The 120,655-nt window shown below is 34.7% G+C and overlaps 12 protein-coding genes and 1 pseudogene across 15 annotated transcripts; 3 read left to right on the top strand and 10 right to left on the bottom strand.

Annotated features, from left to right (window-relative positions):
* Window positions 1–2,677: 2,677 nt before the first annotated feature.
* LOC132644283 (uncharacterized) lies at window positions 2,678–3,778 on the bottom strand. The gene has a single exon (XM_060360874.1). The coding sequence runs from the start codon at window positions 3,776–3,778 to the stop codon at window positions 2,678–2,680; it is 1,101 nt and encodes a 366-aa protein (XP_060216857.1).
* Window positions 3,779–3,848: 70 nt separating this feature from the next.
* On the bottom strand, window positions 3,849–5,085 carry LOC132644284 (uncharacterized). Its single transcript, XM_060360875.1, has 2 exons — window positions 4,910–5,085; window positions 3,849–4,623 (listed from the first exon to the last, which is right to left on the bottom strand). Exons 1-2 carry the CDS (start codon window positions 5,083–5,085, stop codon window positions 3,849–3,851), a joined length of 951 nt encoding a protein of 316 aa, XP_060216858.1.
* An 867-nt stretch (window positions 5,086–5,952) lies between these two features.
* Window positions 5,953–9,703, bottom strand: LOC132645097 (putative Peroxidase 48; annotated as a pseudogene).
* On the bottom strand, window positions 9,392–13,239 carry LOC132645095 (pentatricopeptide repeat-containing protein At3g24000, mitochondrial). Its single transcript, XM_060361869.1, has 2 exons — window positions 9,697–13,239; window positions 9,392–9,607 (listed from the first exon to the last, which is right to left on the bottom strand). Exon 1 carries the CDS (start codon window positions 13,031–13,033, stop codon window positions 9,923–9,925), a length of 3,111 nt encoding a protein of 1,036 aa, XP_060217852.1. The 5' UTR covers window positions 13,034–13,239; the 3' UTR covers window positions 9,392–9,607; window positions 9,697–9,922.
* A 9,511-nt stretch (window positions 13,240–22,750) lies between these two features.
* LOC132599894 (uncharacterized) lies at window positions 22,751–24,828 on the bottom strand. Its single transcript, XM_060313061.1, has 3 exons — window positions 24,615–24,828; window positions 23,375–23,544; window positions 22,751–23,284 (listed from the first exon to the last, which is right to left on the bottom strand). Exons 2-3 carry the CDS (start codon window positions 23,534–23,536, stop codon window positions 22,967–22,969), a joined length of 480 nt encoding a protein of 159 aa, XP_060169044.1. The 5' UTR covers window positions 23,537–23,544; window positions 24,615–24,828; the 3' UTR covers window positions 22,751–22,966.
* Window positions 24,829–32,008: 7,180 nt separating this feature from the next.
* Window positions 32,009–33,145, bottom strand: LOC132645099 (uncharacterized). The gene is made up of 2 exons (XM_060361873.1): window positions 32,768–33,145; window positions 32,009–32,563 (listed from the first exon to the last, which is right to left on the bottom strand). Exons 1-2 carry the CDS (start codon window positions 33,143–33,145, stop codon window positions 32,543–32,545), a joined length of 399 nt encoding a protein of 132 aa, XP_060217856.1. The 3' UTR covers window positions 32,009–32,542.
* A 49-nt stretch (window positions 33,146–33,194) lies between these two features.
* On the top strand, window positions 33,195–45,530 carry LOC132645098 (myosin-12-like). Of its 3 annotated transcripts, none has more exons than XM_060361870.1 (40): window positions 33,195–33,334; window positions 33,424–33,552; window positions 34,072–34,215; window positions 34,307–34,452; window positions 34,537–34,693; window positions 34,777–34,835; window positions 34,937–35,096; window positions 35,182–35,331; window positions 35,416–35,552; window positions 35,639–35,785; window positions 36,552–36,653; window positions 36,736–36,793; window positions 36,889–36,990; window positions 37,072–37,109; window positions 37,271–37,397; window positions 37,476–37,646; window positions 37,737–37,868; window positions 37,995–38,101; window positions 38,367–38,427; window positions 38,571–38,748; window positions 39,043–39,248; window positions 39,512–39,631; window positions 39,744–39,842; window positions 40,157–40,372; window positions 40,938–41,077; window positions 41,191–41,304; window positions 41,633–41,741; window positions 41,828–41,914; window positions 42,009–42,065; window positions 42,170–42,340; window positions 42,451–42,606; window positions 42,678–42,887; window positions 42,970–43,119; window positions 43,210–43,280; window positions 43,372–43,471; window positions 43,549–43,605; window positions 43,697–43,753; window positions 44,004–44,084; window positions 44,971–45,053; window positions 45,123–45,530. In XM_060361870.1, exons 1-40 carry the CDS (start codon window positions 33,332–33,334, stop codon window positions 45,244–45,246), a joined length of 4,716 nt encoding a protein of 1,571 aa, XP_060217853.1. In that variant the 5' UTR covers window positions 33,195–33,331; the 3' UTR covers window positions 45,247–45,530. The 3 variants fall into 3 exon arrangements, with proteins under 3 accessions (XP_060217853.1, XP_060217854.1, XP_060217855.1); XM_060361871.1 differs by having other exon boundaries at window positions 42,681–42,887; XM_060361872.1 differs by lacking the exon at window positions 33,195–33,334 and having other exon boundaries at window positions 34,092–34,215.
* Window positions 45,531–48,191: 2,661 nt separating this feature from the next.
* Window positions 48,192–51,594, bottom strand: LOC132599895 (annexin D4-like). Its single transcript, XM_060313062.1, has 7 exons — window positions 51,490–51,594; window positions 51,296–51,367; window positions 50,807–50,979; window positions 50,030–50,251; window positions 49,214–49,438; window positions 48,703–48,774; window positions 48,192–48,580 (listed from the first exon to the last, which is right to left on the bottom strand). Exons 1-7 carry the CDS (start codon window positions 51,533–51,535, stop codon window positions 48,371–48,373), a joined length of 1,020 nt encoding a protein of 339 aa, XP_060169045.1. The 5' UTR covers window positions 51,536–51,594; the 3' UTR covers window positions 48,192–48,370.
* Window positions 51,595–56,772: 5,178 nt separating this feature from the next.
* Window positions 56,773–61,336, top strand: LOC132599896 (annexin D3-like). Its single transcript, XM_060313063.1, has 6 exons — window positions 56,773–56,982; window positions 57,594–57,739; window positions 58,585–58,812; window positions 59,567–59,779; window positions 59,871–59,960; window positions 60,887–61,336. Exons 1-6 carry the CDS (start codon window positions 56,895–56,897, stop codon window positions 61,097–61,099), a joined length of 978 nt encoding a protein of 325 aa, XP_060169046.1. The 5' UTR covers window positions 56,773–56,894; the 3' UTR covers window positions 61,100–61,336.
* Window positions 61,337–73,816: 12,480 nt separating this feature from the next.
* On the bottom strand, window positions 73,817–76,493 carry LOC132644285 (uncharacterized). The gene is made up of 6 exons (XM_060360876.1): window positions 76,459–76,493; window positions 75,807–76,371; window positions 75,214–75,594; window positions 74,807–74,947; window positions 73,978–74,126; window positions 73,817–73,901 (listed from the first exon to the last, which is right to left on the bottom strand). The coding sequence occupies exons 1-6, from the start codon at window positions 76,491–76,493 to the stop codon at window positions 73,817–73,819; spliced, it is 1,356 nt and encodes a 451-aa protein (XP_060216859.1).
* A 1,586-nt stretch (window positions 76,494–78,079) lies between these two features.
* On the top strand, window positions 78,080–91,103 carry LOC132645100 (UTP--glucose-1-phosphate uridylyltransferase-like). Its single transcript, XM_060361874.1, has 18 exons — window positions 78,080–78,933; window positions 80,602–80,693; window positions 80,873–80,963; window positions 82,218–82,278; window positions 82,401–82,478; window positions 82,557–82,601; window positions 82,702–82,778; window positions 83,599–83,671; window positions 85,444–85,501; window positions 85,615–85,661; window positions 85,737–85,799; window positions 89,495–89,526; window positions 89,609–89,675; window positions 89,830–89,913; window positions 90,003–90,101; window positions 90,183–90,287; window positions 90,518–90,589; window positions 90,716–91,103. The coding sequence occupies exons 1-18, from the start codon at window positions 78,299–78,301 to the stop codon at window positions 90,755–90,757; spliced, it is 1,821 nt and encodes a 606-aa protein (XP_060217857.1). The 5' UTR covers window positions 78,080–78,298; the 3' UTR covers window positions 90,758–91,103.
* A 4,129-nt stretch (window positions 91,104–95,232) lies between these two features.
* Window positions 95,233–96,865, bottom strand: LOC132645101 (probable 3-hydroxyisobutyrate dehydrogenase-like 2, mitochondrial). Its single transcript, XM_060361875.1, has one exon. The coding sequence runs from the start codon at window positions 96,545–96,547 to the stop codon at window positions 95,639–95,641; it is 909 nt and encodes a 302-aa protein (XP_060217858.1). The 5' UTR covers window positions 96,548–96,865; the 3' UTR covers window positions 95,233–95,638.
* Window positions 96,866–98,578: 1,713 nt separating this feature from the next.
* Window positions 98,579–103,288, bottom strand: LOC132645102 (chromo domain protein LHP1). Of its 2 annotated transcripts, XM_060361876.1 has the most exons (6): window positions 102,932–103,287; window positions 102,784–102,809; window positions 102,080–102,166; window positions 101,236–101,961; window positions 99,422–99,482; window positions 98,579–98,934 (listed from the first exon to the last, which is right to left on the bottom strand). In XM_060361876.1, the coding sequence occupies exons 1-6, from the start codon at window positions 103,223–103,225 to the stop codon at window positions 98,887–98,889; spliced, it is 1,242 nt and encodes a 413-aa protein (XP_060217859.1). In that variant the 5' UTR covers window positions 103,226–103,287; the 3' UTR covers window positions 98,579–98,886. The 2 variants fall into 2 exon arrangements, with proteins under 2 accessions (XP_060217859.1, XP_060217860.1); XM_060361877.1 differs by lacking the exons at window positions 98,579–98,934; window positions 99,422–99,482 and adding an exon at window positions 99,564–99,645 and having other exon boundaries at window positions 102,932–103,288.
* Between the last annotated feature and the right edge of the window lie 17,367 nt (window positions 103,289–120,655).

Consider the following 120,655-nt stretch of genomic DNA (forward strand, 5'->3'; position numbering starts at 1 on the left):
TATGAGTGTATATGGATGTATATGGATATATGAGTTATAATATTGTATATGGGTGTATAATGTTGTATATGAATGTAAATGGGTGTATAATATTGCATACGGGTGTATATGGATATACGGGTTATAATATTGTATATGGGTGTATAATATTTGTATATAGGTGTATATGAATGCATTTGGGTATATGGATTATAATTTTTGTAGAATATTGTATATGAGTGCATAATATTGTATATGAGTATATGGATTATAATGTTGTATAATATTGTATATGAGTGTATATGGGTATATGAATTATAATACTCTATTAAAAAAATAAAAAATAAAAGAGGAAGTGGCGAACTCCAAAAAAAAAATTTAAAAAAAAACGAAAAAGAAGGAGGCAGTGGAGAGAAAGGGGAGAAGAGGGGAGTTTTGGGTTAGAGCTTTGCAATGTAAATTTTGGACTATTTTTTTGCAATGTAAGTGACTCAATCGTATATTTATGAAATTTCCCCTAATGGAATATCAAAAATACAATAACGAACTACATATAGGAACATGGTATTTCCTAGTATATAGACTTAAGGTTATCATGAACATATCTAAAACCCTAATTTTCGTACAATCTCATAGTTGCATGGAAGAATGTGGCGTGGGGAAGAACAAGGATGTCCCCACACGTGGATAGAAGCTCTACATACCTAGTAATTCTCCAAACTCGTAACAAAAATCTGAACTTTGTAGGAGAATTCCAAAATATTAAACCTTGAGCCTTGAGATGGGTTTTCTTGAGAAAACCCTAGGTTAAGAATGATGAACTCTTATTTAGAAATCATGGATACATGTTAGAATTCACTTGGAATGGTTGGAATAGGCTTACCTTATTGTTTGGATTGTTAGGAGAAGAAAACATTCGTGCTAGGGCTCGGAGAATGTGAAAAAGTGAAAAAAGAACTGAACATGACGTATTTATACTTAACTGAGTCGGGAAATTATACGGTCAACTTATACGGTCCGTATAAAGTTATACGGTCCGTATAAAGTTATACGGTCTGTATAACTTGGCCGTATTTGACAAATGATTAAAATTCCAGAAACTGGAATTTCCCAAATGAGTTTCACGGACTGAATATACGGTTCGTATAATATTATACGGTCCGTATAACATTAAACGGTTCGTATCGAAGTATTTCACAAACTTGGCAGAAACTAGAATATTTCCACCTGTGTAACACGGACTGAAAAGACGGGCCCTTTAATAATATATGGTCCGTATAACTGGTCGTCTAACAGGAACTTTGTTGAACTAAGACGAATTTATTTCCCACACTTCTCATCTGGTCTTCTAAGTCTCAAATCATGAACGTAACCTAGTTAAAAGGTACGAGGTGTTACACAAATATACCCCTGTACTATTGAAAAAGGGTTTAATATACCCCTCGTTATACTTTGAGTCTAAATATACTCCTGCTGTTATACTATTAGATCAAATATACCCTTCCTCCGTTAAAGTTGTCCAAGTCAGACACCCAATACTACGTGGCACTGACATTTGATGATGTGAATGCCACGTGGCATGCCACCTCATCACCCCTAACCCATTTTACCCCTCCGCTCTATTTGTTCTTCCATCACTTTTTCACAAATCTTGATAATAATTTTTTTCTAACTGATGCTCGAGAAATAGCCGCACCCTGTATGCGATTCAAGTTCTCCCTAAGCTGTCACTATGAAGAGTTCTCGTTGATTAAAATTCAGTTCGGAGAAACTATGTTGAACTATCCTTGCGATACAGTAGGGATATTAAGACATAATTTTACACCACATGAATTAATGTCTCCAACAGCTAGTTAAAATTCAGATGGGAGCAACTGCGCCTAACTTCCCCTTGGAATCTTGATGATATCCTATGTTTACAGTTCATGTTTATAGTTCTCTTGTTTTTGCATGATGTTCTAACAACTATCTTCAAGATCTGAACCTTTTTTTTTTCTTTTTGTTGCGGCATGATTGTAAGACCAACTAGAACTCAAGGAAACAATAAATTTCCCTGTACTTTGGAATTGGAAATTACTTCCAGGAGCAGGAAGAACGAGTTTCATAGATGCTATAATTATGCCAATTAACCAATCAAGAAAGGTTAAAAGAATCAAGAGAGGTGATACAATCCCAACACAAATCTTGTTAATTCTTGTTATTGATGGTTATGACTCACCTCTACATCTAAAACCTTATGTTCTCAGGCTAACAGAAGGCAATTGCCAATTCCACCACCCTAGCGATTATTGCCGTCTGGATCATGCCATTGAAAAGCAGTATTTTGTGCATACCACATTATTTGTTATTACAACAAAAGATGCAAGCATCGTCCAAAAATGACCAACATATGCCATCCATGTTTTCCCTAAACTGGCACTAGGAAACTAACAAACTATGCCAAATAACTAAAATGAATCACTACTGCAACACAAAAGAAGTAACTGTAACCAGATTAGAATCCAAAGAAACAATTAGTCCACTGTATGCCATCAGAGGCGGAGCCAGGATTTCAAGTCTGCAGGTTCGAATCATAAGACAGGACAACGACCTCAAGCTAATGTATAACAACCGTTAAACTAACGAACAAGTATCGGTATTTAATATATTCAAAAAGGCGACAAACTACTTATACACTACATAAATATAAGCATTATCATTACAATTGCACTCGACGAGTTGTCATCTTTTGAAAACGATCAATGATCGCATCATTAGGTACACTTTCAAATACTTCATCCTCTATATAACAAACTAAACAATCATTCAAAAAGTCATCACTAATTCTACTTCGCAAGTCATTTTTAATAAACTTCATTGAGGAAAAAGCTCTTTCCACTGTTGCAGTAGCCACAGGTAATATCAAGCTTAACTTCACAAGCAAATAAACAAGTCCCCATGTCTTGTGCATATTTGATTTAACTAACGCCATCGAAAGATCTCCAAGTCCTTTCAAATTTGAAAAAGCTTTGTCCACTTCTCTCACATAGTAAATATAATTGTCAAGATCAAAACTAAGATCATCAAGCTTGGAAGCACCGAACTCATTTGGATAATAAGTAGCAAGCTTCATGATCCTGTTTTTATCATAATTTGCAAAAGAATTCTCGGGACTCAAACTAGCCATGCCAAGAAGTAGATCAGTATTCACTTCACTAAAACAATTGTTAAGCTCTGAAAGTTTCAAATCAATAACAGCATAAAAAACTTCCACACGCAAATGATGAGAATATATAACACTTGAGCTTTTACGCTTCGACTTTCCAAGACCATACTTCTCATTCATTTCAGGGATCATAATACCATTCTTTTCACAAAATAAGGAGACGTCTTCTACCAAAGAATTCCATTCAGATTCCCTCATTGATTGCAATTTTCTTTTTGTGAAATCAACAAGCTTCATAGCACTAACAATATCTTGATCTTTTCGTTGCAAAGCCATATTCAAATCATATGTAATCGCCAAAATTTTCAACATCAAATGCAACATGTAGATAAACTCATAAGATCTAATGTCTTCCACTAGACTTTTTGCCATTGCTTTCTCATGATAATTTGCACCCTCATTTGCAAGAACTCCAAGTACATGCACAATTGATGAGAATAAGGAAATGAAGTTACGTACCGTCTTAAAATGAGATCTCCAACGGGTATCACCAGGCCTTTGAAGTCCAAGTTCTTGATTTAATCCACTTCCCGTATGAACTTCACCGAGCACTAGTAATTCCTCTAATTTTTCAGCTTGATCATCTAGAAGCATCTCCCTACGCTTAAAAGAACCTCCAACGATATTTAAAACATTGGCAAGAATGTCAAAAAAATTATTCACATCATGATGTTTTTTTTGCAACGGCTACAAGAGTCAATTGCAATTGATGAGCAAAGCAATGTACGCAATATGCTGAAGAATTATCTTTCAGAATCAGAGTTTTAAGACCATTAATTTCTCCTTGCATGTTACTAGCTCCATCATAACCTTGTCCCCGTATTTGAGATCGACTCAAAGAATGGTCTAAAAGCAAAGAATAGATCGCTTCTTTCAATGACTTTGCAGATGTATCTTTCACATGAACAAGACCAAGAAAACGCTCAATAATTTTACCCTCCTTGTTTACATATCTCAAGACAAGAGCCATTTGTTCCTTATGAGAAACATCCTTAGACTCATCAACCAATATCCCAAAGTAATCTCCGTTCAAGTCTTCAATAATTGCATTCACTGTTTCTTTTGCACAAGAATTCACAATGTCTTTTTGGATATCGGGAAAAGTCGTGGTGTTATTTTTTGGAGCTTTTTCTAGTACCACATTTTTCACATCTTCCTTCTTATCGGCATACCACTTTAAGAGATCTAGAAAATGACTCCTTCTTGTAGAAGTTACACACTCATTGTGACCCCGGAAAGGCATTCCTTCTTTTAAAAGATACCTTATCACATCAACCGAAGCATTCAAGCGAACCCGATAATCACCTTTAAATTTCTCAAAAGGCTTGTCAAATGAAGTTAGAATAGATTGTTCTTGACTCATCAAATCTAGCATCATCATGAAACATCGAGTATGAACACTATTCACTTCTCCCACATGCTTTTCAGCTTTTCTATACCTTTATTCCAATTTCGAAAACCTTTCGTTGTGAAAGCATCACTTACTTTTCTTCCATATCCTCCAAGCTCATTTTTAAACAAGTAACAACATAAGCAAAATGCTGCATCTTTTTTAACACTATATTCTAACCATTGAGAATATGGATCGTTAAACCAATCGGGATTAAAACGACGCAATTCTCCTCCAATATCTCTACTTGGAAATTCAAATTCTTCAGGTTGGAAAGGTTTCTTTAGTATGTAATATCTCTTCACTCGGTCACGTATTTAGGAGAAAATTTCGACATTTGTTTTCTTTCAGCAGGATCTGATTTAAGATCCAAATCAGCCAACACTTTGTCATTATCCGATGCATTGAAAAGATTGACAGGCGACGAAGAACTTGGCAAATGAGAACTTGGCAAAGGAGAGCTAGGAATAGTATTTGAAGGAGCTTGAGGCTTGAAGAAATTCGCGATCATCTTGACTTTTGCTTAAAGATCCTAAAAGTCAAGAAAACACAAATTACACTTCAAATTTTAGAGAGCATACAAAAGCAATATAAATCTGCTGTAGTTCACCATAGCTTTTAAAGGCTATTAACATTTAACAATCAAATAATCTTAGTGTAGACTCATCTAAAAACAGCATTTGCACTTCTTTAATTAATCATAGTTCACAATCTTAAAGTAATTTATTTTGCAAAAAAATATCTTAAGCTTGGTCTCATATTTAAAGAGAAACATATTGCACTCTATGTTGGTACAATTTATATGCAGATAAATATCATACATGTAGATAAATATCATACTGATACATGTCAAATTCAGGAATTCGGAGCTACAACAAGGGAACAACAATTGCTGGATAAGACAACAATTTCAAAGAGAAACAAGAGGAAATTGAAGATAACAATGGATACCGTACTGGATATTTGCACAATCTGGATGACACAAACGCAAAATGGGTTCTTCAACTGCAACATTCGAGCTAAATGGGTACCGATCTGGAGTAGCTTGAAGAAAGAAACTCAAATAGCTGAGCTTAGATGGGAGAATTTCTATAGATTTAGATTTCCATTTTTTAGTGGTTCGTTGAACTGCACTTTCCCTTTTGTTTTTTTGCTTTATGTTTTGTTTTTTTGTCTTGTGGACCCTTTGTTTTAATATTAATAAAATCAGCCCCTTTTGGGGCCTTATTTAAAAAAAAAAGAAGGAAAAAAAGAAAGTAGTGTTTTATATCAAAGAAAACAAAAAAGAAAGCAATGGGTGCTAGCGGGATTCGAACCTGCATCACGAGTGGGATAGTATTTCGTTAGGCACTACCCAGCCACTGAACCGTTTGCTTGCTTATATATGGGGGTTCGCAAGTAAATGTTATCTATATTTACTAATTTTTCTAATACAAATACAGGGTCTACGAAAAAGCTGGGGGGTTCGGCCGAACCCCCCTATATAACTATAGCTCCGCCCCTGTATGCCATCCATGTTTTCCCTAAACTGGAACAAAGGAATACTCAATACCTAGTTTATACTATGTACATGAATGTGTGGCTCTCGCTAGTTAGAATTCAGATGGGAACAACTGCGCCTAACTTCTCCTTGTGATCTAGTAAGAACACCAAAATCTGACAATTTAGTCATGGCATGAGCAAAATCTGTCCTAAATATAGTCCCATCATCCAAAGCATAATCAATTACCACCGCGCTGTCTTCTCATTAGCCATCAACTGTATCCCTCTTCCTCTTATCAAAGTCTTGTAGTAGTGATTATCAAATGAAGCTCCAAATGTGGACAGTCTCTGGGAGTATGACATAGCTGACTCACTCTGACTCATAGATATACGTTCATTGAACATATTGTTTATGGTGCTGTTACTGTCTGGACAGTTCCGCTTCAACTCTTCAAGCAAGTCGGAAGGAATTGTTGGATCAGGCAAACCTGTCCCCATGAAGTTACTGAGCCTTGACCGAATGAATTCACAACCAATCCTCCCAATGTTATGTCCTCCTTCAGGTAATGAAGAACAAAAAAGAATACAAATTTAAAAAATGTATATTCCTAAAAAAGATACAGTATATGAAGATTAAAGTAATGGATTTAGAAAGATTACCAAGGAGAGCCACAGTTTCCCTCTCATCAAATCCTCTCATGGAAAAGAGCCTGAGAGTTTCAGTGATATTCCCGCTTGGTTGTGGAATTTCAGCCATGGCCTTATCAAAGAATGAGTCTGTACTGTCCCTTCTGCCTGTTAACACAGGATAATATGGTCCACCAGCCTAACATGTAGGAAAGCAGCATGTAATAAACTTGCAGAGCACTAAGGGTATATTAATTTATAAAATGTCAATTCTGTTATTTATTTTTTTTATCAAAAAGTATAAAACGTCAGTTCTGTTATATAAGCTAGACGAAAATTCCCACGATGCATAATTTTAAAATATTATCCGAACTTTGATTGTTAACAGATAATACCACGGAAAGATGCTATTTTTTGTTAAAAACACCTGAATGTGCACTACAAGATCATTTAACTAATATAATTTAAAGAAAGATGACATGCTTGGATATTTGTATTCTTTCAATTACTCCTTGAATAGAGAAGACATAACAGACTCATGTAAAATAGAATATAACTATAAGAATAATAAGGAAGAAACTTAAGGTGGTGTACGATAAGCAACAAAGAATAAGGGCAAGTTCATACCAGAACAATGCTGTCTCTTGTTGCAAGAACAAGGATATCAGAGCAAGAGACTACCCCAGGACATGCCTCCTCTACCTCATCCTTTATCATGTCAATGAAATTAAATCCTTTTAGGGTCCTATTCGGGATGGCCTCACGTTCAACAGTCCCATTATTAGTACTGTCAGCTAGCATAACAGATGCATCACAACCCTGAAAATGAACAGAACAAAAATTCCAAAAATATAAGGACTCAGAAAGAAACAAGGAAATTACATCAATTCACTGTCAATATTGACCAACTTTACCGCCCAAAAGGACAAAAGTATTGTCTATACATTTGGAAAGTAATATGCTAAAATCATTAAAACAAATTTCTGAAGGTAGGGATGATAACAGTAACAGCCTCAATTCTAGTGCTACAACCTTTGACATAAAAAAACTAACACAAAGCACGAATAAAAAGAAAAAAGTACAAGGAACTAAAGTATACAATTCTATGAAAAAATAGAAGTCCATAAAGCAATTGATTTCCGGTAAACTGAATAAACCAAAAGAAGAAAGAAACAAGGTAAACCACAATTGTTGCCTACTTGATATCCAGTAAATAAATCAGTAATTATCAAAGTGGTATCCCCAACATCGTATATGCCACAAGACTTCCCAAAAAAACAGTACAGAAACACCATAAGACGCCTTTCTCCTTTAATACCATTTCAAGCCTTTTTCAATTCCCTTTCTCTGTTTTGACTAGAAGTCCTAAATCCTTTTCTTCATAGGACTCAAAATTTCTGTCCTACCCCAACCCCCAAAAGAAGAAAACGAAAACCTAAAGGCTCGGTGATCTTAGCATGCTTAAATTTCAAAATGAAAGAGTGCGCACACAAACAGACAAATTGGTGAGAAAATGAGACGAATAATACTAGAACCCAATGTGTCCTGGTAAAATGCAGAGCCGAGACTCGAACTCATAATGCACACATCAAGAATCAGGAAAATGTAATGAAAAAGAAAAGAAAAATGGAATACGAGTAGAACAACACCATAGGCTCACCAAGAAAACGGGAAAGAACCATTCAAAGAGAAAGGGAACATTTTGGAGAAAGTACAACCTTTGACATAAAAAACTAACAAAAAGCACCAATAAAAGAAAAAGTACAAGGAACTCAAGCACACAATTATATGAGTAATTAGAAGGCCTATAGCAATACATCAAGAATCACAATGCTAATTACATAAGAAATGTCAACAAAGCCATAAAAGAAATGCAAAGAATGAATTCACATTCTACACATGCAAGTGAAGTGTATCGGAGGAATTATGGTAAGGAGAGACATGAGTACACATTTCTATTTTTAAGTAATTTAGGACTTGCTTCCCCTTCAATTCCTAAATCATTTTCTTGACCTCTGTTTTCCTCCCTTTCCCCAACCGGCCAACCCCAAGAAGAAGAAAAAAGAAAAAGAAAACCCCCACAATAAACACCCGTTTAATTGAAATTAAAAGAATCAAATATACAGCAAGAAAAGCAAAAATGAGACTTCTTCTTCGTCCACATTTTTTTGTGATAATGGAAAATGACTTAGCGGTGGTGCTGAGGACTCAAACCTGACTTTCCTTCGATTTCAATCACTGTATATATAGTGGACTACTCTAGCAGTTTGTTGTATATTACCAGTAAATGCTACTACTTGTTTTGTTTGATTATTTTATGTAGCATACTGTCCTTTCTATTTTATAAACAAAAAAAGAATTACACATTTCTATTTTTAAATAATTTAACTTAAGATTTTCATTTTACTTTTAATAAGTTGATTTTTCAAATATAATTATTGATTTGTTTTAGATCATAAGTTTCAAAACTATTTTTTTCCTTTCTTAAACTTTGTGTCCATTCAAATAAAGTCAAATGAGAAGAGATGGAGGAAGTGTTAAATAGACATATCTGCAATATGCCATTATCCCTTTAATTTGAATTGACTTGCTCTTCTCACAAGTTTTTAAATGAAATCTAAACCAAAAAGTAAAAGTGTCGTTTGTAACGTCATGTGGAGGGCAAAAAAACTAATTTTGAGAGTTTAATACTTAAATCGCTCTCAGAATTAGTACTCATCCAAATCCTTTTTATGTGACAATAGCAATGGCTATGTCTCAATCTCAAGCAAATCCCTGCAGATGCATTATAGAGAGTAAATTACGTGGGGAATACAAGACCCGGTTTCTAGCTCTCCCTTGCAAACATAACTAGATTTTGATCAGAGTCCCTGTATTTCCACCAAGGGTCATTGTCTCACCTTCCTGCTTGATTGCATAGGAAGCTGAGAACACAAAAATAATAGTTAATGAGAACTGAATTTAAACAAATTCTTCTATTTAAAGCGCCAAGGAGGGCTCTGTGATAACCTACATGGCAAAAAGTTGCTTAGAAAAACTCATTAGCATCAAATGAGGTATCAGCACGCCATCTTTGCCACGATTCACGCGCAATGATCTGATCGCGTTTCATTTCAATATTGAAGATCTGACCATGTCTTCAGAACTGAGACTCTTCCTCTCCCAAGAGCTAAGTAGAGTGCCCATTCCAAAACCCCACTCAAATCTTTAAAATTTATCGGAGATTACCAACACCATGATCACCAGTAATCACCACAAGAACATTGGCCACCACTGAAATGGTGAAACCGGTAAGGATCCCTCAATATGATTTCCCTACTAATAATGCTGCTTACGGACTTGAAAACCGAATGACAATCACCACAGACTCTAAGGTTCTTAAATATTCGAAGAGTTGAACCTTCAGGAGTACTAATCAAAGCATATGCTAGTGCAAGTCTTTCACTATGCATCCATAAATTGTGCTCCTTCTGTTCTTCATCAGTGTCATGCAATGCAAAGCTTGTATCAGCAATATAACCGGCCTCCTGAATCTTTTTTCTTAGTTCTATCAACTTCCTGTATATTTGCTCTGACTCCGGGTGAGACAAGTCTCCGATCCCAAAGGTGCTAATTTGGTTCTTTAATTTGACCCAACTGCAAGCAAGCTGCTTTTTCACTTTATGTGATTCCATTTCAGCTCTCACATTCTGAACGTCCTGCCACCTCCCAGAAGTTGCACAGATATTTGAATAAAGAACATAAGCCGAATCATCCGATGGGTTAGATCTCAGAAGATTTTCAACTGCTAGCTTTCCTAGTTCTGTATTTCCGTGCATCCTACATGCTGCCAACAAGCTTCTCCAAACAAAGTCATTTGGTGGCACTGGCATTTCTTTAATAAAAGCTATGGCTTCAGGGAACCTTCCAGATCTTCCAAGAAGGTCTACTATACAAACACAGTGCTCTATGCCAGCCTGGACTCCAAATTCGGAAGTCATAGAAGCAAAATATCTGAGACCTTCATCTACTAGACCACCGTGACTACAGGCTGATAGAAGAGAGACAAAGGTGACGTGGTCTGGCTTTGAACCTTGCTTTACCATATCGTGAAAAGTATCCCTAGCTTTCTGGAAAAATCCATGTCTGGCAAAAACAGATATTAATACATTCCAAGACAATCTCGGACGCAGATTTGGTTCGGAGAGTATTTTCAGCACACCATTCATTTCACCACATTTCCCATACATATCCATTGTAGCATTTCCAACAAAAGAATTTGAGTCAAACCCAAGTTTAGTAGCTAAACAGTGAATCTGTTGTCCCTCTTCCAAGGATGCCAAGTTTGCTGCAGCTGAAAGTGCAGCAGAGAGGCTGAATTGGTCAAACTCCAGCTTTTCCCTTTGCATCTGCAGAAGAAGTTTCAATGCTTCCTCCCAGAGACCACGACAAGAATTCGCGGCAAGCATAGCATTCCAGGTCACTGATGTCTTATGTATTAGTGCATTAAAGATAAGATTACTTGAAACGACATCACCACAGTCGGCATACATTGTTATGAGAGAGTTCCTGATGTATTCGTTTGTCTCAAAACCAGTCAGAATTATGTAACCGTGCAACGGCATGCCATACTTCAGCAGATCAGTTTCAGTTGAGCAAGAACCAAGAACATTGATCAAAGTAATGTAATTTGGAGAATCCTCTTCCTCTCCCATCGACTTAAAAGTTCTCACTGCCTCAAGTGTGTTCTTATTATCTGCATAGCCACCAATCAATGCATTCCAAGTGACTAATTCCCTGTCAGGCATTTTTTGAAATACCTTTTTAGCCTCCCTCATCATACTACACTTTCCATACATGGTGACTAATGCATTGCCAACTATTAAATTGTCATGGAGCCCGTGAGCAATTACAAGAGCATGAACAGTTTTGCCTTCATCAAGCAATTGACCATCCGAACACGCAGCCAAAGCACTAGCAAAAGTCACATAATTAACTGTTCTTCGCAATTGAAGCAGTTCAGCCAACACTTCCAAAACCTTGAAGTACTCACCTGCTAAAACATAACCAGCCATCATGGAGTTCCACGAAATCACATCCTTTGCTGGCATTGCCAAGAACAAAATTTCGGCATCTTTGTCCCTTGAAGCCTCCAAATACATGGAGAGAAGAGTATTACAGACACAAATATTAGAATCCCATCCCAATTTCAAAGACAAACCATGGACACCTCTTCCTAAGTTTAGACAGTCAATAGTTCCACAAACAGACAACAATGCAGAAAGTGTCGTTGAATTGACATCGTCGTGGTCATGACGCATTCCAGAAAAGGAGCTGAACGCTTTCTCGTATAATTGGTTATATGCTAGTGCAGAAATAATTGAATTCCACGATATAGTGTCACGCTCGATCATCCCCTCAAAGATATAAGAGGCATCCTCAATGCAACCAAAACTACCAAACATCGAAATAAGAGAATTTGATACAGAAACATTATCCAGGTATCCAGAATTTACAACCTGCCCTAGTACTTGATGACCCAAAAAATCATCATCAAGAGCCACACAAGAACTAATAACAGCAGTAAGTGTGTTTTGATTACCAAACACCTCCTCATGCCTCATTCTTTGGTATAAATTTATTACCACCTCCGGGTAACCATTATCCGAATATGCAACCATCAAAGAAGTCCAAGTAACAACATTCCTTTCAGGCATTTCCTCAAACAATGATTTAGCACTACAAGGTAGTCCATATACACCATAAAAATGGAGAAAAGAAGTGCCCACAAAAACATCATTCAACAAGCCATATTTCAAAACCAATCCATGAATTTGAAATCCTTCTAAAACCATATTTTCCAATTTACTAAATGCAGTCAACAAACTAGCTATAAAGTACCCATTTGGTTGAATTCCACAACCCCACATTTCAACAAAAAGATCCACAGCATTCCAGTAATGACCCATCTTAACAAACCCAGACACCATATTATTCCAAGACGCAGAATTTCTCTCAGGCATTCTATCGAACACATGGCGGGCAGCATCAATTCTTGCAAATTTGGAGTACATGTTGATCAAAGTGTTGTAATGGAAAATGCTTAAATGGGGTTGTTCCTTTAAGCAAACTGCATGAACTGCCCTTCCAATAATGTATTGGGTGATATTGGAGAATCCCTTTTGATGAAAACCAGATATTTCTGGTTCTTGGTGGTCTTGTAGGCATTGAAATGGGCGGTTTATTGGCTGTTGTTGACTGCATTGAACTGAGATTGTGGTGAGGAATTTGAAGTAAGTGTTGAAAGCAGAGAGTTTGTTGTTAAGACAATTGTGTCTGGTTCTTGTATGATAGAGCCTCAAAGCACTCATAAAATCAGTTGGAGAAATAAAGCTGTAGATTGTAGTATTATTTCAAACTTTGGGGTTAAATTTCAGTTGCCAAAGTAGTTAAAGTGTGAAATCAGATTTTTATTTTTTTCTGTTTTTGTTTTTGTTTTCATAAAGACAGATAAAACGAAGAGTAATTGAAAGAAAAGCAATGCAAATTAAGAACTTTTTACGAGGAACAAAAAAAAAAAAGGGATTCCCAAAATAGTATTAGTCCTATTAGTCCATATTACCACTCTTTCATGTTTATATACCCTTTAAATTTAAAAGATAATACATTTAATAACTTTGTTATTCATATAAATACCTATCTGAATTGTCACTTATCTCTCTACTTAAATGTCTAACTTAATTAATACTCCATTAATTGAAGAGTAAAAGTGTAGATCTAAACAAAAAAGTAACAAATGATTTATTTATTTTTTCTAAGATGACCTCAAAATTCAATTTGCTAAACGATTGATACTTGTACGAAGAAAGTATTGTTCCATAGACATTTTAGAGAAACGGAAGAAACATGTTTTTACTTTTAGCTTCGTCGTTATTTTAAGAAAATACTAGTAGGAGCAGTATTTTTTGAGCCGACGAATGATTTATAACTTATAATTCAGAATCGACTGTTGTTATTGCATTTTACCTTATTTATCTGTAGTAGTTATTATCTCTTTTTTTAAAGTTGCTTTAGCATGACTTTTTTGTTCTCGTTATTTTTATTTTAATACTGTTTTGATCTACTTGTTCGTATTTAACTTTTTTTGTCAAGCTTTCTTTTGAGCCGAGGGTCTTTCTAAAATAGTCTCTCTACCTTTCAAGATAAAGGTAAGGTCTGCGTACACTTTACTCTCTCTAGACCCCTACATTGTGAAATTTCACTGGATATGTCATTGTTATTGATTCAGAACTCGTTAAAAATTACATGAGTCAAGATGAGTTAAATTAACTAGACCTAAATAATACGTCATAGTCTAATCCGTCCAACTCAAAATCATATTTTCACTAACTTTCAGTTTTTATTAATTCATTTAATTTGCAGATGAAATTAAAACAGCATTTCTTTTCTTTATAGAGAACAAATAGAAGAATTCGGCCAGTGTTGACAAATTTTCTATCGGTAAACTGTGTTCAAATTGACCCCACTATAATTTATTTTCAAATCCGTTTAATCCAAAGTAAGACAAACCAACTAACAAACAAAATTTCCCTCCCAAATCAGTAACTAACTCTTAATTCAAACTTTAATTAACTAACTTGTATACAATTAAACGTCCATTTTACACATGAGGCACTAGAAATGAGTAAAATGGCCCAGAGAAATGAGTAAACCCATTAATTTTACTTTTCAGATTGATTGCTCAGGGATGAACCATATGAAATTGATAATTATGAGTAAAATAGTCCTCTTTTTAAAACTTAAAAAATATATTTCCTTGACTTACAAATGTACCATAAAAGTGATGATCATCTTATTTTAAATAGGTTAATAGTGATTGAGAGTAAATCTTAATTTTATTACTTGTGATATCTGACTAAGCGCATTTAACCTTTAGTTACATGAAATGTGCACGTTTGATGCATTTGCCTATGAATATTCATAAATTTTCAGAATTATTAACCGTTCTACTATTTGATTATTCATGTGTTGCGTTTAACTTGCACTGTTATTTTATATTTAAGGGTAATATACTTATCAAAATAGTCGAAATATAACATATTGCCTACATAAAGGGACCAAAAGCACACATTTTAATTAATTGAAGATTAAATATGTTGAGTCATAGATCACAAGGGTTAAAATCTTAATTTACCAATAGCTGGGGGACTAAAAGTGTTTTCCTCCCTAAATTAATAGGCGTGGAGTTGATAATTGCCATTACCATGTCGTGTATTCAGGTGGATCTGATGTTTTGGTGGCTTTGATTATTGGAGTTTTGGTTTTGACCTCCAGTTTCTTGCTTTTTCAACAAATCCTAACAACCAGAAGAGCAAAGAATGAATAAGGCAATTTGTTGAATATGGGCAACAATAATATTTTTGCGTAAAACATAATAGGACCGACAAAATCAAGGAAAATCATTCATTCAACAACATAAAAGTGCTACTTCTTAAAAAATTACTAGTATGAGTATCTGCGCGATGTGCGGATCATTTCAAAGAAGAAAAAACTGAGAGAGTTATAACGGCTTTAAGTTCTTATCATTTTGAATAATGTTAACAGATTAAGAAATTATACTAACACAACATCGTAATAACATAGAAGAAGTTGTACCGCAGAAAATTTAAATTCATCTTAAAAATCATAGTGATGCTGACAATTCAATTTTCTAATTTATCTAATGCCACCATCATCGTAAAAATTTTAGTAAAATTTCTGAATCCACACATTTGAAATAAATTGTGTTTTCAATATTCGAGATTCCAAATAGTTTAGTTTCAACCATTTATACCTATACAAATAATAGAAATTTTTTTTGCACCAAAAATATAGATAGTACAAAAAACAACTTCGATGATTTAATAATGCATCTGACTGATGAAGTTATCAGGATCTAATTTTTCCACAGATCAACTCCACCGATATAGCTATATATTCTAAACCAAACCCTCAACATCCTAACTAATTTTATATAATAGAAATTAAATTAAAAAATTTAAAACTTAAAAATTGAATATTTTACTATCTCAGAAGCAATGCGTGGTGTGTACCTTTAATATTTGTCCATCCCATCAACACAAATTTAAGACACACTTGTTAACGGAGATTGACATTTTTATGAATATGTATAATTATCATTCTATATTAAATCTACTTAGCACCAATTGTATAATTATTTTTACGTCATCATTTTTACTTCACATATTATTTTTAATGAGAACTTGTTCACGCAATACAAAATTTCGCATGTTCTTCCTGATTTTTATGTACTCTTCATTGTTTTCTTTGTGTGGTTCTTTTATCATTAATTTATGTTATAGACTATTAGTCCAAATTTCAAAAATACACAAAATTTATTAGAATTACAATATAATACATAATGAATAATCACATCTTGATCTTTTATATTCTTTGTCGATTTGTCAATAAAACTTCCTAACTTTCAAAGTAATTCAAATGTTTGATATCCATAAAGTATAATGTTTTCTCTATTTTTGCTTTATGACATCCTTCTAATATAAATTTTGTAGTGACTCATAATGTAAGATCGGATACAAAATGATATTATTGAAATTAACTTTAGAATTGAAGCCAAAAATTTGCAAACAGATATGTACCATAGGGAAAAAATATTTCATCATATCAATCTTGCAATCTACATGCTTTAACTAGAGAAGATTTTTTTTTGTTTGCAAATAACATGTTACATATCCACTAATAACCACAAAATAAATATAAAATGATTCAATAAGATAAAAGTTTGACTAAGCCCCCGTTTGGCCATAAGAATTATTCACTTTATTCCGGATTTTTTTTTTAATTTTTTTCGGAATCAGCGTTTGGTCATGAGAATTCCGAATTCAAATTGAAGTTGTATTCCAGAATACCAAAAACTCAAAAAACTTGTTTTTCAAAAAATTTCACTTTTTACAACTACATTTCACCAAAAACTACAATTTCAAAAACTATGGCCAAACACAACTCCAACTCCAAAATTCCAAAAAAGTGAAATTTTTTTTGGTATCTATGGACAAACGGGGCCTTAAATTTTATGAAGTGTTTTTTTTTTTACTTTTTATTAATCTTGAGACATAAAAGACTTTGATAAAACATGAAGAGGTCTTCACCTTGTTGGTGAGGGTTCGAATCCCCATATTGTAATCCCCTCCCCCATTTCCCCTTCCCCTACCCCTTATGTAATAAAACAATTTAAAAAAAAAAAAAAAAAAAACTGACATGTTTAACTTATAAGAATACTATTTTTTTTTTTTTGTATATTTTCACATATAGCTATATATTGAAGTAAATAATAGATAATTGTTGCAATTTCCTAGTCTGAGAATTTTAAAAATAATCAAATTAAACCATCTATATTTACAATTTATATGTCCTCTATTTTGAAAAGGGATAAAAAGTAAACAAACAATAAATATAATTGATTAAGAGACTTTATTATGTGTCTCTATATATAATTTCATTCGACACAAATATAAGGCTTAATGTGAAGAATTCGATAAGCATGAATAGAGCTAATAATCAATATAACAAAAATAGGAGAAGAAATAATTCTTGAAAAAAGCCATGGCGGCTAGTGATAACTTTGAGAAGAAAAATTAAGGTTGATTTATGTATATAAGAGGTTAAAACGTTGAATCTTTAAATTTTAAAGGGAAAATACATTAACCCCCCCCCCCCCCCCCCCTCCCCCAACGTATAGCCAGATTAATTATGACGCATCCAACCTTTGCGGGCGACCTATTACCCCCCAGTCTTAATTTTTCAGTATTTTAGTGACCTTTTAGTGTGATTTTTAGTGACCCCCAATTTTTTAACTTACGTGTTGTACACGCGCCTTTTAAATTTCCAAATCAACATTATTTTTTAACTCCCTTTTCATTTCACCCCCTTAAACATAAACAAAATTCATTTCCACTCCCCTCTCTCTCTCTCATAGATTTTCACAGCATTTGCACTGTTTACCTTGATAATTTTCAACTGATCTTCCACCACATACATTAATTCGCGTAATACTTAGTGATTTCTAGGGTCGTTTTTGCATTCTCAAGTTTGGTGAAGTTTGTGTTGCTGAACAAGGCTATCATTCGTGATTTTGCAGGTTTAGATTTTTTTCATTTTGTGTATTTTGTAGTGTATTTCTCTACTGATATAGTTTGCTTGTTAGGGTTTTAACACATTTAATTATTTGCTTGCATTCTAGGGTTTTGAATTGGGTGTTTGTTAATGTAGGGTTTTTTTAGTAGAATGAGGTAAATAACGAGCAACTTTTGCTGCTGATTTTGTTAAAAATCATATGTTTCCCTTTGATGTTGCTTGTTGGTGAGAAGTTTTGTTGCTTTGTAATTTAAGGGTTTTGTTAAGTATTGTTGCTTTGTAACTTTCAGGTATGGCTGATTTTATTTATGTTACGTTGAGATGGTTTTATGGTGGGGTATTTGATTTAAGTAGTGGTGTGCCAAGATATGAGGGTGGTAATTGTACAGAATTCTTAGATGTTGATATTGATAGGTTGTCATATTTTGAGCTTAGGGACTACATAAAGGAATTAGGATATAGTCCAAGCTGTGGTTTTAAGGTGAAACCCCCTAATAGTGACATTCTTGTAGATGTCCTTACTGACAAGGATATTTTTGACCTTTCCCTAAGTTTGAAAGATAGGGACATTGTGGAGATTTATGTCTCCACATGGTAGATGAACCAAATGTGCCCCCATTGCCTTTGGAATATATTGTTCCCAACAACCAAACAAAAAGTGATGCTTTTAATAAAGTTGGTGAGGGTATCCAATGTGAACCAAATGTTTCTCAAAGCAACCCTAATGAGAACTCAGCCACTGAAAATACACCACTTGAAACTGCATCAACTACTACTTCACCCTCTCAATTTCCCACTAATTCTTCAACCCTACAAACAGAAGCTGCTGAAAATTTACCCAAACAAACTGAACCTGAAGATGGTGAAAATGCAAAGCAAGTAAGTAGTGACCATGTTGACTCTCAATCAACAGATTCTGATGTTGAATCAGATGTTGAATGTGATGTAGAATCAGACCATGTGGCAGTATTTGATGGTCCATATGGTGATGATGGATCTGATGTACATGAGGAAGTTAGAACATTTAAGGCTGAAAAGAGGGCTTATAAGAGAAGGACTAGAAGAAAGAAAAAGGGGCAACCTAACATTGATGATGTACCTTTAGGTGAAGTTGAACAAGACATAGGATTTGATGAAACAGAACCTGATGAAAGAGGTTTGGAAAGAAGGGTAGGTGGTGATGAACCCTTTTACTTTAGTTCTGATGCATATAGTTGTACATCTGATGAGGATGATGCTGAGAAGGGGGTAACCTTGAAACCTAGAAGGAAAAGTAAATACATAAGGTTTGACCCTACATGTAAGAAGGTAGTATGGCAGCTTGGTATGATTTTTCAGAGTGTTAATGAGTTTAGAGATGTTGTGACTAGATATTCACTTCAGAAGCATATTCAGTTAGATAAGTTTGTCAATGAGCCTTCAAGGGTGAGGGTCACATGTAGGGATGGTTGTCCTTGGTTAATTTATGCTAAACTGGACAATTCAACCAAGAATTTTCAAATCAAAACATACTATCCTAAACATAGATGTGTTCAGACCACAAGGAACTATATGTGCAATTCTAAGTACCTAGGCACCCACTACAAAGATAGAATTACTGAACAACCAAACATCAGAATTTGCAAACTCCAAGAGGCAATTAGGAAGGAACTTGGTGTACATGTTGGCAGGTCCACTGTTAGGAGAGCTAGATCTAAGGTTTTACTAGAGATCATGGGTGATCAAGAAAAAGAGTTTGGAAGAATACTTGATTACAGAAATGAAGTGTTGAAAACAAATCCAGGAAGTACTTGTGTGGTGAAAGTGTCTACTATAGAATTTGCTGAAGATGGTAGGCCTTGCTTCTTAGGTTTCTACATCTGTTTTGAGGCCTTGAAAAGGTCATTTTTGAGTGGTTGTAGAAGATGCTTTGGGTTAGATGGCTGTTTCTTAAAGGGTTGTAGCAAGGGTCAACTGCTAGTTGTTGTGGCTAAGGATGGCAACAACCAGATATTGCCAATTGCTTGGGCTATTGTGGAGTATGAGAACAAAACCACATGGACTTGATTTTTGAAAATATTGATTGAAGACTTGAACTTAGGCGATGGGACTGGTTACATATTCATTTCAGATATGCAGAAGGTACTAAACTGTTGATTTTATATTGTTTATGTTGTTACACTTTGCTGATTTTATATGCAGAAGGTACTAAACTGTTCCTTTTCAGGGGCTTCTTGCTACTATAAAAGAGCTCCTACCAGAAGTGGAGCAAAGGCAATGTGCTAGACACATCCTTGCAAACTGGTCAAAAGATTGGGGAGGCCTTGAAAAGAGGTTGATTTTTTGGAAATGTGCTGATTTGAGGAGAAATTTGGACAAATTAGAGCTGCTTGGTGGTGAGAAGATTGTTGAGGATTTACTCTACTACAAGGAACACACTTTTTGTAAGGTATACTTTAATACTGAAACTAAGTGTGACATCACTGACAATAATATGGCTGAGAGCTTTAATACTTGGATCTTGCCTGCAAGACACAAGACCATCATAACCATGCCAAAAGAGATTAGGATGAAGGTAATGAATAGGATAAGCGTGATGAGGTCTTTTGCAAACACTTGGGTCACAAGAATATCTCCAATGGCATTAAGGATATTAGAAGAAAACATGGGGAAGTCAATGAAATGTAATATTATGTTTAATGGTGAGCATGGGTTTGAGATTCTTGATGGTCCATATCAGCACACTGTTGATATTGTCAATGAGAAATGTAGTTGTAAGTCATGGCAGCTCAAAGGAATACCATGTCCACATGCCATTTGTGACATGTTGTACAAGAAGTATGAACCTATTGAATATGTCCATGAATACTATAGCAAGAAGAACTGGTTCAAAACCTATTGTCACTACATTCAACCAATGACAAATATGGCAATGTGGCCTAGGTCTGTTAATCCTGCTATTGCACCACCAATCATCAGAAAAATGCCAGGCAGGCCCTCAAAATCAAGAAGGAAAGAGGCCAGTGAAGCAAAGAAATGTGAAAAAATGCCAAGAACAGACATGCTGATGACTTGCAGCCAATGTGGAGGTAAAAACCACAATAAAAGAGGCTATCAGAGGGTATGTACTTCCTACAATTTTCTTGACTTTGCACTGCACTATTGAATTTTTATGACTTTGAATTTTACTTGTAGAGGGGAACATGGGCTGCTTTTGCTGCTTCTCAAGCCAGTACTGCTTCTCAAACATTTGATGCTTCTCAAATATTTGCTGCTTCTCAAGCCAGTACTGCCTCTCAAACTAATGATGCCTCTCAAACCTTTGCTGCTTTTCAGACCAATGCTGCTTCTCAAACAACTGCTGCTTCAAACAATGTCCCAAGGCCAAGGGAGAGACCAAGAAAAGCACCTGTGGTACCTGAAACTCCTCCAAGACCAAGGGGTAGGCTAAGAAAAGAACCTGTAGTTGCTACTCCAAAGCCTAGAGGAAGGCCAAGAAAAGAACCTGCAGTTGCTACTCTAAAGCCTAGAGGAAGGCCAAGAAAGGTAACAGAGGCTGTTGCTAGTCCTTCCCCTGCTGTTCTCAAAAGAGTTGAATCTGAGGGTCTCCCTTCTTACCCAAATAAAAGATCTAAAACAGTTGGTATGAGAGTCTTTGTTGCTGAAAGTGGTTATACATCCCTGAATGTAAGTTTAATATTTTCTTTACAATGGCATTGGTATGTGAAGTTGTGAAGTGACTAATTTTCAAATTTGTTTATTGCAGCATGGCATGCCTACTAGTAGAGTGCTAAATTTTGGTGGTAAACATCAAGCAAGTCAGCCTATAAGATCTACTGAAGTCACAGGAGACCTTGATCACAAGGCACAGCAAGGGATGAGGTACAAAGGCAAACCATGCTACTCAAGAAGCATGCTTGATGAGATTAGAAGGGACAAACTCAACAAGGCCACTAGCAGCAAAGGAAAGAGGCCATGGAAGTGATGACCATTATTTAGATTACTAGAATTAAGTTGTTTTTGGATATTAAACACTTTGTATGAATTCGGCAGTTTGGAAGACTTGAATTAGCAGTTACAATGACTTAATGTTTTCTGCTTAATTAAGTGTTAGAATGACTTATTAATCATACTTGTTTGTGTCCATTATTTGTGCTCTGTTAGCTGTGGTACTGTGATTTGGGCAGTGTGTACATTGAGCACTAAAGTTAAATGTGCAGTCTGTGTACTGTGTCGTGTGCATTGGACGATTCAATTCAATCTAATTGAATTCATGTACATTGACTAGTAGTTGGGAAGGCTAATGAGAATTGTAACCATTCAATATCATCAGCCTATAAATAGCCTATTAAGCTGTCAATTTCAACTCATCCCTACACCATTCCTTCTCATTCAAACAACGAATTTCATAGCAAAATGCCTCTAGGTGAAGATGAACTGATTTACTTCGAGAAGAAACTAACCAAATCATACGTTGACAACGATGACTTTGTAAGTGTTATTTTGCAAACTAATTTCAATTGATGTGTTTACTTATTCATAATGCCTCATGTATTTTGTACAGATCCTACCTTCTAACATACAAGATTTTTTTTCAAACACAACTACACAAGCTGTTGTTTTCTACGAGCAGCGTGAATACAATATGATGTATAAGGTTGGCGCGCATACCCCCCTCTGCCAAGGGTGGAAGGATTTCATTGATGCAAACCTTCTAAGGGAGGGACACGTCTTATGCTTTAATGGTTCTGAACATAATGAGAAAGTAACCTTCTTTGTTAATATCAAGAGGGAATTTATCGAAATAGATTAGGTTTCTCCCTATTAAGTAAAGTTTATGAATTATCATCAATGAAATCTATATCTATGAACTTTATCTTTATCTATGGGTATTCTTCTCAAGTTGAATGAAGACAATTGTTTAACTGAACATCCATGACAAGAAACTTCTTCAACTTACATATATAAAGTGAATAACAATCACTTAAACATCCTTCAACATACAAACATGTAATCCTACTATGGCAATCGACATTGGTAATGCTTGTTCAAAAACACCCAATAAACCAAATAACAACACCAAAGAAACACAAAAACAAAAACTTGTTAATAGTAATGCATCTACCCCTCTTCTCTTGTTCAAGCTTCATCAATTTCATCTCTTCTTCAAGCTATGACACTTTCATCTCTTCTTCAACCTTTAACACTTTCATCTCTTCATTTGTAGTGATATTCTCATTACTGATGGCGATTTCACTATTGTCATTACCAATATCTCCATCAATGCAAGAAGACTCTCCTTCTTCCATTTCATTTGTCAAACCAACTTCTTCCGCCATTTTCTTCTTCAATTCCACTGTTTGCTCTTCCATTTTCTTCTTCAATTTCACTGCTTGCTCTTCCATTTTCTTAATCAATTTGTGAATAACAAACTTAGACCTTTCATCAATAGGATCATCCCTCCATTCAAAGAACTTACATTTCTTAGCCTATAAAATAAATTCAACTCATGTTAGGCACACTGTAATGTGTGGCAGAAATAAGGCACGCAACATAAAAAAATATATTTATAATCGTACCCCATAGAATGGGAATGTCCAAAATCTTCTTCCGGGATTATTAGGAGACCAAGAAATCTGCATTTTTAATAATACTCCGTGCTGGCATCGCACTTGATGCTTCATCTTTGGATCGTCATTTTGAGTACAAAGATTGTTCAACTCCGATTTGAACTCTTTCATTAAGAACCCTAGAAAAAAAAATATTAAGTGAAAGATATAACATATAAATAAAAGATGAGAATATAATGAGTTTGGAGAAAATATTACTTACCACTAGAATGCATGGCACAGATTTCAATTTTTTTTTTCTTCAAGCTTTGGCAAAAATGGAGTCAAGATTAGAAAATGAAAAAGAAGGAAGAGAAAATAAAGGGGGAGGGAGGTGGGGCGGGTTTTTTCCCGTTATTTTTTATCCACGTGACAAAAAATAACAGGTCAAATGCCCCCCTCACGCGTTGCTTGGTCGTGTAGTCACGCACACTGCCAGATCAGCGCTAAAAGGTCACTAAAATACTGAAAAATCAAGACTGGGGGGGGGGGGGGTAATAGGTCGCCCGCAAAGGTTGGGTGTGTCATAATTAATCTGGCTATACGTTGGGGGGGGGGGGGGGGAGGTTTAATGTATTTTCCCAATTTTAAAACTCAAAAAGACTGCCAATTAATAAGATGTTAGAAATAGAATAAGAATTTCTTAAAATAATATGTATATCAAGTATGTATTTGAAAGGCTAAAATTTTAAGATCCTAATTATCCTTTTCGTACATCAAGTATAATGCTATCTAGATACAAACACGTCATCTTGCTACAGTCAACTTTTAATCAAATTTTGATATTCTCTTGCAAGTTCTTTTTTTAATCCTGATACAAACACGTCATTTTGCTACGGTAACAAAATAATGGTGTTAAAATGCTCAAGCGAAAAAGAATAAGTTTAGTAGGCAAGATCAATTTGTTGTGTGATGAGCTATACATGAAGCTAATGTTGTTACTATCTTCATGCCTGTACTAAAGAATGGGTACAAGACTAATACTCCATATATAAATTGCAAAGTTCAAGAAAGTCTTATTCCTTGTATATTTCTATAAACTGTTAGAAATAATATAATATAAAGAATGAAAGAATATATACTATGTATAGCAACTGAAATCTTACTATTGGTGAAAAGTGGATCGACATAAACAGAAATAAACAGTACAAAAATCTTAAACACATAATAATAATAATGTAAATTTCTTATCTATGCCAATACACTTTACCTGATGGTTTTCGCCGGATCCATTTTGCTTGCAATCTTGTATTTTATTTTAGTTTCCTCATGTCCGTTGGATTGATACCTTTTGGTAGAAATAAAAAGGAAAAAGTTAAATTTAATGATTAATCAATCAATTAGCTAGTAAAATAAATACTAACAAATAAGAGAAGACAACTGAGTAATATGAAGAAATTTAAAGACCAAGTCGATGATATATAGACAACATGACAAAGAAAAGTTCAGTAGAATTATAAAAATCTTGTACTTTGGGAATGCTGATATTGTACAAACCTCTATAAGTATCAGCAAACATGAATAACTGTTTGGCATGCTTAAGCAGAGTGCAGGTGATAGTCGTGTATTATGTGCATGTGTGTGTAGTGTAGGACGTGTGTGTGAGTGTGTAACGTGATGAGGGAAAAAGGGGGAAGGGACGTGCAGGTGGGGCGAATTTTCTGAGCTTTTGGTGGCGTGCAGGTTTGGTTAGCTAAGGATAATTTTGTTTATTTATTTTTTTGTCTTTTTGTTTATTTCTCTTTTTGTCACCATGTTTTAGATAAGAATAAATATAATGATAAAATATTAGATAATTATTTTTGGACTAAATCGCTAGACCAAAATAAAATGGAGCTAAGAAAATACCTAAATCACTAACTTATTTATTAAAATTAAATTTTTTAAAAGTTGTAACTGTTCCTAATTTAAAATCATAGTTAGGTTTATCAACTACAGAACTTTATTTATTTATTTGTTTTACGAATCCAAAAAGATAATAACTTCTTTTTTAAAAATAAGCATATATCGTGTGGTTTATATCTTGATTATCCCTAATAATAAAGCTCTAAATTGTAATCATTTTCAAATTAAAAAACTTCAATTGGTTAGTGTTGATAAAAATTTGTGTTTTAGTTGCTATAAAGAAGGAGCCAAAAAACGTGGGTTTTAAAGCAGTAAAACCTTGTGGAGAAGTTATAATCAGTTTCAAATTCAAAAATCTCAGTTAGATATGGATTTAGTAATTCAATTCAATATAAAAAGAAGTAAATGGAGCTTAAATTTAGGGCACGATTGAGAGTTTAGTTAATTCTTAAATTCATTTTTTTAAAACTTACATTCAAATATACAAAATTGAGGAAAATATCTAACGTGAGTACGTGACTTGAAAAGAAAGGAAAAAACATCCTATATTTTTTTTTCTAAGTAACCAAATAAGAAAGTAACTACACAACAGCAGCATGTATTTGACCCAAACGATAGTCACTTTGAAAGTATTACCTAAAACGGGAAAAAATCTTTTTAAAAGGCATCTCGGCGAAAGAGGACTGAGAACCATAAGGCGAGTGCCAAAACGAGGCTGGTACCACAGAAGGAAAGCAACGTTACAAGACTTAATGAGCTCTTGCTTTATTCTTGGAAATTAGGATCCTCAATATTCCTAATTTACAAGGATCAATTCTCTTGGGTTGACATCTTTGCTGAAAAAGAGTCTAATGGCTAGTTGAAAAAAAAAGAAAAAAAAAAAAGATTAGCAACATAGAACGTGCTGAGCCCATATTGGATGATTGCGGTTATGCTTGGCTCTAATATTTTGGAGCACGTCCCTTTTAATATAATTTTATATTTTTTAAATTGTAAATCAGTAGATTTGAATTCAATTCAAAAGATTAACTAATTATTAACTTAATACCTAATTTTTGTCCTAAAATTAATACATGGCATTTTCTTGTGCTACCACTTGTCACAATTCTATTGCAAACTATCCTCGTTTTAATAATATATAGATATAGATGATAACAGAGTTGAAGAAGAAGGAAATATATTGTTCATATATTATTTGGGAGAATATAAGCAAGTGCCTTGAACATCAAATAAAGTTTTTGTCAGCCACTTCTTAAGAAAGAGAAATTTGTAGAGTCAGAGTGAAAAGAGACTATTCTGAATAGTCATCTTACTGTATGAGCAGATATGTTTATTTAACTTCTTTGAAAAATCTTTAGAATACATGTTCATTTAAACTTAATTTTAGTTTTTAAAGTAAAAACTGAAACTTCCACGGCACACAATTATCACACTACTAGTGAATTGGTTCGCACTTCGCACTATTCTAAAACTTTTATTGAAGATATAGAATATATTTTTAAATATATGAATATTTAAAATATTTAAATCTTTTTTAGTCTTCAAATTGAAATGGATTAGATTATTGTCACTTAGTTTTATTCCTTTTCTTTAATTTTTTTTTTAACAATTACCGTTTTTATTCTTTATATAATAATGTAATCTATATAGATGGAACATTGTTTACTTTATTATTCTACTTTATGGGTTTTAATCTCCTTATGTTGATATGCTTATAAATTTTAAATACAGTTTTCCTTTGTTCATTTAATATATTAAGTATTTATCTAACTTCTCGTCCCTACCTTTCAAGAGATACATTTTTTTTTGTTCTAAAAAAAATCTTTAAAAAGAAAAATGCGCCAAAAACAATGTCTACTACAAAAAGAATAAGAAAGGGGAAAAAAAGTATACGAGTGAAATTTCTTTGATCAATTTTTGTCTTATTCTTTTCCTTCCTTTTACCCTTTTCCCTTCTATTTTCTTTCTCTTATTCTTTCTTTCTTGCTTCGTCGCCCAATCACTGTTTAATTTTTCTCTTTCTTCTTTTTACCAAAACATCACATTATTATAACCAACAACTTCACTCTAAAGCTACTCTTTTTCATTTTCAAAATTCTTGAAACCCATACAAAAATTTCATAAAAACTAAGAAATTACTCATTTCGTTTAAAACATTTTCCTATGAATTCAACACAAGACATCATCAAAAAATGAGAGAGAAGTCAAATAGAACGGAATTTCAAGCTTCAATTTCATTGAGAATGCTTTTGACAATTGAGAATTTAATTATTTACTAATTTCGTTTCATTTAAGAGATATAAAATTATATATAAAGCTAATTGTAAAATAACATTTTTACTTACTGATATACTCCCTCCATTCCATAATAAGTGACTCTTTTAGCTCATGCATACCCTTTAAGAAATTACTTACTTCTAGAAAATTATGAGTATTTTACTAACTTACCCCTAATTAATGCTTAGAAAAAAGAAAAGTTATTTAAAGATTCTTGATTATAAATAAGGGTAAGTTTGGAAGAATAGGATTAATTTTTTCTTGAAATCCTAAAGCGACACTTATTTTGAAACAAAATAAAAAGCCTAAAAGGTCACTTATTATGAAATGGAGGGAGTAGTTTTCAACCTTAGCAGTTAATAGCTACACAACAAAAGCATGCTTAAACTATCTATAAAAATACAGGATAGAAGAATAAGAAGTACACATTATTTAAAAAACAACAAAAAATAATTGGTATAAAATACTTTATTGCCTGGGAAATCCGCTTTCGATTCAAGAAAGTTCATACCCATTAGAGATCAAAAAAGAAAGAAGAAGAAAATAACACAAATAGAAAATCATAATAATCCGCCAAAAACATTAGTATCACAAAATCACCAAAAACAAAAAGAGGGAATGTTGCATCCACATATAAACTCATTACTCACCTATTTGCAATTTGCGAAAAAATCACAGTCATGTATAAAATATAACATTATAATGTTCCAAAATAATTAAAAAAAGTATAACAACATAATATTTTAAGAATTTAAAATAATAAAATAGAAACAAAACCAAAAGAACTCACTGGTGTGAGAGAATGGCAAAATCGGCTGGATTACGGAGGTAAAAATTAAATTTGTGCTGCATATTATATGGTTGATAAGAAATAAGTAATAATTATATGTAATCAAAGCTAAAAAAAAAACTACAACTTTAAAGTAAAACTTACACAAATCTTAGAGCTGATTATGAGCTGTAAAAATTCCAACTTTAAATGTACCCATTTATGGGTTATTTAGTTGCTTTTTGATCGTGGGCTGATTCAACAAAAGGTTTATTTGGGCTGATTTAGACGTGGGCTTAAATGTCAATAAATGGCGGGCAATTCGCAGAATTGCCCTTCTTTTGGGGTGGTCTTTAAATTTTGCCCCTCATATTTGAAATCTTTAAATTTTGCCCTTCGCTAAATCCCATAGGTTTCAGGTTCGAACCCCCACACAGTCAAAATTTTTAAAAAAATTCGCAAGGCAGAGTTTAAATTTCGCTATGCCCCCATCGGCATACACTTGTGAAGGAATTAGCAAAGTTATGCCGGACCCGACATACTTATGCCTTATGAGCAGACTTGGCATAAGTATGTCGGTTCCGGCATAACTTTGATAATTCCTTCACAAGTTTATGCCGGATCCGGCATAAAAGTTTGTCCATTAAAAGTATGCCCCCATCGGCATAAACTTGTTAAGGAATTACCAAACTTATGCCGATGGGGGCATACTTATGCCTTATGGGCAAACTTTGCCTTGAAGCATATATATGTATTTTTTTTTTTAACTTTTCAAGATAAACCTTTAGTAATGCCTTAACTAAAAGTGTGCCCATAAAACATAACTAAAAGTATGCCCCATAAGGCTAAGTTTTCCTTAAGGCATAACTAAAAATTTGCCTTATAAGACAAAGTTTGAATTTTGTATGCCCCCTCCGGCAGACTTTTAGTTATGTTTAACTAAAAGTCTGCCGGAGGGGGCAGACTTTGCCTTGAGGGGCAGACTTTTAGTTATGCCGGATCCGGCATAACTTTAACTTTTTCTTAAAGATTGTATGCTGGATCCGGCATACATTCCCCCAGTCCTGCCTTGCGAAATTATTTTTTTATTTTATGCCTGAGCGGGGATTCGAACCCAGAACTTCATGTATTCGCTTATCTTTCCAAGCAAAGGGCAAAATTTAAAGACCACAAATATGAAGGGCAAAATTTAAAGACCACAAATTTGAGGGGCAATTTAAAGACCACCCCAAACGAAGGGCAATCCGCGCAAAAAAATGATAAATGGCTGTTATTAATCCATACATTAGTAGCAGAAATTAACCATGCAATAAAAAATGAAAAAAAATTCCAATAAAAGGAAAAAAAGATAAATGCAAATGCTAGCCATAGAGAGATGTCACATCAACTTGTTTATGTCTAGCTTTATATTATATATAGATAGATTCATGCAATTTATTCTCAAACAATAGTACCTAAATGTTGAAAATAATTGCACTGTATTTCATTTTAAGAAGAAAAATAAAAGAAATTGGCTCCTAGATTTTTATTGTGCATTTATGCTACACTAGATTTTTAGTTCAACTAAAAATGAATCGGAACTCCTCCTAACTGGCTAACTCAAATTCTGACCAGTCACACAAACCACAAACAGTTACATGACATGTTCAAAAACAACCAAACACGTAAAACATCAAAATGAAAGGTCCACCTAATATCAGTTAAGCATTTGAAATCACTTTCTTAACATTCAACCTAATATCAGTTAAGCATTTGAAATCAAATTCTTAACATTCTTAAAATTAAAATAAAAAATCACTCAAGCATCTAGGTATAGACTATAGTCACAAGTTTTAAGATTACAAAATTGGGAAGTCAAGATAAATTTGACTTGTGCTAAGTTTTCTGTGTTAAAATTTTTTTTTTGAGGAATCCATACAATTGGATTGTGGAGTTTATTTCATTTTCAAATTTGTGGTCATATTTCGTATCTGAAAAGTAATTTTTATTTCTCTTTTTTATTTCATGTTTTAGTTTTATCATTCTTTTAAGACACAAACAGTCTCCTCATAAATTCTTAACGTGTATGTTGAATAAAATATTTGTGGATTAAAAATTAGTTGAAGCGCATCAACTTCTTGTTAAAAAGTAAATTGTTAAATTATTTAGACTTCTACAAGTATTACAAAATTTTAATTTATTTTTGGACAAGAAGCGCATCAACTTATTCAAAATTAAAGAATACTTTTGTCAAATTGAAATGTTAAATTTCGCTATCGCCAGATTACAGTGATGTCACCTTTTTCAAATTTTATATTTTTTTAAGTTCCTGGATGGGGATAGTCAATGACTCATAGATACGACACTTTCAACCTATTCTTTCTTTGGAGAAAGGACGAAAATCCTTATAAGTTGGAATTTGATGTTTCTCTTTTTTTTTAAAAAAAAAAAAAATTACTAATTTCTAATTAGCCCCCCGGGGGGGGGGGGGGGGGGGAGGATCCCATTACTATCACAAAAGGATAGGGAAAAAGAAAAGAGAGGAAGAAATGCTTATACTTTTAGACTAGCTTTTTGAAAAGTTTTAAATACCTTCATAAACTTAATATCAATTCTTTGTTCCTAAAGACATATTTAAATCCCATCTGTGATATTACGTAGATTTTGTCCTCAAAAATCATATTTAACCAAAAAAACCGTGCCGACACTAGACACTAGACACTCACACACACATTTTGTGTCCCACTGTTATTTAGATATTATCATTGATGTCTTAAAATTATTAATGTCGGGGCTAATTTTATTCCAAACCACCTATTATCACGTAGGCTATCTAGCACAACACACAAAAAACTTTAAACTTTTCAAATTATTTAATATACTTTCTGTTTTAATAGGCGTGTAAAAAAAAAAAAAACTAGTGAAAAAATATATGGATACAAACTAAAGGTTGTGTTGTGGCAATAATCATAACACAGAAGCGAAAACTGAAAAGGCTACGAATTAAGAACCGTCCACAAGGCGGCAAAGATTCCATTTTCCCACCATTTTAAAATCCAGATCACACCATCGTAACTACTTTAATAGTCATTATTAGTCGATTTAATACAAAACAACTAGTTAAAGGAATAGGAAAAGTACTAATCCCGATTCATTAACAAAATATTCCACTAACAAAATAAAGAAAGAGAGAGAATGAAGAAAGCTTAGTTGGAAAAAAGCTAAGAAGGGGCCCAACATGCCAACCTTTTCTTCCATGTGAAAGACTCACAAATCTCCATCCCCACCGCCCTAAATGAATGGAAATAGATTTCCATTTCATAATCTTTAGCCCTCTCTTATGACTAGTCAGTCCAAAAGACTGGTGAGCAATTTGAATAAGGCAAAATATATGGGACCCCCAACCCACCCCCCTTCATATCATACCCCATATTGGTACACCACAAAAAAAAAATTTAGAGCCTGTTTGGATGGGCTTAAAAAAAACAGCTTATTCCAGCTTATAAGCTGCTTTAGATAAGTTAAGCCAAACAAACCCAATTAATTTTTTGGGCTTATTTTAAGCACAAAATGACTTTAAGCTGATCAGTCAAATACTCAAAAAAGCTGAAAACAGCTTATAGGCAACTTATAAGCCAATCCAAACGGGCTCTTAGTAAACTTAATCATAAGAGTATTTATCTAAGCTATCATTTATAGTCATTGATTGGAGCAGCAAGAACAAATTTGAAATGAAAAAAAAATTGACTTACTTTTAGAACGTTAAATATTTTGAAACAACTTAATTTACCAAAATGAATAATAATTGTAACTGGAGGGAGTATTTAGTTTTCGGGGTGATCCAGTGGCAGCTACCTTTTTAGCTTCTGCACATATCTTTTCTACAACTACAATCCCCATGCTTTACCTTTTTGATCCCTCATTTGACCCCTTTCAGTATGACTGTCTGGTATTTCAAGAATTGCCATTTCAACTCCTTTCCCTATTGTAAAAGCCTAATAAGAGAAAAAGATCTGGATGCCAGTGTTGGAAAGCTGAAACTTTTGGAAAATCTTGAAGTCAATAGTAGATCAAAATGCGGAGAAGATTTGCGGAAATGCAAATACAATGTCATGTAACATTGTCAAGAATTTATGTTAACTCTGAGAAAATCCACAATTTGAACATAACACAAGTTATTAAAATATTATCAAGAATTTCGGAGAATCTTGAAAGCCTTTGACATGGTAATACCTGCCTGCTGCCTGTTGCTGAATTTGACAGAGATCCTAGGTGGTAAAAAAGTTAACCTGGAAAAAGAAAAAGAGGGAAACAGGTGAAAGTAGGCCAGTTAAGATGGGGTAGCAAAGGCATTGAGTGGGGCATTTCTGTAGTGAATTTAGATCTAATCATCTTTAACCCCCATTGATTTAAGAGAAAGTAAAGCCAACAATTATGCAAAAAGAAACCACCTTCAGTCATATATTAACTATAGTTCTATACATTAATCAGACCTGGTCCAACACACAGTGCTTTTGGTAATGCACAGCATCATGAGAAACACCCTGGCCCTTCACTGCATAGCACAAGTCAGAGATAGAGAATAAAATCTTTAAATAAAAACAAAGAGCTATTTTATTAAGGTACCAATTGGAAAATGATTTTCCCTTTATATTTAAGCAATGTATTTGTACAAGTAGCCAACCCAAAAGGAGCAGAAGTTTCTGTATCTCAAAGCTGTATAGTTGCCAAGTCAGCATCCTATGTGGACTTGGTAGAATAAAAGGTGACAGGAGGTGGGGCAGGGGGTGGTGAGGGGCGACTGCTCGACCTTTTGCTTTTGAGTTACCACCATCTTCATTACCTCTGCTTTCTAGCCTGCTTTGAAACATTCTTTTTTAACATTCTTTATTACTTTTTCTGTTTCTACATTCATCCATTCATCATTTCCTTAAGAGCACCACATTCTCCCTGGAATTCATCTCTCTTCCTTTCCTTTTCTCCCTCTATATCAATTCATCGATCTCTTATAACAATTCTCCTTTGAGTTCCATGATCAGATAGTCTCAAGCACTGCCATGGTGAGCTTGTTTATGATCAATAGTTTATTTTGTTCTGTTTCAGTTGAGGACTTATCAAATGTTAACCTTTGTTATCTTTTGTGATTCAGGGAACTCCTGTAAACATTATAGTTGGATCCCAAGTGTGGATTGAGGATCCTGATGATGCCTGGGTTGATGGAGAAGTCGCAGAAATTAAAGGCTCAAATGCCACAGTAGTCACAACTAATGGGAAGACGGTAAGCGGCCCTATTGTAATCACTAAGTTCAGAGGCTTTCAGAAATCTGATATTGATAGCATCTTTCAAAGTACATACCAGAATTGCAAAAAATGCTGTCTGAACAATATTAGTATCAAAAGCAGACATAGTATAACATCAAAGTTATACTGCATATATATGATAATTAGGAGCATATTAGCTTTTATAAGCTTATTGCAACATTTACAGTCTGGACAGAAGTTCCCAAGAAATGGGATTGGTCATAGAACAAATAGGAAGGTACTAATAGTTTTTGTATAACCAATCAGATATAAAACAACAATATACTTGTAGGACAGCTTATGCAGCTTTTCCTTTTGCCTTAAGAAGAACGATTATTGATTTCCATGATAGGTATACTCTACCATGGAGATTCACGAATGTGCTCTCTTGATATTTTTAGGATGAAATAAACATAATTTCTACAAACTCAGGTTTTTAACATGCGAACAGCCAAAATCTATTTATATTAAGACATAGCACTACTTTCTGCTTCAGACAGTTGCTTCTATTTCTAGCATATACCCAAAGGATACCGAAGCACCACCAGCTGGGGTTGATGACATGACCAAGTTAGCTTACCTCCATGAGCCTGGCGTTCTGAATAACCTTGCTTGTCGGTATGCTCTAAATGAGATATATGTAAGTCATACTTCTCAGTCAATGGTGTACTTCACAAAGATTACCTACAGAAAACAAGTCTTACTGAAATAGAAATATCCCAATTTTGCAGACTTACACGGGGAATATCCTAATTGCGGTGAATCCATTTCGGAGACTTCCACATTTGTATGATACCCATATGATGCAGCAATACAAGGGAGCACCATTTGGAGAGCTAAGTCCACATCTTTTTGCAGTGGCAGATGCCTGTTATAGGTAATCAGAAGTTCAACTGAAATTATTTGGATGCCACGGCCACACAAGAAATGAATAGCTTGCCTAATCTAACAATTTTGTCAGGGCATTGATAAATGAGCACGGCAGCCAGTCCATCTTGGTCAGTGGAGAGAGTGGAGCTGGTAAAACTGAGACAACGAAAATGTTAATGAGATATCTCGCATTCATGGGTGGTAGGTCTGGTACTGAAGGAAGAACAGTCGAGCAACAAGTTCTGGAGGTGGGAAATATTTACTCTTTACTATTATAAACGAATGATATAATACTAGAGTTCCATACAAATTCATATTTCTGCTTTTCCAGTCCAACCCAGTTTTAGAAGCATTTGGGAATGCAAAGACTGTGAAGAACAACAATTCCAGGTAAACCAAAAATTACATCAAAGATTTATCACTATTATATTCGTTTTGCTTTTCATATTTTCCCTCTACAAGAAATTGACATGACTGAGTCGTCGTACCAGTCGCTTTGGTAAATTCGTTGAAATTCAATTTGATAAGCATGGGAAGATTTCTGGGGCTGCAGTGAGGACATATCTTCTTGAAAGGTCACGTGTTTGCCAATGCTCAGACCCAGAGAGAAACTACCATTGTTTTTACATGCTTTGTGCTGCACCGCCAGAGGTGAGTTCCATGGGACAGCCCATTTGCAAACTCTTTACAAATAATATTGAGCTTCCACCTAGATGATCTACGGAATCTTTTACAGGATGTGAAAAGATACAAACTTGGAAATCCAAGATCATTTCATTATCTAAACCAAAGTAACTGTTACGAAGTTGCAAATGTTGACGATGCAAGAGAGTATCTTGAGACCAGAAATGCTATGGATGTTGTTGGAATCGGTACGGAGCAGCAGGTGTGTGCCCAGAAGACAGAAGCAATTGAAAAATTCCATTATGCACCAAAAATATAGTTAAAATTATACTCATTATTTCTGTAGGAAGCTATATTTCGGGTTGTAGCTGCGATACTCCATCTTGGAAACATCAACTTTGTTAAAGGAAAGGAGGTCGATTCCTCCAAACTAAAAGATGAAAAGTCACTTTTTCATCTGAAGACAGCTGCAGAGCTATTCATGTAAGAACTAGCAAGAATATACCTTAGATTTACCTCAACTCAGAACGCAAGGCGCTTATACTTTCAATTAATAAACATGTGCACAGGTGTGATGAGAAGGCACTAGAAGACTCACTTTGCAAGCGTGTCATTGTAACTCCTGATGGAAACATCACAAAACTACTGGATCCAGCGGCTGCAACCACGAGCAGGGATGCCCTGGCAAAGACTGTATACTCCAGATTGTTCGACTGGTAAGCAATATATAGAATGTGGTTCCCAGACTAAGCCACCCCCTGGCTGCAAAACTGTAGTTGGTATCTAAGCTCATGAGAGAGGAACATCTTAATACTAGCAAAGCAAAAGATTACTTTCTCGGCTGCAAACGATTGGATGCTTACAGCATTAACAGCCAGGGAGAGCAAAAGTTACTAGTGCATTATGAAAGAAATACAGAATAACCGGTAATCCGATAGGCAATAACATTTACTGCACAGGAATTTAACTTTATATCTGTCGCAACTTCTTAGTAAAGCTCTAAATGATTATAGGATGCCACAAAAGATACATAATTCTACCAAAATTATCAAATTCTAAATTCTTGTCACTACAATTCTGATTATAACCTAATGACTAATTGGGGCTTCTCAAAAATAACACAAGAGATTCAACAGGTAGAAGAGTGATCAGAACAGGACTTGAAGATAATGGATAATTTTTCTAGCTGAAATTGCTTATTGAGATTGAAAGATGTTATATATGTTTCAAGTCTGGTTTCCTACTTTAGTTTCACATTTTGAAACCAACCCATTGTAGTGCTCCTGTTGGCATGCAGATAATCAATCTCTAGAAGAATGATGGCTGCCTGCCACAGAGAGTCAGTATCATATTAGTCCAAAAAGACATACTTAGAATTTCTTTTTCTTGAGTTAATAAGCATTATCCAGCGTAAGACTAGATTCAGCTTCATGAAAAAACAAAATTCAAAATGAAATCCTTTTGACATCTTCTATGTGGCAGGCTTGTGGACACAATAAACACTTCAATTGGTCAAGATCCTGATGCAAAAAGCATAATTGGTGTCCTTGATATATATGGCTTTGAGAGCTTCAAAGTCAACAGGTTTGGATAATTGCTCTCTCGACTTTTGAGTATATAAAATCTTTACCTCAAAATTAACACCTCATTTCATACTTTACCTCAGCTTTGAGCAATTCTGCATCAACCTAACAAATGAGAAATTGCAGCAGCATTTTAACCAGGCAAATCATCAGAACCTTTATTCACTCATCAGTGCCTTCATTTTTCTCTCCATTTAAATAAAGTAGAATATTAAATAGAAACTCTGTTTTTACAGCACGTATTCAAGATGGAACAAGACGATTATACAACAGAAGAAATCAACTGGAGTTATGTGGAGTTTGTAGATAACCAAGATGTTTTAGATCTTATTGAGAAGGTATCCCTCATTCTGCCATTTTTGTCACTTTATTTTAGCTCAACAATCAAAACTTTCGATAATCTTGCATCATATTTGCAGAAACCTGGAGGCATTATTGCTCTACTTGATGAAGCTTGGTATGCAAACTTCCTCTTTTCAACGCAATAACTACCTGCTGAAGTAGGATAATTTGCTAGACAAAGTCATTAAATTCTCAAAACACAGCATATAACGTCTTTTCCTGAATTATGAAGAATTATTAAAGGAGAAGATATAACTCAATTTATTTCTTGCACAGTATGTTCCCAAAATCAACTCATGAGACATTTGCCCAAAAGATGTACCAGACATACAAAGCCCATAAAAGGTTTAGCAAGCCAAAACTTGCTCGTACTGCCTTTACAATCAATCATTACGCTGGTGATGTATGTACATCTTGATATATTTGGTCATTCAATTGTCAGTCAAAGAATTCTGGTCATCTTAGTTCTTGGATCAAACAGGTTACTTACCAAGCAGATCAGTTCCTTGACAAAAACAAGGACTATGTGATAGCAGAATTTCAAGCTCTTCTGATGGACTCCAAGTGCTCTTTCGTTGCAAACCTCTTCCCTCCATTGCCCGAAGAATCGTCCAAGCAGTCCAAGTTTTCTTCCATCGGCACGCGTTTTAAGGTAACCCTATTAACAGGACAGAAACAAGTATATTTACTTGAGAAAATCCTACAAACCTGATTTATTTTCAAATCGAACTTCAATATACAGCAACAATTGCAATCTTTAATGGAGACCTTGAGCACTACAGAGCCACATTACATCAGATGTGTAAAACCCAATACAGTTCTAAAGCCAGGGATATTTGAGAACATGAATGTATTGAACCAATTAAGATGTGGGGTAAGTTAAACTCCTCCATATCCTTTTTGGTGCTTTCATTTCTACTCTCAATCAGAAAATATGTGATTCTTCATAGTTCTCTCTCTCTCTCTCTCTCCCTGACAAACCTTTTCTAAAACTTTGCAGGGTGTCTTAGAGGCGATCAGGATAAGTTGTGCAGGATATCCAACAAAAAGAACATTTGATGAGTTCCTTGACCGCTTTGGAACGTTAGCTCCAGATGTTCTTGACGGGTATATATCACAATCTGTTGCAACTTCGTTTCACATCTTAAATCCTTTTCAGGAAGAAACAAATACGGAAAGTTTGAGGCAGGGAGCAGTGATGAGCAAAATGCAATATGAGCAAACGTTTCATGAGAAATATATTATACACTAGTAGTAGCCAATACCATTTGCATCAAACATACTTCTTCAGACTCATAAACCTTTATTGCATGTCCATGAATAGCATTGACATACTGATAAACCACAAGCTAATCGCCTTTCATTGAAGCAGATGTGATGAGAAGTCAGCATGCATTGCAATTTGTGATAGAATGGGTTTAAAGGGTTATCAGGTACTAAATCTACACTATTTCTATACTTTCTTATCCAAAAAAAAATTAAAAAAAAATAGACTATTTCCATACAACTGCACATAAAAATGCATCTTTCCATGGATTTAGTTCATGAAAAAAGAGTCTTCATGTATTTTATTCAGATTGGGAAAACCAAAGTTTTTCTTAGAGCCGGGCAGATGGCTGAATTAGATGCCAGAAGAACTGAAGTTCTAGCTCATGCTGCAAGGCGCATTCAGAGGCAAATTCGAACATATCTTACCCGAAAGGAGTTCATAGCCCTAAAGAGATCTACAATTCATTTCCAGAAACTTTGGAGAGGTAAGTTGTATCCCATTGATACAACAATGACCACCGGTTTATGGTAAAATCAATACTTTCAGCATAATATGTGAACATCAAGATCGGCAATGTTGAGCTTTTTGCATACATACTGATTTGACATATCCTAGTTTTGGCATATTCTGAATTTTACCTAAAGTAGGGTTTCAACTACTTTTCTTAACATTGATCTTACAAACATGATAATCTACACAATGCTATATTGGTTTTCCCATTTTTTATATGGTGTTCTGGTCGGGACTTTGAGAAAAATTCTCTGTTCTACCTACCCAGCACGACTTGCCAGGGTTCTGTATGAACAAATGAAAAGGGAAGCTGCTTCAATCCGCATACAAAAACACGTGCGTTCTCATTCAGCAAGAAAATCTTATAAGGAATTACAGGGAGCAGCTATAGTCATTCAAACAGGGATGAGAGCTATGGGAGCACGAAATGAATATAGGCAGAGGAGGAGAAATAAAGCAGCTAAAATAGTTCAGGTAATTAGTTTGCATCCTAAGTCCATTCAGCTGACAACTTTATTTCAAGGTAAACAGAATAATCAAACCACATTTAAAGGGGGTCCAAGTCTATTTTGTACTGTCAGTATTTGCTTCCTTAATTTAACTTTCTGGAAATAAATTGGGCACTAACATGGAAACAAATCAGAATTTAAGACCAACCATATTACCTCGAATTCGACTGCGAGACTGATTATGAACAGATAATATCACCTTATTTTCTTACTTTGTCTTTTTTGCAGACTGAATGGAGAGGATTTCATGCCTTCTCAACTTATAAACAGAAGAAAAAAGCAAGTCTTTCACTTCAATGTCTCTGGAGAGGCAGGTTAGCAAGGAAGGAGCTTCGGAAATTGAGGATGGTGAGTGTTTCTTGTTTAGTGAAAGGATTGGCATTACTACTTATTCAAATCCATTGAGTGTCAGTACCTCTGCTATATGTTAACTGGCACTGAAAATCTTCTCCATGCGCAGGCTGCAAGAGATACAGGGGCACTTAAAGAAGCGAAGGACAAACTGGAAAAGCGTGTCGAGGAGTTAACGTGGCGATTAGATTTTGAAAAACACTTAAGGGTATGTATAATCAATTTGCTTTGCTCTAAAAGGAAACAGCATAACAGTCTAAAGTACTCCAAGTGAGGTTCTATAAAGCGACACAGCGAAGGCCCCAGAAAAAATCATTAAGTGCTTCATAGTCAGCCAGAATATACGTACACGAATGCATAAAAAGAACACTCTGGCTTGTGCTAATACTTAGGAATGCGGGAAAATTTCACTTCTGAAGAAATGTAGATTTATGGCAATTAGAGTTTTCTTATGACATCAGTAAGCAGTGAATGCTTTTATGTCATAATAATGGTAAGAATGAACACATTCTGTTTCTCCAGATTGATCTCGAAGAAGCAAAGGGGCAAGAAATTTCGAAATTGCAAAAAGCTTTGCAAGAAATGCAAACACAACTAGATGAAGCCCATGCTGCAATCATTCAAGAGAAAGAAGCAGCAAAGATAGCCATTGAACAAGCTCCTCCAGTTATCAAGGAGGTACCAGTGATTGACAACACCAAAGTGGAGAAGCTGACAGAGGAAAACAACAAACTCGAGGTAAAATCAAGAAACAAAATACTGTGCATTTACAATAATTGGTACAGCATCATAAAAGGGCAGCCCGGTGCACTAAGCTTCCGCTATGCGCGAGGTCCGGGGAAGGGCCGGACCAAAAAACCTTTTGGAAGTTATTTCCAAGATAAGTATTCAAGTATGAAAATAAAACACGTAGAAACTTAGTGACTAACCACCTCCGCAAAGAAAAGGGGTTGAAACAAAGAAAAGTTTCATTAAGGTACTACAACAAAAACAACATACCCTGTGTGGTTCCACAAGTGGTGTCTGGGGAGGGTAGGATGTACGCAAACCTTACCACTACCTTTATGGGGCAATTGACCATTAAAGGCAAATTCTGGAAATCAATGTAGTCAATAAAAACTGAGAAGCTAAAAATTTGTTTGAGTATGAAGATTATCTGGACTTAAAATAGTAAACCCAAATTTTCATGATTAAAACAGGAAATCTACTCACTACAATGTCTGCAGCAGAATACATGATATGTCATAAATTATTGCTTTCTAAAAGCATTACATGTGATGCAATTTACCTGTCGTATATTCAGGAAGAAATCAGAGAGCTCAATAAGAGAGTAGAAGACTTCGAACAAAGCTACAATGAAGTTGAAAAAGAATGTCAGGCCACACGTAGAGAGGCAGAAGAATCCCAGCAAAGAGTTTCAGAGCTCCAAGAGTCCATTGAAAGGTAGATTATTTCTTTGTGTAGTATGTTTGAAGTGGCTGAATCTTGAAATCAATACAAGTTGCATTAGTATGAAACTTGTTCTCTTACTTGTTCTGCTTAATATTTATTTTCAGATTACAGCTGAATCTATCCAACCTTGAATCTGAGAATCAGGTTCTCCGCCAGCAGGCTTTAGTAGCATCAACAAATGAGGCCAACAATGAGGCCCTTTCTGAAGAAATGGACATGTAAGTATACATCTTGAATGCTACTAGGCACCGAGAAAAGCTAGAGAAGATACCTTATGTTAGAAGACATATAGTAAACTTACATTTATGTTGATAACTCAATGAAACAGGTTCATATTGCATGATTGATACTTGAATTTAAGCATAAAAATATGGACATAAACCCAGAGAGAAACAATTTACATTGTTTCTGTAAGCTTTAAATGATATAATTGCTTCAAGAATGAAACAATATCCAAGAATAACTTTTTGTTTTCAGTTAGCTCCCAGGGATAATAACGTTTTATTATATAAAATTCAAATGGAGTTGGTTTTTCATCTTAATCAGACTTCAGAACAAGATCAAAGACTTGGAGTCAGAAAACGAGCTTCTCCGCACTCAAAGGGTAGTTGTGCAGCAAGTAGTAAGTTCTGATCAGGAACCTAAAGGGCTTGAGGTAATCTAAAAATTTCCTCCTTTTTCAATTATAAGCATCGTTACTTGTAGAACTGCAATGCAACCCTCCTGACTGGATTATTTCAGATTCTTGAGAACACATGCCCAGCTGATAATGGACATCAAACAGTGGAAGCGCATGAAGAAATGAAAGTAGAACAACAAATATCTAAGGTATATAAGCTTCTCATTAGTGACTTCTATGTGCTAAGGACCACAACAATCAGAAAATTGTTAATTCTAAATGATACCTAAATTCTTTCTGCAGGATTCTAGCCCTCCCATCTCTTTAATTAAGCAAAGATCCTTGACAGATAGACAGCAGGCAAGTAGTAGAAACTTGAACCTTACAAGTCAATCTGATAGATAATAGTGTGATGGTTTTGTAATCATTGCTGATTAATTCTGTTTTCATTCTTCAATAATCAGGAAAACCATGATATACTGATAAAGTGCCTCGAGGAAGACAAGCAATTTGACAAGGGAATACCAGTAGCTGCATGCACCCTATACAAAGCACTTCTGCAGTGGAGATCCTTTGAAGCAGAAAAAACACATATATTTGATCGGATTATTCATACCATCCGATCATCTATAGAGGTGAAATTGCACCATGATCCATTGTTGACTAGAAATGGTCCTAATGAGTGATTGAATCTAAAGCAATATAGACTCCCATTTGACAATAATTTATTGACATTTCAATGAAGGATCAGGATAATACCGGTGATCTAGCCTACTGGCTGTCAACATCTTCAACTCTGTTGTTCCTTTTGCAAAGCACAATCAAAGCTGGTAATGTGCCTACTAGGTCCCCATATCGTAACCGCAGCTCACCTACCACATTGTTTGGAAGAATGGCACAGGTAAATATTCATATTATAAGCTCTTGACCATGTATAGACATGTAGAATATTGACATTTCAAGGATCAACAGCAGGGTTTTCGCTCAACTTCGTTAAGCATGGCAATTTCCAGTGGATACAGCGGAATTGAGGGAAGCCCAAATGTCCGAACAAGGATAGAAGCTAAATACCCAGCACTATTGTTTAAGCAACACCTAACTGCTTGCGTTGAGAAAATATATGGAATGATCCGCGACAACTTAAAGAAAGAAATAAGTCCATTTCTTAACCAATGCATACATGTAAGCATTGTTTTTTAATGATATAATCCCTTGTCTATAATTTTGCAGCAGTCTCAAGGTAAATTCTAAAATAAATTGACAGGCTCCACGATCTGCAAGGATAAGACCTTTAAAAGGTTCATCTAGAAGTATACATTCAAACATCATCGCGAAACAACAGGCATCCATCGTACACTGGCAAAACATTGTGAATAGTCTAGACAATACATTGACCATACTCTCAGAAAATAATGTAAGTAAAGTAACATCTTGTTGTCAGATTTCCTTAATTTTATGTCTAGAGAAGCTCTCCAGTTTTCATGAGTGTCATCGGCGCTTTCAGGTCCCTTCCACCGTTACAAGGAAAATACTCAGTCAGGTGTTCTCATACATAAATGTCCAGCTTTTCAACAGGTATTCAGCTCTTATTCCAACAACTGTTTTTCACTTTAGAAGTAACCTAAATGTCCTCAATCCTAATGTCAGACATATGAAAACTTTTCAGCTTGTTGCTTCGTCGTGAATGCTGCTCATTTAGCAATGGGGAATATCTCAAGGCAGGTCTGCAAGAATTGGAAAGTTGGTGTTCCAAAGTAACAGGGCAGGTAAACAAAAGTTGTTCAGCGTAATAGCCTGACGTTCAAATAAGAGAAACAACATTTAATTCATTCTCATGAAACAGTATGCTGGATCTTCATGGGATGAGCTTCAACACATAAGGCAAGCTGTAGGATTTCTGGTAAGCTATCATCCACACCATCACTTTGTAAGCAGATTACCTAATAGCTGAGTACTTTAACTTATAGACTTATCATGCCTCAACCTCACAGGTGTTGCATCAAAAATCTCAAAAGGCATTGGATGAGATCACAAGTGACCTCTGCCCGGTAATTAAGCTCTGTGCTAAAAGAAATCAAAGTCCCCACAACTTCCCTCCTAACTACTTTTTCTTTTGACTTTTCAAAGAGAAAAAGAACTCTTTTTTCATTTCAAGATCACTAAGAGGCTAAGTGACAATGATATTCGAACTTAGTCACAGAGGAATATAAAAGTATGATTTTTTTTAATAAGAGGATTGCAACTCAGAACAGAAAACTAAACTCTATATCCTGTTGCTTTTTCCCGCTTTTCTCTTAGATGCTGAGCATTGCACAAATATATCGCATTGGAACTATGTTCTGGGACGACAAATACGGAGCCCATGGTTTATCTCCAGAGGTAAGAACTCTTCTTTAGTGTGTTACTAGAGATAGCCTATCTTTCTTGAGAGTTGGTAAAGGTATTCAAGGTTCTCTCAGTTCGACGTCAATGGTCTGCAACTAGCTAGTCGTGCAACACATACATATATTATCATGTAAAAGTAAAAAACTACGAATTATCACATGTATAAGACTTCTTCTCTTATTATATGAAAACAATTTATCAGTGAAGAACAAAAAGACAAGATGTCCTCAAATAGCAAATATAGATAAAACAAACATTAAATAAAAACAGCCTCTCTACATCACAAAGGTAGAGGTAAGGTCTGCGTACACTCTATCCTCCCCAGACACCACTTGTGGGATTACAATGGGTATGTACTTGTTGTAAATAAAAACAGCCCACCCATCTTCTTAAAGTGCGTCTAAGTCTGCTGGGGAGAAATTGTATCACCTTCTTCAACAGAGAGGCCAAGAATGCTATGCAGCGTGACACATACACTAGAAAATGCTTTTAAATGAAGCACTCTTGCGCTATTCTCAAGTGAAGCAGTGAAAGAGCTTATCCTCCTTTATGTTCCAGAACAACTTTAACGATAAATAAACATTCAAAGGCTGTGGATAGCACAGACTTCTCCCAATGTTGCGGAAGATCACATATTTAGCTTCTTTGCGACTTTAGCCTTAAAAGTAAGGCAATGACAATGCAAGAAACTCATGTCGAAATTAATTTTGTTCTTAAGCATTTCTCTTTCTCTTCTCAGTTAATAATCTTAGTGATTCTAATAATAAAAACAAACAAAAGCGACACTGAGCAAACATTCGAGTAGACCTCGGATAGATATTTGCCAAGAGACTGCTTCTTTGTTCAGCAGATCAATAGCTGATCATTTTTGGAATTTCAGATCATTAGCAAGATGAGAGCACTAACATTGGAAGACTCAGCCAGCATTCCGAATAATACATTCTTGCTTGATGTGGATTCAAGGTAAATAACTTTAAACACACAAAAGAAACTGACTTGCATTCTTCAACTAACTGATCTTCCAAATTACAGCATACCATTCTCTATAGAAGAAATATCGCGATCCTTCCAGAATATCAACTTGTCTGATGTGGAACCACCTCCCCTCCTTCGTCAAAGATCAGATTTTCAATTCTTGCTGCAGGCAGCAGAATAAGAGTTTTGAGCATTTTCTTTTGATTTTACACAGAAAGAGAATGATAGTTATAGGATTTGATTGATTGAAATTCTTTCTTTTGTTGATTTGTTAGATAGAGAGTGATGAGTGTTCAAAAATGTAAATCATTTTGGTTTCGTGTTTCATATTTATTTTCCTCACACAAGTGATGATTCTACAAATATTGCATTGCGAAGATCTGTTGTATTATATGTTGAAAGAGTGTAGTAAAGAAAAACACATATTCAAAGTTTCAATAGAAAAAAAGAGGTTTTTTTTCTCTCTGTTTCCTTGTTATGTTTACGATCGTTCTACATTGTTTCATTTCCTACTAACAGCATATCCAACTAAAATCTCATCTTATATAGATAGTCAGAAATGAGTAATTTCAGTTGCCGATTTGAACCTATGGCACGTAAATAATCAAACAAGTTACTCTGTCATTCATGATTTATCAGAAACATTCATCACAGGCATTAAAGTGTTCAACTCAAAATAAAAAGATTCCTAGATTCATGTACACCTTGCATTATCTACCAAGGCTTATTGTAATTTGTTTCAATAACAGAATGTTAGAAGCTACACTAAAAGGATAAAAAGTATAAGCTGCTAGAAATGTTGAAAGATGTTCCCAGTATTTTGACAATAATGCACCAACATGCACAAATAGCAGTGCTTATAATGCATGAGACGAAGACCATTCCATTGTGAAAGCAGGGCTAACCCTGAGTAACAAATAAATGTGTCTGTTAGGCTCGGTTCTTTTAGTTGGGTTGGGTGAGTTCGTGCAAAAACGCTATGCTTACTAGCCCTACAGTGGAGAGGTTATGGATTACCAACACTACATGAACAAATATGCAAAAAAAAAAAAAAAAAAGACAAATGAAGTTAATTTAGCCGTCGTTTGGCAGGCATTAAATCCGGTAAGTTATTCATGTATATCAAGTGTTTGGTTTGCAATTTAGAAACCACATAAGTAATAAATGTATAAGTTATGAGGGAATGTAATGTAATATTATTTTCTGCAAGATAGAAGGTGAAATAATTAATACATAAATAACTAAACCATTCATATAAAATAATACATATATTCCCTTATAACTAATCCCTTATAACTAATGCTTGTAATACTAATACCTACGTAAATCTAATCAGCTATCAAATGACCCGTTTGGTGTATTGGAAATTTGGAATGATCAAGTCAAAAGGGTGATTAGTACCTGACACATTTGAATGAACTTTCAAAAAGCTACCGAGAATGCCCTTTTTATATTATCATGAGATACTCATATAAACTGCACAACCATGGAATGGGCTAAACCTACAGCAATCACATCGCACCAAATAGCAAAAGTTTCTTCCTTTTTGCCAATGAGCTGCATCTTTTTTCCTCTACTGGATTAACATTTCAAGATCAATAATTACTGTGTCGTGATCTTTATGCTTTTTGATATGCTAAGGTGCAGTTTGATATGGGTTTAGAGAAAATTATGTTATGTTGTACCGAAACGCCGTCAATTATCTTTTATGAGTTGTTACAAGGACTATCAATACCCAGTAGTAAGTTGACAAATGTTGAACTGTGTAAAGTAAATTTTGTCTACTGTGTGTATTTTGCTACCATATTTTATTAGTTTACCTTTGTTTGATTTTGAGGCGTATAGTGGGGTGAATGTAACACAAATAATTATAAAGTTGAGTCTCCATTCATTACATAGGAAGAGAAGATTGTAAAACTTTTACGATCCATTACTATAGAATTTAATTTGATTCAAAAGACCTATGATTACATCGGATCCGGCTCCTCTTCATTACTCTTTCTCTCTATTTCGTCAAGTGCACATTTAGATGAGAGACATGTGTCCTATTTAATTTTTAAAGGTCAAGATTTTATTACAATAACAAGTATATTAATCATGGTTAAGTCAATAATTTTGGAAAAGCACTCTCCAACTTTGAAAAGAAAAAGATATTCCTCACAATTTTTGGTACTCATTAATATCATTAATTATATCTTATATAACAATATTTAAATGTTAAAATTGTAGAACATGAACCTGATAATGTGTTTGTTTAGCCTGATAACAGTAATCTTCAAAAACATTTTGGGTTTTGAACGATGTTTTGTTAGAAAAAGATTAAAGAACATTCTTAAAATATTTCTTTTTTTTCCTTCAAACACACGCAGTAGGCTGATGACCTCTCACCTCTTCTTCTATTTTTTTTTTTTTTTCCTGTTTTCTATTTTGTGGTTTTTTTTTTTCAACATTGAAAATTTTCTTTCTCAACATAATATTTCAAAAATAAATTTACTGGCACCAAAGTCCTACAGTTAACATCTAAATATTGTAATATAAGATGTACTTAATAATATTAATGGGTACCAAAAATTGTGGGGAATATATTTTTCTTTCCAAAGTTGGAGAATGCTTTTCCAATATTATTCACTTAACTGTTGTTAATATACTTGTTAGTGTAATAAAATCCTGGCCTTTAAAAATTAAATAGGACACATGTCTCTCATCTAAATGTGTACTTGACGAAATGGACAGAAAAGGGTAATGGAGAGGAGCCGGATCCGATTAAAATGGTAGTGGTGTAGAAATCTCAATTTTATCTTATACTGGCATACCCATAACTAATAAATTAAAAAGGCCCCTAACAAACATGACTAAGCCTAAGTGTACTAACCATAAAAATGCTTAATCCCATTTAACTTTCTGTGTATATATGATTTTAAATCAAAGTCATTCTTTTTTAGCACCTTGGTTAGCCATAATGTAGCATCTACAAGGTTTATTAAACATAATTAAAGCATCTTAAATTATTTTCTTTTATTTTGTCAAATTTGAGTGATTTTTCGTTATAAATATTAGTAATAATTTAGTGACTTCAATACGATAAGATCCACTCCTTGTGTTAGTAACATTAACAAGAATAGCAAATTTGGAAGGATCTAATACTTATTTAATATTAAAATTCTTCAGCAGAAGGAAATACACAAGTCTTACAAACTAGGAAAAAACACAAAAGTAGATAGCCAAGGAAATACAACCATCACACATAAAACACAAACATTCATCAATCAGAAAATTCTTCAGCCAAAGTACTACATAATCTGAAATTAGGCTGATTTAGCAACTAAAGTAAGCAAGAACTCCTTGTAACTTCCATTAGCAATTTCCTCAATCTTGTTAGTCAGAGTAGTTCCAAATCTCTTGTCAAACTCTTCAGCAATTTGGTTGATATCTTCATCAGCTCTTGTAGCAATGACTCTAGTCACTGAGTCTCTGGCTGGTTCATCCACATCTAGTCTCAGTGATGCATCCAAAACCTATTAATAAAAATGACCCCAAATCAAATATATATAATATGAGAAGTGAGAAAAAAACAAGAGAATTTTTAAAAATGTGAATAAAAAGATATTAAGTGCCTTAGTTTGGAGAATGATCATACTTTGCTGAAGTATGTTTGAGGTGTACAAAGGCATTGTACTGTTTGTTCTAAAACCAAGCTGCCACCAAGGTCCTGCAAGGAGGGAAAAACAGAAAAATTTACACAATAAGTCAGAAAAATATGGTGAAACAAATAAACCTTCATTAAACATCAATGAACTGTACTAACTTTCTTGGTAAATATTGTTGGGTTATTATTGTTTATTTTTTTGGTAAATATAGTTGCTGAATCTTTTTTTTTTTTTAAAAAAAAAGAGTTGCTGATTTGGAAAATTTGCTAACTTGGCATGCTTATTAGATTTTTCAGTTAGATCTAATGTGTTCTATGGTCCATTTTGTTTTAGTAACAAACTAGTACTCCTATAAGTTTAGTTACTCTAAAGTTACAAAATTTAGTTTAGTGATTTTTCTAGAAAAAATTGTTAACTTCTGGTTAACAGTGAGGTAATCTCATCTCATCCATCCTACTATTTCGTCAAATTTTCAAGCAAACGCCATAACATTTTATTTACCTCATCCAAATAGTTGCCACTGAGTTCCTTGTAATAGGCATAAAGAGCCTTGAGATGGAGCTTGCTTCTTGTTGATAATCTCCTCACAACTTCTTCATCTTCAATAAACTCCTTCTTTCCACCATCTTTAATTGCCTTTAGGAACTCCTTGGCCTCAGATTTTGCAAGTTCTTCGTTAACTTTTGGCCCTTCATAACGGTATGAACTCACCAGGGCTACTAAAAGCTATTTCAAGAAAGAAAAATCTTAATCAGTACTCAAAAGTCCATTTTAGAATCCACTAAAAGCCCAAGTTTGATGATCCAAAAGCACGGAGAAAAGGGATCTTAATATTTTTAGCCAACCTGCTAGAAAAATTCGCCTATCTAACCGTAATGGTACTTTTTAGTCTTTGTAGGTGTATACTCAATGTATAACCGTTGATATATATATATACACACAGATTATACACATATTATGGTTATACATCGATTATACATAGTATACTGGCTAAAAATTGTAAAGATCAGGGTTAGTTTTTGTTGTGAACTTTAATATGCTACTATGTAGATGTAGTGTACAAATCTCAAAATTACATATATGTTTTAACTTATACCCAAAGATGGTACTGTCACAAAAGTTTCACATTATAGGTGCAAAGTAGCATATTATAGAAGGTTACTTGCTGTAATTTTCACATTACCAATTCCATTTATTAATGATCTATATCTTTTAATCATATTTTAAATGGCCTGAGAGCGTAAGAAAAAATTAAGTTATCCGTGCATATAAGTTAAACTGGAAAATATGTATATTTACATGTGTACAAGTGTGTACCTTTCTTTGAGGAGAGTGGACATGGGAGGCAATGTCTTCCTCGATGGAGTGTTCAAAGAGGGAATGATAAGCCCTTCTTGCTCCCAAAAGTTGTTCAGAAGATCTAGTGGCAGCAGTCTCAATAATAATATGAAGTTGAGGTTGACCTTCTTTCACCAATGCCTCCTTAAACAGTCTAGCATCTCTCTCCCATGGATGCATTGTGTACACCATCACTGCATCCTACAATATTATTATTATTATTATTATTATTATTATTATTATTATTATTATTATTATTATTATTATTATTATTATTATTATTATTATTTCAATCAATCACTTTGTTTGGCTAGAGGAATTAGAAAAGATTATCTCAACGTAAGGTATGATTTAGTTTCTTTGTCATAAATGTCATGTGACGTTCATGACAGAGGGTGGGCCGATGAGGGCCGAGTCAAAGAGAAGGATTGACAAGCTTCTAAAAAAAGGGTTGGACATGTACATGCAAGGAAAATGAAGAGTTGTAGTAAGGCATAACATGACTAGTTCACATGATATTGTACATTCTTAAGCTCGATGATCGCTGACATAGACCGAGAGACAAATTTATAAGGCATATTGGACCAAAGCAAACAATACGTACCATGAACTTGGACTCTTGACATGTTAAACATGATAGTTGAACGTGTCAAACTTATTTGTCCGTTCTAATTTCATAAGATTGATCAATTGAAGAATATCTATAATTAAATTGACGAGTAATATAGAAAAAATAAAAGTAAAAAGAGTACGTACCTTGAGACGTAAAAACTCTTGGCGAATTTGGAGAACATGTGCTTCATCCCATCTCTCAAATTGGCGTTCATCCTCTTTGAAGAATTCTTGAGTGTTCTTCCTATAGAATTGCCTTTGCTTTGTGTCCCACTTTCCCAGTATTGATATGAATGACTTCTCATCAACTCCAAGTCCTAAAAGGAAAATTCCCAAATATAACAATTCTGATTTTCATTTTTTGTCTCCGATTTAATTCTTATAGAAAAAATGAAAATTAGACGGGTAGCACAAGTTTGAACAGGCAAAAAATATACATCAAAATATGAAAAAACAAAAAAATGTGAGTATTTAACTGATATAGTTTAGACAAAGGGGTGAAGAAAAAAAAATTGTACATGTATAACTCACACCTTCATCGGGAGCCATTAAAGAAAGCGAATTGAAAAGGGAATAATTAACTTGATATATAATAATGTAAAAATAATTATAAATTCGGGGAAAAACAAAAACCTGAGAAAGCCTTGGTGAGAGCTCTAAACTCATTAGAGGTTGCTGTTTGTTGACCACTTGTGTTGTAATGACCTGATATTAGGAATTAAAATTATAACATAAATTCACTTCTTTTATTTTTTATGAAATAAGAAGGTGAAAGAGTAACTTTGGAAAATTATATTGAAAAGTTAATTATTCTGAAAAAACAGAACCTGATAAAGCCTTGGAGAAAGCCTTAAACTCATTGGAGGTTGCCATTTGATGAATGTTTGTGTGTGTGTTTTGGAGGCAAAATTAAGACTAGAGTTGCTATTTTTGGCTGTGTGAGGATCTCTTTCAATTCAAGCTATATTTATAGTGTGCTCTTTGGGCATTTTGGTCATTTCTCATGTAGTCACCGGCTGGACAAGTTTGATTTAAATTAACTAAAGACAAAAATATGCCCCAAGAAAATTAAAATGGCATTTATGTCCCATTTAAGATCTTCCACAATAACCGAGTGCAATAACCAGAGGATTATTTTTCTATTTCATGCTACAATCCTTTGATTAATTCTCAAACGGACTCTTTCTTTTCATATAAAATCCACATTTTAGAACATTAATGGGAAGGTGAATAAAAGGGCCAAACCATGATAATTAATTTAGGTCAAGCGTATGTTAAATGTATAAGTAACGTTACGTTCTTTTCTACTGATATAACATAAATGAAAAAAGGTAGACATCTTAATAATTTCAGTTAGTAAATTGATGAGAGTTTCTTTTATTGTTTTAGTTTATCGCCTAATATTAAAGGCCCCATTTAAGTGAACGTTGATGCGGTTACTAAATTACTTATAAGTGATGTTAGAGTAATGTTAATCCGATTTCACCAACGAGTTATTTACATTTAATAAAATGTACTATGTCTTTAAGTACACCATTACACCAATAAGCATGCCTAAGCAAAGAGAAAATATCACTTGAATAGTGGCCACATTTGGTTTAATTTACATAATAGTATTATATTATGAATTTAATTAATACATGTGTTAGTGTAAGCATTTAATTTACAGTTACAGTATTAGTTTGTTTTAATTTATTGTAACAGTTTAGGCATTCAGAATTACTCCTTTCGACGTGGTGTGGCATCACCCGTTCTTTAATAAAGTAATTAATCTGTTATTAAGCAGGTTTAATTTGTTGAATTGGTTTCAGTTTTTTCAATCGAAATGTAAAGTATGATTGAATTGTCTTTACTATAACAAGATCCTTCTGTGATATACGTGGCAAAGCATGAGTGGCGTCCTGAAATTAAAATTAGAAATATAGGAGTAAGTGATGATGTGAATCTTTCGTTATGCTAAATCACAACTATTCATCATGACGAAGTCTGAAGTCTTTTTTTAAAATTGGATAGAGGTCTTGAATTTGTTCAAGTGTTCATACTACTAGCTCACATCATTGGTATTATATAATTAATAAGGACATAGAAAAGATCAACAGAAAATGATAATTATATAAATAATATAAGTAGTAGTAGTAGTAGTAGTAAGCCCCTGATTAATTAGATAACTTAGGATATTTTGAGAATTTTTTTGTCAAGAGAATGTGTGAGGTTATCCATTAATGGAATAAAGTAGAATTGAGGTTAATTTAACCTTGTACATTCTCTATGAAAATATTGGGATATCTTTTATATTCAACATCACAAGTTTCAAGCAGTGTTTTAAGAGGCGGGAGCGTGAGGCGAGGCGTTTTATGCAGTATGGGGCGAGACGTAAGTCCCGAGACATGGAGCATAAGTCTCATAGATCTACGGGGCGCATGTCTCATATATCTTCAATTTTATAATTTTATTATCAAACAATAAGTAAAAGTAAAGTTTTCATTAAATTTCTACAAATAAATCTCCAATAATGTAGAAAGAATTATTATAAATATTATTTGAGAAAGATAACAAAAAAAAATGATACTAGCCTAGATAATCTTTAAAATGAAATTTTCATTCACTTCATCATCAATCTCCAGATCTATTAGTCCTTCCCGACCTCGACTAATATTTGTACCGACTTTTCTTTATATATTCAAAGAAGAAGAAGGGCAAAAAGTGTAAGAGCAATGGGGTAAAAATGGATAAAGTTGTTTCAGGAACATAGTACAATGAAATCTCTATCATATCAATTTCAGGCATAGTCATCTAAAAAATACTATTTATGGCAGTGTTATTTTCTATGAGAATTGTTTTTCTTTATTTATATATTTTAGGAAAAATCACTACAATATGAAAACATGATAACATAAAGTATAAATATCATAATACCAATAATAAAAATCATAATTTATAGCAAAAATAATTTTAAAACAATAAAAATCAAATTTAACGCTCGGTACGTACGTCTGTACTCTCGGGGCTTACGCTTTTGCGCCCGGGACTTACACCCCAAATTCTAGGGCGTACGCTCTATGGATCTACGCAAATGAGCGTTTTTGGTACGCCCCACCCCGAAGCTCGCCCCGAGTTTTGCCCCGAAACGCCTCTAAAAACGCTACTTTCAAGAACCTAACAATATTACAATTGAAATAGTAGTCCTAATTAAGTAACCTTTTTTTGTTGTTGTTGCATTTAGCTGCTAGTCTGGTACAACATGCTAAAGGATATTCCACGAACTTCATATATATCAATGTGGCAATATCATAACATCGATTTTCTTTAAAAGTATTGCTATGCAGTTCGTTACTGAAGATAGGTATCCCTTTATTCAGAAAAAATAAATGAAAGGTTAGAGGGGGTGTGTGTATATATACACACATATACATACATATATATTCACAGAGTATGACTGAACTGACTTAATTTCATCTATACCAATGTCCTTCTTTTGTGGCTATGAAAATGTGGTCATCCTAAAAATAAATTATTTACACACACACATATATATATATACAGAGTATGACTGAACTGGCTTAATTTCATCTATACCAATATCCTTCTTTTCTATGAGGCTATGAAAATGTGGTCATCCTAAAAATAAAACATTTACCATCGGTGTGATCTAGAAATTGAAAGATTAAAAGAAGCATATTATCGATGGTGATGTTTAAGTAGATAAATTAGGGTTTCCTATCGTGTAGGAGGTGTGGACAAATTTTTTAAATTGTTTTTGTTTTGCGTTTGTTTGTGCAAAGTTTATTCATTCTTTTTTTTTGCTAAGATAGAACATATAAAAAGAAGATCTTGTTTGTTGTAGAAGTTTACGGCCAACGTAACACGTCATAAAAAATTTATCATATAAAATTTTAAAGCTATTAAGAACGTGTTTTTATTCAATTTTTAACTGAATTTTCTTTTAACCTGTCACACTACAGTATACTTTTTTCAATTGACACAGTCTGCGTGTTCACTGCCCCTAACAAAACATTAGAATAATTTATCTGTTTCTGGTAAGATAAACTTAGTTGAAAGTGGAAACATAATCAATGAATAAAGTCTAGTCTTCCATGATGTACATTTGTTAAATGTGAGAATCTTCTTAATAAGTCATCGCAAAGAGTCCCCCGTGGACTGGGTGGACTCAATGTTTCAACAAACGGGTGTAAATAGTTTGTTCAATCACTTATTCTATAAAATTTATAGCATATTAATTTTTCAATTATTCTATTTTATATAACTAAATTATAAGAATTTTAGAAATTGTTCCAATCATCTTGATTTTTCTTCGGTACTAGTGTAGTTCGACTAATTTTGAGTAATTTTTTCACACAACAATATGATTTTGCTATACTCACTGATCGTGACTAAGTACTGTATTTTACAGACGAAATAGTATGGGGACAAAATGTAGGAGCTAAGCACATGATCAATATGTGAAAGCCTGGAAGGAATAATATAATGGATTACCTACCATAATAATTAAAGTAGGTTAATTTGTTTTTTTTTGTTTAAATAAAAGGCTTGATGCATGCCAACTAATACCAGCCTCCAATACTTTTCACATAATGATCTTTTCCTATAGGATTCCAAAAACAAAAACAGAAAAATCTTCCTAAACCTCATTTCGTGTTAGTTCCTAATATGTGCCTTTAAAAATTTAGCTGCTTATATAATTTGGTTGAAGTGTTTATTTTTTTCAAGAACTACATTATATTATAAACTAATAAATGAATCAACTGAATATTGTTGGCGTTACGTTACAGGCCTTGCCTAACATACATGCAGAAAAACTAATCTTTGGAGAGGTCTCTCGAACTATAGGGATGACTAATATATAGAAACACATTCGGCAGATATAAAAAATAATGCATCATTGTATAATATATAGCATCACAAACTGCAAATTTATTCATATAGTTATATCTAAACATTGGACTCGGAAAGAGAACAATATGCAAATATTGTTAAGTGCACGGAGGGAGTACTTTAATTTTCAAGCTAAAAGTTTTTTTTTTTTTAAGGACCCAATTGGCCATAAATATTATTCACTTTTTTCCCGAATAATTTTTCACTTTATTTAAAAGTTAGTGTTTGAGCATGAAAATTTCAAATCCAACTTAAAGGTGTATTTCAAATTTGAAAAATAGCTTATAACCTATTTTTCAACTTACTTTTCACTATTGAAATTGTACTATATTTAAGTATATTTAAGCATGAACATTATTTCAAATATTCTTTGCAAAAAGTATAACCAAATACAACTTCATTTTCAACTCAAACTCCATAAATTCCAAATAAATTGATTTTTTTTTTTTGGAAGATATGATCAAACGCCAGCTTAGGCTCCGTTTGGACATGATTTGAAGTTAAAGTTTTGTTTGGATATGCAATTTGGATTTCTAAAGTTGTATTTTTTTCTCATAAACATGAAAACCACACAAGTTGTGAAAACTATCAAAACTTCTCAAAGTCTTATACAATCTTACCAAATGAGCAAACCATAGTTCATAACAAGTTCTAGAAGACATTTCTAAAAAATGTAACATGTATTGATCGAACTTTAGTTCAATAAAAAGGAAAATTGAACATGAGTTGTAGTGTAACACTCTTTAAGATGATCCTCCCACATGATACGGATAATCTCTTCACATCGAGCATGCAACCGAGAATACGAACCAACATTGTTACTTTGAGTGAAGTTTTACAGTTAAAAAATATATCTACCACCTTATGAATCTTTTTTTAACAAAATATAAATTTATGTTTCAATTAAATCGCTAATTTAGTATCCCAAATTCTATTTTTTGAAAATTCAGAATTTGAAATCATAATACGAGAGGTTGAAATTGTAATTTGTGTAAATTTTATAAACAAAAGTTGCTTTCAAATCCTATGGTTAAACGGCTACTTAGAATTAGTAGGAGCAAAATGAAAAGGAGTTGGAAGGTTAAAAAGCTAATATTATAAGGGCATTAAGGTCCAAATGAAATACAAAGGGCAAACAGTAGAGTTCAAACTCCCGGTTACCTGTATAAAAAAGGAACTTAGGTGGAGGGAAATTGGAAACAAACAACTGAAACTGAAACTGAAATTAAAACCAGCAAAACCGAAATTCTTATTTATCAACTCTTCAATTCTCTTCTTATTATATAGCTTGCTATTTTCTCTTCACTTGTTAAATATTCTAAAGAACCAAAACCAAGAAATGGGGAGTCTCTTAGTACCAGACGTTGTTCCTTCTCCAAACCAGGACGCTGAAACACTCAGGAATTCCTTCAAAGGATATTTTTTCGGTATATATACCTCCTTCTTTCTTGTTATCCCCTTTTCGTTTTCTCTGTTTATTATCTTTGATTAACGGATGGGAATGGTAAGAGGCGGATTCAGAATTTAAACTCGATGGTTCGACTTTACAACTCTTACCATGGATGCATTGCACTTTTGGAACATGCAATTTAACATTTGTTAAGATTTTAGTAGATTTTAGATATATATATATATATATATATATATATATATATATATATATATATATATATATTTACACAGAGATAATGGTCAAAAACACACCTGAACTATCACTTTTTCGCAAGTTTCGCACCTCAACTATCAGTTGTTTCATTTTAGGAAAAGGAAACAAATGATAGTTGGCAAAATCAGATTTGAGGCATGTTTTAATACATAGATGTTGATAGTTCAAGAAGGAAAACGGAACAATTGATAGTTGGAGTGTGAAAGTCATGAAAAAGTGATAGTTTAGGTGTGTTTTTGACCATTAACTCATTTATATATTTCTTGTCGAAATACTAGGTTCAGTCGAACCAGTTAACTACAACTACAGGGATGAATTTCAAGTATTGTGTTGCTCTTTCCTTTTGACATAATTTTTTTGTGCATTTTTTAGGACTGGGAACTGATGAGAAGGCGATAATAACGGTTTTGGGACATAGAAATGCAAGCCAGATGAAGAAGATCAAAGAAGAATATGAGCAGCTTTATAACAAATCCCTTATTGATGATCTTCATTCTGAATTATCTGGTGATTTCAGGGTATTCTTTTTTTCCTGAACGCATCTGTTTTATAAGTAATAAAAAATCCCAACTTAAATGGTTCAGCTTATAAGCCTAGTAATTCCTCAAGGTTACCCTCAGCAGATTTTGGTCTTTTTTTTTTTTTTTTTTTACGGATAGTTTGAAGGAAGATCTATCACGTGTACAGTTGAATTAGCTTTTTCTTTCCTATAATTTCCTAGAAAGCTAAATTCACTTCTAAGTAGAAGGATAAGATCAACTTGCTATGAGTTTGCAATTTTGAGTTTCCATTCTAAATTATTCAAAGAACTAAATTGGTATATCCATAGGATAACCTTCAAAAAACCATAGTTTCTAATTTTGGGATGTCAAAAGTTTCGGCCAAATTTCATCACAAAATTTATATTATGAATAATAAAAATGAACAAAAATACTTCTTAAAAATAAATTACTCCACAAGTCTGGTGAACAGAGTTACTCAAGCCTGTGCTGTGGAAGATAGCAGATCATCGATGGGATAGTCGAGATGCGCAAGCCTGCTCGGACACCATCATTATATAAGAGTCATCTTATACATGACGTTTATGTCAGAAGTCATTTCTTGACAAATAGAACATGAGATAGAACAGATAAATTATCTTTGCTATTGATCAACAAACAAAATATAAGTCAACCCACACAACCTCAAAAAATCACAAAACGACTAATTAACTGTTAAAAATAAAATAAAAGAACTAAAAATGGATAAGCTTGTTGACTGTTCCTTTCCTGCAGAAGAGCAACTCTTGAATGGTAAAAAAAGCATTGTTACTACTTACTTCAAAGTTTTGACTTCTTTGACTTTCATGTTTGATGCATGATAGAAAGCGGTGATCCTCTGGGCATATGATCCTCCTGAAAGATATGCGAGGCTAGCGAATGAGGTCTTAAATTCATGGATACATGACATAACCCGCCTGCATGTGATAGTAGAGATAGCTTGTGCATCACCTCCTGATCATCTTGTTGCTGTGAGACAAAAATACAGTGACCTCTTTGGCTGCTCACTTGAAGAGGATATCATTGCACATGTCTCTCCTCCTGTCCAAAAGGTTAATTTATTTCATTGTTTCCACTCACCAATTGTTAATTAAAGATGAATAATGTTCTTTGAACAATATTGTTCTATCTCTGTTTGTTCCGGGGTACAGTATTATCTCATTTGTAAAAGGAAAAAGGTCCAAATTTACCCCTCTACTATATGAATTATCTTGATTTTATCCCCTGTTACACTTTGGCGTCACTCATACCCTTGTTGTTATCAAATCATCTCATATTTTCCCTTGCCTTTAACGGAGTTCTAACGTGGACTGGGTGGATTCCACAAGTGAAAACACTTCAGGAAAAAGGTCCAAATTACCCCTCTACTTTTGACTATGGTTTAAATTTACCTTCTGTGATACTTCAGGTTTAGAGCTCCAATAAGGTCAAGGGGAAATACAAGACGTAATAGAAAGGGTATATATGGTCCCAAATATAAGGAGCATAAAATCAAGATATCTCTTTTAACAGACAGATATTTTTTACCCTTTCTCTTTACAAAATAAATGCTCATTAGCATTTGAAATTCCTATCAATAGCTCGGAACTTCTTTTTTGTTCAGTATTCCATTTTTCAGCCCACCTTTCATTATTTTCTAGTGATCACTAAACATTGTTTAAGATATTTTCCTTACCAAAATACACCCTTAGTTGCTTTATCTTGTTTAATCCATGTCTGCATCATCACCTTGCACTGTAGAATTTTCTTATGTGATGTTCAATGAGCACCATGTTTGAAGTGTTGCATTGGATGAAAATTGGGCAGGTACTAGTCAGTCTAGTCAGTTCCTACAGATATGACAAGGAATTGGTCGACCATAGTACTGCTAATCTAGAGGCTTCGAAGCTTCATGAAGCCACTAGAACAAAACAATTAGATTGTGATGAACTCGTCCTGATACTCAGCACAAGGAACATGCATCAGCTTAAGGCAACTTTCCAGTGCTATAAGCAAAACTATGGATTCTCCATTTATCAGGTCTTTTATCTTTAAGCAACCAGATTTACGTTGCTTTAGCATTCTTGCTCTTCTATTAATCTTATTTTGTTGGACCAATTCTCTATCACAGGATATATCGAATTGCGGTGAAGGTCTTTCAGAATCTATCTGGAAAGTGGTTATCTTGTGCATAGAATCCCCAGAGGAGCATTTTGCTGAGGTAACAAAAATAGCCATAAAAGATTACCTTGTTAGGCTTCTTTTTTTCTTATTGTTTAGTACCCTTTTTCCCCCCTGAAGAATCCTTCTATTTTGGTGCATACAGTCATCTTTGTCTTAGTGAAATTGGTGTACAACTAGCGTGAAATTGGTGTACAACTAGCTTTGTCTTGGATTGTACTTTCTTATGATTACTTAGTTTAAGACTGTTAAGAGGTCCCTGAATTTTGGCCTGGTCCTGTTTGTACAAATAATTCTTTTCTGTCACTGTTCCCGTAGAGCCTCTTTTTTTCATCCGCCCGTTTGGACATGATTTTTTTTCCTTTTACCCAGAACATGTTTTTAAAATAATGTTTGGTTACACATTAGAATGATTTTTCGGTTAGTTGTTGTGAGAAACTAGTTATAACCAGTTTTCAAGTGGAATTTTCTTTCACTCACTTTTTTACTAGTGAAATGCATTTCCATACACAACTTCACTTTCAATTACCATGTTTCAACTTCAAAATACTACTTTTTTCAAATATCACTCGATTCATGTCCAAACGCCTACTAAGAACCTGACAGAACCTTTTCACATTGCTGTTGTTCCCTAATCCACTCAGAAGAAATCAAAGTTAAACCTTCATCATGGGTAAAAATCTGGAGGAGAATTCTTGGACACGCGAACCTTTGGAAAAAAATTCTAATCATTTGGGAAATTAGATGTAAGCAGTTCAATTTGAGCAGTAGCTGCTGTCTGGTGCAAGCTATTCTCTTCTGGAACTTGCTGTAACATCACCACCCCTTCAAACAACTTCCTCTTGACATCGAGCAATTTTGATTGTTTTATCATCTCTTTTTGTCCCTTGGCTATCTAATATTGCTTATCACCTAACGACAGCGACTAGATCACCCTTTTCTCTCCTCCGTATCTGGACATTTCAGGTCGTAAAGGTCTCCACCGACGGGCTAGGAACTGATGAGGATTCTTTGACTAGAGCCATTATAACTAGAGCTGAAATTGATATGATCAAAGTTAAGGAAGAATATGTCAAAATGAAGAATACTACTCTTGAATATGCTGTAGCTGATGACACATCAGGTTACTACAGGGAGTTCCTGATGACCCTGCTTGGGGCCACTGACACTAGCTTCTAGTGTTTGTATCCTTCATTATTGGTAATATCAAGAGGCTTGCAGTGTGGTTATATATATTGTGATTCAACTTTGTTTGGTTTGAAGTTGCTGTATCAGTATTGGTGAGGGTGATCTTTGATATTTGTATTAGCAGTAGAAGAAGAATGATTGTGTACCTTGATTGTCTGGCACTTTGTTTCTGAATAAATGTTCGTCTTTCAGTTCTAGTATAGAAACAAAACACAACATTATTGGACATTTGAGAAGTTTTTTCACTATTAGCGTTATTTACATTTATCTTAATTTTCAGGTCATCTAATTTGAGTCCATATAGTTTGGACAGTTACTTGCAATTATCTTTAAAGTGAGCTGACAACCCCTAATATAATTGTTTTAACCATGTTACAAGCGTTCACTCTACCCAAAAGTCATTTCTACTGCATCAAATGCATCCGTATCACCCCCAACAACTTAGAATCAATTAAATTTATGCCACAAGAACATTTTGAAGTACAATAAAATCAACACAATAATAAGATTTATTACTATCAAGATTGCTTGTTCGATAACCACTACTCCATCTTCCAAATGTTGATTATTGTTACACATTTTTAAGGATTGCTTGAGCACTAATCCCTACTTCATCTTCCAAATATGTTTTATGTATTGATATTCGATATCAACACTAATATGGATGCTAATTCTCAAATTAACAAACATAATTTTTATTTATAACAGGATGCGATGTTGATCAAAATGATTTTGTTTTGTCCATCGCTATCTTGATGATTCCAATTTCAACTATTATTAGAATCAGAAATTGTGTTATGGAAAAATGCAACCTGGGGAACAAAGAAATTAACTACTACCTATAGAACGAACTATGACTAAAAATAACTGGTCTAAAATAGGTCATTTTAAAGAATTAAGATAAGATGTAATTAATTATTAGTTCTTAAATCTACCTTTATCTAATAAAAATAACATTAAATTAAGGTCAAACAACAAAAGCAGAATGGCCCGGTGACCCTTGTACTTGTCCTGGATTATCATCCAAGCCCTTGGACTCCCGTAATAAATCAAGTAAAATTTTCACAAACAGCTACCTTTTAACTCTTTCTAACAACCTATAACTACATATGCTATATTTACAATTCGTAACTAGATGACCCTATATTTATCTAGTAGTCGGGTATACCAAAATATAGCATAAATATAGCGGAAATACAGACGCGAGTTTAACTGACAGTGCTATATTTATGGAAACAAAATCTGTTCCAATTTTAATTAGAATCGGTTATATTGTTCCCTGATTCACGCAAATATCCTCCCATTCCATATCTGATTCCATATCTCATTCAAACAGCTAACAAATTCAAAAAAATTTGAATTCAAACCTTACAATCGTATTTTTAACCAAAAATAAAAAGGTTGAAAAACCTTTGAAAAATAACAATATCAAACCAGTGAACATAGCTTGATTATCACGACGAATATATATTTGATTTCATCAAGTTGAGTTCATAATTGAGGTAACGATTTTTTCACTGCAAACTTTTTTTTTTGTTCGTCTTTTCTGAAATTGTTTTAGCTAAATTGAATATAACACATTGTTGTATTCGAAAACAACAGGATAATGACAAGCGTAATTGCGTTGATCCGTCATTCTGATTTTTGGAACGATCAGAACTGTTTTGTGAATTACAAAATTGATGATGTTGTATTCATTGATAATTGCAATTACGATGAGTTAGTTTGTACGATTACAAATCAATTAGGCGTGGATACTGTTAGGAAAACTATTTCAATAAAATATACTGTTGAAGGCGATTTTCAACCAATTGAAATACACAACGATATGGGAGTTCGTGTGTACGTTGAGCTTAAGAGAGAAAACAGAGTTTTGGGGATGTATCCAATGTGCGTTAGTATTCATGATTTGGATGTTGAGGATGGTGTAACTGGTAATCATATTATTGGAGATGATGTGCTGCAAATTGGATATAGCGAGAATCGGGATGGTATGAAAGTTTATGATTCTACTGTAAACGCTGTTGTTTTGTTTGGGAATGATAACAATTTGGTAATTTCGAAACCGGAAGCGAAAGGAGTTTTTGTCGATCAAATTTACCAGGATAAGGAAACTTTGAAAATTGCGATGACGAAATACGCAATTCGTGAAAGATTCAATTTCAAAACAGAGAGATCGAATGCTATAAGGTATGATTTTCTAAATGTATTCTGGTAACAGAAAGTGCAGATGTATTTTTGTTATATTTGTACTGTATTGAGATGATTTGTTAACTTATTTAGCACACTGTTAATTTTAAAAATGTTTGATGCAATATATTCTGATATATTTTTTGTATATTTATACTGTATTTAATTGATTCAATATGTACTCTTTGCATTGTATTATGTAGCTACACTCTGGCATGTTGGTCGCCGGAATGTAAATGGAAATTCAGAGCGTCGAGAATTGGGGATTCTGAAATGTTCAGGGTTAGAGCTTTCGATGAAGAACATACATGTCCGTTGAAGGACAAGGTGTATTCACAAAGGCAGGCAACAAGTTGGTTTATTGGAGAAGCGGTTGTGAAGGCGAAAATAACTAACCATAAAAGGAAGGTCACACCTGGGGATATAATAGATGATGTTAAGAATGAATTCGGCGTAGATGTTTCTTATATGATGACATGGAGAGCTAGAGAGAAGGCTATAAAAGATTTCAGAGGTGATCCAGCTCATTCATACAAGAAGTTGCCGGCATATATATACATACTTGATAAAACGTATCCTGGATCGCTCGTTAAAATGCATAAATCACCAGAAAATGAGTTTATGTATTTGTTTGTAGCACTCAAAGCATTCATAAAGGGATTCGAGTGTTGTAGACCAATAGTTGTAGTGGATGGTGCACATCTTAAATCAATGTATAATGGTACATTTGTGTCGGCAAGTACTTTGGATGGAGCAGGTATGTGTAAATCTATTCTATGAATGCTTTTTTTATAAATACAACATTATGCTTATTGATTTGCAAATAAAGCTGCTAAAAAAATACTCTGGATGTATTGCTGGTGTAAATTTGTGAATATTATATGTTGAAATACACTGTAAATATGAGGTAAATATATTGTAAATATATATTATTGTTTTATAAATGATGGTGCTAAAAATACAGTCTGAGATCAAATTCAGTTGAAATATGTGTTGAATATATTATAAATATATACTGATTTTTGTAGGTAATATCCTACCACTAGCGTATGGTGTGATAGATTCTGAGAATAATAAGTCGTGGACGTGGTTCTTTGAACTGTTCAAGCAAGCTTATGGTGTTAGGCAAAATATGTGTGTCGTGTCCGACAGACATGAAAGCATAATACACTCAGTTTCTAAGGTGTATCCTACTGTTCCTCATGTTGACACCCAATTTTGTCCCGCCTCTCTTCCAAAATACCTATTTATGCTCCTAACATTTTGTGGAAAATTAAAAAATATATATATATTGTATTTACTATGATTATTAGCCTTTTATCAAAATCGGGGCTTCATTATTATATTTCAGTTACTTATTATTATTATTATTATTAATATTATTATTATTATTATTATTATTATTATTATTATTCAAATTTTTATCATTTCAGTATTTTACCAGCTTACGCACACGCATCGCATTTATCTTTGCATAATTAAATAATAGTATTTTATTTTACTGTGAATTTTTAAAAAATATTATTGCACGACTATTATAACATCATATAATTTTATTACCCGAGTTCTAATAATTACACATTTTGGTATTATGTGATATTATGTCATTCTCAGTACATCGTTAATCAAAATGAGTCTCTTATTTAAATATTGGAAGACAAACTGTTCCTTACACGCAGTCCGTATTTCGACTTACCGAATCCCAAATTAAAGTCCGATTAACTCCTAATATCTTTTTGACTAGCCCATATCTTTTATCTCAATTTTTAAACCCAGTCTATGTTTTTAATTTTAGCCCATTCTCAATACTCAGTCCAAAAATGGACCCAGTCCAAAAAATACCGGGTCCGACCCGCATCAGCTCCAACATAAGGGAAACCCCTAGGGTTTCCCTTTATTCTTTTACTCCTTACGCCGCCTCCCCCCCCCCCCCCCTTTTTTTCTCCCCTTTCTCTTCTCGCCTTCATCATCTCATCACCCCCACCACCGCCGTTTGCCCGCCGCTCCTCTTCCCTTTTCCCCTCCACCGCCGCCTACACCCCACTCCCACGCTCCTCGTCCCCACCTCGCCGACGACCCCCACACCGCTACCCCACCACGCTCCTCTTCCTTTTTCCCCCGCTCCTCTCCCCCTGTTTTTTCTTCAACACAAAAGAACCCCCCAAATCCCCATAAATAGGACGGAAGAATCACGGTTCTTGAACCCCAAAACCCCTCTATTTTGTAGTTTTTTTTTGTTGTTGTTTGGAGCGGCAAAAATCCCCTAAAAGGAGGAGGTTTTAGAACCCCCAAAAAATTGCCTTACTAAAACGAGTTCTTGAACCCCAAAAATCCCTGAAAATCCCTTGCAAACTGAGAGATCTTGAACCCGAAGATCACTGAAAAAGAATCTTGAAACCTCGAAATTTCCTAAAAATATATATATTAAGTTTTCAGTAGTCATAAGAAATTCTAAACGTCGAGTCAAGAACATTAAATCAATTTTCTATATTTTGCTTGCCTCTGTGTCGCTTTTAATCCGAGCATCGCAAACTCGGATTTAACGAGTGTTCGAGTGTAGATCCGAGAACCCCCGCACCTCAGATCGCTGCACTCAAAAAAGGTAAACTTCATGCCCCTTTTCATTTTCTGGTTCTTGTGTCTAGTGTGTTTTTTGTGTTTAATTAGCTGTTTAGTTCAACTGTCGTTAGGATGTGCTCAAATGCTTATATGACGTAGTTTGTTGTTTCATTTGGTTGTTTGTTGTTATTTTACTTTCGTTCTGTTTTAGTTTAGTTTAAGACATGTTTGGATGTTCTTGATTAATGTTTAATTTGCGTTATACTTATAGCATGCCTGTTAGGTTTAAATCTTGTTTATGCTTAATCTTGATAGTTTTCTTTTAACCTGTTTTGGCTTCATGCTTGGACAACCGAATGAATAATTTAAATGTGGGATTGATTGGACATTGTTGTTTGCTTATAAGCTCATTTTTTAATTTGGATTAGGCAGTTACTATTTGGCTAAGTGTATGTTAGTTAAACATTGGTCTGTTTTCTTTGCCACTCAACTTGATCTTTGATTAATCATATTTACACCTTTATAATTAGGCAAACATGTATGTATATGTGTGTGTGCGCTATTTGAGTATGTTGAAGCCCATGACAGTGTTGTTTTCCTTTGTTTAAAATGGTTCCTCTGAAAATTGAAGCATTTTGGTGCCCTGTTACTTTGCTCGATATATACCCTTGCCATCGGACAAGTTTCTGGCTGTGCGTGTTCATCTTTAGTTTGGTTTAACTTCCAATTGAATAGTTGGTTATGTGTTAGCTTATTTGACTTGAGAAACTGTGCCAATGTAAGGTTTAATTGATGACTAATATGTGGTATCATGTTAATGGATTAGCTTAAGTACAACAGGAAAGTATAAGCGTGAGGTCTGAGTGGTAACTATTTTGGATCTGCTAAATACTGATCTGTGTGTACAAAGCTTAAACTAAACTGAAGGGAGTGCATCTCTTATATGTTTTGCTGACTAGAGGGTGAATAACTTATCTCAAGCATGTAGATTTGGTGATCAAATGTAGACTTAATTGGTTCAAAACTCAGTTTGGTGGAAATGCTCATTATGCCGATGTACTCATGAGTTGATTAATTGGTTTTAATCCATTAGAATAGCCTAGTGTTTGCGAATAATTATCTTACCTGGTTCAAACATAGACATTGCATAGAATTTGTCCCATATTGAGTTAATAAATCCTAGTTCTTTAATGAGCATTCTATCTTATCATGTTTATTTGAAATCTGGTAAATCCTCGTTTATATGCTTGCCTTATCCTATATAAAAAAATGAATTCGCTGTTTGAATACTTGCTTGAAAATCTGAGGATGATATGAACCCCTTTTCTATGAATTAAATGTGGTTGAGTGTTTTTCTTTTCTGTTTATGACTTTATCTAGGTCCCTTTAGGTCGTTATTGTGCTCCAAATCGAGTATTTGAACTCTTGGAAGTGGACTGACATGAATATTAAAGAACCTGTTGAACCAAACCTGTTTTATCCTCTTTTCAATTCTAATTCTGTTTTATTGCGATATCTTGTTCGAGCTTGGCTTATGTTTCGCTTGTTAAGAGTCTGTTTGGTTGTTGTAGGGTTCTTTCTTTATGCATTCAAATATGCTTAGATACTTTAAACCAGTCTATGTTAAGGGATTCCATAGTTTGGTGTCCTTTTCCTGAAACTCGTTAAAGCATTTTCCAATTTGTTTCTATTTTGCTAAAGGGGAGAAACCCGGAGGCAGTTTCCACCCCATTTACATGTCAAATGAGATATTTTTTTTATCTGATGAACAATGCGTGTTGAAATTGCTGTTTATGAGTTTGAGAATGAAGTCTAGTAGGGAATTTCGCAAATGTTTAGTATAGTCAGTTTGAAGTATACGCTTAGTTGGTTTAAATCAAGTCAATATGAATATTCTATGATTACAAACTATTCAACCCATGTTTAGGAGGAAAATGATAGAACTGTTGGCATGGATTAACTATGACTAGTATTATTTTGTACTATGGCCGACATATGAAGAACTTGTTGGTGGGATCTGCTTTTAATTGCCAAAATCGGTCAAGTGCATGGTTAATTTTGCTAAGTTTTGGACAATACATCTTATGTGTTGCTTATGGTGATATTATAAGTTAAATACTGCTCTGCTTCGTTTTTGGTTAAAGTTTTGTTCTTGATTTATAAGATATGTAAAGAGTATGATCAATTATCTGGTCTAAGAAACATGTCTCACGCCCTATTTATGGCCTAGTCAAACCAGTGACAAGAGTCCGTGTAATGAATGACTGTTATCTTGTTCAAATTATCATAAATCTGATTTGATGTTAAATGCTGGATATGTGAACTGATTGTGCTGAATAAATGGCAAAACTGCTTATGCATTAAAGTATGTCTATTCCTTAAGTGTTTGATCAAGATCAGAATTTTTGAGATGGGGAACATGTAGTCCTTCATGGTCTAACCTTGGTTTCTGAAAACATGTAGAAGGATTATCCTTTTCCTTGTCTCTGAACTATTTTAAAAAAAAAAATGATGAAAATAAAGTGATTTGGGTCCGCATGGTTGGGACAATAGGTGCAAGTGTTGTGTGTTTGTTTGTTTGGAGTTTTTCTGAGAATTCCTTCAGGGCTATAGGTTTATGGAGTTAAGAATCTAATTTGGCTATTTCCTTGGAAGTAATAAGATTTGGTATAAGCATTTTCCTTTTGCATTTAGTGAACAAATTTTTTTTTTCTCTCCTAGTGGCAGAAGACCAACTACGTTTGCATAATTTCACCTTGAATATTGGTAGAAACTGTTAGCATGAGGCTTAAAAGGATAAAACATATATCTTGATTGGAAGCTTTCCAATATTAACCCTTTATGCATCCTTATGAATGTGTATATACGAAGTATACTCAAATATATATAATATACACAATCCACTGGTCTGTCTTGAACTTGCATTATATATTCTAGCTTTGTTTGTTAATCACATACTAATCCTTTTCCTTTCATTTCATGCATGACCATCGCGTACGAGTCCGAGCAACTCGTCTTCATCCGCCTTCAACGATAGGCTAAAGCCCAGCGAAACTCTCTTATCGAGTCAGCCCCCCATCAGTCCTGTCCGTAGCAAAGAAAAAATAGAAAACAAAATTCTTGGCCAAAGCCCAATGAACGGAACAGTCCGCAGCAGCAACATAAAATTTATTGGGCCAAATCCTAATAGCATGAATAGTGCGCAGCAGTTGGGCCTGGAAAATGGGCCAGATCCATTCAATTTTCTTCCCCTCTACTTTATTTTATTGTTGTATATTTTTTATTTGTTTTGTATGACTAACCTTATCTTATTTTATTTTCTTAACCTAGATGAATCCTAATGAATTAGTAGGTTTAGCTCTAGTATAATGGGTAGTAAATTTAAGAGAGATATTAACATTAGTTCCATAAGTTTCATTTCCTTTTATGTTAAAATTATTCATAGTATTTATTATTTGGAATAATTGATTTGCAAAATGGCATGACTATATATTTTAAGTAAAAGGGAATCATATTTTTATCCTAAACATTTCAAAACGTCACTAATATGCAAGTATAAACTCAAGTATATTTTATAAATAACTCTTCAAGTTTGAATCAATCACGCATATTTTTAGCTAAGCATAGTTAATAAGAATTAATAAAAACGAAAAAGAAAAACTCACTTCCTCTTGAATCCTATTCATAAGCCTAGATTTTTCTACATTGCTATATTCATATAATATAATTCAAAATTGTTAAATCTCTTCTCAAAAGCTATTATTTATGGGCAAATTATCATATTTCTTATAAGTCTCATCTTTGAATAGCATTTATTATATTTTCATTTAAAGTCTTAGCAATATTTATCAGTCCTATTTTAAAAAAAAATGGCATTTTAAGTTTTCTTTTATATTATATTTTCTGTAAAGCTTATTTCCACTAATACTATTTTCCATTTTTAAATTTAAACATTATATTTTACTCTCAATTAATTAACCTAAGTTGGCCGGATAACCGTAATTTAACGGATTCTAAAGGATGCCTAACCCCTTTCCTTTAGGATAATATAGAGCCCTTACCTAGAATCACACTGGTTAAACAGACTATTAACGGAGGTTTAGTTTTAACTTTGCCTTAGTTAACATCTAGGTGTCCTAATTCACCGTTAAATTAATTAGGTGGCGACTCCTTAAAATAAATAAACAAAAATAGGAATCTCCAATATGTTGCACTCCTAATTTTGACTCCGGGTTAAAATGGGGTGCGACACCTCATTTGGCTTGTATATGACATTTGTGGAAAAATGTGACAAAGCAATACACAACAAACAGTGAGGTGTTGAGTCCTATATTTTATTCACTAGCGAAAGCATACAGCCAGGATGAGTTCGATAAATTGATGGAGAAGATTGGGAATGTTGATATTAGGGTAAAACGATACCTAGAAGATGCTGGAAGAGATAAATGGTCTAGGCTTTATTCACCTGTTAATAGAGGATGGACAATGACTTCAAATATAGCCGAATGTATTAATGGAAAACTGGTTGCTGCAATAGAGTTACATATTTTTGATTTCCTTGAAGAAGTGAGGAAGATGTTTGGTAGATGGAATTGCACAAATAGAAAAAATGGTACCTACACATTCACAACACTGATGAGGCGGTATCAAGAGATGTTGTCGATCAACGAGTACAAATCAATACGAATAAGGGTATCTTTGTTTGCAACACAAAAATTTAATCTATATTTTTACTATATGTAATGTATATTTATATATATTCCCAATATGGTAAAACTGCTCAGGTAATGCTTGTTTATTGTTAAATGGTTCTCAAGTTGAAGCGTCAACTGAATATGTTTACACAGTGAATGATGGACCGAGGCGTTTCATAATAGATTTGAAGAAGAAAACTTGCAGCTGCAGGATGTTCCAACTGGACGAGATACCGTGTTCTCATGCATGGGCAGTATTGAAGAAAAAAAATTTGACTGCTGATGTATATTGTTCGGATTTATTCAAGCCGGAAACAGTTGTGAACACATATGATGTGCCAGTTGATCCTCTTCCCGATGAGACCGAGTGGAATGTTCCTAAAAGTATATTAGATGAAGTTGTTATGCCACCGATCTATAAGAGACCCCCTGGGAGGCCAAAAAAGAAGAGGGACAAGCCATTACAGGAGTTGATGATTGGTAAACGCAGAAATTCTTGCGGTAAATGTGGACGTCTTGGTCATAATAGGCGTTCGTGTGATAATCCGCCGCTCAATAAGAAGAATAAATAAGTCCATTTTGATTTTATTTGTTAAGACAATTCTACTTTAAATTTCAGTTAAAAATAAAAAATGAATTCATCTTGAATTCATATTATTCTAGTATGATTGTATTTCACATGGTTGAACATCCGATGTTTTTCAATGTAATGCTATATTGGTGGTTAAATGGTATTTGGAAAGTCTACTCTATGTTAACTGATTTGACCTTTTGTTTTGGATTTATGATTTAATAGTTGTATTTCGTATATATTTTGGCTATATTTTAGTTGCATTTTGTCTGATCTGGTAGATAATACTTATTCTGGTTTACTGTTAACTATATTTGATATATATTTTACATATATTTGAAGTGTATTTAGATGAAATTTTAAATTTTGTAACAAACTGTAATTTCAAAAATGGACTTAGGGAATATATCTGAGTTATATTTTCTGTATATATCGACTGTATTTAAATGGTTATATATACTACTTTGTTAAATGAATACATTTCACAGATAATGAAAAATGGAATTTATGCATTGAAAAAATAACATACTTGAAAGAAACAACAATATAAAAACCATAAGGTGGTGTTCAATATTAATCATCCTAAAAAAGATTACTCACATGAAACAATATATCCAAAATGAAAAACAGCAACAAAAGTCGCAACCAACTATGCTATTGTTCAACATGAAAATCAAAAACACAAATGAATTGGTGGCCTAATCAAGATCCTCTTTATCAACTGCATCGTAATCAACTGCCGGTCTAATTGGTCTTGGAGGCTGCTCGTTATCACTTGATGCATTGTTGTTTGACTTATCCCATGCATAGTCGCATAAAAGGGCACCGTATCTCATACGGAGTAACTTTGCATCGAATTCGGTTGGGATGACTGCACTTGAGCTCAAGTATTCAGCGAAGGCTGCCACATACACACCACAATCCCTGGAACAAAAATGATCAAAAAATTTACTTATCAAAACCCACGAAAAAAAAGATGTATTTATTGTGTTTTTTATTGGAAGAGATTCTTACATGCTAGAGGGAGCTTGTTGCGGGAGATTGTCTACATTCACAATGTCAAAGTTGTTGGTTTGTTCTCTATTTCTGTAAGAAGGATGTGTGACAAAATCTATATCCGCCTTCTTCTCATAGAAATCAGTCATTTGTAGATTATGTGTCACTAGAGTAGCCAACATTTTCACTCCGACTCTAACGACAGCATCATGCCCTGCAGCTCGGTATGAGTTGTATATGTAGATGGACCTGTTTGTAAAAAGAAAATATAAGAAAAAAACAAACATATAAAATTTGTAGAAAAATGAATGATCTTTTCATTGGATGAGAGCAGACCTGTCAGTGAATGATATCACAACCAAAATCCAGTGATTTTCCTCTTTTATGTTGACAGGAATTAATACGTTGTCAACAGTATACCATGGTACATTAGCCAACAGCCTGTGCCCGTTAATGTACTCACACAGTTCATCTTCCTTACTGGCGACACATGTGGATGAATCAGGGTTTTCCCAAGATTTGTAAATTTCAGCAACTAAAGTGTGAAAAATACAGCTGGCAGTGGTGAATCTATAGTTGCTGTTATTGTGATACTTCCCCTTCTTGCGTAGGTAGTATAAAATAACATCAATATGCTGTAAAAACATCAATTCAGTGACTATAATCAACACTATGTTCAAAAAAAATATTGTTGTATATATAGTAAATATAGTGAAATATACTCTTAAACATAGTAAAAATACAATTCTGTATACATGGACAGTACTGTGCTCAACTAGTAAATTAATGTCTGTATATTAAATATAGTGCAAGTATAATGATGACAATATTCTAAAAATACAAGTTGTGACAATAAGTACCTCAACCTAAAACAATAAAAACATGGTTCAAATGAATTTAAAGGCATCAGCAAAACAGATACACATATACACATATATAGTACTGCTTTAAAAGTTAAAAGTTTCAGTTAAATATAGAGAAAATATATGGTAAATATGCCTGAAATATATTTTTTACTATATATGTCAAATATAGTAAAAAAATATACTCTAGATACATCACATTGTAATTCTATTATAAAACATAAAAAAATTAGATAACAAGCAGAAAGATATCAAAACCTCATCAGTCCAAAGTTGTCCATCCATAGATAACAAGTAGAACCAGTTTTTGTCGGCTACGGCTGTAACGCCTAAATGCAACCGAAGTTCGGCATCCGCAGGATCGAGTCCTTCCTTGTTCTTTCTGTAATGATTTTCATTTGGCTTCCTGTATATCAACAATGGAAAGAACATACGTTAAGTTTATTGATAATTGAATTCTGGAAAACTAAAAAAACAAGTTGTGACAATAAGTACCTTTTGTCATGCGATTTCAACAGATCCTTCTCAAGCCACTTTTGATATTCTTGAAGAAACGAAGTATCTAACGGGGCATTTATAGGGTGGTCAACAAATGGGTGTTTTTTCTGATAAATGCAAGGACCGATATTTTTGGCAGAAGAACCCGCTGAGCTGAAATTGGGACAATAAGGGGACAGGTTATATTTGCTTGGTTTCCTTTCTCGGGCAGCACCTGGATGGACAATGATCTGTTTTTCAGAGTTTGAAAACTGTGCAGTCTCACCACTTGAGCTTTGGCCCGCATTTGGTTGTACGGGAACTTGTTGTCCAATTCCATCGCTTGAACTGTGGCCAACTATCGGTTGTACTCCAACTTGCTGTTCAGTTTCATTAGTTGAACTTTGTCCGGTTGTTGGTTGTACTCCAAGTTGGATTGGTATCTGAGAATCAGGAATCATCCACTGAGAGATGGTTACCGGGTTATTGTCCACATTCTGAGGAGTCCTTAAACTTGACAAATCGGTTTGATCATCGCGTGGTACTGGAGGAGGACCGAGAGGAATAACACATGCTAAAGGGCAGTTGATTAGCAAGTCCGCTACCATTTCCTCTGATGCGGTAAATTCAGCATTAGCATTCTCCATATCGCCGATTTGCTGAGATTCCTGAAATAAAAAACAAGAAAAAAACGACTGGTGTTTGTCAATTATTGCTTATCAAAACGACATTTCAGTACTTAAAAGCCACATTTCAGCACTTACATCAAAATTTAAATGGATTGGTGTTATGGGCACTCCATCTGTTTGTGCATCACTTTTAACTCCGGTTTCTTTATCCACATCAACAACAAAAACCGGATCATTAATTGGCAACCCAACTCCCTCAACTTAAAAACAATAAAAACATGGTTCAAATGAATTTAAAGGCATCAGCAAAACAGATACACATATACACATATATAATAGTGCTTTAAAAGTTAAAAGTTTCAGTTAAATATAGAGAAAATATATGGTAAATATGCCTGAAATATAGTAAACAGAAACCAGAATAAGTAACATTGAACATAATAATCAAAATACAATTAAAATACAGCCACAACATATATGAAAAACTAATATTAAAATATCAACCCAAAACAAATATAGCACTGCTAGTATATATAAACACAATCATAACAAAAATAGCACAAATAGATACATCAAAAAGAACACTACTAACAAATCACCATGTGAAAACTATATATGTAAATACACTATAGGTAATACAAAAACACAGCTAAAAATCCAATATTTTCACTTTGAATAATATACTGCAAATATAGAAAAGTGAAAGAAAAAATGAGTACCACTGGATGACTCCTCTGCGCGGAAGTGGCACCACCACCTTGATTCTCTTTGGTTGAAAGTTTTACTGCACCGCCACTTTGATTGCCTTGAGAAATCCCACCATCACTATGTAAGTCAGCTTTTAACATTGTGTCGCCGACCTTTAAAATTTTCCAAAAGAAAATATAAAGTCTTCTAATAAATATATCAAAATAACTTAAAAAGTAAATAATTTCCATTTTTAGTGTTGATTTTTACCTTATCTGGTGTTTGATTGCCCTTTATTGCATCTAACAACTTTTTGAAGTTGTTATCCATGTAGTCAAACACCTACAGTTTTGAAAGATAAAAAATAGAATTAGAATTGTTAATTACTTGACACAAGCAATATGAAGTAAAAAAAACATATTGAAAACAAAACGCCTACTTCTTTCTTGAAAATCTGAATCTCTTCCCTTATCAGTTTAAACTCATCTGTTCGGGGTGCTGTAGGTGCATCTGGTTTCCTTGTCCCTTTTATCCCAGATTCCTTCCGTGATGGTTGTTTCCTGGAAGGAGGAACATAAACTGGAAACTGCGTCCGTTTCTTGCCTCGCGGGGAATCAGAATTGGGACTCCTTTGTTGTTGTTTGCCACTGGACAGATGCGGTGGTGTGGTACTAAAATCATCGTAATCATCGTCTACCAAATCAGTACCATGTACACCATCAACTCCATGTTTGACGTCTGGTATGTCATGTGCAACAGGAGGCAATTTAAGAGTTTCCAACTCATGGGGTGTTGGCACAACTTCCTCAAATCTACAGGACTATGAACAACAAAATATAGAAACTACATTATCGTATATATCTACATTGGTAACATACTAAAAATATGAGGAAAATATAGTCAAAATATATTGATCACAAATGACTTATTTCATAAATATAGACAAAATATAATCAAAATATAGCATGTAAAACAAACATATTAAAACAGTTAAATGGTAAAAGACACAAAACTGTTAAAAGACTGTTTTACCGGATTTTTATCGTCTCTGAACATGCCATCCATCAATCTCTTGAATTCTGGTTTTCCTTCCGTAGTCCGCCAGTTCAAAATTCTAGGAATTAAATTCCCCGTCTTAACTGCAATGGTGGACGGGACTTTTGAGCAACATTCATACAACCATACTTGCATAGCAAGCGGCAAACCATGAATCCTATAATATTTCTTAAAACCAGCATATTTCTGCCCGATGCTTACAACCAACTCTCTAAACGAATCTTTACCCCAAGGATACTCATTATATCTCCCGTCCTCTACAACATCAAAATGGATCCTTGGTATGTTTGTTGAGTTCGGCTCACCACAATGTACCCACGTATTTATGAAATACAATATTGCCATCTTGACTGCGTCATCCCCTTTATCATCCCAGACAGTCTTGTTGAAACACTCAATAAGCTCGTGTCTTTTAACTGGCAATTGGTTCTCCTGATTTCTACCAAAATACTCAACCATAAGCCTATTCGGTTTTGAGTTATCATAAACAAAATCATTTTCATCAGATACACAATCTAGCCCAGTGATCAGTGCAAGTTCTCTAAGGCCAAAACGCAGAACTTTACCATTTATTTAAAATGTAAAGCACCTATATGTACTGCCCCTAAGTTCTTTGATCATAAAGCACCGAAAAATCTGTGCTTGTACATCCAATTGCTGCATTCTAAGATATTTACCAAAACATATCCATCTATGGATCTATTAGTTTGCCTCTAATATCTTGCATTACATTAACATTCGTGTATCTACACATAGATGGTGCCACAGCAGGGTGCTTGGTAACCAAAAATTTAGATACCTGAAACAAAATGCCAAAAAATACGTATGATTGACATATATCGACTGAATGTACTTAAAAATATACACAAAATAACTGTCAACAAAATAATAACTGAATGTACTTAAAAATCTTAAAAATCACTGTAATAACTGTCAACAAAATATACACAAAAATAACTGAATGTACTTAAAATCTTAAAAATCACAGTTATGGTGAAGAAAAATACACACAAAATAACTGAAGAAACATGTGTAAAAAAAACACAGAAATATACTTAAAATGCACATATAATATAGATCTGGTTAATTCACAAATCTGTAATAACTGAACTAAAAAAAAAAGAACTAAATATACTGAAAATACAACAAAAATATACCTCTTCATCATCATCCTCATCCACATTACGTTTGACTTTAGCAATTTTTTTGCCCTTAACATTAACAACATTGTCACCAGCCTTTCTCTTCTTTTGTTTCTCCATTTGAGAAACATTTTTCAATTTTTCTTGTTGTTTACTCTTCGAATCAACATATTCCTTAGAACGCCTAGGATCATTAATTCTTTTTGAACGATTCTCAGCATAAGAGCCTGCAATGGCAGTTTCATGTTGAGAAATTCCCAAAGAAAAATTAGGAATCGCACATTCGGGTTCTATACTTGTATTTCTCATCGGAGTAGCAGCTTTCTTAGTCATTCCAATTGAATCTAAGAAAAAACAACCAAGAACAAACACTGATAGTTAATTACTTAGACTTGCATTCCTGATTCAAACGAAAAAAACAACAACCAAAATATAGGTTAAATACACGGTAAAAAATAAAAATCTGTATAGAATATTACTTTATTTTGGGAATTAGATTTGAAACGTGAGAGAAATCAATGAGTAGTTAATTAGAGATAAAAAAGGAAGTTGAATAATTGAAAAATTGATTTGAAATTGGAGGAAAGTAATGGATATGGTGAATAATGGCGTGTATTTAGGAGGTAGGAGAGAGACACATTTTTTTTTGCTTAAATTTAGGGGAGTGGGAAGTTATCAGATGAGTGGTAAAAACATGGTAGCTATGTGAAGTAAATATGATATATTTTAGCTACTAAATATAATTATTGAAAAGTTTAGTTATGTTCCATAAATAGGTAATAATGAAACCTATGCCAAGTAAATTTTACATAAATCAAAGAGGAGAGCCTAAACTAATAGACTAGTCTAATAGGTGAAAGGCCCCATTTAGCCTATAAACCCATTAATATTTTTATTTTTTACCGATGAGGGACAATTGAATTGACACATAACAATTGAATACTTCAACTTAACAACTGAACATTTAAACTTGTTACAACTCGGTATTTTAAACCCTTTTTGTATAAAATATTTTAAATGGGGATAAAATTTAATCAACAATCCAAAGGATCCTATTTGTGCGGTTCACCCCGATCCATCCAATCTGTAGGGTTCTGGATTCAAGACCCAGACTTCTAATAGTTAAAATAAAAAACAAAAAACTCTGTTCAAACCGGTCCGAACCGAGTCAGTCTACATTCAGGCCAACCCTTAAACCCTCAACCTTTCGCTCTCTGCAATTTGCCACTCAAGTGCAGCAACTCATCGATCTATAACCCTTTTACTTTACTTAATGCATCTCCAATAAATAATACAACTTCGTTCATCAACCCATTTTCTCACACAATGACAATCCATTCAGTAGTAATCCAAAAACTCCTAAGCACAAACGCCCACTTAGGTCGTCGTGTAGCAGCACACCACTTCAAAATCTACTCATGTGGTTCTCGTAACGCAATGACAATCATTGATTCCGACAAAACATTAATCTGTCTCCGTAACGCTTGTTCTTTTATTGGTGAACTCGTTCGCCATAGAGCCCGCTTCATTTTCGTCAATACCAACACCCTTTTCGACGAAATTATCGATCAAATGACAAAAACAATTGGTTGTAGAAACGATACTTCTTGGCGTCTTGGTGGCTTTTTAACAAACAGTTCGAGTCCAAGAAAGTTTAGGGGTAGGAATAAGAAGTTGAATCTTACTGCTATACAACCACCTGATTGTGTTGTGATTTTCGATACGGACAGGAAGAGTTCGGTTATTCAAGAAGCTGCTAAGTTGCAAATACCCATTGTGGGACTCGTCGATTCGAGTATGCCTTGGGATATTTATAAGAAGATTACTTATCCTATCCCTGCGAATGATTCGGTGCAGTTTGTGTATTTGTTTTGTAATTTGATTACAAAGACTTTCCTTTACGAGCAGAGAAGGTTGAATGCTGCTTTGGGAGCTTCTGCTATTGCAAAGCCCGAAATTAGGTACTTATCAGTTCTTATTAGTATTGGACTTTTTTCCTTAATCGCCTAAAATGCGTATTGTTGTGCTTGTTTTGGCTGTCGATTAGTGACTATATCAGTGAATTAACGGGGATATGTAGTAATCATGATCTGAATTTCACACTCATTGGAGAAAAATGTACATGAAACTGAGAGGTTGACTTTACCTGTTTGATTACTTTATTTGATGGTTGGATAATGAATGATACACGATGGCATTGAAAACTAGGAGAAGGGATTTGGCTGCCTATTTTTGTTGATGAACAATACCTATGGCTATGAATAATAAACAAGGATACCTCCTACTTTATGGCATTGCTGTGATCGGTTCCATAGCTTTTAGATGTCTTTTAAGGATATAAAGGTGTTATCTTTAAGGCTGGGTAAAAAGCTAGAATTACGGTGAGACTAAAAAAGAAGAAAAGTTGGTCCAGAATCTACTACGAATAACTCCAGAGGGTATACCTGTCTAAAGTACCTTTTCAAGAAGAAAGAAGTATAAATGTCTAAAGTAGCAGCAAAAGCTTCAGTTAAATTGTTAGAATTAATTAACATGAAAAGCCATAGCATGGAAATTTCATTTTAGTTGACTTCTAAAAGAGATAGCAAAGTGAATAAGCTTCATATGTTTGACAAATAATTGAAGACTGAATAGCTGTACATTCCAACATTAACTGACACATCTTCCGTGATTTATTCCAACCGCTCATAATATTTGGGGATAGGCTGAAAGTTAGGCCTAAAGAGAATGAGTATATGATCTGGTTCTTTGCACAAATGAAATTAGAGGTTTAACGTTTTGCTCCTTATGTATCTAATTTGAAATGTTTTCTTGCTTTTGCTGGCTTGAGAGATTATATTTTTGATAAGCAGGCTTAAGAGTTTTAATATTTGTGAATGTTTCATGCATGATTAATAAAACCGACTGAACCTTACATTCGAACTATATTTGCTGCTTCATGTGTTTTTCTGATATAGGAGTAATTTTTTTTGATAAGTCAAAAAGTTTCAGTAAAAAGCACCAAATCGGTGTCAAAAATATGTGTGCGTGACTCTGCTCGAGTCATGCATCTTCTTCAACCAAGTTTGATCAGCTATCCATGCAACAGGGTTTTTCCTCCTTGCACCAAAAATACAAGTGATTTAAAAATGATCTTTTTAATGCTTTTTACACTGTTATCACTATTATGGACCAGTCTCCAACTCTGTTATGTTGCCTTCCTTTCATGTCGATCCTCTCCAATCTCCAACTCGTAATTGCTTCTTACACTGCCCTTGATAACACCCAAGAGATATTAAACAATGAGAATGCAACGGTTCATAGTTGTCCAGCCAAACCGGCAATGCAACAAGAGATGTTTGGTTCCTTATCAGCTTACTTAATTGGAAAACCACTTGTTTATCTTATTGTTACTGATCAGATGATTCAATTTCGTCTAATGATCTGTCTTCCTGCTCACTAGCTACGGAATTGCTACACGTATACAATTGAAGCATTTAAAACAGTTTTGATATCTAGATATAGTATAGGTAGTTGTAATTTTGTATGTTTGAGTGCTTATTATAACTTTATTAGTTTCAGGCAATATTACAAGTTTTAATTTATTGCACTATTGACTCTTTTTTTCCCTAAATGCAATCTGGATGTAGAGAGGAAGCTGAGCAATTTGACAAAATCAAGACAGCTGGCAAGGATAAAGTTTATGTTCTGCCTTACGAAAGATTAGAACCTGCTTCTGAGGGTATGTATGTGATTCATATACTCTTATTGGTTCTTCCTAACTAAAAATAATCTTTTTGATTCTTTGTCCTCCTTACAAATACTTATGGTTTTCAAGGGATATAGGCATTAAGGTAGCTCAATCATGCTTTATTTAAGTATCCGATTTTATATCAATCACTTGGTCTCCTTTTTCTGCAGATCTTACAGAAACTAAGCAGCTATTGGACAAACTTGTCGTGTTAAAGTTTAATGGTAATTTGGGATCAGATATGGGTTTCAGTGGACCAAAGTAAGCATTTTTTCAGGAATGTGATATACTGATTGATTAAAATATTCCAAAAGATTAGTGGCTCTAACATTATTGTTATTTACTTAAAACTGAGACTTTATCACACATGATCCGTGCAAATAGAAAGTCTTTATTTCTTTTCTTTGATTAAGAGTGCCTTCTTTAATTATATGGTATGCGGGCTGTAGGCACACTTGCACCACAAGAGCTTCTATTTTATTATGTTTACAGATACTGCTGCTGTAATAAGTTGAGTTTACTCTAGAGGTACTTCATGCTGTTAGACTTTCATAAATTTTGCAATTTATGTTATCCTGGTTAGAAAAGGAAGTAAGACATTGGCCGGTTTATTTTACATTCTCCTCCAGAGTTATTTCTAGAGGAGAAAGTGAAAATTTTGGACCACGTAGATAGCAACAATTTCCTTTCCCTTTGGATGTGACTATTGGTGCATATAGAACCTTCCACGTATTTAAAAATGGCGGTCAACTCTAATTCTGGTCTCATTTCTCAATAAACACCTGGGTGTTCCTCTCTTACTGTACTAGGTGTTCAGAAGTTTTCGTTTCCTCTTTTTATTATTCCTAAATGATTACAGCCTATAAGCAACTGCTTTTGTTGTACTAGTAATTAGAGTGAAGAATCCCTTCTACAGCTATAAGATTTTATCTGCAATTCACTTCTGGTAATAACATTTAAGGCTCTCTTTCTTGATTCTCAATATGGTTCCATAGAGGAGTCTAATGTTCCAGTTCCGGAAATTTTATATGCAAATTCCGTAGGACTGTCTTAGTTATACGAATTGTGGACTGTGGATTATCTGAATATTTTTGTGTATGAGATCTCTTTACCTCATACACACGTTGCTATTCTAACCTATATTTCATTTATCTCCAAATGCATTTGTTGCTGACTTTTAAAGTCATTCCATTTGACTTGTTACCTTGGAAGAAATACGAGTTACTGTAGGGTTTAAGACTTTCATCCGTTTATTTTCATCCACGAAAGGCTTTTTACTATTAAGAGAGCTTGCTCGTGACCTATACTGATGTGAATTTCTTATTGTGTTAGAAAAGACATACTTTTTTTTGGAGTGAATTCAGTGTTCAATCACAAAATTGGTTGTGTTCTGGAAGGATAAATAAAGGACCGATGTAACTGCAGTAAAATTACAGATTCTATTTCTATTGCTTTTTGATAAATTATCTTGATTTTGGTTTTATCTTTTAGTTATTTAGTTTCTTTGATATGCAGATCTGCCCTTGAAGTATGCCATGGATTTACTTGTCTAGATTTGGTCGTCAATCATATTGAGGTAGGTCATTTACCGGCCCTTCTGAAGTGTATTCCCAGTTTCGTATACAAACCATTGTTTGTCTCTTATTGCTAATTTGAAATGAATAATTTTTGGACAACTGGTTGGATATATGTTTGCAGTCCATCAACTCAAAATATGGTTGCAATATTCCATTGCTTATGATGAATACTCCTAGTACACACGATGGCATCCTGAAGGTGACTGATGTTATATCACCTGTACTCTGCCTTTATAGTGAGAATTTCATGGAACTAATGAGCTAATTACTAAATTAGGTTTTGGAGAAGCACCCGAATAAGAATATCCACACTTTCATTCAGGTTTGTTGTTAAAATATTTGACATGTTATGTGTTTTCTGTTTTATTCTTTTCTGCTCTTCCGTTTTTTTGAAGTAAACAGCTCTTATAATGGATTTTTAGAGCCAACGTCAACAAGAAAATATTGAAGATATGCCAGAGTCATGGACCCTTGATAAATCAAGCGCACAGGACAAACTGTATGTTTCCGTCTGTCTCTTCTACTCCCTCTCGCTATCTCTCTCTGCTTGTACATATTAGCATTTTAAATTATTTGCAATGCGTCATTCTTGGACTAGGAAGACTAGTCTTAGCTAACTAGTTAATCTTCAAATAGTGATCTCTTTCATGGTTTTGGTCATTGTGGCACTAGGAACCAGAAGAAAGGAAAAGGTTTATTCAGTGAGTTTATGATTCTCTACCCCCTCCCCTGTCTCAAAACACCTCTACTTTGGCACCCACTTCTAAAAAAATAGGGAAAAAAGAACAAAGCTTGACGCCAATAATTGATCGTCACATTTGACGATAGAGCAAGTCGAACGTGTATGTTATGTAAAGCTTCAGTGCATGTGCGTCAGCTTGAAACTGGATCAAGGGTACACCAGTACATTTGAAAGTCGGACGCAAGAAATTTTATCTCGAAACAGTCTGTTGCTATGTTTATTTATTGAGTCAATTTCTGGACAAGATCTACCTACAAATGATAACTACAGGGACACTATGGGTTTTTGAATTCTTTCTTGTGCTTGAAGAGTGTATGCTAAGGTACTTTGTTGATCGTAGAAGCTAAAGGAAGCAAAAGAAGAGTCTGTTACGATGTTCTCAGTTTTCTAAGGCATTTTAAGAGTATTTTAAAAATAAGTTAGGCTGCAGTGGTTTTTCTCTACTTGTATCTGCTCAACACTTACTTTCCCTTTGCTGTTCTGATGATCATTAAACCTATTAATCATTGCCATGAATCTCAGCTTGTTTAGTTCTTGAACTATGTTGTTTCATCTAATGTCCTTTTTGACATGATAGATATCCGTCCAACGTGCTGGAGGTTTTCCATTCTTTGAACAGCAGTGGAAAACTTGAACCTCTAATTTCTCAGGTAAAGATGTGTATGATCTTGAGTTTAATTGCTACCCAAATTAAGGCCTTAGCAAGTCTGTTAGGCAGTATTATTATTTTGTGCTGTTTTTCCTATACACACGCACACACACACAGCACGCATACTGTGAAAAGAGATTTTTTTTTTTTTAAAATTGAATTGAGATGTTATCAACATAAAAGATAACCCAATATAGGAGTTTATGGTTAAATGAAATAAGGAAAATTCATACTATATGAGATAAAGAAAGGTACTACTAAACAAGGAAAATTACCTATGCAGTGGTCCCCAAGGAAAGTTCAAGTGGCAAAGGTTGAGGGACTTGTGACTTAGGTCTCAGGTTCGAGGCTTGCGCCATGTGGACTAAGCACGAGAAGGGTAGAGGGGCAGGCCCATTATCCTCGAAGGCTGTGGTTGGTCCTAAGGGCTTACCCCATACAGATTTCTCGGCCATCCCAAAAATAGAAAACCTACATATTGATATTCCTAACTATGGCAATATTAGAAATTATTCCTAACTATGACAAAACTAGAAAGAATATTTTATACTATTGACCTAAATACATAGAATGAATCTAGATAATAAAAACATCTAATTGCATTTATTCTCTTGGGTAATATACCCTCTCAAAGTTGGCGAGAATCAACTTGAGTTTGCCAATTTTTGAAAACAAGAGAATACCGTAAGTCAAGGTATTTAAGGTAGTCGCATGAATAATTTGAAATAATGAACAATCCCCGAAGGAAAAGGGTGCTGGAATTATTTCCTAGAGAAGTCACTGGAAATGGTATAGTAGGAGAAAATGCTTTCTTTAGCGGACATGGAGATGAATCTTTTTTCTATCATTGAAGAGAGGTAGAGAGACGCTATCCCCAGCATTACTTGAACTGAACAGCTAAAAAGTAGCCAAAAATTGTCAGGACAATGACTAAATTCAATTTGCAGAGGAAAGACCTAATACCTCTTAACTGTGATACCAAGAAAAAAAACATTTTTAAGGGATGTTTGTTTAAGAAGTTGCAATGATTAATGGTTGGAATAGTGGTCGATGGTGATGATGTCGCCAGAATAATCATCGAAAGAAGCCATATGCTACCAGACGTCACTGGAAAGATACAAGAACAATAAACTTTTGAAAAGAAGGAAAAATTTTGTCCAAGCATGCGGCATAAGCTATTTTAGTTTTCACAAGGTTGTAGAAGTTCAGATACTTGTGTGGGAAAAAGGATCAAGGCTTCTTATTGAGTTGGGTAACAAATATAAAAGAGAGCTTCTTGTATACTAATTTGGGCTACACTAAACAATGAAAATTCCCATTTCATGAAAAATGAGTTATTAAATGAGGAAAATTTACAAAATTACCAGTTTCAAAAAAAAAAAAAAGAGGAAAATTTACCTAAAATTGAGATTCGCAACTATGATAGAATTAGGAAGAGTACTCTATGATATTGATCTAAACACAGAACAATCGTAACTATGATAGAATTAGGAAGAGAACTGTACGATATTGATCTAAACACAGAACGATCCTAACTATAGAATTAGGAAGAGTACTCTATGATATTGATCCAAACACAGAACAAATCTTTTTATTTATAAGGTAGGTTAAACACAAAACGAATCTAGAACATTCTTTGTCTAATTGCATGGTTTCTCGACTATGAACGTGCATGTGTGTGAAACATACTTATAAATATATTTCTCAATTATGTGAAGCTTGCTGACTTGGACATCATGCTGAATAAGGAACATACTTCAATGTGTTTTACAGGGTAAGGAGTATTTCCTATTGCTGCAGTCAGAAAACCTTGCTGAAGTTGTTGATCCAAGTATCCTTGTGCTAGTTTTATAACTTGTTTATAATTTTTCTGCATGAGGTGATTGGAATCTTTTATCTTCTGAGTGATATTGCTTTGGACAGCTCCTTGATTTGCTTATTCAGAAATCCTGAATCATTTGATTAAGAACAGCATAGAACATTGCGTCGAGGTATCACCAAACAGCTGCTAGTTTCAGCTCTTTATTTGTACCTGCTTGCTGCTGCTATAATTTACAGTATTTCAGGTGATGCCTACCACCTCTGGAATGGAAGAGACAAGTCTTCCCCCTCAGGAAGGAAGGATTCAGGTGGGTTATGGTCTGAATTTCAGTATGTTGTTAGACAATATCCCTGTTCTGACAACGTTTAATTTCACGCAAGAGGTCCGAGTTTTACACTTGACCTGAACCAAGTTAGCTGTCATAAATAACCCCAGCAGTAGTTTTTAAAGCTTTGAGAAAACATAAGAAACTAGTCTGTGGTTCTCAGCAGACCAGAGTAATAAGGTGTTTGTCAGTTTTACACTTGACTCGAACCAAGTTAGCTGTCATAAATAACGCCGGCTGCAGTTTCTAAAGCTTTGAGAAAATGTAAGAAACCAATTTATGGCTCTCAGCAGACGAGCAAAATTCATTAGTGAAAATTGGACACCCAAAGTACTATGTAGGATACTCAAAATTCTTTGAAGGATTGTGATGAATGAGCTCAAGTGATTACTGTATTTTTCTCTTTTTAAATATCTAAAAGTTTGTTCCCAGAGCAGGGAATAATTCATTTTTTTTTTTGGTAAAGTAATAAAATTTCATTAGTAAAGCATCAAGAAGATGCAAGGTTACAGATTGGCAAAAAGCTGCTTCAAACAAAACATGAAGCAGACTTAGCAAAAACCTGTAGAACAATCCAAAGATATCCCATCTCTACTGTACTAGAGAAAGGGAGCTAAGAAAATCCAGAAAGTTATCCACACCGTTTACAGGGGCAAAAAAATGCCAACTGAAAAGACTAACTAAACACCTAGACTTTAAAGTGCAAATAGGAGTTGAGATTCCATCAAAGCATCTACTGTTTCTCTCCTTCCATAGGGTCCAAAAAATTATTGCTGGGATCATTCTCCAGATTCTTTTGATGGATTTGTCAACTCTCCAGAGTATCCAGTTAGCATAGGCATGTTTGATGTTGAAGGGCATTACCCATTGGAGACCAAGCATAGAATAGAAGAAATATCGAAGGCTAGCTGCTGCAGGGCAGTGCAAAAATAGATGGTTGACACTTTCATTGGTCTTCTTGCACATGGCACACATGTTAACGACGATTACACCTCTCCTCCTGAGATTGTTAGGCATGCTTCCTTCAATGCAGTCCAAGTGAAGCAAGTAACTCTGAGAGGCTGTCTGGTTCTCCACACAAGCTTCCAAGGCCAGACCTCTGAAAGGCTATTTTGAGAACTCCAGTTGTTGTAGCATTCCTTCACAATGAAAATCTTTTCCTTAGAATTGCCCCAGAGGGTTCTGTCCTGAGATTCTGCCACCAAAGTACTTTGTCCCAATCTTTCTAAGAGAGAAAGAAAATCATCAACTTTCCAATCCTGTAAGTTTCTCCTTAAAATTGGTGTCCAACAGTTGTTATCTCTATATTGAGCTAATGTTGCTTCTTTGTTAGAAGCTATCAGAAATAGTGAAGGAAAAGAATCTTTTAATAAAATGTCCCCAAGCCATTTGTCCTGCCAAAATCTGATCTTGAGCCCATTTCCAGCCTTGAATGAGACATTCTGGAAGAATTCCTCTTGGAGACTACTGATGTGCTTTCATACTCCAACACCATGTGGTTCATTGCTTCTCTTTGCAGTCCAGTGGTCTTGAATACCATACCCTGCCTCATTTTGACCATATCTCCAAAGCCACTTCATGAGTAGGCTATTATTATGAAGCTTAAGATTTCTGATTCCCAGCCCCCCTTGGCCTTTGGGTTGAATAACTAATTTCCATTTGACCAAAGAGAATTTGTGAGTAACACTATTACCTTCCCATAGGAATTTCCTTCTGAGCCTGTCAATTTGCTTTAGAACTGAGCTTGGCATAGGGAAGAGTGACATACAGTAAGTGGGAATGCTGTCTAGGACACTGTTGATGAGGGTGAGCCTACCACCCAATGAGAGGTATTGCATCTGCCAAGTGGCTAGTCTTTTCTCCATTCTTTCAATGACCCCACTCCATATCCCGGATGATTTGAATTTAGGACCCAAAGGAAGTCCCAAATAGGTGGTGGGAAAGGAGCCTGTTTTGCAGCTAAGAATCTCAGCAAGAGCTTCTAGGTTGGCCACTTCATTCACTGGATATATAGTGCTCTTAAGCATATTGATATGCAGTCCAGAAATGGCCTCAAAGATCATGAGGGTGGTGTTGAGATTAGAGACCTGCTGACAATCAGCTCCACAAAATATAAGGGTGTCATCTGCATATAGCAGATGAGAAGATGAGAAACTGAGACTGAGGTGGAAGGATTTCTGCCCACTTGGAACGCTTGAATCCATTGAAGTTCTTTGGCCACAGCTGAGATAATCCTTCCATGGCAATGATAAAGAGGAGAGGGGACAGTGGATCCCCCTGCCTGAGTCCCTTTTGAGAAGAGAAAAACCCAACTGGACTTCTGTTCACCAGAATTGAAAACTTCACTGTCGAAATACAGAAATAAATCCACCTTATCCACCTTTCCCCAGAGCAGGGAATAATTCATAAAAGAAAGCTCTTGTCCATTATCACACCAGAGATAATTAAAGTTGTGTTTAGTCGATGGTTATACAGTACAAAAGATTGCAAAACTGTTGAAGAAGTGTTACTTGGATAAATTTTAAGTTCTAGTATTAACTCCAAGGCACTCCCTGAAAGCTAGATATTTAGTTAGTTTGTTCAGTTGGAACTTTCTAATTCCTGTTAGTAGTGTTGACAATTTTTTGGACTTCGTTAGCTCCTTGGTTCTAGCATAGGCCACTCTTGTATTGGAGCTAACATTGTTTTTAGTCCTTTTTACTAGAGCTAGCATGTTTTTTATCTTTGTAATCTGGCATCTTCTTGATGCCTTTTCAATGATATTATCTGCATCAAAAAAGATATAAGTTCTAGTATTAGTTCATATTTGTTTGAAATTTGGGTACGGTAAACTTTTCCATCTACAAATATTAAGGGGTTAAGTTATATGCCATGAGCGAAAGGCAAACAAGGGTGAATAAATATGTCTTGGTTATCTTGTTTTTCTTTAGAACTAAATCAAATTGCAGGAATCACTAAATAGAATTACCATGTCTATTGTTCAGATGCATCAGTTTTCTCTAGCTTGATTATGGATCCATTAGATGAAAGACGCATTGATATTACTGAAAATGCTTAACCTATTTTGCTGGAGAAAGTTGTCTTCAGTAAATAGTACTGGACAGATTTTGGATATGTAAGTTGCCGAGTTCTGTAGTTTCTAGCCTGAGACATTGTATTTGAAGCTAGCAATGCTCTCCTACACGTTTGTTCTTTTGTAATTATGCTTCTCTGTAATTCTGCATCTTCTTGATGCTTTTAATTGAAATTCGTTACTTCATTAAAAAAAATAAAAAAAAAACTCCCCCAGCTAATGTTTATACTTCTTCCAATGTCATATTCTGGAAGTTTGCTTCTAGGTTGTAATGAAATCTTCATTTGGCTTGATTTATTCATTTCAACTAAATTGACAAGGTTATGGGTATTTCATGTATATTTTTCAAAATACATCAAAAGCTTGCTAACCTCTGAACGCACTGATACTGGATACTTACCCTTACTCTATGAGGTAATACCGGTATCAAGTCCATATGACGTAGGCGTTCACAGTCAGTCTCCTTCCTCCCTGCACCCCCGGACCCTGTAAAGTTATGTATCTGTGAACTGTTATAGTGCGGTGTATTAGAGTTGCAAGGATTTGCATTGTATGACGAATCTTAATTTTTGTATTTTTGTTTTTCATTGTTGGCGGTTCAAAGTCAAAGGAGAGTGTCAAATCAATCAATACAATGTAAGTGATTAAGTTTTTATTTTCTTTCATGGTGTAAAAGATAGAGGAATCAAATCATTTCGACTCTTTTATTTCTTTTCAGGTGGATGAGTATGAACTGCGTTGAGAGGCTACTACAAAGAAGTGATCTGGGTTTTGCCAGTTCAAAGGTATTATTATCCAAAAGTCAAAAGGGTTCCTGAAGCAACAGCATGTTCAAGCAGAAATATATCGTTACACATATACATCAAAGCCTGTTCACTCTTTGTTTTAGTGTTGCTCTTTCTGATATCCTCTGTCACCTTACATTCTCCTGTCATCCAGTTTTTCGATCGAGCATTTGCTATTGATAGTCCATGGTCAAGATACCTTCCAGTTGAGAGAACATCAGATTTGCTCATTTTGCAGGTTGAAGGGTTGTTTTGTTAATTGGATTTCCTACTCGTGATATTAGACTCTACATTTACTTACTTTGTCATCGTTATTATATTCTGCAGTCAGATCTTTACACCTCAGCTGAAGGCACTGTTGTGAGAAATGCGGCAAGAGCAAATCCCAAGGATCCTTCTATTGAATTGGGACCCGAGTTTGGAACTGTAAATATCTTCCTACATTTTTGTACAACATTCATTTATCAATTTATTTCATATATTAAACATATGTAAATTGTTGATCAGGTTGATGATTTTCGTAGTCGTTTCAAGTCAATTCCAAGCATTATAGAACTTGATAGCTTGAAGGTGACTGGGGATGTTTGGTTTGGAACTGGCATAACTCTAAAGGTAAGAAATGTCCAGCAATAATCTCATCAGAATGGTGCCTTTGTCTTCTTCTTTATTATTTTTATTTTATTTTTGCCATAAGTACCTTTGTCGTGTTGACATGCTGCTTTGATTCATCTTTTGATTGTAGGCAAATTATTCAAGAATTTGTTTTAGTAGGAACTAATAAGATCTAGTTTTCTTTTAAATGCTCTCTAATACTTCCTGATCTTTCTTGTTTGATAATTTAGGGGAAAGTCAGTATTGCTGCAAAACCAGGCATGAAAATAGTTATCCCTGATGGAGTGGAGCTTAAAAATAGGGTAAGTGACTGGAAGCCTGTATTCAATTGCTTGTCGCTTAGATTATAGGGAAAATATTTATGCTAAAAAATAGACTACTATCTCGCTCAAATTTTGCTTTGAATGAGCCTTCTTTTGTTTTACCAGCTTATTACCAGCCAGGCAGACATCGGAGCAAGTTCCTTGTAAACAGGATCCTAGATAGTCTGCAATATGGTGTATATCTTAATTCGAAGAGGTATTTATCATCATTAAAGATGATTGCTAGCCTGAAGAATTTGAAGGGAAGTCCCTGTGACCTGCATTGGATGTTTATGAAAAATGATAGGCATCAGAATTTTGTTGTAATAAAAAGGTTGTTTTTCAAGTGTTCCTAGATTCAGATTCTTTCAGAAGGAAAGCAGAGATAGTGAAGAGCAAAAGAAACCATCATAAAATGTGTCATCGATTATTATTGACAATTGATCGACCATTCGCAGTGCGAAAATTAGAATTACGAAAAGCTCATGGAAATGTGAGAATTGTTGTTTTATTCTGATTAGTCTGACTACAAGATAGTTAAAATCTCCCTTTAGTAATGCCAATTCAACCCTTTAATTTTACCAAAGAGCATGTAACCCCTAAAGCTTAACGTCTTCCATCTCTTCTTTCATTTGTTTGTTTATTTATTTTTCTCAATCTTTGTAATTAATTAAGAGAGTTTACCTTGGCACAAATTTGTCGCTATTGGGAATGGAACATATTTGTTTGCGTATAAACTCTTTGGAGAAAATTGTTTACCTACGGAAACTAGTTCAGCAATCATTTTGCAAATTTGGCCGGAGCTAGGCTTCAGATACATTTGAAAGGATTTTGATATAGAGCCTGTTTGGATTAGCTGAAAAAAAATGGTTTTTAAGCATAAATGCTTAAAGTAGTTTTTAAGTGTTGAAAGTTATTTTATAAATAAGCAGTTATATATTTGGATAAAAATGCTTAAGAGGGTTTTTAGAAGTAAGCGTGGTATTGGAATTAACAGAAAATATAAGGCATAAAAGGGTAAAGTTGTTGGTCAAATCAAAATGACTTTTAAGCCAAAAAAAATAAAAAAATATTGGGGTTGAGCAACTTTTTGATTTTGACTTATTTTAAGCATTTTTTAACTTAATTTAAGCTGTTTTTTATTTTGTCAAACACCCAAATAAGTTAAAAATGACTTATAAACTGATTTGACCAACTTATAAGTCAATCCAAACGAGCTCATAGAAGTCAATTTTGAAATGTATTCTTGGAAATAAATAAAATTTACTTACTTTCGATGTTTGGCTAGTGCGTGTAAAATGCTTTTCTTCAAAGAATATTATTAAGATTGATAATAGTATTCAAGTGTTGATTAAAACAGATGTATAAACGATGAGTAGCGATGGTTATAAAAGAAATGAGAAGGCCAAAAGAAAATAGGGTTAGTATATGTGGCTCCTTAAATTTGTCCATTTTTTTTCATTTAAACACTTAAACTATAAGGTGTAGCTATTGGACACCTGAATTCGAACCGTACTGTGTCTATTGGGCACAATGTGCTGACATGGCATAATACGTGTAATACACTCTCTTTTCTGAGAGTGGAAGTCCCTAAGCTTTTTTATTTTTACTTGTGTCTCCTTCAACCTCAATTTGCAACGACTATCTCCACCTCCAAATATTATTTTTTGCATTTTATTTTTCTTCCGCAGTTATTCTCCTCATCACCACATAAAAATTGTCTCAATCCCCTTTATCAAAATTGCAATGGATAATTAGGAAGCAGCAATATCAAATTTAATTTGTCCCTTTATAATTTAATTAAGAAGCAGTCACTTGAATTGTCTTTCCTGTTTTGTTTTCACAAACTTAGGTAAATATTGCCTTTTATTATTATCAATAAAATATCCCAGTAAGGGTAAATTAATGGTTACTGAAAGAAAAAAGAAAAAGCAGCAGTCACCTCACTTCTCCCTAAAACCACCGCTACCTTCTTCTTTCTTCCGCACAAAGGATTTATTTCTTACACATAATCCACTTCCACGTCCATCGAAACACCTATTCATAAATCCTTTGAAGGTTTTATTGGGTATGCATGATTCAAATTTGTACAAGTTTGATCCCATGAATCCACAAATATCGAGATTTGTTGTACAAAATTCTGCTGGAAAATAACAATGAAAGATGTATAAAAGAATCTGAAATGAAATACACTGAAGTGACCAAGTCGAATTGCTATGGGGTAGTTGTTTAATAAAAAATGGGGTGTTTTGCTGTTTGGTGGTATTATAGTGGGCAGGCAGGGTATTCTCAGTTCGGAGTAGGGTGTTCTTTGAAGGAGTCCTAGGGGAGAGGAGTCCTAGGGGAGATGGAGGATTTTTTTTTTTTTAACTGATGTGTCATTTTCTAATTTGTAACATTGCCACATCAGCATCATTTGAACTTCACGCGTAAAGAATTTTGGGTTGCTGCAAAAATTGTGTTCAATAGAAACAGTATTGTATGAGTTCCGGTGTTTAATTGGTAAACCTTTTAGTTCAAATGTCTAAATGAAAAAAATGAACAAATTTAAGGGGCTGTATATGTATTAAGCCAAGAAACTAACTTGTGTGTATAGTTTCACCCTTTTAGTGAAAAGAATTTTCTAATAACCAAAAAGTATCAGCTCTTATGGGCGTGTATTTGCATTTGCAAATACTGAAAATTTAAAAGCTTATTACAAGCTTAAATATTGATTTTCACTTGTTGATCTTTAATTTGCAAGTCTTTTTTTAATTTAAAACGAAGTTCATGCCCAGCACAATTCCGTCAACTGTTTTCACCTACTTTAATTTTTCAAATTATATTTTTCTCAATTTCACTACCAACATTATTATCGAGACGCCTTCATGATTTTACAAACTCTAAGTGGTCGTTTGGTTTGAGGTCAAAATAGTCCCGGGATTACAATCCCGGGACTAATTTATACCATCTGTTGGTATTATTTTATACCATCTGAAAGATGGTATAAAATAATACCAGTATAAGTGGGTTAAGAAGGTATAAGTTGAGTTATTCCAGCACTAATTTTTATACCACGTTTGGTACAAGGTATAAAATAATCCCGGGATAAATCTATACCTTATACCAAACGTGGTATAAAAATTAATACCGGCATAACTCATGTTATACCTTAAACCAAACGACCACTAAAAGATGTAAAACCAGTAAAACATGATTTATCCACGCGGGAACACCTCATGTACCGGTGTTCTTGACATCATTATAGCAAAACTCAATCCGCTATCATCTTCTGCAACTAGATAAGAGAAATCAAAAGCTCATTTTCTCCATTTTCACTCTTTCTTGAGTTCTCCCTTCCTTAACCAATGTCACTCTCTTCTTTCTCCACAGTTCCATGGAAGGTCTAACTCTCCTCGTTTACCATTTGAACTATGTAACTTTATTCTTTAGTTGGTAGCTTTTGAAATTCTATTTACTGCATTTCGTTGGCCATGATACGCAATATTTGAACCAAGCTGCATACCTTCTAGTTTTACCTTTCAACCAGCAGTATTAACTCGGTCATTTGCACGATTACCCTTCAAAGGCACTGGTCTCTTATTTTTGCCTCTCAAATTGGTGGTCTTTAATTTTTGACTTTCGCCTAATACCATGAGGTTCGAATCCCAGCTCAGTCAAAAGAAAAAAAATTGCATGCTAAAGTTTTGTAGCAAAGTTAGGCCTATTTGGGCCAAAGTTAGGCCTCAGGTAGAATTTTAAATACAAAACTCTACCTGCAGGCATAGTTTTGCATGTGAGGTAGAGTTTTGCAAACTCTGCCTGTGGTAGAGTTTTGCACTCTGCCTTGCGAATCCAAACCCCTGTCTTGCGAGATTCCTTCTTTTTTTTTTTTTTACTAAACTGGGTTCGAACCTTGAGGTATTAGGCGAAGGACAAAAATTAAGATTACCGATTTGAGGGGCAAAAATTAAAGACCAGTGCTTTTGAAGGGCAATCCGCACAAAAAAATGTATTAACTCATCATTCCAGTGCCACATTAACAACAGGTATACTACTTTAGTCCGTAATTGGGACTGAAAATCTAAATTGAGATATTCAAACTTGATAGACTGTTAGTGAGATTATTCTAAGTAGGCGTTTGGCCATCAATTTTGAAACCATGGTTTCAAATCAGCGTTTGGTCATCAATTTTCAGTCATAGTTTGAAATCTAATTTGAAACCATGATTTGAACCCAAATCGTCCAAAAAACATGACTTGGGGTTTGAAACCATAAATTCAACTTTTTAAAATACAAAATTTAACCCATAAGTTAATATTTTGTAAAAAAAGACCCATAAATTGATAAATATTTTTAACAATTACCCCCATCAATCATTTACCAATCTCATTACCCATCAACCTTTATTTATGTCTACCAACCTTTAATTTATATAGAAAGATTATATTAAATAGTAGTTACATTACTATTCATGTAAAATTTTCGATTTTATTGAAGTAAAGTTTGATTAATTGATGTTGCATTTTTTAGAAAAGCCTTCTAGTAGTGTACTAATTTTGTTATAAACTATGATTTGCTCATTTGGTAAGATTGTATAAGAATTGAGAATGTTTTGATAGTTTTCACAATTTGTGGAGTTTTTATATCTATAAGAGAAAATACAACTTGAAATATCTAAATTGTATGTCCAAACATGGTTTGAAACCATGTCCAAACGGGGCCTAAGAATGTATATGATACCAAATCTCAAACAGCAAGGAGTGGTTTTAAGCATGAACTGAAAATTAAGTACAGCATATAACCGACTAGTATAGGAACCATTAAACTGGAAAGTTATCAGCCTAAAGCCATCAATTGTCAAGAACATATGGCCCAATATATATATTTATTCCTTCTGGCAAGTATAGCAAACAGTGTGAGGCCAATACCAGCAAGGTTTTGTCAGACTATTCTTATATTTACTAAGCATCTTCAATGAGGGACATATTCAAATAGCCAAATCCAAACTCACCAACATATCTGCCCACGTCAACAAGAACATTGGCACAAGATCAACATTTCAAGATGTCACTTGCCATTCATCCTCTCTATAACAGTAATAAGCCCTTGAGTACCAAGCTTCCCATCTCCATTAGCAACCATAGCAGAAAACAGCTGCTTATTCAACGCAGCACCAGGCAACACAACAACATCATCACCCTCCTCCGCTCCAACATCTAATCCCATTCCCAAATCCTTCACCATATACTCCGTAAATCCACCGGGCCTAAAATCCCTCCCAATCATCCTCTCCCCAAACAACTCCATAACCATAGACCCCGCCGCTCCTCCCTTCACTGCCTCCACAAATTCCCTCTTATCCAACCCCGCCTTCTCTGCAAACACCAACCCTTCACTCAACCCCAACAAATTCGCTCCAACGACAATCTGATTCGCTATTTTACAGCTCTGCCCCTTCCCCGGTCCACCAACAAAAGTCGCCTTTCCCAACACATCAAACAAAGGGTTTAACCACTTCACCACATCCTCATTTCCACCCGCGAAAATCGCCAATTTCCCTTCTTTCGCCCCGATATCTCCACCCGACACGGGAGCATCAACACCCCAAGAGTCCTTCTCACGTGCAGCATCGTAAATTTCCTTAGCAAGAACCGGGTGGCTGCTTGTATGATCAATGAGGACAGTATTGGGGTTGAGAAATGGAATTAAACTCTCTAAGACAATTTGTCGAACATCTGATGGGTGACCCAACATAGTGAAAATAACGTCGCTTTTACGTGCGAGTTCAGTTGGGGAATTAACAAGATGGGCACCTTGGGATTGAAGGTGAGCGATTTTAGAAGGGTTGCGAGCGTAAATAGTGACGGTATAGTTAGCGGAGAGGAGGCGAGATGCCATAGCGCCACCCATAACGCCAGTGCCTATCCATCCTATTCGGGTTTGGGTCGGGTTTATGGGAGTTGGGTAGGATGTCATTGTTGGAGTTTTGGTTCTATTGAAGGAAGAGCTGCAGAGAGAATGAGTAGCTTTCTGTTTAATGATTGGGTGTTAATCTGGAGTTTTATTGTGACTTCATTGTTTTGGATTGACAGTGTCAAGTGTCAAACACCATCCTATAAGGGCGTGTTTGGTACTTGGGATAACGATAATAATTCCGTAATAAGTACTCCATTAGTTAATCTCCAGATTATGTTAATCCATCAATTTAAAATACAATCTCATATAAGGGGGAATAAGATAATCCCATGGAATATCTTGCTTATCCGCATACAAAATAGTCTCTTTAAGTTTTGCTAAAGTGGAACCTCTTTGGTCCAACTAATAAAATTGCTTAAAACTAGCAGTGACTATCAAAAAAACACTACTGAAAACACGGCAAAAGTTAGATCGAGTAATTTTCCTTGTACAATCATTTATTTGGTTTCACTTAATATTTGAAGTGGCCTTTTACTGTTACTCTTATCCACTGCCACCCTCAACCACCGCACAGCTATCATAACCCATCACCATTGCACAAGTTCCTCCCATTATCTCTATGTGGCTATCTCTGACAAAGCACAATCGCGACCTTTAACTGCTAGAGTTGCTAGCTTTTAGAGTATGTTTCATCAAACAAACAATTTTTATAATATCATGATCAAGATTTTCTCTACTCTTTTCCAAATATAATATATAATTATGATTTTATTTCAGTATTTATATATAATGATTAGATGAAAACATCTTAGACCATCTTTACCTTCAGTATTTGCAGACTTAATTGTAATAAGCCAGGAGGAATTAAAGAGAGTAAACAAGCTACTTTTGGGCATAACATTTTTCTTGATATGTAGGTGCAAGCACTTTGATGATCCAAGGAATGGTAACTTACTATATCATAAACAAGTCTTTGTACAAGCCAGAATACAAATTTTCTTCTTTATGCCTATAGATCTGCTATATGCTCTCTTCATTCCATCTCTAACACAAATTTCTGTTATTTTTCTCATCATCTTAAGAAATGTGGAAGAAGAAAAGAAAAGAACAACTCATCCCAAGAAACTGTACAAAACGAAGAAGAGGACAACTAGGAGCATAGTCCCTACGCCAAACAAGCCTTCTCCATCATATGCAACAGAACCAGTACTGCTTTCCCAATATGTAGCAGAGGATATATTTTCTACAGGAATGAATATTGACAGCATGTATACAAGAAGTGTCAAGGAGATAGGAAATAACAATACTAGAAGAAGAATTGTGGCACCTCCACCTATACTAGAAATTGTTGGCCAAAAAATGAGCAAGCTAAGAAACACAATTACTAGTGAAGGAATCACAGGTGATGGCCCTATGCTGCCCATATTTGGCCTACACAAATACCTAGCCTGTTAGTATCAGTTGACTAGAAAAAATATGAAATCTGCTGGCATGCCAACAGGAGAATATAAAGTAGACCTTTTGGCTGCAACTATCATGGTCACATCACCTTATGCTTCCTTTTGGAAGATAATGTCTGTAGATGCCTAAGCTGTCTCTGCATGTTATACTTCAATAATTGTGGATGGATAATATCCCCTACCCTATACTAGAGGTTTCGAAATCAAACTATGAGAATGGATAAACCACGATAGGAAGTGTTTTCTCTTTTAACGTGCCTTACGCAGTGTGAATCTTGATTAATCAACTACTGAATTTCGAATATTAAATGATTATACCAAAAAAAAAATCTCAAAAGATGTGAAGATTGGGATCAACTAAATTTTGATAGCTTCTTATTTAACTTTAACAAGAAATTCTAATATTGACACCTTTTCATGACCTTGGAACCAACTGAGAAGAAAAGATTCACCAACATGAATATCAAGAAATGGAATTTCGAAACGGCTTAAAATGATTCTTTTATCTGTTTTGTTCGCTTTTCCTTTTCCTTTGTACACTTACAACTACTTGAACTTTGTATAAAAAACATTAGGTGCTGCGTAATAGCCATGGTAAAATATCCTTAACCTTAAGAAGCAATTGCACACGTGCACTGCAAAATCCAAATCCATAGCTATCGAATGGAACTCACAGTGGTTTTTACACACCTAAATGATACAGAAGAATAGGGTGATACATCGAGATAGAACTCTGGAGCATATTGCTACGAGAAATCAGTAAAACCTAACACAAGTTCCTCATAATATATTCTAGCAAGCTATTTACTAACCTTCCTAATATATTTAATAGGTTAACACACTACAGCTTGTTACAACAAATAAATTACAACATTTTATATATAAGGCAAGAGAAGAAGATAATCGAGCTACATCTATCTTTCCTTCGTTGCAGCCAACTCATAGAGCAGGATTATATCGCAAATGCTGCTCGTAGAAATTTATCAACTGCCAAACAAAACAAAAAAATTCCATCAAGAGTCATCTCAGTAAAGCTGAAGGAAATATTCCCTGAAACTGGAGTTAGAAGTATATCAACACATTGGTCAAATAATAGCCATAATTACAAAATAGAATGATATAATGTTTATTTTAACAAATTATAGTATGTTCAGGTATCTATCTAAAGTGATAATCCAAAACAATTAGTGAGACTCTAATCAGATAAAGACAATGAGGAAAAGATTAAGTTTACTAATTCAGATTTCCAGGCACTATCATTGCAATACTTCTGAACCATTACAAAATTAGATCACAGCAAGCATTTTGATCGCTATATCAGAAGATCAGGTTATTCTGATTTTAAAACAAAATTTGAGGTTTCCATATTTATTTGAAACTGAGAAATGATTGTTATTAATCCATATGAAAATGTAAGATCGTTGCTTTTTTTGGTGATGCAAGAAACAATAAGAGACAAAAGAGCAACATCTACCAGAAGTGGATTATTCATCTTTAGAAACTTGTTATCCACCATCATTTCCTTTCCATCCGACCTGTAGGCAACCATTAAAAAAGGCTATAATGTGAACCAAAAACTAATAAAAGAATCAGCAAAGTATCATCAAATCGAAAAGTTATAATTAAATTGTTTAGCAAGATGTATACAAAACTGGTAAAGCCAATGAGAGTATGAGCAAGCTGTGACCACGAACTAAACTGTCAAGTTCAAAGATCCCTCCATTAAGAAAAGAGAATAAAACAAAAACAGAAGGAATTAATCACACAGGTCATATAACAGCTTAACACACACATTATATTATTGTTATAGAATAATAGGTTACACAACTTAAAAAAAAAAAAAAAAAAAAAAAAAAAAAAACTAGAAAAGTACCACTTAAAGGATTGAATTCAGTTCAATCCTCCTAAATGGGGTGGGAAAAAAAAACTGAAAAAAAAAAAATTCAGTTCAGATGTACCGGGAACAACAGAATGACAAGACTGAAAATTGACCTGAACATCTGACTTATCCTGACCATAACAAAGTTTCTTTCTGACAACAATTTTGGTGGACAAGTTACCAAAACAAAGCACAAAGCATGGATACAGTTTAATGGAAAGAGTCGAAAGTTGGATTAGAATTGATATATTTCACTTAATTAAAGAAAAGAGTAGATTTGGTATATTTTATGAAAACATCTAAATATCGAACCCAAACCTTCAAACAATGGAGAGTGGCCTGAGATATTTATAAATCTCTTTGGATTCCCTTTTCTTTTATAATGGGGAAACTTGCATGCTACTCGATTATTTCACCGGTGACTTGAACCACCCGCAAGTACAAGCACAAGGTAACCCTACCCTCTAAAGTTTAGGCAGAAAGGAAGAAATCACAAAACTATTTTTGCTTTTGTCCGAATCCCAAGCTTGGTCTCTCCTGCACCTCATTGCAACTTCACCGATTGCTAGACCACACCCTTAGTTGTACCCTTCGGATGCCCTTGTATCCAAATATGGGCTGCCTAAAACTCAACATCTTATCACACGTGTAATCCATTTTTTTTTTAAACTGGTAGTATTAACACGTGTAATCCAATCTTTGGGTTCACATATTAACTTTAATATGAACTACTGAGCGTAAGAAAGGACTAACCAAAACCATGTGAAATAATCTAAACATCCAATTCAAAACTTCAAAACAATGGGTGGAGCAACTCCAGACATCAGTAAACTCCTTCAACCTTGACTCCTTGTATACTACCTAATACAGGACTTTGTATAATGTTCAATTTATGTGAAACTTTACATAACTGAACATGCTAAAATAATAATCATTAGAAAGAATCTTAATCAGCTAATCTCACTTCCCAAAGAAATTTGGTCCATAGTGTCTTTTATATTTGAAAGGCATGGGCACTACTTAGAAACATGAAAGATGCACTAGAAAGTTGGAGATTAAGAAAAATGGACGTTTAGAAGAAGTTGCAGATGAGTGCTCCTCTGTCATTTTTTGGGGGTTTAAAGTCCCCGTGCAGAGTAAAGTTCCTGCTGCTTCCTATGTGTTTGTGTAAAAGGACATTCCTTACAGTATATGTAGTTGGATCAAAATTTCTTGTGAAGTTTGATGTGATTCCGAATTTATAGTGACAGTGTAGTGGTTTAATATCAATGAAATTATTTTGACTTATAAAGAAATAAATGAAAAGTTAAAATTTTGCACATCCTAAGTATCACAGAACCACAACACACATATTGACAAAGTTAACTGGCAAACACAGAAAATAGAAATGTAGGTTTTAACTCACAAACCTCTTGGCACGAAAGGTCACTGAGACATCCTGCACATCATTGGATAAAGATGCTGAGTAGCTAATAGGCTTGATAAGTTGCGTAATGGTATATGCATCGTTGGAATCGTCAGGCTTATTTCTACAAACCAAGTCGCTGCCCACAAATTCATGATTGTGACTTCCTTCCTGCAGAAAAGTAGCCAACGCACCACCTGCTAAAGCATCTTGGACATCATCCACCACAGCTGAGGTAGTATCCTGTTTAAATCTCCGAACAGAACCAGATTTCCTCTTTTTAGCCCCAGTGCAGCGATCAGATTGATTGGATTCTGCACCATTGACCTTAGCAAATCCATTTGAGAGACCATTACCAGATCTATCCATAGGGTTCTCATTGGTTGAAGTTGATCCTTTTAATTCACTCAGCTTCAAATTCAACTCATTTTGCTCTCCAGTCTCTTCTAAAGAGAAACACAATCTCAAATCAGTTTCATTCACCACTTTGTCTACTTTGCTGTTCAATACGCCACCAATATTGTTCACACGATTCGTAGACTTCAAACCACTCGGAAGAGGTGAGGGTGTAGGCTCCTCAATTATCCTAACCTTCACTGCTGGCACATTATATGTAGCAGCTGCCGGGGAAGACTGCTGCTGTTGCTGTTGCTTTTTCTTGGGTTGAGTCTGTGTAGCCCCAACCTTCCGCTTACGCTTGCGCGTTGATCGTTGTTTCCCCGACTGCGAGCTTCAAAGTGAAAAGGAAAACAGATCAAGAATGTTACCTAAGATTAGCAAGAGAACTATCTGCTGTAAACTAATCAGTATAAGGAACACAAAACAAGGGATTATAAAATAGAAGAAACCTCTCTTCAAATGCATCAATAACATCAGAACAGGACATCAGATTCTTCACAGGTTCCCATGTATTTTCCGTCTCCGGCCAGCCACGCCTGAACAAAAACACCAATAATAACATCTATCACCTACTACCTCACATAGTGAAGCGTGAAAGAAAAACGACTGGACAGTGATGACCATGAAGTGAACTCGTGCACTACAGTCCGAATGGCAGGCTCTTAGCCACTGGGCTGTCCCTGTGGGAGCTATCACCTACAAACTTCCAAAGATGGAAACTTGGAACCAAAAACTACAACAAAAGCTAAATTTCAGTATTCCAAAAATACATTTGCACTTTACTTGTCACTTTTAGCATATCAAGAGAAGACAATTTTTTTTTTTTCCCGTTTTACCCATTGTATTAATTACTCATTTGAAGTCACTTTCCAAAACCACTAAAAATATACACCAATTAATAGGGGTATATTATGCACTTCATTTATTATTTCTTAAGAGTGTGCAAAGTCCACAGCAGACAAGTAAAAGTGAACGTGAGGGAGTATATAGGAGTAGTTACCAACAACATACCCACAAAGTCGGGTCTAGGGAGGGTAGGTAGGGAGACTGTTTCCAATAGAAACTCGGCACAACGACGCAAGTACCAAGAACAGGTTAAAAGAAGGGGAAAAAAACATGGGGGAACAAAGTAGGAAGATATAGTCGTACTTACCATTTAATCAAATACTGAACTTGACCCTGTCAGTATTGCAGAGCATTTCCAAGATTCCCAAATCCATAAGAAAATCAGAGAAATTAATGCCCAAAAATCCGGATAAATAAATAAAGTAACAGGGAAAAAGAAAGAAGAAAAAAGTCACCTTTCGTACTCTCTTTCTGCGAACAGCTTCAATCTCGTAAAAGCCTTCAGCAAGTTTAGGTCTTTCAGTCTCAGCTTCACCAACATCAACTTGTTCTATCTGAAGCTCTTCATACGTCTTTTCTTCCTCATCTTCATCTTCTTCTTCTTCTTCTTCTTCCTCGCCGTCGCTGGCGGCGTATTCATCTCTCTTTTCATGCTCAGAAGCTTCTCCAGCCCCGGCGGGTTCAGCCGGTGGCTTAGGGGTGTCTGTAGCTGCCTGAATACCTGAGCTTTTCTTTTTCCCTCCTTTCATTCTCTCTCTCTCTCTCTACTCTCTACTCTCCTAAGGCTTTTCTTTTGTTGCTGTCAAATGTTTGACTCTCTCCGTTTTATCTTTTTATTCCTCAGTTTATGGAAGATTTAACTTACTTGTGACAAAAAAGTCCCATAATTAGAAATGGTAAGGTTAAACTTGTCTTAAAAATATGATTAACTTAAATTGGAACTGAATTATAATTTTTAAAATTTATAATCTTTTACAAAATACACAAAAGCCCATACACATTATACAAAAACTTGTTCCAACCCATACACATTCTACAAAAACTCCTTCCAACCCACGACCCCAACTACTTCTTCATTTTATTTCAAAAAAAAAAAAAAAGCAGTTCTTCAGTTTGTCTTTGTCTCTCTCTCTCTCCATTTCTGCTGTAAAAAACCGGCGACCGGTGACCACCATTGTTGTTGTTGGTTTCTCTCTCTCCATTGCTACTGCTATGACTCATTTCTCTCTCTCTCTCTCTCTCTCTCTCCATTGCTATTGCTTGTCTATTTATTCTCAGGTAAACTTTTTTTTTCACTTGGTTCAAAAGTTAGGGTTTTGAAATCAGAGTGTGAAAATGATGATTTTGGTTAGAGAAGATGAAGAAGAGCATGGGTTTTTCTTGAATTTTGTTTGTTTTGTTGTAGTTTCGTATATTTGTTGCACTTGTTGGAGTTTGTGAGTTTGTAAATAGTGGTTGTGGTTGTGAAATTATGGTTTTTGGTGTTGTTTTTGTTCTTCTCCTTGTTGTTTCGAAAAAAAAGGCTTGTAATTTTGTTGATGTTTTCCAACAACTGAGGTTACCTGTTGCAGCAAATTCAGCACTTGCTTGATAGTTGCAAACATCTGCTGAGGTTGCATGGTTTGGTGTATTTTGTTTAAGTTGTGAGTGAGATTTGTGGTGGTTGTGTGTTTGTAGTGAAATATAGACGTTTTGTAGTTAAATTTAGATGTTTTTGTAGTTGTTATTGCTGTTGCAGCAAATTCAGCACTTGTTTGACAGTTGCAAACATCTGCTGAGGTTGCATGGTTAAAAAAAATCCTATTTGGTGTATTTTGTTTAAGTTGTGAGTGAGATTTGTGATGGTTGTGTGTTTGTAGTGAAATATAGATGTTTTGCAGTTAAATTTAGATGTTTTGTTGTTGTTGTTGCTGTCATGCTATGGTTTAGGAAAAGTTTTGATTTTATCCAACAGCTGCTGGATAAAATCAAAACAATTGTTGAGGTTTTTGCAGCAACTGAAGCAGTTGTTGTAGCATATTAACAAGCTGTTGTAAAAAATCAAAACAGTTGCTAAGCTGTTGCAACTGTTTTTTGTATTTCCAACAGATTAAGATTCTGCTGCAACAAGTAATAAGTTGTTGCAACAGCTTCGTAATTTGTTGCAACATATTATTAATCTGTTGCAACAACTGATTACTTGTTGCAACATATTCTTTTTCCCTTTTTACTTTGAATGTTGCACTAATCAATTAAAACTGTTTTTCTATCTCCTGTGTGTAGATAAAATGGCTCCAGTTAAACGAAAAAGGAGAGAAACCAACTGAGGGAGAAAGTAGTAAAAGAGCTAAACTTGTGACTGCTATTTTTCAATCAACAAATAAGGAAAGAGTTAGTGAAACTGGGGCTTCAGAAAGAGAGGAAACCCACGAAACCTCTGTTGGGCATGAAGAAGAAAGTGATAAAAATGAACAAAGTGAAGAAACTAGAGAAGAAAGTGAAAAAGATAATGAAAAATCTGTTAAAGGAGATGAAGAACATGAAGAAAATGCTGAAGGAGATGAAGAAGAAGGAGATGAAGAAGAAGGAGATAAATAAAAAGGGGATGAAGGAGCTGAAGGGCATAAAGGAGGTGAAGAAGATGCAGAAACTGAAAATGGTAATGAAAAAGAAGAAGAATCAACAGATCAGATCTTGGCTGAGTTAAGAAGAAAAAGGAAACATAATGTGGATGCCAATCTTGTTGAGTCTTCTAGTATTGCCACAGATCCCAATAGACCTTCGATTGAGGAGGTCGTCAAGAGTTTCAGCATCGAAAAGTACGGCGTGACGATGCAGCTGAATGGAAATAAGGATTTGTCTGGTAATTTTGTGGTTAGATCAACCATGGGCAAGGGCTTTGACACCTTCAGGGGCATTCTCCGACAGCAGGGGTTGGAGAATTTCTTTAGGTCTAGCTGCTTTGGGCTCTATTTAGATTTGCCTGAAGATAACGGTGCCCGATTTCAAATGACAATGGTTTCTGAGCTTTTGAAGCGTAAGATTATTTCTGATAGAAAGGATGAGATTCGGATCAATTACTGTGGCATGTCGGTTTGCTTTGGCATGAAGAAGTTTGTCATAGTTACCGGATTGAGATGTTATCCTTGTGAGCCTCTTCCTACTATTGTATTAACCAAGCCAGCCCGGACGCCCAAGGTAGACAAGAAAGCTAAGGGTTCCAAAGCTAAGAATGATGTCTCTTTGGTAAACTTAGTGGGAAAGAGCTACACTCAAAAGAAATTGTTGCAAGACTTGGAGTCCAAAACTTTCTCAAAAAAGCACAAAGAGGCACTGTGCTTAGTTTGATTTGTGCATAGTGTTCTTTGGGCAAGAGACGTAAACTACAACATACCGCTTGGATTGATTAAACATGTTGAGGACTATGATGCCTTCAACAACTATGCCGGGGGTTTTCAAAGCTTTAGCTTGACTGTTGAATATTTGATGAAGGATTTGAAGCCAACGGGGAAGACACAAAACCTATATGGCTTCCCTTGGGCTTTCATGGTAAATTTTCTTTAATGTTTTACCCTTTTTTTTAAATTATTTCAATCACTATTTTGAGTTTTAATGGCATCTTTTTTTCTAGGCTTGGGCATTTGAAGTCATTCCTCACCTCAGGTATCAAGTCAAGGAATACTCCAAAGAAGTTACCTATCCAAGAATTCTTAGATGGCTCACTTCCAAGAACAACACAAAATTGAGTGTTGACCTTTTCAATCCCCCTAAGGAAGCTGTAAGCATTAGAACACAACAGATGACTAGGTGTTGCAACAGCTTTTATAATTTGCTGCAACAACACATGCATTTGTTGCAACAAGTTATGCATCTATTGGACAATGTCCAACAGATAATTAACCTATTGTAACAAGTTACCCAACAGATGAATCTGTTATAACATGCAACTAGGTTTTTACAATAGATGAGTAACTTGCTGAAACAAGTTACCCATCTGTTGGAAAATGTCCAACAGATGATAAATCTGCTGCAACAAGTTGACAATCTGTTGGACAATTTCCAACAAGTACCACAGTTGTTGCAACATATCACTTTATTTACTAATTTGATAACTTCTGAATCTGTTACAGTAAGTTTTTACAATAATTACAATAATCTGTTGCAACAAATTACTAATCTGTTGTACAATATCCAACAGATGAGCAACCTACTGCAACAAGTTACCCATCTGTTGGAAATTTTCCAACAGATGAGATACCTGTTGCAACAAGTTACCTATCTATTGGATATTGCCCAACAGATGTGTAACCTTTTGCAACAACCTGTTAACTTATTTTAAATAGGTTTTGCTTTTTATAATTTAGCACCATTATGATATATCTATTTTTTTGTTGTAGGTTGTGAACCCATGGCTTGTCCCAACAATAGACTGATTGATGGGTTCAAAGGGGAATTGGCTGGAGTGACAGCCATTACTAGGGTTGATTATGTTGTATCAGGTGGTGGTGGTTATGTTGTTGTTGGTGCTGGTGGTGATGTTGCTGTTGACGCTGTTGGTGGTGCTGATGCTGTTGGTGGTGTTGTTCAGCCTGTTGATGCTGATGTTGATATTGGTGGTAGTGTTGGTGATGATGTCCCAGCAAGTATTGCTGGGGAAAATTAAGAGATGATGATGCTAATATTGATGGATTTACTCCAGTTTCTGGATTGAGTGATTTTTCCGGATTTGGTGGTAATTTTAGTGGTGGTGGATTGAGTGGTAGAAGATTTGTTGATATTGATGCCGGTACTTCTAAGGTGCCCTCATGTGCTTGTGAGTGCACCATTTGCAAGGACAAAATGGATAATTTGATTAGAAAGGTGGAGGAATTGGTGCAGGCCCAAGAGGCCACAAACACTTCTATGCAGAGATTGATATCCAAGAGGGGTATCAAACCATCAAAGAATCTTTCCTCACCTTATACTCCTATTCATGCTCGGAGGAGGGGCAAATCAATTGCCAAGGCACTTGCATCAATTAGATCAAGAAGATCTGTTGCTACTCCTAGTAAGTCAATTGAGACTCCTCTTCTTGATGTTGGGCCAAAAGTGCTAAAGAATGTGGACATTTTCAAGCCTGTACATGCCCAAAGAAAGAAAAAGGTTGAGACTGCAATCAAATCCAAAAAGAGTGGGAGAATCATGTACTCAATGCATGAATTTAGAGCAGCAGACTTCAAGGCTCTGACAAGCATGGAAATTTGGTGGGAGGATTGGGTAAGTTTCAACACTTGTATATATCTATCTAATTCAGTATGTTGTTGCAACAAGTAGATAATCTGTTGCAAAAAGTTAACTAGTTGTTGCAACAGTTCCTTTATTTTGTTGAATCTGCTGCACCAAGTTAACTAGCTGTTGCAACAAGTAGATAATCTGTTGAATCTATTGCACCAAGTAACTAATTGTTTTACTACTTTTACTTTAGTATGTAGATAAAGTCCTGCTTCTAATGCGTATGAGGCAAATCAATTTCCCTAAGTACTATGATTCCACTGACATAATCCTAGACCTCAACTTTTACAACAACATATCCAAGAGGTACGCAGAATTGACAAAAGAGAGTACAGTTCCAAATGTCGTGTCTCTGAAGGTTAGACATGCTGAATTCAAGTGGGATGATGATATGGTCGATTATTGTAGGGGTGTCAGACCCTACCCGCGAGGTTGTTCATGGGCTGGTGCAAAGAGGGTTTTAATAATGATGAATATTAATGCCACACATTTTGTCACTCTCGTGTTCATGATTGAAGAGGGAGTGGTAAATGTGTATGACTGCAACGTTCCTGTCTATGAAGAATCTGATTTCTTTTGTTTCATGGAGCCGGTAATGGAATTGTGGCCCAAGTTATTGCAACAGAGTGGAATGTTCGCACACTTTCCTGCAAAGCTACTCAATGAATCATGGGAATTCAATAGGCTACAGAATCTCCCTCGCAATGTCACTGGTAGGGCATGTGGTTCGTGGTCAATTGCTTTTAAGTATATATTAGGTGTTCAGTACTTTTCTAAGACATTTTGTTAAGTATATATTAAGTGTTCATTATTTATGATGTGTTCAATACATTATGTTCAGCGGTTTCAGTAATTTTAAACAAGTCACAAAATCTAACAGCTGTTGAAGAAGTTGCAACTACTGACCCATCTGTTACAACAAGTTTTTAATATGTTGCAACGGATGAGTAAGTTGTTGCAACAAGTGTGTAATTTGTTGCAACAGATGGTTCAGGTGTTGCAACATATGGGTCAGTTGTTGCGACAAATCTAACTGATGTTGAAGAAGTTGCAACGACTAACCCATCTGTTGCAACAAGTTTGTAATCTGTTGCAACAGATGAGTCAGTTGTTGCAACAAGATGTAAATTTGTTGCAACAGATGGTTCAGTTGTTGCAACATATGGGTTAGTTATTGCGATAAATCTAACTACTGTTTTAAAAGTTGCAACAAGTTGATAATCTGTTGCAACAAGTTTGTAATCTGTTGCAACAGATGAGTCAGTTGTTGCAACAAGATGTAAATTTATTGCAACAGATGGTTCAGTTGTTACAATATATGGGTTAGTTGTTGCGATAAATCTAACTGTTGTTTTAGAAGTTGCAACAAGTTGATAATCTGTTGCAACAAGTTTGTGATTTGTTGCAACAGATAAGTCAGTTGTTGCAACAAGATGTAAATTTGTTGCAACAGATGGTTCAGTTGTTGCAACATATGGGTTAGTTGTTATGATAAATCTAACTGTTGTTTTAGAAGTTGCAACAAGTTGATAATCTGTTGCAACAAGTTAGAACCATCTGTTGCAACAGATGAGTCAGTTGTTGCAACAAATCTTTCAATTGTTGAAGAAATTGCAACAACTAACCCATCTGTTGCAATAAGTTTGTAATCTGTTGCAACAGATGGGTTAGTTGTTGCAACAAGTTAATAATATGTTGCAACAAGTGCATTATCTGTTGTAACGGATGAGTAACCTGTTTAAAATCTTCACATTTAGTAAATAATAAGTATCATTGGTTTTCGTTGTTTACACCTAAATATGGGTGAATCAAGTAGTTCTCATCAAATTACACCAACGATCACTCAATTTGGGAAGTATACGCTTAGTTGATCATATGTCCTGACTCAGAATATCATCAAATTGGTTAGGAACATTTAATAAACAATAAATATCATTGGATTTTCGTATTTTACACCTAAATATTGGTGAATCAAGTAGTTCTCATCAAATTACACCAACGATCGCTCGATTTGGGAAGTATACGCTTAGAATTTCCCGTCAAATCAATGAAATTACCGTCTAATCCATTAAGGATCTTAGAAGATAAATATATTGATCACTAAATATCATTGAATCCTTTTGTTTAACACTAAATATCATTGGTTCCCTCTGTTAATAATTAAACATATGTGACTTATATCCTAGTTGTTGCAGCAATTTCATGATCTGTTGCAGCAATTACATAATCTGCTGCAGCAATTGCATAATCTGTTGCAGCAATTACATAATCTGCTGCAACAAGTACATAATTTGTTGCAGCAATTGCATAATCTGTTGCAGCAGTTGTTTAACCTGTTGCAATAAGTACATAATCTGTTGCAGCAGGTAACATAGCTGTTGAACAGGTCATATCACTTGTTGGATGAAACAACTCATTCTATTTGTTGGATGAAACAAGTTAAGGACTTTCTGCAACAACTCATTCCATTTGTTGTAAAAACTCAAAACACTATAGGAACTTACTGTAACAAGTCATGTCACTTGTTGAAAAACTAAGTTAAGTTAGTTGCTGCAACAAGTACATAATCTGGTTGGCAAAATCTCAACAAGTTACACAGCTGTTGCAACAGAATTTTTACTTGGTGAAAACTGTTCAGAAATTGCAAAACCGCAAAACATACGTTGGTGATTTAAGCAAGATCAACATATCATTTAAAACAATTTTATTAACAGAAACAACATAAAAATGTCATAAAGTCCAATTTCACAAACACAAACAATAGTAATTATTATTACAAGACATTACAAATTTAACAACTAGGGAACAATTCGATTTGGGCATGTAGTTTTTTATGGCCAGCTATTTTGCATATAGAGCATTTGTTTTTCCTCGTTGCAAGTGATTCCCCGATTCCACGCCTCCTCTTTGTCTGTCTTCTTCCCGGTTTGCTCGGATCAACATGTGGAAGAGGTATTTCTCTCTCTAAAATCTCCATAGGAACTTCCCAAGATTCTTCAAAAGGCACAGGATTCATTTCCTCACAGTATGCAATTATGTAATTCTCCACCCTATAATATGGAGATGAGTAGTCATAAATCCGCCTTCCAAAGTCTTCACCATATTGGACTCGAAGTGCTGCCATAGCATGTGGACAAGGTATTTTGTCCAGGTCAAAAACTCTACAAGTACAAGATCTTCTTTGCAGATCGACTGTTGCAACTGAATCGTGGCCGATGACGCTGAACTTGTAGTTGGAAATTTGATGGGCCAATAACTTATTACCCAAGTTGACAAATTTTGATATTTTTTTTCATTAAGGGAACAAAGATGGTTGGTGAGTCGATGAACTCCATACGCCTCTCATGAAATTTCTCAGTAAACCTCCTGTTTATGGAATCAAATAGATCAGTAATGAGAAATTCTCTTTCAACATTGAACATTGAGTGCACCGACTCAGCATGTTTGTCGTCATAAAATCATACCTGACAAAACAAATATATTAGTGTTGGAACATATGGCTGAGGCTCAGCTGTGTCAAAAATCACAACAAGTGTCGCAACAAGTTACCTATTAGTTGCAGCAGATACGTTACTTGTTGGAAACAGAAATGTGAAAATACCTATTTAGGGGCAGAATGCCCTGCTCCATCTGTGGAATCCAGCACGTTCAAGATGTTCGGCGGCCCCAGGAACCAAATCTCTGATTTGATTGAAATGGTCATTGAAGACATCAATATTGTACACTTTTGCTGCTTTATAAAATTGAGATACGACCGCCCCATTGTGAAAGGTGGTTCTCAAATTTTACCCTAGGTGCCTCATGCAAAAACCATAATGACATGTAGGGAAGACAATTGAAACCGCCTTTTTGATACTTGGATGTCTATCAGAAATTATACACAACTCAAGGGTATCCTCTATATAGCTTCTCATTTGTTCAAAAAACTATTTGTACGAAGCATCACACTCCTTGTCCACTACACAAAATGCCACTGGAAAAATATGATTCTCCGCAGCTTGTGTAACTGCTGACAACAACACTTCTTCGTACTTGCTCCTCAAGAATGTCCCATCGACAGCTATGAATTTTTTCATTTGCGCAAAACCAAGCATCCAAGCCTTATAGGCTACAAAAAAGTACTTGAACTTCCCATTTTCATCAACCTTCAATGCCGTCTTACTTCCTGGATTTGCAGAACGAAGCATATAACGATATGCATCAAGCACCGCATACGTGTGCTCATGTGTCCCGCTTGTCAAAGCCTTTGCAATCTCCATGCCCTTCCAGACCTTCCAATAACTTACCTTACAACCCAAATCTGTACGGATTGATTGATTCATATCTTTTATGGATGGGCCTTTACCGTAAGGAAACTTATCTTTGAAGTATTCACTAATGACTTTCGCAGTAGCGTGTGGATTATGGCTTGTAATGTGCTCAGAACCACATGTGTGATGCTTTATGTAAGTTCTGATAAAAAAATTGTCAGAACTTAAAAGCTTCACAGCCCTCAGCCACCACTTGCACTCCAGATGTACACATATGAAGCAATACACAGTACGCAAATTAATCACCTTCTTGATTCTAAATCTTTCTTCAAGCAAGCAAGTTTCAGCCAAGTGGCTAGTTCTTCCTTGTTCTTGAATGACATTCCTTTATAAAAACCTGTTTCATCATCTTGAACATGGCTAGACTGTATTGATTATGTAGTGCCCAATGTCACACCCCATTTTAACCCGGGTTGATTTAGGAGTATGACGTATTGGTGATTCCTATTTATTTTGTTTTAAGGAGTCGCCACCTAATTAATTTAATCGGTGAATTAGGACACCTAAATGTTAACTAAGGTAAAGTTAAAACTAAACCTCCGTTAATAGTCTACTTAACCAGTGTGATTCTAGGTAAGGGCTCTATATTATCCTAAAGGGAAGGGGTTAGGCATCCTTTAGAATCCGTTAACTACGGTTGTCCGGCCAAACTTAGGTTAATTAATTAAGGTGAAAATTTGTATAAAAAAAGGACGTTAAATGCCATTTTAAATAAAACTTATAAATATTAATAAGGCTTTAAATAAGATGCTATTTAGAAATAAAACTTGCAAAAGATATTTTGCATAAAGAGGATTTTAGATGCTATTTAAATAAAGCTCAAAATGTTGCTAAGACTTTATATGAAATATAGTAAATGCTTTTTAAAATAAGACTTGTAGAAAATATAACGATTTTGCCCGTAAATAATAGCTTTTGAGAAGAGATTTAGCAATTTTAAACTTTATGTGAATGTAGCAATGTAGAAAATCTAAGCTTATAAATAGGATTCAAAAGGAAGTGAGTTTTCTTATTAATTATGCCTAGTTAAAAATATGCATAATTGATTCAAACTTGAAGAGTTGTTTATAAAATATACTTGAGTTTATACTTGCGTATTAGTGCCGTTTTGAAATGTTTATGATAAAAATATGATTCCCTTTACTTAAAATATATAGTCATGCCATTTTTGCAAATCAATTATTCCAAATGAAATAAAACACGAAAAGAAGAGAATAAAACTTATGGAATTAATACCCATTACTAAAACTAAACCTACTAATTCATTAGGATTTATCTAAACTAACAAAACAAAACAAACAAAGAGTTAATTGCATAATACAAATTAAATGCACAAAATAAATAGAGGAGTAGATAATTTAAATGGGATCAGCCCATTTTTTAAAAGAGCGGCTGCAATCGGGGCTGCTGTTGTTGAAATGGGCTCAACCCATTTGTTAAAAGACTGCTACGGATCTGCCTGCTATTGGGCCTTGGCCCAGGATTTTTATGCTTTTTATTTTGGCTGCGGATGGGATTGATGGGGGATGACCCGAGAAGATTGCGTTGGGCTTTTAGCCCAACACCGAATGCGGAAGAAGAACGAGTCCCTCGGGCTCGTATGCGATGGTCATGCATAAAAAATAAAATGGAAAAGGATTAGTATGAGTCTAAATAATTAATAATGCAAATTCATAACTCAAAGAAAGAACTTCAAGTACCACCACGTCAAATGCAAATGCCAGCCAGAAACACTTATAAATTGAACTAGGCATCAGCCTCACTGACAGTAAAGAATACGCCAAAAAAATGACTACAAAGACTAGAACATCCAGCAAGTTACAGGACAGACAAAGCATATAGGAAACATATCATGGGTGCAGGAGTTTACAGAACCCATGAAAGGATACAACTCTCGACAAAAATTAGACCCAAATGTGAAGCCAAATTATATCCTCCAACCCACCAACGAATCGACACAACTTTAAAACTTTCGTACAAATCCATATCAAATTGAACATAACATGTTTCACATCAAATCACCTCGGCATCTCTATGGGCATGCTTAGATCACAACATAAATAAGAAAAGGGATGATTATGTCTCAACTTAACCAGTCCATATTTTCCCCAGTAAGGCTAGCACTTTGGGTTGTGAATATCCCAAGTAAAGAAGAGTATTGAGAAGGGAATTAAATCGTTATGGCTATTACCATCTGGTTTCCCAAAAAAAAAAAAGAATCAGATATATAGAAAGGAAATACTGCATTGGTTAAACTAAAAAAAGCATAGTGATTGACTCAAAGTTGAACCTTACCGATTTTGATAGACCCGAACTTTATCATGTTGACGAAATTACAAATTCCTAGGGTCAGTTGAGGTCAACACAAGAACTAGACAGAACCAAATAAAGGAAGCATACTTATGGCTTTATAATATGGAGAAGGTAAATCCAAATTTCAAGCTAAATAGGAGCGCAAAGTATTCTGGTTCTAAAATGCTGAATCTCACTGCTCTATCAGCCCAGAAATCTAAAAGAAAATCATCTCCCATATAAAGGATGAGAGCTTTGAACAACTAAGAAACAGGATATGCATGAATACCAATGGATAATTATCTAATCTAAAAGGTAATTTTGCTAGCACGAATGCCATTCAAGAGCAAAGGATCAACATACTTAGCACAACCTTCCTTAAAATAACAAGCTGAACTACCACTTAAACCAATAACAATGACTAAATCAGAGATGGTGAAAGAGAAATATAGTTCGTATGGAACGGATACATGAAATTCCAAACTTACGCATATCTACCAACTGATCATGCATACCAATGCCAACTAATACTAGCATCAAATAACCTAACTGAATCGCACAATAATCAGCAAACGACACTTAACAATATCATATCAAATTGGACCTAAAGCACACTCATTCAGACTAATCATCGAAACAAGCATATGGCAAAGATTAACACTAACTTGAGTATCTAACCCAACGTACGAGCAGGTTTGATGCTTAAATCTTAAATCAATTACCAATCAGACAACACGATTAATATACTAAACGCACATGAAGTTAACTGAGTAGAATTAAACTGAGATTAACTAATTTGCATAAAATAACTCATATAAACATCAAACCATAAAAAATGAATTTCAAAGAAGAAAGGAAATTGCTGACCTTTGTCAAAAGGAGATACATTCCTTCAAGTATAATCATTTTAAAGGAATGCCAAACAGTTTTCAAATTATTTTTTGTGGACTTATAATGCAAAATGAAGAAACCAGGGTCATTTAGCACACACAGAGGACCAAATTTGATTTCACATGATCATTTCACACTATTTATCTTCATTAGAACAAAAAAATGATACATAAGTTATTCGATCTTGTTAAAAGAAATGTTACTAGTAACAGTACCAACACTTAGAACTAAAATAACTTGCGAACAGACCACATTAGTCCACTTAGAAATCCATTTCATCTTTTAAAACCATTTTTAGACAAATTTAAGACTTTCATAAGTTAAACCTAAGTGATAACTTATTCAAGTGAAGCCAAACCAATGCAATACAAGTCAGTGTAAAGCCATACAAGGCATCAATAAGACCAACTCAATACAATAGACACAAGAAAAGTTGAGAGAATGAACCTAGAACGCAGAACATCAACACATAGTCCTTTGAACCAAATTGTTTCAGGAGAGTGACAGATGACAGCACTCAAGAACCAAAAAAAACTTTTCCAAACACAGGAAATTTGATCCACAAGGCGATACACACACACACAATTGGTATGTTTTATCAATAGAGAGCCTCAAATATCATTTTCAGAATTCAGCAAAGCCCAACATATATTAAAAGATATCGAAGCCGAATCCCAAATGTTGTTCAGCCTTATTTAGAGAAAAGAAACAGACATAGAAGGCATATGAACTGGGAAAATCATACATCGTATCCTAATCTAAGCATGAAATTGATTTTAACTCAGTCACGAAACGGGACATAATTTAATTTTAGCACTGTATCAATCCATTACAGCAATAGGGAAATAAACTAGAACTCGATATTTTAGTAATTACTTGAAAACAAATAAACAATGCATACTCCCAAAATTACTGGAACTAGAGTAAGATTTGGAGAGCTATGTTGAACTATTTTGGACCATAACCACAAAGAACACACCTCGCGACACTAAAGACTGAAGAAGAGGATAGATTCAAACTGAAAACTGGAATGTAAAACTAAAACACATACGCATTAAATCACATTATCCAATAGCCCATACTTTAATCATTCGTCAAATTGTCCAAACATGAAACCAAAAACAAGTTAAAAAAAAATAGGATTAAGCATGAATAGACTTAACTAAACAGTCATACTAGAAGTATAATACAAATTGAGCACTAATCAGAAACATTCGACACGTCCTAAACTGAACTAAAACAGAACGAAAGTAAACTAACAATACACAACCAGATGAAATAGCAAACCACATCATATCAGCATTTTAAGCATACCCTAACGACAACTAAACTAAACAGCAGACTAATCACATAAACACATTATATGCAAGGACTGAAAAATAAATGAAAGGAATGAAGTTCACTGACCTTCTTCGGGTGCAGCGAAGTGAGGCTTCGAATCTTCGATCTACACTCGAACACTGCCAAATCCGAGTTTGCGATGCTCGGATTCGCAGCAGCAGCAAGGTAAACGAGAATAAAATTGATTTGATATTTTTGATTTGACAATAAAACAAGGCCGAAACTGCTAATAGAACTCGTATTTTTTAGGAATTATAAGCGACTAATTAGAACTTTTCGGGGTTCAAAAAAAAATTGTTTCAGAACCTTAATTTTCAGGGGATTCTGTGATTCGAAAAAAAAAGAACTACAAAATAGGGGTTTTTTTTGGGGTTCAAGAACTGTGATTCTTAGGGGATTTCCTGCGATTTCTGAACCTTTTTTTTTTGCAAGGCAATTTTTGGGGGTTTTAAACCTGTTTTCGTAAAGGGATTCTCGCCTTTTCTCTTTTTTTCTCCAAACGATTTCAAGCCGCGACCATTTATAGGGTTTTGGCTCGTTTGAGTCGAAGAAAAAGAAGAGAGGATCGTGGGGGAAAAGCGGCGTGGTGGGGATGAAGATGATGAAGTAAGGGAGTGGGGGAAAGGGAACGGCGTGGTGGGGAAAAGGGAAGAGGAGTGGCGGTGGTGGGGGTGAGTGAAGAGAGGGCGACAGAGAAGAGGAGAAGGGGGTAGGCGGCCGAAGTGAAAAATGAGGGAAACCCTAAAAGGGTTTCATTTGTTAAATGAAGATCCGGGTCGGGTCGGGTGAATTCGGGTAGTGGGCTGAATATTGGGTTAAAATAGTGGGCTGGGATAAAATGTGGGTTAATTGATTTGGGCTAGTGAATTAAAAGAATGGGCTGGTTGAATTAAAATGTAGACTGATTTATGAATTGGTCCGAAAATAGTATGGGTTGATTGGGCTACTACATTTAAATAAAAGACCTATTTAAATAACTTGTGTTAAAATATTATTTAATATAAAATACGCAATTATTAGTGCTCAGATAAAAAATGGCGTTGTAATAGCCGTGTAATAATATTTCGAAAATCCACAGTAAATAAACACTATTATTTAATTTTGCAAAGATAAATGCGATACGTGTGCGTAAGCTGGTAAAATGCCGAAAATGATAATAATAATAATAATAATAATAATAATAATAATAATAATAATAATAATAATAACAACAACAGTAGTGCGGTAATAGAATAGTGAAACGCCGGTATTGATAAGAGGCTAATAATTATAGTAAAATATAATATATATTTTTTATTTATTTTCCAAAAAATATTAAAAGCGTAAATAGGTATTTCGGAGGAGAGGCGGGACAAAATTGGGTGTCAACACCCAATGTATTGCTTGCAACTTCGGGTATAGGAATCGGGTCATCCCCACTTCTATTATCTGGGATATCCACATCCACCCCATCTAATTCATCATTTAACACATCTTGTTAGTCTTGAGATAAATTGTGGTTCTCTACCGAGCTTCCAACAACGTATACCCTTAAAATAGGCCTAGCTACATAATTCAAATAAGCACGCAAATGAACCTGATCAGTTATCTTAAATGGCAAGACCCTCTAATTTTCAAAAAAGTTGTGCATGTAAGTGATGGCAAGATCTTTTGGTTCACAAGTTAATCTGCAATAGGTGATGATTAGGTTCACAAAATCATCGAACATAACATCTCTTTGGACAGTCATCGCTATCGTCTCTAATGTGTCACTACCTTTCCATCGCCAACTATATCGATTGCTCTTCTCGATCTATTCACTATGGAAATCAACCCCTATTGTTATCGAGTCCCCCATTAGTGGTGTTCGAGGTACCTGAAGATATTTTGTTTAACAAAAAATTGGTCATGAGAGTACATACCAATCTATAACAAAATGAAACAGCTGCAGCAGTTGTTCCGACAAATTATTGACTTGTTGTAACAAGTGGACTAGTTGTTGCAACAAGTAATAAAATTATTGCAACAAGTCACTAATCTGTTGGAGTCAGCTTCAGTTTTTTTGGGGGGAATGTTTCAGACTGTTGAAGACGTCCAACAGATTATTGAGTTGTTGCAACAAGTGTATTACTTGTTGCAACAAGTAATACACTTGTTGCAGCAAGTCAATAATCTGTTGGAAGCAGCTTCAGTTGTTTGGGTTCTGTTTCAGACAAAAACTGAAGTTGACTCCAACAAATAGTTGAGTTGTTGCAACAAGTGGAAAACCTATTGTAACAACTATACAACTTGTTGCAGCAAGTTAATAATCTGTTGGAAGTAGCTTCAGTTTTTTAGATTACGTTTCAGACAAAAATTGAAGCTGACTCCAACAGATAGTTGAGTTGTTGCAACAAGTGGAACACCTGTTGCAACAACTATACAACTTGTTGCAGCAAGTCAATAATCTGTTGGAATCGATTTCAGTTTTTAGGTTCTGTTTTAGACAAAAACTGAAGCTGACTCCAACAGATCGTTGAGTTATTGCAACAAGTGGAATACCTGTTGCAACAACTCACTCAGTTGTTGCAGGTTATTTATTTAACAATTACAACAACTTCATAGTCTGTTGTAGAAGTTGCAACAACCACATTATATGTTGCAACAACTACTGTAAGTTGTTGGAAAATCAATAGATTTATACCCAGGTGAAAAATTGAAATAAAACAGCATTGTTGTACTTACCAAATGAGCGGAAAACACTTATGAAGTAATTGTCAGCGCTACACTAACAAAATCCAGTCAAAAAATTGCAAAATCGGGTGGTCACATTTTTTTCTTTCTTGAGCAACAATGGCGGACGAAGAAGAAGAAGAAGGCAGAACAATGGAATGAGTTATGAAGTAATTCCCAGTGCTACGCGAATGAAATCCAGTCAAAAAATTGCAAAATCAGGTGGTCTTATTTTTTTCTTTCTTGAGCAAAATCCTGTCAAGACGAAGAAGAAGAAGAAGAAACGAGCAGCAGAATAAGAAGAAGAAGCAAGAAGAAGAAGAAACGAAGCAAAAAAGAGAGCCAAAAATGGTGGAAACGGCGCAGGCAAACAGAAAATTTGGCGCGTTTTTTTGGCTCTGTAGGGTTTAGATGGGTTGGGTCAAAGTGTTAAAAATTAAACTTGGGGGCAAAGTGTAAAAAATAAAGCTTGGGGTCAAATTGTTAAAAATATAACTTTAGGGTGAGTCAAAACTCTCTAATCAGTAATCCAAAGTTTATCATCTCTACTCAATTAAAAAAACTAAAGTTACCCCAACTCAATTTTAAAACCTATTTGTCACCTATAATTAAAAGGCCCCAGTTTCTTTATATTTCACCTATTTTCTTACAGTATCATAATGGGTAATCTCATGAATGTTTTTAAATTCTTCTATCATCTCATTTTGGATTCACTTTTTTGTATTTTATTTTATTTTAACATAATAAAAACGTTTAAATGGCTGACTCATTATATTTGTCGGTGCTAAATTTATATTAAAATATTAGTCAACAAATATATATATATATATAATGATGAGAGATATGTAAAAATAATAGTATTAAAAAACCAAATATCCAAAATAATATAAAATGATATTATTATGTAAGATTATTCAGACATTGAAACGAGTTGAAGCAAGCAGTTGGCTTGACTAAAATTGACCAAAATATCACTTTAACAAGTGTGTGTAAGGGTGATCTTTTAAATAGGTTTGATATAAATATCAGTCGAGCTAGATAGCTAAACTCTAAATAAGCAATTGAATTCAGCCTCATCCTCGTCGAATCCAGCAAATTAAATTAATTGTTTGAGACATTTGTAAGATTTTATTAATTTTTTTAATTATAAGTTTATATAATATTTATAGCTACTATCATAGAAATTGAATCCTGACAGTCATAGGAAAAAAAATATAATGCTACTTTGGCGGTCCGAATTCGAAACATTGTGATGATTCTGAGAATGCTGATATTGTTACATATTTGTTAATAATGTCTCTTGGATTTGGAGGTTTTAAAAGAATTCCTTAATACATAATGCAGTAATCCTATTTCGCAAATCGGCATTTAATAAGTTGTTTGAACTTGATTTTTTTTTTTTTT

Source organism: Lycium barbarum, chromosome 6 (genome assembly GCF_019175385.1).
Source record: "Lycium barbarum isolate Lr01 chromosome 6, ASM1917538v2, whole genome shotgun sequence".
NCBI classification, from domain to species: Eukaryota; Viridiplantae; Streptophyta; class Magnoliopsida; order Solanales; family Solanaceae; genus Lycium; species Lycium barbarum.

Bases quoted from the DNA above. Each gene is read 5' to 3' on its own strand.
- LOC132644283 (XM_060360874.1), bottom strand. From the start codon at position 3,778: ATGCTTCTAGATGATCAAGCTGAAAAATTAGAGGAATTACTAGTGCTC.
- LOC132644284 (XM_060360875.1), bottom strand. From the start codon at position 5,085: ATGATCGCGAATTTCTTCAAGCCTCAAGCTCCTTCAAATACTATTCCT. The intron at 4,624-4,909 runs GTCGAAATTTTC...ATTGGAATAAAG, and splicing joins CCTGCTGAAAGAAAACAAAT to GTATAGAAAAGCTGAAAAGC.
- LOC132645095 (XM_060361869.1), bottom strand. From the start codon at position 13,033: ATGAGTGCTTTGAGGCTCTATCATACAAGAACCAGACACAATTGTCTT.
- LOC132599894 (XM_060313061.1), bottom strand. From the start codon at position 23,536: ATGAAAGAGTTCAAATCGGAGTTGAACAATCTTTGTACTCAAAATGAC. The intron at 23,285-23,374 runs GTACGATTATAA...TTTATTTTATAG, and splicing joins GGACATTCCCATTCTATGGG to GCTAAGAAATGTAAGTTCTT.
- LOC132645099 (XM_060361873.1), bottom strand. From the start codon at position 33,145: ATGTTTCAAAGCAGGCTAGAAAGCAGAGGTAATGAAGATGGTGGTAAC. The intron at 32,564-32,767 runs GTCTGATTAATG...TTCTTTTTCCAG, and splicing joins AGCACTGTGTGTTGGACCAG to GTTAACTTTTTTACCACCTA.
- LOC132645098 (XM_060361870.1), top strand. The intron at 36,794-36,888 runs GCAAATCATCAG...CTGTTTTTACAG, and splicing joins TGCAGCAGCATTTTAACCAG to CACGTATTCAAGATGGAACA. The intron at 42,341-42,450 runs GTGAAATTGCAC...ATTTCAATGAAG, and splicing joins CCATCCGATCATCTATAGAG to GATCAGGATAATACCGGTGA.
- LOC132599895 (XM_060313062.1), bottom strand. From the start codon at position 51,535: ATGGCAACCTCCAATGAGTTTAAGGCTTTCTCCAAGGCTTTATCAG. The intron at 50,252-50,806 runs GTACGTACTCTT...ATAATATTGTAG, and splicing joins AAGAGTTTTTACGTCTCAAG to GATGCAGTGATGGTGTACAC. The intron at 48,581-48,702 runs GTATGATCATTC...TTTTATTAATAG, and splicing joins CTCAAACATACTTCAGCAAA to GTTTTGGATGCATCACTGAG.
- LOC132599896 (XM_060313063.1), top strand. From the start codon at position 56,895: ATGGGGAGTCTCTTAGTACCAGACGTTGTTCCTTCTCCAAACCAGGAC. The intron at 56,983-57,593 runs GTATATATACCT...TGCATTTTTTAG, and splicing joins CTTCAAAGGATATTTTTTCG to GACTGGGAACTGATGAGAAG. The intron at 59,961-60,886 runs GTAACAAAAATA...TGGACATTTCAG, and splicing joins CAGAGGAGCATTTTGCTGAG to GTCGTAAAGGTCTCCACCGA.
- LOC132644285 (XM_060360876.1), bottom strand. From the start codon at position 76,493: ATGCAGCAATTGGATGTACAAGCACAGATTTTTCG. The intron at 76,372-76,458 runs GTGCTTTATGAT...TTTTGGCCTTAG, and splicing joins GTACAAGCACAGATTTTTCG to AGAACTTGCACTGATCACTG. The intron at 75,595-75,806 runs GTAAAACAGTCT...TGTTGTTCATAG, and splicing joins TCAGAGACGATAAAAATCCG to TCCTGTAGATTTGAGGAAGT.
- LOC132645100 (XM_060361874.1), top strand. From the start codon at position 78,299: ATGACAATCCATTCAGTAGTAATCCAAAAACTCCTAAGCACAAACGCC. The intron at 82,279-82,400 runs GTAGGTCATTTA...ATATGTTTGCAG, and splicing joins TGGTCGTCAATCATATTGAG to TCCATCAACTCAAAATATGG. The intron at 85,800-89,494 runs GTGGGTTATGGT...GGCGGTTCAAAG, and splicing joins CTCAGGAAGGAAGGATTCAG to TCAAAGGAGAGTGTCAAATC.
- LOC132645101 (XM_060361875.1), bottom strand. From the start codon at position 96,547: ATGACATCCTACCCAACTCCCATAAACCCGACCCAAACCCGAATAGGA.
- LOC132645102 (XM_060361876.1), bottom strand. From the start codon at position 103,225: ATGAAAGGAGGGAAAAAGAAAAGCTCAGGTATTCAGGCAGCTACAGAC. The intron at 101,962-102,079 runs GTTTCTTCTATT...TTCACTTTGAAG, and splicing joins ATTGATGCATTTGAAGAGAG to CTCGCAGTCGGGGAAACAAC. The intron at 99,483-101,235 runs GTTTGTGAGTTA...GGTTGCCTACAG, and splicing joins GTGACCTTTCGTGCCAAGAG to GTCGGATGGAAAGGAAATGA.